Source organism: Eutrigla gurnardus (assembly GCF_963514095.1).
Source record: "Eutrigla gurnardus genome assembly, chromosome: 10".
Lineage (NCBI taxonomy): Eukaryota > Metazoa > Chordata > Actinopteri > Perciformes > Triglidae > Eutrigla > Eutrigla gurnardus.
Genome location: NC_139924.1, coordinates 22,695,443 through 22,838,608, shown reverse-complemented (window position 1 = coordinate 22,838,608; position 143,166 = coordinate 22,695,443). Strand labels below are relative to the sequence as shown.

Here is a 143,166-nt window from a genome sequence, read left to right as displayed (position 1 = left end):
TAGGCGCTCCCCGGACTGCTAAACCCACTCTGTGTGTGACGTGTAGGACCTCCTCCTCCGACACACAGCAGCAGTAATGGCGGAGTTCGACAACTACGACGAGCGGGACCGGGCCTACGGCAGCTTTGGCGGCGGCAGAGGGTGAGTCCCGCTCAGCTCTTTCCTGTGTCTCAAACAGAACCCCCGGCCGGAACGTCGCCGTGATTCCTGCTGCTGTCCGCCCTGAGCCTCGGTCCACCGCGACCAGGCCGCGGAGCCCCTCCCGCCCGGCGCTTGCTATGCAGGCCGCATAGGACTCGGAGGAGGCCGTGACAGCAGCAAGGAACACCGCGGTCCCGAAGCTAACAGGCTAACTGTTAGCAGGGGGCTAGCGAAACAAACGGACACATGTGTTTGGGATCGCACCAGTGCTCGGTGGCTAAATAACGTATATCCGTAAAGTGTTTGTGACAGTGAACCGGCCCCGGTGATAGGTTGGGCGGAGCGGTACATGAGGCCGCAGCAGGTGGAGGTGGTGTCGGAGCTGCAGCTGCAGGCTGCCCGCATGGCTGCATCATGTGTCTGCAGCCGCAGATTCATACACGTAGTTACCAAACATGAGGCTGGGTATCGATGAGGGCTATTGTTTATTGATCAGTTTTGATGTGTGTAGTAAATGTCAGTTTGGCTGCTTTTTGCTGGTCTGTATTCTTATGTGTTTATTAGCTGGTGTCTGTTGAGTGAACGATGTTTTTGTTGGGTTTCATCAGGATGTCTGCAGCTCCTGTAGAATGGATAAAGGCGTTTAGATGTTTTTTGTTTTCCTTCACAGTCAGTTTGTTTTTCTACAGATTTAGAAGTTTCGTGAAAACATCTCGAAGTTGATTTGTTGACCTTTAGTATTGAAACGATTTTATTATCAATTAATCTACCTATTATTATTATTATTAATAATGAATGAATGAATGAATGAATGATGGCATCTATTTATCCACAGAAAACAGTTAAAATAGTCTAAAGTGATGTCTTCAAATTTGTCTGACCAACAGAAGCTCAAAGATGTTCAGTTTATTGTTCAGTTTAAAATTACTTCTGATTATGCTGCTGAAGAAATTAACTTTTTCTGGTATTGACTTAATACACATTTTTGCCCAAAAACCACAGGTTTAGTGATAATAATGCCAGCCTTAAAAATGACAAAATGTCATTAAATGTTAATAATAATTATAATAGAAACATTTAATTCCTCCATCTGTTCATTTTAAGTGATGACTCTTTGATCGTTTGTCTATGTATTTGTTAACGAAACCAGAAAAGAAAAGCAGCACATGTTCTCGTTTAAGAAGCTGGAACTTAAGCATGTTTGGCTTGTAAATTTGTTTTCACTATTTTAGCTTGAAATATTATCAAAAGTAGTTGTTGATTTATTGGTTTATCAGTTAACTGACTCCACATTTCAGCTGTATGATCAGCAGAAACAACACCTGGGTGTTTGGATGAGTCATAATACATTCTAAAGAAATGATTGAACTCATCATCATGAATCATCAGTTTATTTATATATTTTCTAACTCATCATCAATGGAATAAAACAATGTGTTTCTCAACCGTTAATCTTATGTGATGCTGGTGGAACATCAGAGTGAATCAGATAAAAAAAAAAAAGGTCATTTGTCTTTTGCAGAATTTAAACATTTGGGCTGTAATTGTTTGCTGATCAATAGAAAATTGACGTCAACTTGATGTATGAAAAGGTGGTGTGTGATTCACCCTTTTAATGACTTGATGGGCATCAGTGTATGAATGTGATTAAATGGGTAAATATAGACATGTATTGTAAAGCGCCCTGAGTGGGTGAAAAGCGTTAGAAATGCAGGTCCATTCACCATTTAATATACCCTAAATGAATAAGGAGTAGCTCCCCAACCATGACGGTTATATGCATATATTTGAAAGGTAAGAAGGGGATGAATACCTTAATTGTAAGTTAACCTATTTATTTTATCATTCCAGAGTAAATGGAGATACAATAAAGAAGTAAATGATCTAGGATCTTTTGAACATAACTAACTTATTTACAAAAGTTAAATTTGTACAACTTAATTGTTAAAATAGTTCTTAATAAGACATAGTTGGTGTATGGGCTCTGAAAACTGAAGAATTAATGTTTTCAGAGCAGTAAAACATTAATATCCTCTATAAATGGACCATCTCACACATTCTTGTAATTACACCATGGGGGTGTGTACCAGGTCCATTGGGTGAAACAGGTTAAGTAAAAGTAGTGCAGCATAGAAATTCAGTTACAAGTTAAAGTCCTGTAGTAAAACTGCTAGTCAGAATGTAATTAAAATACTCTTCATGCAGAATGATATACTGCAACTAACAACTGTTATAATTGATTAATCTGTAGGTTTGTGCAGATACACGATGATCTCAGGGATCGACGATGGTCTCAGGGATCGACGATGGTCACATCGATCGAATAGTTGATGCCTTAACCAATGGCAAGGCGGTATTTGGCTCGTTTTTGCATGAATGTTTTTATGATATTATTATTACATTAATAGGTTACATTGAATTTGCCCAGTCATAGTTTCCCAAAGTCATGATCCGCATATAACCGGCCTTTGCGGGACACACGGATATGTGCACACTCCCACAGTCTAGTTGGAAATATAACTTATAAAATAATAAATGGAGCTGTATTGGACAGTTAGAAGCTTCAGAGATAAGAACTATTATTTTTAATAATAACTTACAGGAACATTGCATTCAATAGTCCAAATTATCTGTTCAAAAGACATGTATCACAAGAAAACATATGTAATAATTTCCAATATTCACAACTTGATTTTATCTCCTGCAGCACCTGTATTAATCATTTATCAATACATCAGCCTACAGACACTGTTGTTTTCTTCTCATGGAGTCAGCATGAAAACTATTGTACTTCAGTAAATGTCTGCCTTCAGTCTGACGGACGGACACAGTTGCATTCGGGGGGATCTCTGTCATTTGTAACAGCGGCATTACACCAATGTTGTGGAGCTGGTTTCGTTACCAGCACAGTGCAGTGGAAAAGGCGCTGCCAAAACTGCCAGAGAGAAAGCAAATCGCTGCCTGTTTTCTGCTTGTTTCAGTGGTGTCGCCAGGTCTGGATAGGCATTCCGCTATGTACACTTTGCAATGGCGGCCTGCTGGTGCAGAATTACTGCTGCCGCTGTGTCAGAATTTTATGAAATGAAGTGGCAATTACAGGACTCTGCGAGGGCTTTTAATTTGACACAAAGGTGAAGAACCATCGACGGAGCATTCTGGAATCTTTGGGCGACTCCGCCCCCGAGGGACGTGAGAGATGAGTAAGCAGAAAGACAGGGAGAGAAAGGTAGATGTGACAAGCTAATGTTCAGTTAGATATAGATTTTACAGTTTAACATTCACCATTAACGATACCGATAACATTACTTATCGGAGTCATGGACAATCATGGGACAGGGGTAGACAATAAGGGAAATTTGAAGATCACTGGCCCCACCATTGTAACCACTGGCCCAGGAATCGATCCCCATAATAACGAAAAAGAACTATTTGATTTAACAACATTTACTTTAATACTGCAGTACTGAGGTCAAAACATGCAAATACATAAATCAAAAGTGCATATGTTCGTCTCACATATGTACACGACTCTTCAACCGCAAGCGAAGTTGCTCTGCATCATAAACGTGTCGATGCATATTAGGGATGGGACGATACACTTAAACTCACGATAACTCACGATACACGATACACGATACACTTAAACTCACGATACAATGCACCTCGATATGCCAGGGTCACGAAACGATATGTCACGATACGATATCAAAAAACAAACTAACAAAACAAAATATTACTGCGTAATTACAACTTTATTTTAGTTTTGTTTCAGTTGCACACAAGGAAACACACGGCCCAACAGTTCAAACACAAACAAGAACACTCCCTTAGTGCTCTAACCCTAGTTTAAGTTATGGGTCATTCCGTGTCATTTCATCAAATGCCTCCCACCTGACCATCTCAGAATGTCCTGAAAAAATTCAAGTACAAAGACACACTTGTTAATAGGACAAATCCAAAATATTAGGTCTCTACTTTCAATAGTTTTCTCATGAAACATCATTCAATGAAGGGTAGTTTAGACGGTTTTTGGCATCATGCTCTGAAAAGCCATTTTTAAACGGCAATATCTAGAAAACTATCTCACCTGTGGCCTTCAAAATTTCTACAGTGTATATCTGTTACTAAACGCCTCCAGACATGGAATATCAGGGGTGTAGCTCAATGATAACCTAGTATGGTAGGTACTTAAAAAGGGGCTTGTTGAAATAAAGTAGTACATTTGAAGGATGGCTGAGCTCCCATTTTTGCAGATAAAAGACTTCTATCACTTCTGCCTCTATCTCTGGGGTTAGCTTAAACATTCTACAAAATATGGTTTCTCTCAGATGATTAGTTTCACAGATATTAAGGCTCAAAAATGGAAGTAAACACATCTTTGCCCAACTTCAGAGTCATATTCCAAAAAACTGACAACACGTATCAGGTCCAAACTTACTTTTTTTTAAAGATCATATTCTTGTTAAAATCATATTAAAAAATCGGGAGGGTGTTTTGCCTCAATTTGTCGCAGTGATTTTTTAAAATCCTGATATTGGTGGGGTTTTTGTGGCTGGTTTTGGTACTGCATGTCCTAACGGCCTACTTGTAAACATCACAGGAGGGCAATTCAATTGTGCTTTTTATCATTTACCAAAGACTTACATGTGACTAAATGCTACTGATAAATTTAGCCTCACGAAAACATTAAAATGGATCACAGTTGTAGTTACAGAGGCAATACGTCCTTGAATGTGAGTTAAACATGGTGAAAGCAGCTTTTAAGGTCTTAAACCATGAACAAACATAGCAAAATATTGAAGACTGTACATTTTGTCATACTTTAAGTACATACATTACACAACCAAATCAAATAATAATGTTAATTTGAGCATAAATATTTTACATTACAGTACAAAAGTCTCCAAAGTGCGATATTGAATAACAGTTTGTCTCTATGCTCACTATGAGGGATCACACATTTTTCATCTTTTAGATCCAATTCCTTAGTCACATTCATTAATTTGGCAGTGACTTTACAAATAGTCTAATGTACATCTCTGCTCTATTGTGCTCATCTTTTTTGATGGCATACATGCACCCACTTTCTGTAGAGGGAACGTCAATCCTTGCAATTCTATGCGGCAGTGGGACATTGCACATGTCTTCTCTTCTTGGCCAGTAGAAACTCTTGGCAGGGCCATGTGGGTGCATGAACTGAACCAGTACATCTTCATCTGAAACATCTCTGATACTTCCTATCCACCATTTCTGATCATACACACAACTCACATATTGTCTCATAGTGAGCACAGAGACAAACTGTTATTCAATATCAAACTTTGGAGACTTTTCTACTGTAATGTAAAATCTTTATGCTCAAATTAAGATTATTATTTGATTTGGTTGTGTAATTTATATACTTAAAGTATGACAAAATGTACAGTCTTCAATTCATTTGTTCATGGTTTAAGACATTAAAAGCTGCTTTCAGCATGTTCAACTCACATCCAAGGACTTATTGCCTCTATAACTACAACTGTGCTACAATTTAATGTTTTCATAAGGCAAAATTTATCAGTAGTATTTAGTCACATATAAGTCTTTGGTAAATGGTAAAAAAAACACATTTGAAATGCCCTGCTGTGATGTTTACTTGTAGGATATTAAGACATGCAGTACCAAAAACGGCCACAAAAGCCCCACCAATATCAGGATTTTAAAAAATCACTGCGACAAATTGAGGCAAAACCCCCTCCTGATTTTTGAATATGATTTTAACAAGAATATGATCTTTCAAAAGAAGTAAGTTTGGACCTGATACGTGTTGTCAGTTTTTTGGAATATGACTCTGAAGTTGGGCAAAGATGTGTTAACTTCCATTTTTGAGCCTTAATATCTGTGAAACTAATCATCTGAGAGAAACCATATTTTGTAGGATGTTTAAGCTAACACCAGAGATAGAGGCAGAAGTGATAGAAGTCTTTTATCTGCAAAAATGGGAGCTCAGTCACTCTTCAAATGTACTACTTTATTTCAACAAGCCACATTTTAAGTACCTACCATACTAGGTTATCATTGAGCTACACCCCTGATATTCGATGTCTGGAGGCTATCAGTAACAGATATACACTGTAGAAATTTTGAAGGCCACAGGTGAGATAGTTTTCCAGATATTGCTGTTTAAAAATGGCTTTTCAGAGCATGATGCCAAAAACCGTCTAAACTACCCTTCATTCAATGATGTTTCATGAGAAAACTATTGACAGTAGAGACTTAATATTTTGGATTTTTCCTATTAACAAGTGTATCTTTGTACTCAAATTTTTTCAGGACATTGTGAGATGGTCAGGTGGGAAGATTTTCAGAAATTTGATGAAATGACACGGAATGACCCTTATCTCAGCCTCTCTTAAAGGCGCTATATGTAAGAATGTGGCCAAAAACGATACTACAGTCAAATTCAAAACACTGCAGCGAGTTGTATCCGTCTCCCCCTCCACCCCCTCCCCTCCAGACTCAAGGGTGCCGGAGCTGTTGGCGTATCCAAACGCGCCGAAGGCGGCCGGACAGCGGAGTAACAACGTTACTCATTTAGATCGTAGAAACAAACGTTAGCAGCACAGCTCGTAACAGGACAGTGCTAATGCTGCTAGCGTCCAGCCGATGTCCGACCGGCCGCCGTCAAGCGGCTGGACGGCGGCTGGACAGCCGGATGCCCATAACAGGACAGTGCTAATGCTGCTAGCGTTAGCTGTGCTGCTAACGTTTGTTTCTATGATCGAAATGAATAACGTTGTTACTTGAGCCAATTATTTTTTAATGAGAAAATACTGCCAGACAAATTACCTGTATCCAGCGGAGCGTCCTCAATTTCGACCTCATTCGACTCCATTGTTCGGCGGTTTGAGGGCAAGGTAGTTGGTGCTAATGTTTGTTAGCTTGCTGTACAGTGTTGTTACAACACTGTTGTTGCAGCATGCGCTGTGACCTGCACCGTTCCTCGGATGTAATTTCTTTTTCATTTAGTTTTCCGCTGCTTAACCAGCAGATGGTGCTGCCAGCCTGCCACCATAGACTGTATAGCCTGCCGCACACATATACACACAAACACACACACTAAATTATTTATATACTACACAAATCATGTGGCAGTGCCATCTAGTCTTCATTTCGCGATCCATTTTTTTCAAACTCGATGCGTATCGTCACGTTTTGTATCGCGATATTTCGCCAAACGATATTTCGTCCCATCCCTAATGCGTATAACGGCGGCCTCGCCTTTTCCACCTCGGGTGCTCAGAGCTTTTAGATAGAATGCAGTATCGACTCGTCTCGCCTCTGATGGGGCTCTGTGACGACCTCCGTACGCCTTTCTGCCTCGGCGAGCGCTTGGACTGACGGCGGGCGGAATACTCCCGCAATGAAAAGGAGGTCCAAAAGGGGCTAGAGATGAGGAAGATGGTCAGGCACAAGAAATACCTCCTGGTTCTTCTGCAGTATGTGGTGGTTACTGCAATATTTTAATGTTCTTACTGGTTACATGATAAAATGTGATGTGAGAGAATTATCTAATGTTATTCATTCTCAAATATAACATGATTACACAAGCAACACAAGTAGACATGCAGGAGTAGTGGAGGTGATTGGAGGAGGAGAGGAGACAAAGCACAGACTATCACGACCCTAAAAAGGTAGACATTCAAAACTTCCACCCACAGTTGTATAAATAGTTATGTAAATACATAAATTCTAAAATTCGTTTTATGAAGTGTGACTTTATTTCTTCATTATAACTTCATTCATCCTAAGTGACTCGCAGCAGGAAGAGTACAGGAAAAATGGCTTCAGCAACAAGAAGTGAGTCTATAGCCCATTTTATACTGCCTTTTTGTTGCGAGAGTATTGCTCCTTTTTTCCACCACGTCGTCAGTGTAAACCCTACTGAGACGGAAAGGGGTGACAGAATGTTATGCCTCTGAGATGCCAACGGAGGTAGTCACAGAGCCGCAAGGCCTTCTGTGGTGAGTCTATGTAGTGAGTCTATGGGCGCATTAACACTAGGCCATCCTTTCTGTGCCTCGGCATAGCCTAAAATCCTGATTGTTTGGCCAGTGTGAGCGCTCCTTACTGAAGAACGGTGCGCTTCCTCGACCCCGTCACACTTGGAAGAGGTGGATTTGAGTACGGTACAGTTCATGCACATGCACGGGTACGCAATGTGGACAAGACGTAGGCTTTAATCGATAGGCCGCCCTACTCATTATCTCTCAGTGTTCAGCTAGGCTCTCCCCCCTGCTATCGAGCCAATTTATGACTGAAAATACTGTTGATGAGTGCGTAGGACACAGCGGGATTCTGGGACAGGTTTTGTCGTGGCGAGCGATTGCCGAGCAGTTTTTTTTAATTATCCCGGTAATTTGTCTGCGTGAGAAACACTAGATGTGGCGTGTGCTGCTTTGTCCTCTGACAATGTAAACAGACTGGTCTGTCTCCGTAACGGGCTGAATGTAAAGGAGGACTAAGCTGACTTGTTGTTCTATGGAGTGAAAAGGATTTATCTTTCTGACTTCACAGCAGAATATTTCCTTGTTCTTTTTTCCATATTTGCATGTTCTATTGTGGACCTTTTTTGAAATGTTCTGTTAGCGCATATAAGAAATATGCCTTTTTCAAGCTGACAGTTCATTTTGATGGCCTTGATGTTTTTTTGGAAATCTGTAGTTCACATGAGAGAATCTGTGCTTAAAGTTAAAAAAAGCTGCTATTTAACAATAGTATTTGAATTTAAATACTTCCTTTGTGTTGATTCTACATAAATTCCATCATTTTACATTTAAATATCCATTATAACATACTTTATTCTTAAGAAGAATCAAAGCGATTAATTGTGCGATTAATTAGTTAATTTTTTTTAATCGATTGACAGCACTAATTTTAAAATGTACTACTTTGCCTCTGATGCAGCCGCCCGCAGTCACTACTCTCTGGTCTTTATTTTTTTTATTCTAACTTCATAAAACTTCAGGGAACTATTTCATTTATTTTATTGCTCAATGCTTCTGATAGCGCCCTGTATTTTTTGTGTTCAGGTCATGTAGAAAGGGTCTGTTAATCAAACATATGCTTTAAGGCATTTCAACAAAGTTTTGTTTTAAGAGTTTGTGTTATTCTAAATTTAGCGTGACACACAGGTTGATGGGAAATCAGTTAGTGTAGCTGTGTGTCTGCCTGGATGACTGTCAGCGTTTACACCAAAGCATTACAGCCCGGCACGATGTTGGCGGGCTTGTTAACATGAATTACACTTTCAGTTGTACGCCAACCAGATTTGTCGATATTAACTTATGGAACCACACACGTGAAGAAATTGCAAAAAGAACAAAACCTTGAACCTTTTTGATTTCTTTGCATGAAAACATGATCATTTATCGTTCACATTTCTGTATGCCATTAAAATTATTATGCTGTTAAATAGACAATGTTTTTGTTTGTCTGTATTTCATTTTTAATTGACATTTGTATGGATACTCACAGAATCTGTGTGGGAAGTTTCTGCATTGACAACACAACTAAAAGGCTGCTCACACCTGTTTTACATATAATAATAATGAGTTTAATTTAAACGGCTTCCTTTTAAATGCAAACAAAATCTCAAAGTGCTTAACATCCGCAATAAAAACAAAAGTACAGCATTAAAATTAAAAACAATTATCACTAAAGAACCATGTAATTAAAAACGGATTCATACAATTATAAAAAAATTATTTCTACACCCAAAAGGAACTATTTTTCTATTATCTATTTTTCACCTGTCTACCATAATAACAACCTGGACAGATTTCTAAAATGACTAATGATCATATTTATGATTATCCCGATATAGGAAATTCATGACGAACAAGGTATTGTGAGTGTTTTTTATGCTGATCCGTGATAATAATCCTTTATCGTCCCATTAGTAATTCTCAAGGCTACTGTATGGTAAACATGAAGACATAACCCGTTAACTGCCCAGTGTTTCTTTATCTTATGATGCTCTTTGTCTGCCACCCCGCCAGGCCCCGTGGAGGCGGCAGCGGCGGCGGCTCCGGAGGCCCCAGGAAGCAGAAGGAGCTGCCAACAGGGCCCCCGTACACGGCGTACGTGGGAAACCTGCCATTCAACACAGTGCAGGGAGACATCGACATCATCTTCAAAGAGCTCAGCATTCGCAGCGTCCGATTGGTCAGAGACAAAGACACGGACAAGTTTAAAGGTCAGATGTCATTGTATGATAGATGATCATTACTGCCTGGTTGTGTCGGTTTATTAACGCCTCTGACCGTGTCTTTGTCACTTAAGGTTTTTGTTATGTTGAGTTTGAAGACCTGGAGTCTCTAAAAGAAGCTTTGACGTACGACGGTGCTGTGAGTATCTGATGGTTTTATTCTTCAGTCTGAAAAGGTCAGACCTCTTGAGATGTAAAGAACAAGTTTGTTTTTAACTGAGAAGTTTGTAATCTCTGGCCACCCAAGCTGATTTTCTTCGACTGTAATATATACTCCTCCATGAAATCCAAAAAATGACATTTCAGCACCGTATGGTCTCAATACCAGAGTTGTGACTTGGATACGGTACCCTGCCTAAATGTCTCAATGCAAAACTGAAACGATGCCGTGGCAAAAATCTAAAACGTCATAAACATGGAACTTAAAATTACGTTTCCTGTTAATGTTACTGAGAAAATGTTCCGCTGAGGTAACTGCTGCCTGGTGCCCCAACTTCCAGCGCTCCTTAGACAGTAGCACTGTTCCATTGTGGTACCTGTTCCAAAAATTCAGTGCCCTGCTGAAAACAGAGATTTTAGACCTGTTGCATGAACTAGTGTTGTCATGAAGTGTTTGAGAAAATGATGGTCCTTGTGCTGAAAGCTGAAGTAGCCTCTCATCTAGACCCGCTCCAGTTTGCTTACCGGGCTGGGCGAAGCACGGAGGCTACGGTCATTTGTGTGACCCACTTAATTAATAAGCACCTAGAGAACCCAGCATCATATACACCAGTCCTGTTTGCTGATTTTAGCTCTGCAGTGAAATTAAACAGGTGTCCTCTTACAAATACCTCAGCATCTAAATAGACGGTCTGCTAAAATGGAATGTGCATGTTGAACATCTCTGTGCCAAACTAGGCCAGAGACTACACTTCCTTCGTAGACTGAGGCTGATTGGAGATAGCACAAGGATCATGACACTGTTTTACAATGCAGTCCTGGAAAGTGTAATCAGATATGGTATGGCCGTACCATGAGTGTTGTGGAAGTGAGGACTGAATCGATCCACAAGAGGATGGTTTTAACTTTGCAGCAGTCAAAACATAAACTCCAGGTCCAGGTTTTAGCTAGTATAACTAACTAGAAGGATGAGTCAAGAAATTCATTTGAAAAGATTAAAGCAGGACAAGAACCATTCGCCTAAACTAAAAAAAACAATGAAAATAACAGCGCTGCTCTAATTACTGACCAAATAAACTGCTAAAATTAGACTCCCTGTCTTCTCTGAATCTGTCCAAGCATCTCCTGTAATTCATCAAACTAGGGATGCAAATTATCGAGTAATTCATTTATCAATAGTTGTTTAATCTTATCGATCGATGATCTATTAATTGATAAGCGGCAATTCTTCTGAGAAGCTGAATTTCCCTCTGAATATGTTCCATCTAATGCATACGTAACATAAAATGCTATCTTCCTTATGATATAAAGAAAAATGCAAATCATATTTTGAATAATTTCGTTTTAATGCATTAATTTGGGGAATTTTGAGAACCAAATATGACATATCAATTACTGACCAATTTCTTACAAACTGCTGGTTCTGATCCAAATGTTGACATACTAAATGGGGTTGAGTTGTTTAAGCATTCAAGAAAAGATGAAAACAAAAATGACTAAAACACAGTGCTGAGCTTATACTATTAGTTTATTATGACTATTATGACTATTATTATTAATAATAATAATAATAATAATATAAGTGGGTGACTATTCCTCAGCCTTCCTTGGTGTTGGTTTTGACTGAAGCCCCGTTCACATACGTCGCTACTCGCCCATCTCTGAGCGACAGCTGTCAATGAATGTGAATGTGTTCTAGCAGAATGTGGACAGGCGATGAGATGTGGGCGGGGACGGAGAGAAAATACGTTTTTCTGCGATGCGAGTGAAGCGAGTACCAATCGGAATGTAGAATAGAGATGATTGACAGTTGACGTCAACAGAGAGTTGCCGCTTGAACTCAGTGATTTTTTTTTTTGCCAGCGAGTAGAATTCAGCGAGAAAGCGAGTGACGGGCGAGTAGCCACATATGTGAACGGGGCTATACGCGCCGTCAAACTCGCCAGCTTGAGGGGGGGTCGGCGCGGGGGACGCCTTGCCATGGCGACGGGGGAAAACAGAACGTTGATGTGCCAAATCAGCCGCGAGGATTTCCCCTTATAATAAGCGCTGCGGAAGCGGAATCAAAATAATTTTGATAACATCGAGACTATGGCGGCCTAAATTAGACTCGTCAATGTGTGGGAAACACTGCTCGTCTTGTTGATGTCGTCAGAGCCCTGCTTCGCTTGTGTTAGCGCATGTGCGTCAAGTACGTCTGGCGTCAAGCGCGCCCTCACGTGGACTGGCGGGGAATTACGGGTTCAAAACGCAATTAATTGCAATTAATTTATTTTAATCGAGTAATTTCTTATCGACAATTAATCGATAATCGAAAGAGCATGTGTTAAAGTATTATTTTACTGTGTTTCTCAGTAACGTGAAGTGGACCGAAAGGATAAGCAGTCCGACGGTGAGAGTGACATTCTCTTCACAAACAACACAACACAGAGCTTTCTACAGTTACTGTTGTGGCGTCCTGCTTTTAGAAGCTTTCCATCATCCACTTCTCACAGAACTTCATCTGAATTTGTTATCATTTTGTGTATTTTTGTTTTGGAAGCCTCTGTCGCCCATGCTGCAGTACCACTCTCCACCTGAACCGTTACTGAAGCCCTGATTATGCTTCCACGTAGTGATCACGCAACGGCAACGCAACGGCCATGCAGTTGCTGGGAGACCGTGATGGTTCTGCGTTGGGTTTACGTGTCGAAATGCAATTCAATGCCACACCGGTGAAGGGCGCTATGTTTTTTGTAAAGACTGACCGACCGACCGAGACTCTTGGCGTATATCGTCGTTAGCCTCGTTATAGCGTATTTGTTTACTTTCCGGCTTTAAACGTCCACAATTTTTCAGAACTTGGTGTTTTATTTCTTTGTGCAAAAGCGAGAAGGTGCAAACAATAAAACGAGGTAAAAACAATAAAAGTAGCCTTTTAAAAGTTTAAATGGCGGTGTTTATGAGTGGACACCGGATAGCGGTCTCCAGCGGATGTAGTTAGCGGACCAATCACAGCCAATGCCACTGCGCTGCGGTGTTTCGTCGCCTCCACGCGCGTCTAGGATTTTTGGGAGGTACACGTCAGGCCCTTGCGTTGGACGTAAGGGGGGTCCGCAAGCCCCCTTGCGTTGTGTCGACGCGGAAGCATAACTCAGCCTTGATGTTCCGGCAGGGGTGCTGTTTTACAGAAAATGTTCTTATTGAACCTTGTTTAATGTGATATGTGGTTGTAAACATTCAGTTAACTGTCAAAGAAATCACATAAACTCAAGTATAGGGGACATGACATATCGGCATCCATTTTTAAATTCATACTTTTTTATTTTTTTATTTTGTTTTAACATTTTTAATAAATAGGAAAACAAATGTTAAATTCCATGTTCTGTCATCTATTTTCCATTACTTTCCCTGAAGTTTTAGGATTTTGCAGTGGTATCGTTTCAGTATCGGTGCAGGAATTGATGGAGACGTGCAGGCATTCACTTCTGATTGGTCAACATTTACGACCAGAATACAATCCAAATCCAATTTGGCTTTGAGAGGAAAATTGGGATGTTCTGAAATAGATGAGATCCGTGAGGGACGCTTCTGCATTTCAATTTTAAGATTATTGAAATGATTATTTTCAAGGGTGCATCATTTTGTCGTTAGGACTAGATGGAAAATGGGTAATATCAATTCCTAGATGCTTAATGGTCCCATATGTTAACACTTAAAGATATATCTGTACCGTTTGTGTGACCACTTCTATAATGGTGTTGACAAAAATTGCTGATTTAATTTCCCCTCTCGCTTTTCTGAGGGCCCCCTCCCAAACGCCGTCTTAGTAATTACTATTCATGAGCAAAACACTTCGCAAAGCAAAGATCCACTCGGAACACGGCCTGGGATCAGATTTTAGATTCGCATACGAGAGCTGTAAGAGGATCGGTTTGACCATACCGGTTCGATTCATATTCAGATGAAGAGGACCAGATTTGAGAAGATGGGAGCATGATGTTTCAGAGTGGTAAGTTTTGTTTTTTGATTTTAACATGTACTATGTTGTTAGCCAGTGGATGGCCAATGTTAGCATACCAACCTTCTCTGTTGGTTGCCATGGAAGCAGCGAAGACACTGTTGCTGCCTTACTTACTTAGTCAGAAGTTGCACGCTAAATATTTTTTGACATTGTGACCAGATGCCCTCTGAGGGAGAGAATGTGTGCTACTTTGAGAGACCTCCGATAACCTTACAAATATACAGGCTTCCATCACTGCATCTACATACATGATGAAGCTGTGTACATGAAGACAGTTGGCGTCACCTGTTTCCTACTATGTATAATCCCTGTCATATTTAATTTAGCCAATTAGTTAATGTTGATGAATAATAAGTTGTGACCAGCGTCCTGACCTACCACGGTGCATGGTGAATCACACAAGCCTGGAACCTGTCTGTCCCAAACCTTCTTGATTTATTTGTATTTCAGAGGCACAACAACGTCAGTTTTAATATTGTGCTTGCAGCACACACTACCTAATGGACTGCATGGTTACAATTGTTTTCATACCAGTGTTACATTCTTTATGTATGCTCTAAAGATGCCATTTCAGTCCAACATACTGCATATGTGAACTTTTTGTGGTCTTGTATTTACATGAAGTAGTACCACAGAATATATAATTTGTGATGAAAGTACGTGACAATCATTTTTAATTTATTCGTAAATATCTCCCATCTAAGTTGCCGATTTGAGAGGAAGTATTGCCTTTACAATCAACCTCCACAGAGGAAATCAAAACAGATTTCAATTTACAATATTGGTTATTAATCCAATGTGCCATTTGACCAGCTATACCTTTATTTACCTGGGCAACTTGTGAAATGTCTTGCTTTCTCGAAGGTAGGACATGAACTCGGCATCCCTGCCACAATAAAGAGCTCATATGAGAGATTTACATACAGCTGTTTTAATGATATTATGCTACATTTATTAAAACCACTATGAACATGATTATGTGTTGCCAGCATATTATAGATAACAATTCATGAATGCCTGCATGACAGAGCAAGTCGACTACATGAAGCCTCTACAAGTAAACTATTTAGTGTGGACAGAGCTACATTTGCCACACCGTGTCTTTATAATTTAGGACAGCTGCTGTGCTTTAGAGGTTTAACAGATCCCAAAGTGCTTTAAATTGTTAAATTACAACATGTTAGAAAATACCTACAGGATGTGTACATATGTTTCATAGTTTCAGGAGATTGATCACTAATGAAACATGGATGTTACAGATCCTCCTAAATCCTACACAGTAGCCATTGAAATTGTATTGTTTTGTCAGTGGATCAATGTGTAAATGTAGATGTTATTATAAGAGACTGGAGCTTCGAGCAAAGAGGAGTCCGTATCTCTGCTGGTGGCAGCTTGAAGCGAGTGTTGCTCCTCTCTCAACACAACAAATCCTTTTATGTAATATATTTACATAAAGCTGTTTTAATTATACATAAATACAAAAATGTAAACGGAGTTATAACCATTTCTATTTCTTGTTTTTGTCAGCTGGTGCGGGTTTCTTGACTGACGTGTCAGGATGGTTATCACCTTCGAATAAGGAAAGAATATCCGAACGGCAGCTACGCCGGCTGTGCTGAGGTACTGGTCGTTTTTGCTTCGGAAGGTTCCTAACTGAAGAAGTGACCCGGAAGTAAACAATGGCGGCCATGATGAGAGCTGTTTGAATTCTCCAAATGCAAAGGAAAGGAGCTCCAATGCTTCCTTTCAGATCTCCTTTAGCATCGGATACAATGGCTCTTCCTCTACGAAAAGAAAGAAGATTACGCCGACCCACAATTCCTTGCGAGAGCAACATTTAAAGTGACGCACACCTCTGCGTTCATGAAAACGAACGATATGTCTATTTGCATATAACAATGACTTTCATGCAGACATATAGTAATTGTATTTGTGTTGATACATGTGTGTGGACAGTGATAATAATTTAATGGTATTTTTTTTATTTATTTCAATCATGTTACAAATGTTTGACAAAAACTAAACTAAAACCACAAATGAAATGTAAATACAGCCAACGGTCAAGCGGGAAGGAGGAGCTGCTGGACCTGAAGCCGGTCAGTGAACCAGCTGTTTATAGAACCAACATGGGGAGAAGTGGACGATGCACTTTTTGTAGTCCATTATTGTATGTAGACCCACGTCAATCGTCCATCATCAGCTGTCAATCATCAGTGGGTGCATGAAAATGATGTAGCTTGGCGAAAGTCCGGTCGGATTCTCTGAGCACTGCGGTCGACTTTTCCTAAATCATTTTGAGTTTTTGACCCATTTTTTGACTATTCAACCGAAGCTGAAGTGTGACGACTGCAATGGCGTCTTCCATGGACGGCACAGTGAACTCAGAGCAAAGATCCGTTCAGAGAGAAGACTCAAAACAGTTCTCATTGGATATTGTTTTCTGTAATGCACCTTTTTAAAAATGACTTTCAAGTAAAGAACAATGTACTTAATTTGTAATGTTGTACTATGTGTAATAAATTGTGATAATTTACTTTCTGAACGTTTGCTCAATCTTCCTTGGCTTGGGGCTTCTTTGCTTTCAGGAAGGCAGCTTCTCCTATGGCTCTTATACTTACTCTTACACTACAATCCTTGGTGCAAAGCTGATGACGTAGCCATCAATGGTTTAACGCAATCAAACGTCCTCTTGGTAGGACGCTAAAAATATTACATTCAATCTGAAATGATGAGCATTAAATTGGGATGGCTCAGTTGCAAAGGTCACGGATAGTTTCTTCAATATTGGATACTCCTATAGCGTTGTATAGCCCCTGATTCAGTATCTCCTCTGGTGTAAAATGCTGCGTACACCAGAATAGGGCAACTCCGATCGGGTTAAGTCTCCAAAAATAGTAAAATGTCTCTTTTAGAAGGTTTTGCCTTGATTTATTTAACCCTCTACAGCCAGGAATAATGCACTTTCCTGACCAGTTTCCAGCAACATGGCCAGCTAATTTTCTCTGTCCCGCTTTACACTTGTCTGCCAATGACTTGTTGTAGTGACGTAGAAAGTGGCTCAAATCTAACTGGCTTGTAAAGGTTGGAGGCGATGTAGTTGTGGGGGAGTTAGAGGAATGGCAGCAGTAACACTTCACAGCTTTTATTTTACATCGGGGGTGTGTAACACAAAACTCAATGTAAACCCATTGTGACGATATGGGACCTTTAACTCACCCAGGAATAGCCATTGAGTTGTTGAACAGCAATATAACGTTTTTATCATGAGCACTGCTGATTTTGCAACATATGACCTCTGACCCCTGCAGCTGCTAGATCAGAGGTCACTGAGGGTGGACATTGCAGAGGGACGAAGGCAAGAACGGGGAGGACCAGGAGGAGGCGGCAGCGGCTTCGGTTTCAGGAAAGATGACGCAAGAGGTATGACCGTCAGAAAGACAGACAGGTATTAGTTCACTAACATTGTTTTACTTGACCTCCTGTTGCTTCTCCTCCAAGTCTGACCGGTCCACACTGATTAAATCATGAGGTCACTGAGCTGATACAATGTTGGACTTGGAGGAGGAGGAGGACTCTTCATCCTCTCAACATCTCATCCTCACATAACCACCCCCCTCCCTTCTCTGGTCCACAGTTCTAGTTTAACATTAATAAAATAGAAATATTAAACTGTTCACCTCCTTGGAGGTGCTGCCAACCACTCTTGATTCCTGCTCCCCGTCTCTACCTGCTACGCTTTCCTCTCTCTTTCCCCCTCTGTCCTCCTCCACCTCTCTCTGTCCCCCCCCCCCTCCTCTCTCTCTTTCTCTCTCTCTCTTTCTCTCTCTCTTCCCCCCTTGTCTCTCCTCCTCTCAGTGTTAAACTCCCCCTGTCCTCTGCAGGACAAGGAGCTTCTCGAGGAGCTTCCAGAGGAGGAGGACGTGACTCCCGTGAGGACTTCGACCAACAAGGAGGAGGTGCGGTCAGAGAGTTCAACAATTCAGGTTGGATAGCGGCAGATCCCAGCCGACCAATCGGAAAGCAGCAAGGCTGCCAGTCAGATGACCTGCCATAGAAGGCCTTTAAATAGCGAATAAATAAATGGCATCTACAGGTGAACCTCCTTCCAAATGTTAGAGGTATATCTTTTAAATGTAGTCACAAATGAATGCGTCTCAGGCGACGATCCACAGACGAAGACGCAAGTTGTTTGAGGTCATCTAAATAGTTCGGTAAAAGTTGTACTACTACCTCGTAGGATCAAATGGGTGGTAACCCTGTTTTCCCCCCATCATGCCTTTCACCTCAGCCATCTCATGCTCATCGGTCACCTTACAGGTTCCAGGCACTGCAGGACATCCGAGGGCATCTGTCTAAAGACTAACCTGTCCGTCTGTTCACCTGTCTCTCTGTAGGCTTTAGAGACGATGACTTCATGGGAGCACGGAGTCGAGGCAGCGGCGGTCGCCCCGGTGAAAGAAGGGGGGGAGGTACTGGAGCACCTGGAGGACCTGGAGCTGCCGGAGCACCTGGAGCTGGAGGACCAGCGCGCTTCAGAGAGGGGGGGGGACCCCCCCGCGGAGGAACGCCAGACTTCAGGGAACCCTCTGATGGTGACGCAACTTCCTGTCTGTCTACATTGGTGATTTAGTCCTGTGATTAGTAAATGAGTGTTTAAGTCCCACGATTTCTAAATTATTTATCCTGAAATGACGGATTTAGCTGCATGACTCCTAAATCAATGATTTAGTCGCTTGGTTCTTAAATCTGTGATTTGGTCACCTGATTCTTAAATCAGTTATGTAGGAGGTTCAATCTTAAATCAGTGATTTAATCACCTGATTCTTAAATCAGTTATGTAGGAGGTTCAATCTTAAATCAGTGATTTAATCACTTGATTCTTAAATCAGCGATTTAGTCGCTTGGTTCTAAAATCAGTTATTTAGCCTTTTCTAAGTATTTTTTTATTTTTTTTAAACTCATAATGTCATACTTGACAGATAATGTACGTGTTAGGGGTGTAACGGTACACAAAAATCTCGGTTCGGTACGTACCTCGGTTTTGAGGTTACGGTTCGGTTCATTTTCGGTACAGTAAGAAAACAAAATGCAAAATATAAATGTGCTAGTTGTTTATTACTTTTGTGCTTTTAACAGTAGGAACATGCACTGGAGCTAGAATGCTGCTCAAAAATATAAATACAAGTATTTAAAATATTTATTTAAAAAATAAAAATAAATAAAAATAACAGACTGTTTCTTTAAAAAAAATATTTTCTCCATCTGATGTGCAAAATTGAACAGTTGCAACACTAAATAGTTTCAAGTTGTTGCTCAGATTAAATAACATGAATAAGGCTCAGACTGTTTTTTTTAAAAACAAATATTTTCTCCATCTGATGTGCAAAATTGAACAGGGCAGGGAGAGGCTGTTTAAATGCGTTGGGGAGCTGTGTTTGCACTAAAGGCGGGTCCACACCGGACCGAAAATCGGCGTCTTTGAGAGAGTCGGCGTCCGTGACATGAGTCTCCTTGGTGTGGTCGCTCGAATCGGCCCACGTCGGCGTTCATTTCAGCCGATTCAAATGTGTAATCCGCCATTCGAGTCGGCCATATTAAGTAGCCCGACTTCATTTACCGACGCGAGTCGGGCAGTCGGTGCGGTGTGGACCCGCCTTAACGCTACGCTCGTCTTTCTCCTCGTTGTAGCGATGTTCACGTGGGGGTGGTGACGTTTCAAATGCGTCAACAGGTTTGACGTGTTGCCAGAAACATACCCGACCTCACATGAACAATGTCGGCAAACCGCTTTGCCGAAGTGTTCCCAAACAGGAGACCTTAATGTCGCGGGAGGGTCCTCCAACTCTGGCTTGTTGCCAACGCTAGCGGCATTAGCCATGACGTCCGCTACTACTGCTGTTTATTGTGTCGCGGTGTGCGCAACTGCGCATGTGCGGCTGCAGCACGCTCCACAAATGCGGTCCTCTACTTAATATGTCCGTATGGAAACTCGTTCGGTACGCCTCCGTTCCGAACCGAGCACCCCGTACCGAAACGGTTCAATACAAATACATGTACCGTTACACCCCTAGTACGTGTGCATTTTCAGTCACGAGTTCTACATTTTGTGTTTTAAGACCGTTATATACACTGAATTTGAAAAGACCTTGAGTACCATACAGCCATATGTGCAAATACTCAGACATGCAACCTGGTCCTTTATCAGTAAAAATGTTATTACAATATCAGTCAGGATATTTTATTACATTGGTGAAGTTATTACATTATTGGGTTTTATTACAATTTTGATTGAGTTAAGTACAAATTTTATTACATTTTCAGGAAATGATTATATTATAGGGTGCAACACATCAATGATTGAGACGTGTAACTAATCATTTTGATTATTTAGAACTCCCCTGTTGGTGAGAGATGGTACTTGGTCAAGAACGTACTAGTGAGAACGAAATGACAGCAGGAAGTCGTCTAGTGTTTGACGACGTGTTGGTCTCTTTGTTTTTTGACAGAGGAGCGCGCACAGAGGCCTCGGCTGCAGCTGAAGCCTCGGACCGTCGCCGAGCCGCTCAACCAGGTCGCCAACCCTAACTCTGCCATCTTCGGTGGAGCCAAGCCGCGAGAGGAGGTGATCCCCAAAGAACAACCTTAAGAGACTGAAGGCCATGAGGGCTGGATGGAGGGAGGGAGAGGGAGGAGGGGTCAGAGCGAACAAGATAGAGAACTTTAACGAGGAGAGAGAGGGAGAGAGAGAGAGACATCAACAGGATGAGTTTAAACGAACGACTCCATTAGCATTCCTTCCTTCCGGACAGACAGACAGACAGACACAGTGGAAAGCACCCCCCTCTTCTTCTATTTCTTCCTCCTCTACTTCTTCTTCCTCCTCTTCTTCTCTTTCTTCTTCTTCTTGTTTGAGTTCAGTTTGAGCAAAATATTGATTCTTAGCTGGAATAAAGACGACACTGATGAATAATAATAACCTGTAAACACAAACACAACAAGCAGCTTGTGAATGCATGTCTGAACTTATGGTTTCTCTGCCCCGCGCCCCTCACCCCTACCGCCGCTTACTGTGATGTCATAGCTGCTTTGTCCTGTAGCCTCGCCCCCTGCTCTCTGCCACCGGGTCAAAGGTCACCTGCCATTTACTCCAACAGAAGCTGGGGGGTGGGGGGACGGTGTCTGTTCCTCACTGCTCGTTACCGTGGTGATCCATCAATCAGATTTGATGTTTTTGTCCTGAAAACTTCTCGGTGTTTGTTTCTATTCTGCTTGTCTTTGTGGTTGGGCGGAGTTTAATCTGTGCCAGGGCAAGCGTCTCGACAGGCTCCGCCTCCACAGGCTCCGCCTCCACAGGGGAAACGCTTTTAAAGTTAACGCTGACGCCTGGGCCCTGCTTTTCACCTGTAGCTAAACTCATTCATCCAGCTGATGACAGTGCTTTTATTTTGAAATAAAGCAGAAACACCGCAAGTGACTGTAGTGCAAACCTTAATAATGTCACACAAAAACAATCATTTAATACATTTTAATGTTAGTGTTCAAATGAACTCCTTTTAATGTCAACTTAAATCCTGTAGCTCAGTTCACGTCAAATGTTTTTATTTATTTCCTTCACAAAGTGAGTTTTCCTTGTGAAAATATACAAGTGATAAAAGAGATGAGCTGCATGTTCTCATCTAAAATCATTTTTGTATCGACATGTTTAATTATGAAGTTCATGTATGTGGTTCACAGTAAAAGAGGACTCTTGCTATGACAACCGATATTAAACTGTAAATATACACAAGTCCAGACTCATGTGAAGTCGTCAGCACTAATCTAGATGAGTCGGCTATGAAGAACGGGGCCCAGAAGTTCTTGATTTATGTTCTCATGACGCACTGCAACAGGACAACCTGCTCAGTCGTAGCTGACCAATGAGTAGATGGAGTTGCATTCACTGCCTGAAGGATCTTTCTCCATTTGGCTTACCTAAACAGTGTCACCATAAAGCTGCGTTCAGGTCCCGTACTGCCTGCTGTAAAATAATTAATTATTAAAGATGATCACATTTCAAATGCTACCAGAGGATGTGATGACGAAGGATCGATGGTATCTTTCACAAGATTTCATCGCTAGCTTCATTGGTGGCTGCGTCCCAATCATTCAGAGGCTTCATTTGAAGACCGAGCGCGTCGCAGTGGCTCGGCTGTCATTTCAAATACAGCCGAGAAACGGGGCCTTGTTTGACCGGATTCAGAGGTGACCCAACTTATCCCAAGATTCATTGCGCGCTGGTGATGATTGGATTTGAATCAATGTGGCGTCTACAAGCCGATCAGCAAAAGGCAGCCTGAAATATATCATGAAGCATATCCTTCTTCATAATATAAACTAAAAAGAATAAAATATGATCTCTGCCTCCATTTTGATCATCAACAAACATCGTTAGTTTCCTCTCCTGTGTTTTTTTTGTCAACCGCAGCTGGTTGCTAGGCGACGGGAGCAGCAAATGGTGGTGACGTAAACAGGAAATGCTCTGTCGACCTTGTCATTTAAAGGACTTGTGGACGCTGAATTGGGGCAAGACTATAGTTACTGCAATCATTGAATCCGATGCTTTTTACGTCGTCCCACACACCCTGAACGCAGTACTGTTCAGCAGCAATTTAGGCTCCTTTAAATGGTTGTCTCAGTCTGATGCAGAGAAGCTGGATGGTTCACGACGACGCAATGGCGTGTTCGTCTTCGTCCAATCAGATTTAAATACAAGACGTCTACGCTGAAGAGCGTCTCTGATTGGTCCATTGATCCACACTGAAAACTTCACCTGAACCAATGTCTTTCTTTCCCTTTCCTCTTTCTTCTTTTAACTACTTTTCATCGCTCTGCGATGAAGGGACACGTCTCACCCGACGGTGGCACCACCACCTCTTTAAAAATGTTTGACAAACAGAAAAGAGAAAAACTGCAAAAAGAAAACAAGATAAAACCAGATGGTTCTTATTTTTTAATCTATTTTCTTTTTCATTTCTCTATTTTTCTAATATCCATCTCATTGACAGATGATTTTCATGATTTTAAAGAAAACACAGGAAGGAATGAAATTTAGTTTTCAGACTTAGCCGTATATCCTCCATCCCAGTTTAATCCCTCTTTCTCCAGCTCCTTTGATAAACTCAACTGTTTATTGATCAGCATTCATGGATCAGCTGTTGGCTCTGATTAACTCATTGATTATTGATAGGGTACATGCAGTGAGGAATGGAAGAACATAAAATGACGTAAAACTGTTACTGTGCCCTGTTATCCTTAATTTTATTTTTCCCTCCTTTTTTCTTCATCTCTTCATTTTTGTTGTTCTTCATCTGTCTTTGATTGCAGCAGCCCTGACTCATTAAAATCAGCAGCCACATTCGACCGGACGGTGCGCTAACACAACGCCAGCGTCACCAGCAGGAGAGAAGAAATGTAAAGGTTTTTGTGCAGTTTTTTTGTTATTTCACTGTGCATAATGTAGAAGCTGACTGCCACCAATAAAGTATTGTAAAAATTGATTTGAATGAGCTGCGAAAGTCCAAATTATCCTAATTATCATACAATGAAGTTTTGTAGTTAAAACTCATTTTTTTGCATTCTTAATCTTCATGTCTTGAACCTGCTGCCACAAACGGAGACACTGACCATAAACCTGGTCCAGGTGAATGTTTTCAGGTCTATGTGGATCAGGATCAGGTCTGTAGAGGATGAGGATTTAACCCTTGAGTCGGTGGTTTTGGTCGGTTTCCGTCTGTGTCGCTTTGACAACGTTTGTGTCGCTGATAAACAGTTCTCCTGGACATTTGCTTTACTGTACTATAGAATAAAAATGGCTGTTTTAACTTTTTCTTTTTGTTCATTTTTTTCCTACACTGTTTATGGCAATAAATCTCTCATCATCATCGAACGTCAACTAGAATGTGTTTAATTTCAGGGTGGGTGGGTCAAGTCCTCGGTTTGATTAAGACGAAATAAAGCTTGTACTGTTTCCGCCTCCAACTGTCGACCACTTCTTTATTTGACCTTTAAATGTTTATCTTCAGATGAATACAACTCACAATATCACAACCTTTCATCTTCTCTGAATATTTAAACACAGCTCAGATCTCATAACCTTCAATATATTTTTGATTCCAGATTTTGTAATTAGTGTTACATTTAAAAGAATAACTAAGTAACTAAGTATCTACTCGAGTACATCCTCCTCCACTACATCTCCGACGGCATAAGTTACTTTCTGTCACACACACAACTACATTTGTGTATGTATATGTAATTGGTGCAAAATTGTATTACAAAAAGACTACTAAAACTTATAACTGCAACAACATTAACGAAAACAAAACATCCGTCAACAATAGTTAGAACAATAATGTAAATAATATAAAATAGAAACAATTGCCAAAAGAGCTAATTAGGTGTGTGCATATATGATATGATCCACAGTAATAAAAGATGGGATGAGATGGGCAGTAATGGTGATTATAGTAGAATATCGAAAAATAGATAACATTTCTGTATTGTAACTACATGGCCAAAATATATAAGTAAATAAATAAATGTGCCTGTATGCTAGTTTGGGTGTGTTGTATTAATTGAGATATTAAGAAGATGGTTATCATGGCTGGTCATCACTTGGCTTTCCACAATTTCTTAAAGTATAGTGGAACTATTTTGAGTGGAGTTAACTCACCAAACCAATGTTCAGTATAATAAATTGCATTATGTAATCTCGTTCTACATTTAGATCCAATTAAGTTTGGTCTCATCAGACATTTTAACTAGTATTAGTATCATGACTTTCTATTAAATCAATATTCACACAAATGAGGCAAATTAAATATTGTCAGAATCTAAATTATTAAACAATACTATGACACTTTATTTTTAGTCCGAAAACAATAGTCTAAATAATCTGCTCAAATATGAGATACTTGTACTTAACTTAAGTACTTTCCTTCACCACCACTTAGATAAAAAATGTTCTCTACATTGGTCTGATAGCTTTAGTTACTTCCTGTCCAGGTAAAACCATGTACGGTATCTCCAGATGTGTTGGTGTTGACGGTTTGTGATATATATACATAAACTGAAGCATGACGTTGCCATTAATATGTAATTGTAATAAAACTCCCATACATTTTTATAAGAAGGATGCATATTTTGCTTGTGTAATGTTCTGGATTAGAGGTATAGAATAAAATGTAAATGCTCAGTAAATGTACATCATCCACCACTGCTCTTTATACACTTACTGTAGTACTCAAAATAATATATAAATATGTGGAACATGTTTTTCTCTCACACATTCAGTTTTCAAATTAAATTGTCTCCAGTATTTTAAGTACCCAAATTTAACACATCAAATCTAAAGTGAGTTGAACAAAGACTGGATCTGATTGGAGCTTCAAAATGAACATCTGAGAGGAGGTTAATCAAACTAAAGGTAATTGATCAGCTTTATGTCAATGAAGAAATATGAAGACTGGACTGTGAATAATGTTTTCTTTAAATTTTAAATGTTTTCAAAGTAAAATATTCCATCTGAAATACTAGGCTTTTAAGTGGAAGTTGTAGTTCCCTGTTTACTTCCAAATATATATATTATTATGACATTGTTCTGCTTCAATGTACAGGAAGACTGGACTGTGAATGTTTTTTTTTCTTTATAGAAAAGGGAAGAATTCCAATGAAAGATGTCAAAGTAAAATAGTGTAATCAAAATACAAGGCAATTGAGTGCTCGTTGTACTTTACTGCTTACTTTTAATTAATTTATTTATTATGGCCTTTTTCTGCTTCCAGAGCAGTCATTGTGCGCGTGCGTGCGTGCGCGCGTGTGTGCGCGTGTTTGTGTGTGTGCGTGAGAGAGTAGTTGAACTCTTCCTGGTTGACTATTGTGTTGCTGTTATCTCAGTCTGACTCTTTTCGGTTTTTGTATTTTTCTCAGTTTCACAGTCAGAGCAAACTGCCGACTTCATCATGTTGATCAACTAACAGCCGGAGGTTTAAAGGGCTAACTACCGGCAGTTAGTGTTAACTTAACTGCGGCGACAACTTGGCCAGTTAGCTACCTGCTAGCTGTAGCAGCCCTGTCGTCTACAGGTAAGCTGGCTTATTGTGTTGATAATCATGTTGGCTAGTTGTCAGTCAAACAGTTAACCGAGTTATATTAACCTGCTGTAACCGCTGTCTTCACTGTTGGTTTGTGCTTTTTTGACTCTTTAGTTTCTCTTAAACTTCCCTAACTAGCCTAATGTTAGCCTAGCTTTTAGCCTGCTAGCCGTCCGGGGTACTTTCCGCAGTCCATACGCCAGACTCCTTTCACATAATGTGCAATTTAACTCAGCCTTACTCACCGGGAAAAGATAACCGTCCTTAATTGTTAACTTCTTGTATTTTACGTATTATGCAGAGTATTTTACCCATTCGGCGAACAACTAACACAAAACGGCATTAATCTTAATAAAATGTAAACTTGACCACCGTTACAGCTAGATTAGTTTAACCCACACATTTCTCTACGTGGCTATTAATTAAATAGGAGCTTTACTTCGTGAAACCTGAAGCCGAATTCATCAGAAGATCTTGTTACTATCCACACGTTTTTTTTTACAAGCTAATTAATATTTATAACGTTGAATACTGGAAACAAAACAAAAATACGACCGTTTACTAGTATGACCAATACTTATTACTAACAAAAGTGACGGAAAAACTATTTAGCTTCATTGAAAATGCTGTAACGGTGTCACAGTGTAACAATACTTTTAATTAAAGATGTATTTTCAGTAAAATGTATTAAACGTATTAATGTATTAAACGACGGTGACCGGCTCATAGGTACACAGGCGCTTCCTCGTACTGAACTTATTATTTTCCATTAATAAATAAAGACACACCTGTCCATTCGGCTAACATGTAGCACAAACACTGTTTAATTTAAATTACTTGAAAATGGAATTAAATTTGAATATGTTTTTATATTCCAAGGAAGCGCCAGTCTGTCTTTATTACCTGTTTTTTCAACAGATTATTTTTTTAAATCACAGTTATGCTTTTTGAAATATCAAGTCAAATTTAAAAAAGGTTCTCATTAGTATATACAACTTAATTTTATGCGTGATTTACGTTATGAGAGTCTGACAATGAGAAAGGAACGCAAAAATACCAGATTTTTCCTAGATGTTTGAGCTATAGTCGGCACACTTAAGAGACTAGTGGAATGGTATTGAGATGGTGTTTGAGAAGGAAACAAAGCTACATTTACGAGTGCTACTGTGAGACATTTTCAAGACGTTTTCAATTCTTGTTTCAGTGTGTATTTCTGTATATTTTGAGGTATGTTTGCATCTTGATGTAGCTGGTTGTGTGAAGTATTTTATACTTCTTACGGTGTGTAGTTCTATGTATTTTCAGTTTGTCTCCTGCTGTAGCTGGTTGTGTATGAGCTATTTAATACTTTTAACTGTGTATTTCTGTGTATTTTCAGGTATGTTTGCGTCCTGCTGTAGCTGGTTATGTATGGACTCGGGGGATGATGTTGATGGATCCGCGGAAAACCATCAGTCTTACACTAATTCAGGCTTCAATAGTCAGCCGTCTCCTCCTCCACCTGAACACACCTGTAAGGCCTGCGGTGGACGCCTCGACACACCTGCTAAAAAGGTAACCCCGCCCACCTGCTGTAGTCTGATCTCTAGAGTTGGGCCAAATCCCAATGTCCCCCCTCACGGACTCACAGACTTTGATGTGTGTTCCCATTAAGTGCCTGAGGGTTCAGGTCTGTCCCACAGTCAAAACGTGAATTGCGTGGGGGCTTGCTCGTGGACTTTTTGAGCACTTTATGCCCACTTTCTGAAAGTCAGCATCGATGCTGACTTTGCCTGAGGGAATTACCCACAGTTCATAGCGTTGCAACGTGAAACACGGGCTTACCGGCGGAAGCCCGGAGGAATTAAAAAACAAAAAGCAAAGAGGATGCCACGTGTGGAATATTACATTAACACAGAAACATTAACGATTTAATATGGAATATAAAACACTTGAAATCACAGGAATGTCATCATAGGCTACACACCTGGAGACCGTTCCAGAAAGCAGGTTTTCCTGAAACTCTGAGTTTGTTAACCCTGAGAAGAGGGATACTCTGATTATTCTGCTCCAGAAAGAGTGAACTCAACCTTTAGGTCAGTTACCATAGTAACTGACTCTGTGAACCTAACCTGTTTGTTGGCAGGTTTGCTGCAACATACCCTGAGTTTCTCCGTACATGTCTCCACCTTTTTCCGGAATCTGAACCGACTCTGCAAAAAATTGCCGTCGTTTCCTCGTCAACCATCGATAAAAGTGATTCTAGCAGCTTTACATCATGAGAGGATTTTGATTACAAGAAAATTACCGTTTTTCCTACCAATCACATATCTAAACAATATTCTCCGACATTTTCAACATTTCATATCATGGACATAATCCAGATTCTTTGCAGAGCTCTTTAGAATTTTTGCAAACGGGAGTTTTCTGAAAAATGTACATTTCATTGTTGAAATAACCGCTTATATTTACTGTTTATGTGGAATATGATTAAAATCGTGTGCCTTAGTCTACCTATTTGTGCGATATTCTTATGCTTCATTTTCAGGTGAAGCCACTTTCTTTTTGTGCCTGTGGGATAACACCTATATGAAAATGATTATTTGTTGATTGCGCTACTTTTTGAACCACAGGAGTTGAACCCCTGTGGCCTGCACCGTAGGCAGCGTTGCTAACCGTTACACCACAGTGTTGCTCTGCGAGATTGAAAATAAAGAGTTATTACCTTTAGATCGACTGTTCCATTCGGTTACATGCATTAAGTCAGGCAGTAAATGTCTGCCACGCCAACTATCTCTACTTTGATGCAGTTACGTTGGTTCGCTTTCTAAGGATAAGCTCGTTTTCTACATACACACTCAGTAATATCTAATAACTTTCTACCGGTTGCCATGGTGAATCGTAGTATCGGAGCTCCATTGATGATGGCTTTGTAGAGTCGGCAGTTTACATACTCGGAGTTGATTGAACTAATTCAGAACAGCTGTTCTGGAACCGAAAACTCAGAGTTGCCCATCTCAGAGTTGGTTGACTCAGAGTTCAGGGTTAGGTTCAGAGTTGGTTGAGCCTGCTTTCTGGAACGGGCCCCAATGGTTTATTATTATTATTATTATTATTATTATTATTATTATATAACACAATGGTTTAATTATCAACCAGTGATTTTAATTTAGTTTTTTGAAGCCGTTTGAACTAGAACAAGTAAATAAATGATTTGACAGGTACGTCTGGGATGATAAGAGTCTGATCAGGCTGTAAAACATGTGAAATTAAAACCAACACTTGTAGATAACATATTTTGTGTCATCAAAGGAAAGTGACATGCCGAGTGCTGTCCCATTTGTATTTACCATTTCAAGCCCTCACATCCTCTCACACTCAACCAAGTCCCTGAGGGTTCAGGGCTTAGACCTTAGGAGGGACATTGGGATTTGGCCTTGGAGTCAGTCCTCAGTTATCTCAGCCATGTTACACAATGATGAGGAATTTCCTGCTATGCTTCAATAGGTGAACAATGTTTTGCCATGTTTTGGTGCACTACTACTAATAGGTAGGGCCCTATGAAATTCTTTTTATTTTTTCCCAAATTACGTTTTCCATTTAAATTTTTCTAAATTCTGCATTTTCCGTTTGAATTTTTCTAAAAAATTAAGACAAAAACATTCTAGTAGTTCTAATTCTAATTCCTTGACATTCAGAGACCATACACATTTGCACAAATATGCATGTGTATGTGCATCATTTATGGAGGAGTCATAATATACCTCCCCACCCCCGATTTTCACCATGCCTGTTCACACTAAACGTGAAAGGAACTTCTCGTTGCGTAACTCGCCTGAGTTTGACCGCCGGATAATTTGTGAATGGAGTTTGGATTGTGCTGGGCTATGCTAATAAATACAGCAGCATCATTTTTGTTTGTACCACAGACAGTCTCTGGTTTATATTAGGGCTGTCAAATGATTAACATTTTTAATCAGATTAATCACAGGGTAGCTGTGAATTAATGATTAATTATGATTCTTAAATATACCCAAATATTCCCATTTTCTCTGTATATTGTTGTCAGAACAGACTTCTAGCAGCAGACACACAGCTGACAACTTCACAGCTGAATGAAGTGATGTGGTGGAGACTCACTAGACTGTCTGTTTAGCTTCATACTGCAGCTGCTGATAAATGATGATTAAACATGTTCGTTCAGGTTATTGTTGCAATGCGTGAACTGACGTCTTTACATTGACGTCTTTGCATTTGATGACTTTGTATGCAACGCAATGCACAAAAAATGTGATTCAGGTTCAGTGTGAACATGGCATTAGAGGTATTTATAGTGGTTTGTGTCGTACACCCGAAAGGGTTTAACTAGTAGTGTAACGATTCATGCGACGCTTCGATGAACCGATTGTCAGCCCTACCGATTCAACTAAATCGATCTGCTAAAATAAATAAATAGAATATAATTTAGCATTAAATCTTATGAATCGTGATTCTTAATTATGATTAATGTTATAAGACTTTTAAGACACTCTCTCCCCTGCTAGCATGTGGCCTATTGAAAAATGTTCAAAATAACCAAGCAATGTTTAATTACATTTCTGTATTCAGCATAAAATATTATGCCGGATTACTTTTTTATAGAATAAATATGTTTAATAAGTAATTCTGTTGTCTGTTTATTTTTTCACCTTTCAGAAGAATACAGACAGTCCCACTCGCATTATTGCATCTTTATTTAATGGATATAGTATTTTGGTTAAAAGTTACTGAATTGAATCGTGGTTTACAGAATTGAATCGTTCAAAAAATAAAATTATAATAATTTGTCCTGGACCATCAGGATAAATGAAGCTTGTCAGTTGTCTGGTTTTAGGAGAGTTTTCATCCGATTAACAGTAAACTGTAAAACCCTCCTCTCCGTCCACCAGCATGTCTGTGTGGACTGTAAGAAGGACTACTGCAGCCGTTGCTCCGCCCAGCTGGAGCCCCGCCCCCGCCTCTGTCACACCTGCCAGCGTTTCTACGGCAATCTACTTGAGCGGGCGGAGCTCATGAAGTTGAAAGTGAAGGAGCTCCGGGACTACCTGCACCTGCATGAGGTCTCCACCCACCTGTGCAGAGAGAAGGTAGATGATTGGCTCACACTCAATAGACATGCATTCACAATGAAACCAGGCTCGGCCAAGTTACAGTGTGGTTTCCTGTTCTTCAGGAGGAGCTGGTGGAGCTGGTCCTGAGTCAGCAGTCCTCACCATCCAACGAGTCCAGCCCAGAGACCCTGATCCCTGACCCCCCGTTTGTGACCCCTGACCCAACCCCTGACCCAACCCCTGACCCCCCTGCTGCGCAGCCTGAAGACCCGTCCCCACCTGCAGAGAATATCCCCGCTGAGCCCGACGTTCAGGACGAAGACCAGGTAAACCAGTACAGCCTCATTTATCAACAAAAGGTTCTAAATGTTGTCTTACGATTCCAAATTAGGATGTGCTTAATTACCAAAAATATCTGTATCAAACATGCACACGCCAGTCGTACGCGCACCAGCGTTAATAAATCCCACATGTTCTAAACCCACCATGCTTGTGCACATTTGGGGTCATTTGCATTCACAAACGCCCCCAATTAACCATATATGGTTACAAATCATCCACTTAAGAACCACGTGGAAATCCTTTTTTCTCCTCACCAGCATGACGGAGAGCAAAGAAAAGAAACTTTTCTGCAACAGAAATTGAGGTGCTGTTGTTCAGATCACTTGGTGCAGGTGTATTATTAGCTATTATTATATTACTAGTACATTGATGGAGTGAAACTCCTTTCTGTTGACATTATTACACAAGTTGTGTGATGGTGTTTTTATTGCTATGTGTGTGCAGTCTATTGCTCCTATTATATTTGGAAATCCAGCGATGGCGTGAAGTCCCCGTTTGATCTCGGCTTGTTGTGGATTCCTGTAAGGGCATTTGAGTTAGAGCGCTGGAACATGCCGGTGGCCAGAAAACGCAGTGTGGACCGGACTTGGATGTGCACAGGAATGGCTTTAGTTTGTTTAGTTTCTCGCTGCAACATCGGTCCCAAATCACAGCATAAATTTAGCAATATCTGTTTGGGGAAGTGGTTCCTACTCAGAAGCCACTCTGTTCTCTCACCAGACAAATCAGCGCTCTTAAAACATTGTTTACTAAATCCTCCAGTAATGCAAGATGAGCCATGTTTCATTTTCAAATACCTGTCACTGGTCTCTATTATAGATCTTGACACCAATCAGGCTACGTGTCTGTTCCTAACTACACACAATTACTAAGTGAGTAATTATTAATCAAGGAAAATACAGAACATATGTGGATGTTGATATTGTTAAATGGATGCTGTGACACTTGCAATGCTTTCTATTTGCAGTACCCCTATTCTACCACTAGGTGCTGTGTGTAAGCACAGTTAGAGCTTATATTTACACACATAAGTAAAGTTGATCAATTCCACACTTTGCGTAGGAGTAATCGTACGCACCCATGAGGCACAGAACTATGCGTATGCACGGTTGATAAGTGAGGGCCCTGGAGTCCTTTTCAGAGACTCTGGGTTTGTGTATAGATTCTTGAGAGCTTGATTCAGTTTATTTTTGCTGTCTGGTTCAGACCTGGGACCCAGAGGAGGCCCCGGTTTCGGGTCGCAGGGCTTCTCTGTCTGACCTGAGCAGTCTGGATGACATCGAGGCTCTCAGCGTCCGACAGCTGAAGGAGATCCTCGCCAGGAACTTTGTTGACTACAAAGGCTGCTGTGAGAAGTGGGAGCTGATGGAGAGAGTTAGCCGGCTGTACCAGGACCAGCAGAACCTACTGGGTGAGTACCAGCACCAATGAGGGGCAGGACCAGCAAACCTTACAGTTGCTGATGGTTTGATGTGATGCACAATTCGATACGAAATAAAGAAAACGTTCATATTGTGTTTAATGTGTGTCGTTGTTTGGTAAATAAAATACAAACTGGATTTTTTGTTTTTTGTTTGTCTTCCAGCTGCCAACACAGTGAACACCTCAGGTGAGTTTTGTGTTTTCAAAATCTTACTGACAAATTTAAAAACAAACTGATTTCCGTTTCATTTATATTTGTCAGTGTATTCCTGGGTATCCTTGAGTATTTGATTCATAGTGTGTCATAAAGCTTTTTGATTTCCTTTATAAACTATTTTGAAAAACCATTAAGTCTTTTTTTTTTCGGACACAATATAGACCCAACGAATAATCAATGAAAAGAATTGGTAATAAAAGCATTGTACCTCACAGTGCCCCGTACATCTTTCCCTGCAGAGACAGATGGCGTTGGCGGTTCTGCAGGTCAGGAGGAGAACCTCTGTAAGATCTGTATGGACTCTCCAATCGACTGCGTCCTGCTGGAGTGTGGTCACATGATCACCTGCACCAAGTGTGGCAAAAGGATGAGCGAGTGTCCCATTTGCCGCCAGTACGTCATCAGAGCTGTGCATGTCTTCCGGTCCTGAGCACACCAACCCTGACCTGAACCCAGGGAAACCCCCACACCCATGTAGGCTGCCAGTCCGGTCTGATCCAAAAATATGCTTCTAATTCCAGTTTGACTTCATCGCTCATTAACCTCTTTAACTCTCCATTTCTGCATACTGAACTCTGTTTTACATTTTTAGTGGAGATCCTGAAGACAAGTTAATAAATCTTCTTCTTTATTCCGCAGGAAATCTCCAAAGCAATAAACTGCAAATATGTTCTTCCTACAAATATCTTCTTCCTGAAGGGACCCTCTACAGAGCCAGCCATGTTTTTATTTTCTAACTCTATTTTTCTAGTGTAAATAAGATGAAGAATGTAACAAGTGACCTTATGTTAGCTGCTGTTTGGACACAAACACTTAATGAACAGCAGCTGGATGACAGATCTGATGGATGAACTTTAACCTTTGAACTCGTCTCCCAGCAATCCTCCGTACCTACAGTCTTCAATCTACCAAAGAGAAGCTTCACCTGGACAGGTGAGGAGGGTCCAACATTCATCACGTCGCCTTTGACTTACTGTAAGACACACAGACTGTGGTCTTATTGGAGCCTTACCTTTGTTTACAGTTTACCATGTCAAAACAACAAAGTGAAGTTAAAGCCGATCAAACCAGTGGACCTGTGAATGAGCGGTTCAGCCTTATCTTACTGTTTATGCAGCACTGATTTCCCAATTGGAAATTAAAGCTACTTCAGACCAGCAGCCAGTCAGAGACAAGACACCAACATGTTCATTAAACTGCCTTTGGATCAGATTAACAGCAGGATAAAAACAGCCTCCGGTGATTGGTGCGTCTCTACCTTCAGACCTGCAGGAAAGTCGGGCTGAAAGACGAGCGTCATCTGATGGATCTGAACACTGCTCTTTCCCTTCAGATCCTCAATGTTAAAAATCCATTAATCACTGGACAAACAACCTGATCAATGTGTAAAGTACTTTGATTTACAGGTCTGTAATTGAACAGTTGTCAAGGCAGTTTCCTGGAGAGAACTCGTTAAATGCAGAGTGCTACATTCATCCTTAAAAGGAATTAATTCAAAATAATTGTCAATTTAACTGTAAATCGTTTAGTCCATAACAGCAGGTCAGCTGAACACACAAAATGTGAGTTTGTCTTCAAACAAAAAAAAAATGTTATATTTCAACATGTTTAATAATAGATTCATAATGAATACATTGTTACTTGATTTTAAATATCATTGTTCTTTCAAGGAAATTCCAGTTTTTCCTACAATTAATACAAAGACTGCAACTAACTTATTTTCTTTTGATTAATCTGATAATTATTTTTTTTGTTTTTCAAATATTTAGTCTAAGAAAATGTTGGACTGCTTCAAATTTGCCAAAGATATTCAGTTTAATACTGTAGTAGAAAATTAGCAAACATTCTCATCTAGAACAAAAATTAAAGCTGTAGCTTCAATCACCTGATTCACTTCCTAAATGACTTAATTGCTTATTAAAATAGTTGCATTCTTTTGTGGGGTCCAATGTTTTAAACTCGGCATTTTGACTAAATTTAGGGCATGTTGAAAAATAGAACTGTAACACCCAGTAATTTCCTGATAATTTCCTCAGAAAAATTGCTGGAAAGAATGCTGCAATCTGCCACTAATTATAAAGAAAGCAGACAAAGCACTTGTGTAATGTAATGGACATATCACTGTACTGGACCTGCATCTTCTTATCTAACTCTGGGGAACAAGATGATTTACTAAATGTTAGACTATTCCTTTATATCAAGTTTAATAACAACAACAGTGGCCCCAGGACGTTTCCCTGAGGACCTCCACTTGTTATTAATAGACTGAGGACAAGGTGATGCACTAAATGTCAGATTGTTCTTTAATCAGGTGTATTGACAACAACAGAGGCCCCAGGATGTTTCCTTGAGGAACTTCACATGTTATTAATAGATGGTTTACTTTGTTACCAGCAGACTGTCTCTCTGTTTTATTGAACAGAATTTTTAGCAGTTAAACTCTTTGGTTTTGAAGTTTGAACTTTGTGTCTTGTTGTAACTCTGATTGCACTAATCTGTTAATGCTGAAACATTTTGAACTTCTTCTTTAGTTTGGTTGAACAAGAGTAACTTGTTCTCGTGGGACAACACAGGAGAAAATGTGTTATTTTTTGTGATATCATTTAAGGTTGATTTTTGTTGTTAATATTATATATTTTTTTGTTTTTGTGACATTATGGTTGTTATTTACAGCTGTTCTGACCATGGGATCAGACATCAACTATAGCTTGAATGGCAGTTGCATGATAGCTCAGCTATAGTACATTAAGTTGCACTGCACTTTGATTCCTCTGCTACAATATACATGAATAACAACTTGATCAGCACAATGAGTTTTGTATGACGATACTGATCGCATTATCTTCTTCAGGTATCAGTTAGCATCTTTAGCTGTCCCCACTTAGACCAACACAGCTGGAAGCTAACATGCTAGCATCCAGCTGTTTCCCCCCCCCCCCCCCCCCCCCCTCAGTTAGGTGGTTTCCAAGCGTTGAGGCTTTTTAAAATAAAGCACTCTCTACTTCTCTGATTTTGTCATTTTAATAATTGTTTGAGGATCAAAAGGATTTAACTTGTGGCCCGCTGAAGGGTTCCTGACCCCCAGTTTGGGAACCACTGCTTTAGTCTCAGTGAAAAAGACTGAATGTTGGGTTCTGTTTCAACCCCTGACTTTTATTACAGTTCAGATACTTTGCGATGGTTATAAAACTTCACTATATTCTGTTTAAAAAAAAAAAAGAAATATTGTATATTTGAAGAAGCTTTAGTTTTCTGAGTGGACTTTGCTGAATAATTTCATAATAAAACCGATTTTCTTCCGGTTGTACTCGACTTGTCTTTCTTGTATTCAAGACAAGTCATTTTATTTATATAAACAGGAGATGACACCAAAGCGTGAGGCAAGAGGTAGGCCCAAGTCTACCTACACTATATTGCCAAAAGTATTCGCTCTCGCTTCGGGAGATTGAAAGTTGAGCTTCCAGGAACAAGACAACGTTTCTACCTTTTAGGACGTCACTGTCCTAGATAACTTCACAGTTCAGCGCAATGAAAACCACTGACTGTCACTGTGATAAAGGAAGGAAGACACTGGAACCATCGCTGTCAGAGATTAAATCACTGATGGATTTAACGGAGCAGGTGATCTACAGGATGTCGGAAGAGAAAACCCAGAGTAGCTCTATTACAAACAGCAGCATCAATATGTGATCCATGTCTTTCAGAACCAGTCATCCACTGTCTGTCGTTGGTTCGTCTTTCTTTGCTGCCAGTGCTGTGAATCAGAGACGACGCAAAGAAATGGATAAACTTCCTGTTGGATACTCCACCAAGTAGCTTTCAGATCTTTTGACATCCAGATAATTTAAAGCAGTAGGTCACAAATGGGGGGGGATCTGTTCCATGTTTTGACTAAGATTTATGTAGGAGTGAAAAACTCATCCCTTTCTGGCACACTGGGTAAACTAAATTTATTTAGATTATGTACTTGTATACATCAGATAATACATAAAGAAATGTAAAAATAAAACTCAATTATAAAATAAATGTGCAGGTTTATGTGAAAATAAATCAATGAAATGTATTAATTTATTTGACTAAATATATATTTTTTTAAATAATGTATATTTAATTATTTCTCAATGTATTGCTTTCTGTCTCTTTTTATTTATTTCTATTTGGTGGATTTAGTCAGTGATGATTATTGAAGCGTTGCAACTGGGCTCTAAATATTGAGTTAGTCCTCTTATTGAAGAATTTTGATTGTTCAGCTGATATTCCAATAGTGCTAGCCCTAGACTAACCATCTATTTCATTTGTGAAGTTTGAAGAAGTGTAAGAGCTTTGCTCAAGCCACATGTTACAGCTGTTAATTCACCTGCATCACCTATAGCTCATCTCAGGGGCATATAACTCAACCAGTTAACAATAAGCTCAACTATCTTCAACGTACTTAAAGCAACACTTAAGAACTTTTCCTCTTCGGTCCCCCTACAGGTTGGAAGGGAATTACTGCCATCGTAAATAATTTAGCCTACCGCAGCCTACCGTCGCACGCACGTTATTTGTTTGAATGCAGAACCGGCTCTGGAAACGATGAACGATTTGAACGATGTCCGGTGACAAGGTAGAGTAGCTAACGCCTTAGCTAAGATTAGCTAACATGAGCCATAGTGATAGTTACATATATATTAGCACAATAGCTAATGCCTTAGCTAACATGAGCCAATAAAATAATCGACAATGTATTGTACACAGAAGCACACTGTTGGAAAAAAAATTATTACCGGTATTATTTACAAGTCCAGCAGCAACAAAGCCAAGTCACCATCCGTCTTGCATTTTGTAGCCTCCTTCAGCTCTTGCCAACGACTTTTCTTTGCAGGCTCTGCCATGACGCCAATTTAAAAACTACCTAGCTGCAAGGTATCTTCCACGCACCTGCCAGGTGTTCTCCCACTGATCTCTACGCAGAGCCTCCACCTACCGGCTTTTGTAACGCTTGCCGTAAAGCAGGTCAAATTCGTAGTCTCATTAGAACTACAAAACCGCTACCCGCCGAGGCAAAGTTACATAGTGCGGTTACAGCCAATAGAGGGCCGCAGAGCGAATGCTGAAGTGCCATTCACCTGGTTTTGAGGTGATGAACCACTGAAACTATTTTGGAAACATTATTTTAACGCACTAAATACTCTTTAGTGTTGCTTTAAGTTAAAGTATAAGTATCAGCATCAAGTATCAAACGTTAAAGCACTTTATTTTTATTAATATCTATTATTTCCATCATTATTATTAGACTTTTCTTCATTATTCTTAAAATTTCTTTATTATTATTCTTTATTATTGTAATTATATTGTCTTTAGTAATGAACACTTGGGGTCACACACAGATAATGATATATGGATGTTGGTTGGTTGGTTGGCGGACAGAGGGCGGGACTGTGTCTCCTCTCGGCTGTTCATTGGTTGTTTGGGGGGCCGAGAGCAGAACCTCGGCTCTGCATTGGTTCGATATTAGAGTGGTGGGCGGGGCCCAATTTGAACCAGAGTCCCGCCGCAGAGAGAAGTGTCGGGTTTCCCTTACCAGTGAGCGTGAAGCTAAGCAAGTCCTCCGTCATTATCATCAGGGGAGAGTCTTGATGATCAGATCAGCTCCTGGTGCACATCAGCGGGCTTTTATGGACCAACACCGCGTTGTTTAGGCGGTTATTGTCTCCAGTGTTGGCTCGATCTGTTGCCGTATAACCAAGTTGCATCTTTCTGGATACGTGTATTCAAGTTGAAGTGAGACGGTTGATCATGGCAGAGGGAGCGGACAGCGGCTCAGCCAACACCGCGAAGAGGAAACAACCCGCGGGGAGGAAGAGCCGACAGAGCCAGCACAAGAAGACCTCCAGCAGCCGGGTACGCTCTGGGCTAACTGTTAGCATCACAGTCTCGTTAGCTCGCCTGGTGTCTCTCGGGGAGTTTTAGTGAAGAGCTGAAGTTTTCCACAAGTTTAACGAGCAACTGACAAAACCGACAACGGCTGAAAATATAGATAAAGTAATAAAACTAGACATGGTTAGCGTTAACATGGAGACCTTTGAACTCTGAATAGTTAAATCACCGCGACTTTATAACCGTGGTCGTGTGCTAACTTTTCACAGCAACAAGCTAATGTTTGGACACAGAAGCAACAGGCCACCGATGTAACGGTGAAACCTGTGCCCCGTCCATTCTGTGACACGAAGCCTGATTTAAAACGTTGCAGCTTGTTATTGACCGCATTATTGTGGATTACTGACACAGGAAGGGGTTCCTAATTAAAACTAAGTTCTTAATCTTGTTCAATTTACCAGGCAGATCATCATGGTGGCCGATGCTGCACACCATAAGCTACTATCATCATTTATTTACGTCATATATTAATGTCATATATTAACCGTGCGTCAGCTTCTTGAGACGTATTTTGCAGTGTGACACATCGGAGTCGTGACCTCACAGCCACGCAGACTGGAAGCGTTGCCCTATGTTCCTTTATAAAATTTGAAAATAAACCACCTTACAACTTTGATTTATGTTTTTAGATTCATGCTATTTTTTATTTTATTTGATCCAAATCTGGTTCACACCGCTGTAGTTCCAGCTGAAATAATTGACCTACCTTAATTGTCCTACACACCATATAATAACTTCATATTTGTCTGATATTATAGTTTATAAAATATGCTGATCTGCTGACAGTAGACTTGTGTTTGTGACTGGTCCTATGCTGTAAACTGAGCCCCTTTTACTGAGCTGAAAACCACCATTGTAGTGGGATCGTTAGGGTTAGTTAAGACCGGTCACCTAAAGATACCTGGGTGCGTTGAACTCGCTTCGCAGTACAGGGACCTGGTGTGGGACTTGACTGTAAAATGTTGATGTTTGATTATGAAAGTAGTTTCTTGTTGTTTTTTTTAGATATATAACCCCAACTGAAGAAAGTTGGCACAGTTTGTTAAAACGGTTCGATGTTTTTAAATGCGGTTTGGTGTGTGTTGTTTCAGGTGAGTCTGGAGAGAGTTTTAGGGATCAGCACAGTCAGCAGCAGTGGTTTGACCTCTGACCCCAAATCTGGGCTCATCGCTTACCCTGCAGGGTAAGTTTTGGTGATATTTTTTTACTTTTCTGTGTCAGTGTCAGATGAAAAGTTTGCTGTGATTTGTATTTGAAGTAACCTGACCGGTGTTTGCGTTCCAGGTGTGTCATCGTGCTGCTTCACCCGAAGACCAACAAACAGAGTCACATTATCAACACGTCCAGGTACGTCGGTCTGCTGACTGAGAGTGTTGGACTTAAAACCCTGCTGTTTCCTGGGAAGACATCTGCTCCTGTCTCTTAGGAACCTGAGATGTTTAATGAGTGTGCGTTTCTGTTTGTCCCGAAATGAAGATGCCTCCTCCAATACCCATCAATTGTGAAAGCTAAATCCTAATGTCTGAAACTGGATCCGTTTTACAACTGCAGCTTTTTCTTGCAGTTATTTTTCAGAGTTTAAAATCTGTACACGAAAAACACAAGTGGTAAATAAAGGAAACAACCAGAATTATTAAACTTGATTGATACGTTTAAAATAAAAAGTATTGACTATCTACTGATACAGATGATCTGATACTATATTTACCTAGAAATTCGGTAGAGCTCAGTAAAGACATGTTTGTGTTTCAGAAAACCCTTCAGTGCTCTGGCCTTCTCCCATGATGGGAAACACCTGGTCACTGGTGAGGTAAGAGCTGAGAGTCACACATCCGAGCCTCTTGTTGTGCCTCTGGACACCGGCGACGGCAGGTAAAAGTGTGTATTCATGTGTTTCAGAGTGGTCACATGCCCTGTGTGCGGGTGTGGGAGGTGGATGGAGGCCAGGTGGCCGAGGTTCAGTCTCATAAATACGGAGTTTCCTGCGTGGCGTTCTCCACCAACAGCTGCTACATCGTCTCAGTGGGATATCAACATGACATGATTGTTAGTGTGTGGGACTGGAGGGTGAGGACATTTTACATTTCACCATAACACAGTATTTCTTCTGTGTACTATTAGTAGTTTTACTCTTAAATAGCATCCTTTACTGTAAAAGAGTATTTTAATGTGTGGTATTAGTAATTTTACCACAGCAGTCCATAAGTTGGTCAATAATTGAAACATTCTGATATCTTCCTGTCCTTCCTGTTTTTGTGCCTTTGAGCAGAAAGGTTCGATCATTGCCTCCAACAAAGTGTCCAGCAGAGTCCTCGCCATCTCTTTCTCTCAGGACAACAGCTACTTTGTCACTGCAGGAAACAGACACGTCAAGTTCTGGTACCTGGACGCCTCCAAAGAACGACGGGTACCACCCTGACCTCTGCTCAGCCAATCAGTTCTCACCTAAACTGTTTGTCGTCTGCTCAGCTAATCGCTGCTCCTTTTGCAGTCGTCTCGACTAACTGTTTTCATCCTGTATCCAGGTGAACAGCACGGTGCCTCTGATTGGTCGGTCGGGGTTGCTCGGCGACCATAAGAACAGCATGTTCAGCGGCGTGGCGTGTGGACGTGGCCTCATGGCGTCCAGCACCTACTGCATCACCAGCTCTGGTCTGCTGTGTCTGTTAAACAGCAGCCGACACCTGGAGGCCTGGGTCAACCTCAAGGTCAGTGAGGAACCGGTACCTGTACGATGTAAAATACACCTGTACAAATACACCTGCATGATGACAAATATACCTGTATGATGTTAAATACACCTATATGGGGGGGAAACCTGCACAATGTTGATAATGTTAATTAAAATAACTTTAAGAACAGTAGGATAAACGATTAAAGAGCAAATGCATTTAAAAACACCAGCTTTGTTGAAAAAGCTCCACCTACGTTAAATATTACCATGTATGGTTTATCGTCACATTGCCTTTTAAAATAAGAGCTGATTGCTGTTTAAGACATGGTCTAAAACCACCGAATGTTGTCGTTGACAGACGTCGTCTGCCAGCTGTCTGGCGGTAAGTGAGGACTTTATCTTCTGCGGTTGTGCGGACGGTGTCATCCGAGTGTTCAGTCCATCGAACCTGCAGTACATCAGCACTCTGCACCGACCACACCACCTGGGAGTTGACCTCACTCAGAGTGTCCAGCACTGGTACAAATCCTGCACAGATGCTGAGGAAACTGCTGCTAAATACTCCCGACTACTAACTCTATCTGTTTCCACAGCAGTCCTGGTGCTCAGTACCCCGACACGCTGGCTGTGACCTTTGACCCTACGTCCAGACACCTGACCAGTGTGTACAATGACCACAGTGTTTATGTGTGGAACGTGAGGGATGTGAGGAATGTGGGGAAGCTGTACTCTGCTCTGTACCACAGCAGCTGTGTGTGGAGCATCGAGGTAAGTCCAAAACACTGATAGTAAAATTACTATCGCAAGTACTTCGATCATACACTCATCGTACATACACTATATTGCCAAAATATTCACTCACCCATCCAAATAATTGAAATCAACCTCCAAACTTAATGTGGCCTTGAGATTAGCTCAAGAAAAGTGTGTAGAGATCTTCATGGAATGGGTTTCCATGGCCGAGCAGCTGCATCCAAGCCATCCATCAGCAAGTGCAATGAAAAGTGTGGGATGCAGTGGTGTAAAGCACGCCGCCACTGGACCCTAGAGCAGTGGAGACGCGTTCTCTGGAGTGACAAATCACGCTTTTCCATCTGGCCCCTTCCTGTTCCAACATGACTGCACCAGTGCACAAAGCAAGGTCCATAAAGACATGGATGAGAGAGTTTGGTGTGGATGAACTTGACTGGCCTGCACAGAGTCCTGACCTCAACCCGATAGAACACCTTTGGGATGAATTAGAGTGGAGACTGAGAGCCAGGCCTTCTCATCCAACATCAGTGTGTGACCTCACAAATACGCTTCTGGAAGAATGGTCAACAAGTCCCATAAACACTCCTGGGAAGGCTTTCCACAAGGTTTAGAAGAGTCGAAGCTGTTATAGCTGCAAAGGGTGGACCGACGTCATATTAAACCCTATTGATTAAGAATGGGATGTCACTTAATATCATATGCGAGTCGAGGCAGGTGAGTGAATACTTTTGGCAGAATAGTGTATATATACTCACTGGCATATACACAGGTGTACGTACTGGTGTATTCTTTGTTGAGGTACGGCTCTATTTATTTATTGTGAGTGCTGTTTATATGCCGGCAAATGTGCAATAATAATAATAGTTTAATAGATTTATATACATTATGGAAATTAGCTCAATACCGTTTTGACATTGGTAAAGGTATCGTCTATTGGTAACCGCATTATAAGTACAGGTGTGAATATATACTGATGTATACGTACTGGTATATACGGTTTGTTGTTTTTCTCTTCAGGTATATCCGGAGCTGCCAGATGCATCTCAGGCCTGTCTTCCTCCGTCCTCCTTCCTCACCTGCTCATCTGACAACACCATCAGACTGTGGGACACCGACCCCCCCACCGCACACAGAAATGTCTACAGCAATGTAAGACCAGCAAGAAGACACAACTGATTTCAGGTCTCAGGTCTCTCTTTTCTAATCTGTGTTCGTAAACATCCTCCTGTCTGTGTTCCAGGACCTGCTGAGGATTCTGTACGTGGGAGAGGACATGCAGCACCTACAGGCCGAGGGGGAGAGGGGGGAGGCAGCCGGGGCTGATGGGAAGGCTGGCATCAGAGTGCTGAGTATCAGTCCCGATGGACAACACCTGGCGGCTGGAGACCGCTGTGGAAACCTTCGGTAAGGAACCCAGTAACACGTTTGGACTCTTATTCCTCACGCCCTCTGCTGGACTAGTAGCGTACTGCCTGACATTAAAAATATGTTTGATGATTACATGTTATGTACTTAATGTCCTCACCAGGGACATTTGGTTGTGTTTATGCATGTGGCATACATTTTGACAAGGCAAAATGAGTTAACAGCCGTGTTGGTAACGAGAGATGTAGTTCACAGAGTGGTTACACAAAACTACGACAAACCAACGACAAGCTCAGACTTTAAATTGACCAACGTCATGTGTAATTTTGTTAAAATTCAAAAGGGATCAAAAAAACAAATGTTTCGCCAGTGTGACTGTGTGGCATCTGCAGAATAACCTGAACTGGTCCTCACATTAAAATGATGTTTGTGTGTGTGTGCGTGTTCAGTATCTTTGCTCTGGAGTTTCTGGACGAGCTGGTGAAGATTGAAGCTCATGACTCGGAGGTGTTGTGTCTGGAGTTCTCCCCCACATCCACAGGTAAGAGCTCAGGTCAAAAGCTTGTAAATGAGACTGTAGACGAACCAAACAGCTGGAGAGGACTGTTAACATCCCCCGATGATTGACTGAGTACAGAAACAATATTGTGACCTCGAGGAAGTTGGAGTTGCCCGTTTGCAGAGGTTGAAGACTATGATGGTCGACCGGTCATTGTGTATTCGTGGTGTCCCTGCAGGTATGACACCTGAACGATGACTGTGTTGATGTTTCAGGTGTGAAGCTGTTGGCGTCGGCCAGCAGGGATCGACTAATCCATGTCTTCAACCTGGAGAAGAACTACAGTCTGGAACAGACTCTGAACGACCACTCGTCCTCCATCACTGCTGTCAAGATCACTGGTAAAGTCCAAAACGCTAAATACTCAGACACTACTGGATTATCATCCTAATAAATCAATCAGTGTTCTTAAAGACACTAATCATATTTTGTGTCATTAAATACTGAATCACATATATTGATAACTCTTCCCTGCTGTTCTCGGGTTCCCCCCCTGTTGGAGGTTAGGTAACAGTGGTGGGGAGAGACGCCACAGCTCACTATGTCAGTAAATGTTTCCTATATCACATCAGCTTTATCTCCAAAAAGGCAAACACCATCTCAAACCAGAGTAACAGCTGCAGAAGTATTATACTTCAAAATGTGCATAAAAATACACTGATCATTATTCACAATACAGGTGTGTAACAGTCTCTCCTGTGAGACTGTGTGGTCGTTGTATTTAAACCATTTATGCACTTTCACGTTAAAGTATAAATGTAAGAAAAGCATCGTTATCAGCAATACGTCTCTCACTGATATGACGTAATATAGTTGTTACCTGTGTTCCAGGTGAGAGTCCAGAGGTTCGAATGGTGAGCTGTGGAGCCGACAAAAGCATCTACTTCCAGTCCGCTGAACAGGTCCACACACACACACACACACACTGATGTATATAAAGAAATAACTAATCATGATATAAATACTGCCAGAAATACTTCAATTTTACTTTATTTAACCAGGTAAAAAAGCCAGTTGAGATCAAGAAGACCTAGCCAAGAAGGCAACAGCACAATTCAGAACCAGTATACAAAGACATACAAACATCAAGACACAAGATTAAATACACAGACAAGATTATTATATAATGAAAGTGTTTATAATTATACAAATACTTCCAATACTGCCATAAATACTTCAGTTGTTATGTACATTTTTCCAGTACTACCAAATAATTTCACTGCTTTGAACACTTTATAAATACTTCTGATACTACCAGAGCGTCTTTGAGTTTTTATAAATGTCCAAACTGCGATAGTACAATACCATGTATTCCGCATGATGTCATGTATGATGTGGTGGTGTCTGCTGTGGTCCAGACGGAGGAGGGTCTGTGGTTCTCCAGGAGTCACCACGTGGTGGAGAAGATGACGCTGTATGACATGGACCTGGACTCCTCGAGGACTCACGTGGCCATCGCCTGTCAGGACAGAAACGTCAGGTTAGAAATACGAAGAAAAGATGTAGAAGCTCTGATGATCATCTGAGGGACGCTGGAGCTGATGGGACTGACTGTGCTTTCAGGGTTTACAACGTGGAAACTGGGAAGCTGAAGAAGTGTTTGAAAGGCTCCACGAGTGATGAAGGAGCTCTGCTGAAGGTAAGAATATGATTTCACTTCATCAAGTCGAGTCTCATGTCCTTGTAGTAGAGTTCAATCACCCGTCGTTTTCATTGTCAAATCACACAAATAATGTTGAAATGATGACTTAAAGTGAGAACGTTGACAGACAGACAGCATGATTGTTGACTCCAGTGTCATATGTACTTATTTTTGGCTGATATTTGTGTTGTCTGCAGGTTCAGATGGATCCGTCAGGGTCGTTCTTCGCCACCAGCTGCTCCGATAAAAACATCAACATCTTTGACTACGAGTCTGGAGAGTGTGTCGCCACCCTGTTCGGACACTCTGGTGAGTTAATCCAACCGTGCTTTGTTAGTTTTTAAGTCGCTCTACAAAATGTGTTGTCATTGTATTTATCTGCTGTGATTGGTTTCTTAGAGATCGTCACCTGCATGAGGTTCAGTCAGGATTACAGACACCTCATCACTGTGTCTGGAGACAGGTAAACTGGACTTAATTAGGAGATGGGTAAACTGGACTTAATTAGGAGACAGCTAAACTGGACTTAATTAGGAGATGGGTAAACTGGACTTAATTAGGAGACAGGTAAACTGGACTTAATTAGGAGACGGGTAAACTGGACTTAATTAGGAGATGGGTAAACTGGACTTAATTAGGAGATGGGTAAACTGGACTTAATTAGGAGATGGGTAAACTGGACTTAATTAGGAGATGGTTAAACTGGACTTAATTAGGAGACAGGTAAACTGGACTTAATTAGGAGATGGTTAAACTGGACTTAATTAGGAGACAGGTAAACTGGACTTAATTAGGAGCTGGTTTAACTGGACTTAATTAGGAGACAGGTAAACTGGACTTAATTAGGAGATGGGTAAACTGGACTTAATTAGGAGACAGGTAAACTGGACTTAATTAGGAGACGGGTAAACTGGACTTAATTAGGAGACAGGTAAACTGGACTTAATTAGGAGACGGGTAAACTGGACTTAATTAGGAGATGGGTAAACTGGACTTAATTAGGAGATGGGTAAACTGGACTTAATTAGGAGATGGTTAAACCGGACTTAATTAGGAGATGGTTAAACCGGACTTAATTAGGAGACAGGTAAACCGGACTTAATTAGGAGATGGTTAAACTGGACTTAATTAGGAGATGGTTAAACTGGACTTAATTAGGAGATGGTTAAACTGGACTTAATTAGGAGATGGGTAAACTGGACTTAATTAGGAGATGGGTAAACTGGACTTAATTTGGAGATGGGTAAACTGGACTTAATTTGGAGATGGGTAAACTGGTCTTAATTAGGAGATGGTTAAACTGGACTTAATTAGGAGATGGGTAAATTGGACTTAATTAGGAGATGGGTAAATTGGACTTAATTAGGAGATGGGTAAATTTGACTTAATTAGGAGATGGTTAAACTGGACTTAATTAGGAGATGGGTAAACTTGACTTAATTAGGAGATGGGTAAACTGGACATAATTAGGAGACGGGTAAACTGGACTTAATTAGGAGATGGGTAAACTGGACTTAATTAGGAGATGGGTAAACTGGACTTAATTAGGAGATGGGTAAATTGGACTTAATTAGGAGATGGGTAAACTGGACTTAATTAGGAGATGGGTAAACTGGACTTAATTAGGAGATGGGTAAACTGGACTTAATTAGGAGACGGGTAAACTGGACTTAATTTGGAGATGGGTAAACTGGACTTAATTTGGAGATGGGTAAACTGGTCTTAATTAGGAGATGGTTAAACTGGACTTAATTAGGAGATGGGTAAATTGGACTTAATTAGGAGATGGGTAAATTTGACTTAATTAGGAGATGGTTAAACTGGACTTAATTAGGAGATGGGTAAACTTGACTTAATTAGGAGATGGGTAAACTGGACATAATTAGGAGACGGGTAAACTGGACTTAATTAGGAGATGGGTAAACTGGACTTAATTAGGAGACAGGTAAACTGGACTTTATTAGAGAATTGGGAGATTATTGTTATTCATGTTTCTTAATCATTGGCCGTTGTTAATTAACAGTGAACTTTTTTAAATGTTGTGTGTAGTTGTGTGTTTGTGTGGCGTTTGGACTCTCAGATGACCAGCACCATGAGGAAGAGGCGGGGCCTCAATCTGACCGCTGCAACTGAAATCTGCAGTCGCAAACAGCAGGCCATCAGGTGAGTGAGACTTTGGAGACCTGCAGGAGGAAGGTGGTCCGATATGAGCTTTCAGGTGTTGGGTCTGCGTTTTTATTTCAGGAGGGAGACCTTCATCACCGGACCGTCCTCTCAAGTGATTCAGGAAGAGGATGAGGCCGACGTTGGGACTCCAGCCAGACTGGACTCTGCTCACGGTGAGGAAGAGGACTGGGGTCCTAGTTTTTTGCACATTTAAGCAACGAGGCAAATCAAAGAGCTTTACTTCAAACATTAAAAGCAATGAGACAAATAACCATTGAAGAGATCAAACAGAATAAAAGACGTACAGTTTGTGCCTGAATCATGATTCCGTTGTTGATGTTTCAGACGCTCGGCTGCTTCAGACCAACGGGAAACTGCCCATGTGGTTCAGGAAACTGGTTAGTTCCATGTTTACTGTTGAAATCATGTCATTACAGATCATTTTACAAATTATCCCTTTGACAGATAATCCGTTTGTAGATTGTTTTTAATGCAGTGTGTGTTCAGCAGGGTCAGGGCGGAGCCTCCTCTGCTGTCCAATCAGAAGCTGAGCCTCGTCAGGTGCGGAGCCGTTGGGTGGAGCAGCTGAACCCTCTGACCATTTGCTCCAACTTCTCACCGAGTCCAACCAAGAGTCAGGAGGAGGAGGAGGAGCAGAAAGCGGAGGAGGACGAAGAGGAGGAAGGCGAGGGAGACTTCCACCCTCAGAGTCTGGAGAGTATGCTGGAGGGGGAGGAGGAGGAGGAGGAAGAGGAGGAGAAGGAGGTAAACTCAGCATTTGTTAGGATTTGGACAAACACGAATTGTATAAATTAACTCTTTTCAGGGAGTTAGACTAAAGAAGGCCACTGTCTGATTAAAGTACACAGCGTTTCTATTAATCATCTGAAAGGTCCATCTTCATCATCCCATGCAGTGTTAGTGTTAGACTTTCTCGGGTTGTAAAATTTCCATCATAATCTATTATCACCCGACATTTTTTAATATAGTAAGTCATATTTAAAGAGTCTGTCATTGTAATCCGATATAGTATAGTTGTGGATTGTTGTTGTTCGACACACAGAGCTTCGTTTTAGGAATGAAGCTTAGATTATCTGTTCACACACCTGCAGACTCCCTTTGTGTGTGCGGCAGCAAACCGTTGATGACCACAGTGAAATTGTAGTTTTGGAAAATTTAAACGCCAAAAAATGGATTGGATTGAAGCTTGATATTTTGATTGATTTAAAACTAAAACTTGTGGGTTTTGAAAATGATTACATGCATCTTATTCAATACATTTTGTGTGTATATGTGTCTATATAGAACATGCTTCTAGATTATACATTATTATGCATGTAAGGCCAAGGAGAAAAAAGATGAAGACAAGACACCGAAGCTCTCTGCTGCCATACTGAGATGATACTCATAACTCTCTGAATGTGGGATTTACTGACCCTGCAAGCACTCTCTTCACTGGGAGGAAATCCTGCAGCAAGCGCTCCCTCTGCAGCAGTGGTGCAGTGACCGTAGTGATCCCAGACGCCCTCCAGTCCGTCAAAATCACAGACAGCCTCCAGATCTCTGTCATCGCTAAAAGAAAAAAAATATGCAATACAGGAGAGAAGGGATGAGGGAGGAGGGGGAAACTGAACAGATGCCTGATTGTTTCTGCCTGTGTGATGTTCAGGTGCTCCAGAATCCAGGTGACAACAGGAACAGCTACATCTACCCCAACATCAACACCACCACCGACAAGTGAGTTCACGTTCAGCCACGCCAGCCGAAGCTCAGAATCAAATAAACCAACAGATACCTTTGTTTTCAGGGAGTTTGATGTGGAGGGTGTGACTGACCCTCAGCCTGCTCTCAGCCAGCTGGAGGTCAAAGGTCAGAGGGTGGAGCCAGTGTGGAGCACTCAGCTGAGTCCCGACTCCGCCTGCTCTGAGGGCTCAGCAGCGAGTCTGGAGCAGCAGCATGACACTGGTCAGAAAGCAGGAAATCTCTCCACGTACAGTATGATTATCTGATGATGGTATGACAGTATTAATGCTCGGCTCTCCCTTCAGACACAGACTCTCTCAGTCAGGGCAGCTCTGTGGGCAGTCTGGTCCTGGAGGACGACGAGGACAGGAACTCTCTGAAGAACCACTTTGACACTCTGGCCTCGAGTCTGACGGAAGGTACCAAACACTCTCCATCTTCACTAGTCTGCCGTCTCCTCATGTGCACACGGAGGTGATTGTGACCTTTGACCTTTCAGAGAAGTTTGACACAGACCTGAGGATTCTGCAGCCTCCAGAGGAAACACATTACCTGAACCCTCGACTCAGCATCTCCAGCCGCTTCCTGTCCCGATTCCAGGACAGAATCAGGTCAGTTTGCCTTCAGTCCACAGGGACTCTGAGGGACTCTGGCCTACGTCATCATGGTGATAACAGTCAGTTCCTGCTGTGGTTTTAGGGTGTGGCCGAGCCGAGCTCCACCTCCTGTCTCAATCCCAACCAGAATCTCAGAAGAGAGCAACGTCAGCAACACATCGGTACCAACACACCTGCAACACAATAAACACCTGATACCCAAGGGGATGACAGTAAACACACCTGAAACACAAAATAACACACCCGATTTAATGCCTCTGATAGAAACCTGAGTGATAGTAAACACCTTGATGGTGAATAAAGTCTCACAAAGGACAATTGGTGACTAAATGTTGTTTTCAGGTGAGCCCTGAGACAAGCAGCGAGGTCACCTCAGCTGAGTCGACTCAGAAAGAGAACAAGAACAACGGTGAGTCATCAGTTTATGTCTGTTTTATGATGACTCGCAAAAATTATTTTAAGCCGTAAACAGGGAGTCTGCCTGTTGAAGATGTCTCAGAGTGGCCGTTTCCATGGCAGTGTTTGACTGACAGCTGAGAACCAGCGTTGCTTGGAAATGAGCTGGAGTGCTACTGACTGGAGCGTGTCATAGTCCTGGACACATTGAACATGTGGGAGGACTCACCCTGCTTTTTTGTTTGTATATCAATGTCCATATGGAATTATTGCATTATAAATGTGCATGAGTCATGATCAATTTACAGTACCGGCATTATCATTCAGAAAAATAAAAAACAAAGTAAAAACAAATACACTGATTTATTAATAAAAAATGTACGACACAGCCAGCTCAGCTTGGAGGCGAGTCAAAAATGAGTTTAAATCAATATCAGGCTGGATCAAAAAAACAGAAGCTCCAGGACACTTCCCTGAGCGGTGCCATGTGTTATTAAAGACAGGAGTGTGCGTGTGTGTGTGATCACAGTGAGATGCAGCCAGTCAGTCCTTCGTCGTAGAGCTTCCTGCATGATTTCCCAACAGCCGCCTCGCCGCCCGAGACGCCGACGACACACTGTGGTGGTCGTCCAGTGCAGAGAAGCGCTGCGAGGTCTGTGAACGTGTGTTTGGACACCCGGGTGTTTTGCAGTTTTCTGGTGTAAAACTCACGAGGGCGAAGGTCAAACTGTCTTTTATCACTTAACCCTGACGATGTGGATTTGGACTAACTCCGTGGTGCTTCAAGTCCTGGGATATCATAAAAAGACGGTCTGGAAAGATGGCCAAGGTGTTGGACACTATTGGGTAGTTATTGTGTTGGTGGTGTGGAATCCTCAAAAGCAGAACAAACTGATTTTAGTCCTGGTTTATGTTTCGGAAATTAAAATAACTTCTTGATAAACAGACATGTCTGACAACATCTGTTCACACGCTAAGAAGAATGTCTGCCTGAAACGCTGTGCACCAATAAACCAGGACCGATGTTTCAGACTACAGTCCTTCAATCCTTCATCAGTATGTAGTTTCTGACCTCCTCCTTCTTTAACCAATCAGACGTCACCTCCAGGGCTCTGGTCCCTAACAGCTGTGTGGCTTCTGCAGTCCAGCCTCGCCTCAGATACCTGGGAACCACAGCCAGCTCCAGGGCCAAACTGAGCCAGGATATCCCCACCTCCACCCCAGACGAAGAGGAAGGGAACCCGTGCTCCTCCTCAGATCTCCAGCCTCCTGCCCCCCTGCTGTCTGCTGTTCTGGACTTACACAGTCAGGACCAGACCAGCAGGTGACAGCCTGCATAAAAAGTTGCCACAGTTTGACAATTGTGTCAAAATATTTTAGGAATAAGATGTATTTAAAAAAAATTATGTTTCTTGTTCTTATATAATTTTTATGCTTCCCTCTCTCGTCGTCTTCGTCAGCGTTACTCCAGCTTCTCACCATCATCTACCAGCAGCGAGCATGCAGGTGTTGCCCACACCTACAGTTGTGATGTCACTGGGCGTAGTTGGGAGGTGCAGCGTCAGCAGTGTCGAGGACACACTCGTAAATGAAAACCAAACCTTCAGCCCCGCCCCCTCCATCACCCCCACGGCCACGCCTCCCGCCTGTGACAACTTTGCCTCCGACATTATCAGCTGCTCTGGTGAGGAGGGTCCAGGAGGACCCGGGACCACCATCCAGACCGATCTAGGTAAGATGTACACATAGCGACATCTCTCAAGATATTCCGTTTTTTCCCCCTTAGTATTTTTTTCTCATAATAAAATGTATATGCATGTGTTTTTCCCAGTGTCAGACCCTTCTTTGGGTGCCGAGTTGTTCTCCTCTGACCTGCCCACCTTATCCTCCTCTCCTTTGTCAGAAAGGCTCCACCCCCGCCAAACAGGTAACTTCCTGTAACGTCCTCATCTCTCAAACACTATTCGACTTATATCTCAACATCTACTGATCCGCCTCATCGTCATTCTTGCTCCTGAGAGGATGAACCCTGTCTGTTTTAATAATCCGGACAAACCCTCAATCTCTAATGAGATGAATTTGTCCATCTTGTTTCGTGTTCAGGTGATGATGAGGAGTTGATCAGTTTGCAGCAGTGTCAGCAGGTTGCCAACGAGCTGAGGCAGACGGCGAGACGAGCTGTACAACTCAACCAACAGGTAAACTTCCTGTCTGTCTTTTCAATTCATTACATTTCATTTAGCTGTTGCTGTTATCCTGCTGCTACCATTACCATAAATGGTAAGCGTAAACTGTATTGAATATAATTGGTTTTAAAAATTGCAGCTTTTTTAAATCATAATATTTCTTGTAATATGACTTTCATATTTCCATATAAGTCTGATTATATCTCCCTCCCCCAGCTCCGCGTGTCGGTTGGCGGTTCCGAGCGTCATCTTCAGATGTCGTCCGTCCTGCAGGGTGCGTTTGATGTCGTTCACGCTGAGCTGCAGGCTGAGCTGCGGGAAGGGGAGGGGCGGGGTAGCAGCGCCCCCTGTGGTGAACTGAAGGACGAGGGGACGATGTCTCTGCTGGAGAAATACTCTGAGCTGCTGCTTCAGATGACCCAAAATAAACTGAACCGAATCTGATCAAGGACCAGTCACCCTGCTGCTGTTGGTACGGAGGCTGAAAGAGGACAAAATTCACTTTGACATCAGCCAGGCTTTCATTCAGCTGATTTTTATCAGTATTAACTTTAACGCACCTTATTTTTTTCTTGTTGTTTTATTTGCGTTTTAAACCACGATCACTGTTTGTACATAAACTGTACTTTTATTTGTGTCTTAATAAAAAATGTGCAATGCATCTTTGAGTTAAAGATATTAATTTTATGACATTTTTATTTTCATACAGAGATGAATAGAATTATTAATTTTAGACGACATGTAAGCTAAATTCAACAGTAATGCCTCGATCATAATCATGAGATACATTTCCATCCACATTTTCAATGTTGTGATGAACATTTTGAAAGAATATATGAAATGGCTGATTGCCAGTAGCCGATGCCTTTTGCCAATGTCAAGACAGTATGGGGCTTGTTTTCACATTGAATTATAACTTATAACAAATAACTAGGGCCGTACCAAACATCCCATTAACAATCAAATCATTACTATTCACAGCATGTTTTTATCCAAGGATAAATGCTGTTTCAGTCCAATAGTTTGGCTGTTTAGTGATTCAAAAACATCACTGCCACTGCAGTCAACACTTGTAAATATGACTACATTTGGAGCTTCATTATTATAGTGACTGCAAGTCAAGCAGCTTTATTTCAAACAGACTTAAAAAAACACTAATCTGTCAACAATGAAAGTCAAGCAGCTCTTATCATAGAGACTTAAACAATTCAATTTTTTAAATTAAATTAAATTTTATTTAAGGTATATCACAACAGGACACTTAACACATTGAGCAGGACTAGAATGCGCTTATGATTTTCAGATTTAATACATTTTCAATGTCCAAACATCACCCAGGAGCAAGCGTTAAAGCGACAAGAAACAACTTGTTTAACACTAAATGCTCTACCTTTCTGATTAGTTTCTGTTTAAACGCCTAGATGACAGCAGATTGAAGAATACCTGTAATACAGAAACATTTGGGATGTGATGCCAGTGCCTGTGGACACGTGGGCTCATTTGGCAAAGGGCTTTAATGTAAAAGGCATTCATTTATATGGAAAAGTATAGCTTTAACACATGTAACCAATACAAATCTCATATTTACGTTCAGTTTTCTTCATTGGTTTCACCGTTAAATAGTTGACTACCGCTCTTATAATGACGTATGTACTTATTAGATCATTTTAGTCCCCTTCAACACACGAACAGGTGAGACTTTCTGGAGGCGTGTCTCGTTTGTTTTTCCCACCTCAAGTCAAACAGGAAGTGGAGAGCGGGCGGTGATTGGCAGAGAGACCCAGCAGCTGGCAGCGCGAGCCACCAGCGCCAGCCCCGCCCCCGGCTAGTGACGCATCTTTAAGGAAATAAAGTTAGAAAAACAACAATAAAGCCAACAAACACCAGAAACGAAGAAACGTTAACGGGATTGATGAGCGACATGGCGGCGGTGAGAAGAGCCGGAGCTTCCCCTCGGAGCCGTCTGCAGTATCAGGCCGGTCTGTGAGCGTCTGACAGCGGGGAAACGGCATGAAGCAGCCCGGGCTGCGGATGTCATGGCCGCTGTGACAGTCAACACCCGAACATTCATGACGGAGTCCGCCGGAGCTTCGCAGCGCGGCGGCCGGGTTCTGGCTGCGGGTCGCGGCGGCAGGTCGACGGAGACCTGGAAGAGACACATCGTCGGTCAGCTGAAGCACCGAGACCTGAGCCAGCACGCCAAGTTCCAGGACCTGATCTGCTTCTGTACGACGGACAAGTACAATTTTTATCTGTTCTGAACGATTACACGAGGGCTGGGTTCTGATATCCACAAGTGTGTCCGAAATGCATGTCGGGAACCCGTGGACTTCTGGAAAGTTGAACCAAACTCCTTTTAAAAATCAGTTTACCACCAGTCATGCACAGCTCCATCTAAAGTCCTCTGGTTTTTAAATGGAGTTTGGTTGAGAGCAAACTTTCATGAAGCTAACAACTCATGGAAAAGATTTTATTCAAACTCTTACAGAAAACACTTTTCTTAAATGGAGATTATTCAGCTAAATCATCATCCCTGGTAAATCCTGGCTTCTGGAGTCGAGGCTCCTGTAAAAAAGATGTATCCAATTGTGTTGAGCCAAACTCAATTTTTAAAAGATACCAGTTTATTCCACGGCTTGTAATCACAATTTTAAAGTTTGGTTCAGCGCAATACTTTGTGTTTCATACAGTTAACTTATATTTTAATTTTAATAATTTATATTTTGTATTTTGTTGGGACAGAAATTGTCAAAAAAGCTGAACCACATGTTCCACTTCCTCTGCTCAGTGACTCATCGGTGACAGATTATCAGTCTGCTGCTGCCAGTGATACAGACAAATAGTTAAATCTTACTTTAAAATATTCAGCTCAGCTCAGAGGCTGCAACAGAAAGACCAGACGAGTTCAACGAATAAATAGACACATTTCACAAATTAATCAAAACCAGCCCAACAAATGCAGAAGGTCAGTGATGCAAAAGAGGAACCCAGAGCAGCACACACATCTAAACCAGGTGGATGGTGGTGGAAAATGGGGGAGCAGTTAAAAGTAATGAATAAAACATAAATAACATTCTCCTATTTGGGTCCCAAGTAAAAACCAAAAAGACAAAAAAAATTAAAATAAAAAATGACCAAACACAAAATGACCATGTTTACAAAGCTGATAAAATCTGTTTGTTTTTGGTGTTTTTATTCTCCTAAAATGTTATGTCAAAGATTTTTTCAGGAATCTTTAACTCATGTTTAACATGTTTATAATTGTATTGTTCTTCATTAAGTGCTGTAGCTAATGTTAAAATTCTTCAAGTCCCCAACGCTCTTCAGACATTGTTACCTGTGACGGGAAGAAATGATCTGGTTGAAACCAGGATCCTCCTGTTCTTTGTGTTTTCAGACACTCGGCTGCTGGAGAAAACCAGTCTGGCCACAGGAATACTGAGTTGCTCCACCAGGTAACTCGCCTGGAGACACTTGACCTCCGACACACTCTGAACAGACAGAAGTGTGTGTGTGTGTGTGATTATAGCGATGCTGAGGGTGTGTTTGTTCTCTCCATCCAGAAGTTCTTCCTCTGACAGCAGCTGCTCCGTCTCCTCTCTGCTTCACCGAAACAACCAGCTGAAGAAAACTACAGGAGAGGTACTGATAACACACCTACCAAGAAACACCTGGGCACCATGGGTCGGAGAAAACAGGAGTTTTATAACTTACGTTTAAAAGCTGGAATATTAACGAGAAAATGTCAGAATCTGAAAGTTCTGAAAAAAGTAAAAATGTATCGAGATAAAAGCTGGAATATTAAGAAACAAGTCAGAATAATTTATGGAAAAATATTGTAGAAAATAATTGGAATGTTGAGAGAAAATTTTGGAAAATATAATATTGTGACTTTGATACGGAAGAAAACTTAAGCACACAAGATATGAGATTGGCATTTTGATTGGCTCCCAAGGGCTCTCAACATGGCGACACCTGAACCGACAGCTTGCAGCTAACAGTGTTTAACGGTACTAACTTTGTATCAAAGATATCTTTGAGGAGCAGGAAACGGGAGCATTAAAAGATGGTTGTCTGTTTAAAAAAAAGAAAAAGGAAAAAATGTGTCCTTCAGACGCCAATGTCTTGGTCCTCCTCACTCTTCTTCTATGCTCTGGCGTTTCAGCTGGCTTATCAGGTGGTGGAGCTGCAGCAGCAGATTAAAATCAAAGAATGTTTTCTGGAGGAGCAACATGCCAGGTGAGACACACACACACACACACACACACATGCATGTTGAACACGTCTGCCCACCTGTTGAAGCACGCTGACGGCGCTCACAGCTGATCCTCACAGCTGATTGGTTGGTCTGATCAGATGTCAGTAGGTGATCAGTAATAATATTGACACTCCTCCCCATCATGTACTGACTGAAAATCTTCCATTTATTGAACATTTGGAAATGATAATTGTCATACTTTTTCAGACATTTTTCCAAAGCGTTATGACTTTCTGTAACATATTCCTGAATATTCAAAATGTTTTCTTTATTCTGACTTTGGATATTTTACAACCTTTTTCTCGAAACATTCCAACCTTCTTTTCTTGAAATCTCCCTTTTCTCTCAGTCCTCCCAGATAGTTCAATCTTTCTGTTTATATATTTAATATTGCAATATTATTTCCTAAAAATATTAATATTTAATAGCAAATATTTTTGCTGAACTATTCATTTTTTTCTTAAAATACATTTGTCAAAATCTTCTGATTGTAAGTGTAATCTCTAAATCTCAGATGTAGTTTGTCTTCCTGATGCGGCGTGATAGTTTCTGAGACATTTATTGTGTGATCAGACTGCTGGAAGTGCACCATCGGCTGGCGGGTGCGTTTGATGCTCGTCAGGAGCTGCAGCGGCGGGTGGAGCAGGTTCAGGAGGAGAACGGGACGTTGAAGACGGAGTATGACGTCCTGCTAGAGTGTCAGGGGGGAGCGGAGACGAGGCTCAGAGAGCAGAAGGTCAGAGGGGGAAACCTGCTGGAGGACATTATCCACCTGAAGAAACAGGCCGCCACCCGTATGAACAGCCGCAATGAACGCAAGTCCAGGTACCTGAACGCACCTCACACACCTGAGCACCACCAGTTCATCACACCTGAATACACCACACCCGTCTGACTGTCTGTCTGTCTGTCTGTCTGTCTGTCTGTCTGTCTGTCTGTCTGTCAGAGCTCGAGAAGCTAACCTGCAGAAGCAGTTGCAGACTGCTGCCAGGTCAAAGGTCACCATGGACACGTAAGATCCACCTGAACCTCCTCTCAAAGTCTCAAACGTCTTCAAGTTTACATCACATCAAAAAATGTTTTAAGAAAAAAACTGTGAATATTCTGATAATAGAAAGTGGGGATATCTCGAGATAAAAGATGGAATACTTTCAGAAAATAGTTTGAATACTAAGATGAAAAAGTTGCGGGTTTCGTGTTTCAGTTGTTTCAGTGCTCCGACCTCCAGAGCCACATCTCCAAAGGCTGAAAACCACCACGAGTCCACAGAGCGAGGCCCCACCAGACTCTTCAGGTTCACTTCACTTGATAAATATATGAATTCCTTCTGCCATGTGTGTAGAGTCAGCAGTTTTGTCACATGAGCCTCCTCTGACACCTTCATGTGAAGGTTTAAATCCGTCGCCACATCGTCTGTCTTTGTCTCAGGTCAGCGTCGGCTACGTCACCACGGATCCTCACCTCCATCAGACAGCTCTTCGAGTGAGTCCTCTTCATCTGCTCTCGACTTGAATTGTTCCTGTTGTTATAGGATTTAAATGAATCATGTGGCTGTGATGTCAGCAGGAAGAGGCGTGGCCACTCGGTGTGCAGTCTGGAGGAGGATCTGATGTGTCCTGTAGGAATCTGTCTGTCAGCCAGAGTCCCTGGTAGAGCTCTACATGTACTGGTAATACACACTAGTACACACTGCACATTGCCAGTGAGTTAGTGTTAGTGTCTCCATCACTGGATCACTGTGGAACTGAAGTGACGGTTAAAAATCAAGTACATCTCCGGTCTAAATCAAAGCAGGTTATTTTATATAATGCAAACATTGTTTATAAAATAAAACAAATGAACATACTGACCAGCATTATTTATAATTTCACATAGGTCTCAGAGTTTCAAACAACATGTCTCTGACATAAGAGACTTTACATGTAACATTGAACTGTTCTCTCAGAATGCAGCTCTGTCTCCGCCCTGTGGCCAGAATACAAACTACACCAACAGAAACTTTTCAATAAGTAATATGATAAATGTGTGTATGTATGTGTGTATATATATATATATGAGGTAGGAAATGTGTTTGTTGGAGCTCAGTGACACAATGAGAATGTAAACGGGCAGGTTTCAGTTCGTATTAACTGTTTCGTTCTGCCTCTGTCTGTCAGGAGGCCCATGAGCAAGGCATCAACGCTGTGAGGTTCAGCTCCAACTCAGAACTGCTGGCCACCGGAGGAACCGACAGAGTCATCAAACTGTGGGAGGTCAGCGCAGGTACATGCTTCTTTTATTATTATTATTATTATTATTATTATTATTATTATTGTTTTTTTTATTCTGTTTCCAGTGTTGGTTATGTGTTTTGACCTCACTGATGATGTCACCAGGCTCGCTGACTCACAGAACGACTCTAGACGGCAGCACAGAGGGAATCACCTGCATCGAGTTCGACCCCACGGTGAGTACAAGTACATGTGTCTCCTGGCTGAGTCATTTTCTTTTCACACCAGTTCATATTTGGTAATCTGTGAGACTCAAGCAAGACGTACCAGAGAGGAGGGGCTTATCTCCATGGAGATGGCTTAGTTTCTTTCTCTTACCTACCATGGTTGAAATAACCCCTATTGGTGCTTTGTACCTGTAATAATTGGTGTGTCACAATCGATAAATATTCACCGTATCTAGCAAGTCACACATTGGGTGATTTAATATGGCTTACCACAGCTGTATGAACCTGAAATAAACTATGTAGCTTTAATTTAATTCCAATTTACAGGTCATATTGATGGTGAAATAACTCCATAATGATGGGGATTTTTAAATGTCTGAAGTCATGCTTTGTTAGGTCTATCTGCAAGATGACAAACAAACTTCTTGCATCTTTTAAAAAGCTTGCTTTATCCCAGACCTAATATTTTTTTCCTCCATTTCTGACTCAACATCAGGATGTCAGGAGAATCTCAATGCGGATTTTTGGGACAAAGCATCACACAAATTTTGCACATTTGCGTCGCCTCGCATGAATTAGCATCTCTGCATTTACTTTCTACATAAAGGCACCACTGTGAAGCAGCGGTCGGCTCTCTTCCAGTTTGACATCTGTGGTCATGTTTTTAGGGTTTGAGGGTCCTCGCAGCCTCGTACGATAAGTCGGCCTTGTTGTGGCGGCTGGATGACACCATTCCCAAGGTAACTACGACAAACCAAACTACATGGAAACTTTCATTTAGACTGAATGTTTGATAATCTTCAGACAGGAAGGGAGACCCCATTGAGAGATCACTAACGAGTTGTTGGCACCAGAGTCTGGCACTACGTCTCACTGTCTCTATGTGTAAAAAACACAATTTCACATTTGCGCCTCCTGCTGGTGAAGATAAAAGACCCTTTGTTTCACACATTTAGAAATCTGTGTGTCTGTGTCTCTAAATTATACATCAATGCAATATAATATATAATGCTGTTGAACTTTGTAGGTCAAACTGTTACAATCTGTCTGTTTCTACCTTTCTATCTCTCTCTCTCACTCTCTCTCACACACCTGTCTGTCTCTACCTGTCAATTAAACCCAAAGTGGCGTTATTGGTGTGGGAAACATACGTTTACATTGCCAAAACAAGTGTGGAATAAAGAAAAAAAGATTGACATATAATAAGTGACCATCTACTAGTAGTGAAATATATAAATACAAATAAGTTAAGTTACAAACAGAAAACTGGTGACTGGTTAATATATCGTTCATATACAGACAAGTAAAGATAAATTAAGACAGGAGTAGAATCGGCACACTGCAAATGATCAAATGTGTGAACAGTGTGTCTGTAACATGATCAGCACAGTCTGTTTGTCTCTACCCGTCTCTCTGTCTACGTCTGTATCTGTCTGTCCCTGTCCCCCCGTCTCAGTTGACTCTAACGGGTCACAGCAGGAAGGTGACAGCGGCGAGGTTCAGAGGTTGTCTTCCTCAGGTGGTGACGGGCAGCGCAGACAGTAACATCAGACTGTGGGATCTACACAGAGCTGCCTGTGAGTCTGATCGATAACCTGTCACTGATCAACATCTGATAAGTGACGACTGTAACTTAACTTAAGTCTCTGCAGGTGTGCAGGTAGTTGAGGTGCCTTCGTACTGCAGTGACCTGGTCTGTACTGAGAACTGTATCATCAGTGGCCACTTCGACTCCAAGATCAGAGTGTGGGACACCAGGTGAGGCCTCAAACGAATCCATCGATCATACAGCACTCAAACTCAAACCATCTGTCTCCACGTTGAGTCAGAATCTCGCTTTTTTTCCACAGTGCAGTGTATTTATTCCACAGCTTTTTCAATGTATGCTGATTTCAGATGCAGATAAAAATGAATAAAAACCAACCAATAAAATAATGACAATCAATAGATTTTGTCAGACGTCCTAATTCTGATCATACTGTCCATGTTTCAGTGTAAACAGTAGCAAACACAGTAGAATCTTCTCTCTGAATCAAACCCAGTGACACCTCTCATCCATCCTCCCAGCCGTTGCCACGGCGACTTCCCGTCTCCCCGTAGCAACAACGCAGCCAATAACGGCTGCTGCCGAGTCTGAATCAGCTGATGTTTGACAGGTCTGTCCTCCAGTCACACACCAGCACCGCCCCTCCCTGCACCTTATTGGACAGTTACATGTTCACTGAGCTGCGATTGGTCAGAATGTAATACTATTCATTATCATCTATTTAATTTAATGTATCTCTCTTATTATATCTAATAAATGGATTTGTATATTTTATAGAAAACTATTAGACTGTCTAGTTTAATATGACTAAATAAATAAAAAAATAATAAAAAATAAAATGTATAAAAATAAAATAAAAAAATAAAATAAAACGCATGACAGAAACAGAGAGCTACATTTGAAAGCAATCTAATTTAAAACTAAAATAAAAATCAACATAAAAATCTGTCGCCACAAAATTACAATAAAAGAGCTTCTATTCTAATAAACCAACACTGAGTACAAAAAAGATATACATAAAACCAGAGCTAAAAACAACATAAAAACAAAATTAAAAAGCATTTGAAAAGGCAGGTGTGGGGGAAGTTGTTTATGTCTTAATGAAGCATCACACTTAGTTGTTAGGGTTTAGCAGCAGAACAATCAATGTAAACAAAGTCTATGGGTTGTCACTCAGGACGGGCAGCTGTGTTCAGGAACTTCCTGCTCAGGGGAAAGTCACCTCGTTGGACATCAGCTCTGACCACCGTCAGCTGCTCAGCTGTTGCCGTGATGACTGCCTCCAGCTGGTCGACTTGAGGAGGCAAAGCAATGACCGCATGTGCTTCAGGTAGAAAAAAAACATTTCTGTAAAAAAGACAGTTGTGTTTAGTTCGTTAGGAAACAAATCGACTGACTGTTTGTTTGTTTGTGTGCGTCAGAGCTGATGGCTTTAAATGTGGCAGCGACAGCACCAAAGCTGTGATCAGGTGAGTTCACTCATCAGTTCACCTGCACAGTCACCAGCTCACTCTGACACAGATCTTCACACATGATGGATATATCATTTATCAATCAGGCATGTAATGAAGCAAACTTTCTCCTTATGTTACTCGCACAACTTTGACCTTGGGTTCATTTGTGTTTATTTGCATTAGCTGATTCCTTACCTACTGCATGTGGACTTGGCTTTCATTAGACAGTGAAGGAAACTGAAATAGATTAGACCTGTAACGGAGCATCATTAATGAGTTTGTCCTTCTGTGAAAAATAATCTGTTTTAAGAAGTTTAAGATTCATCTTAAAAACATGTATTCACAATAACCAACAAACATCAAATCCCTCCAACATGTCTAAAATAATCTGAGTTGCTCTCAATTCCATGGTTCAATTTTAAGATCCCTTAAAATCTTCATCAGCTAAAAAAAGCAGATGCCCCAGAATGCTTCCCTGAGGAACTCCAGGAGTTATACAACACTGACAAAATTTCAGTGCTTTCATTTTTGTCCAAAAGGTTCAACTATAATTCTGTCGATTTAACAAAGTACAAAATTTAGCAACAATAGTGTGTTTGTCCTGCTGTGAGAAAGATCTGATTAAGGATTGGTTGTGATGTGAAGAAAATGTGTCCAAAAATGGATCTTGCTCCCATTGTCAATCTAGTCAAGTTTGCATTGGAGGGCTGCAGGGTGGTTTAGGGTTATCACTGCCCGGGATCATATCCAGGTTCGGATCTCTTCTGTGTAGATCTGCCCGTCTCCCTGTGTTCGTGTCGGTTCACTTCGGGTACTCTGGCTTACTCCCACAGTCCAAAGACATGCATGTTAGGATAATTGATGACTTTATACTGCCCAAGGATGTGAATGGTGGAGTGAATGGGGTCTGTCTCTATGTGTCAGTCCTGTGATAGTGTGGCGACCTGTCCAGGGTGTAACCTGTCTTCGCCCAATGTCCTCTGAATCGGGTCCAGCAACCCTTAACTGGTGATCGATGATGGATGGATTGAGAGAGAGAGAAAAATATAATAATAATAATAATAATAATAATAATAATAATAAAAAGAAATACAGGGTTTAATTCAACTTTGTTTGTAGTATCAGTATTGCCTCAGGTTTCTGAAAAATGCAACAATGTGTGCATCCAGGAGGGAAAACTGCAAACAGAAAAAAAACACAACTGCAGTTCATGTAATCATCCGATTATCTACATAACCTGGTTTCTCTGAATAATCTGAGTAACCTGGTTTCTTGTCTTGCTGTATGTAACAGAGGAGTTGAAGACACCACAATGAGAGCAGAGCTGTTATTCATTCCGACAGATTATTTATTTCAGGTCAGATTTATTGTATTTAATTATCTGCGATTAATCGATGTGTTTCTGATCGAAACATTCCACCAGAAAACTGAGAGATGAAAACAAAGAGGTGGGATGCCGCCTGGATAATTTTCTGCAGTTTCCATGACGACCGCAGCACCAACATGCTTTGTCGGTTCAGCTCTCTCACAGAAACACTTAAAACATAAATGTGTTTCTACACACAGTCAGTCAGTGTTCCCTGCAGGGTTTTCTCTTTGAGTCCCACACAGAACCCATCATGAGCTCATCATTTATCTACGAAGTGAAACATTAATGTGTTAAAATTCATAGGACACAAATGTTCCTAAGTTGTTCTTTTACATCAGCTAATAATCATGTCCTGTGTGAAAGTACTGATGACAAAACTAAAAATGTATTGAGATTTAATCGCATGAAAAATAAATCACTTGATATGCCAAGGTTTCACCATTAATACTGAACTTACGTTTGCGGCATAACGCTGCTACGGTGTCTCCTTTTACACAACGAAACGATGTTGTGGAAAAAAGGAGTGATAATCCCACAATGAAAAGATAGTATAAATAAAAGGGGCTGGAAAAAACGTTGTAATGTAGAACATCTTGCTGCTTTGAAGTCTTTAAGATAGAGGTGTGGTGATATACCATGTTTGTAAGCAGTGGAATTACTTAAATTCATTTTTACAATGTTCTCTCATCAGTGCAGACAGTTGCTTCCTCGCGGCCGGATCAGCTGACGGTGTGGTTTACATCTGGAACGTCTCCACCGGCAAGCTGGAGACCCACTTGCCTGACAAGCACAGGTAACAGAACCAAGATGAAGAACAGATCACAAACAAATGATTAATAAATTCCTCTTTAAATCACCATAAGGTTTAATAGAAAGATCAGATAACTGAGGATGTTTCCCTGCGGGGCTCTGCATATTATCAAAGACAGAGAGCAAGCTTGACCTTATTTTTTACTTATTTAATGTCTAAATGTTAAGAGTCATTTGAAATCGCTATAACGTTAAATGGAAAGATTAGAGAACCCATGACACTTCCCTGAGGAACTCCTGTTATTAAAGATTTCGATTTAGTTTAGATTAGAACGAGACCTACTAAATGTTTTACAAATTCATTCAAGTATAAAGCTGCCAGGAACTGAAAATACAAGAATGGTATTACTCCAAATATAATTTAACCAAGGTTGAACAAATTAGTAATAATAAGTTTAATTATTTATACAAACATAATGAATATGAACATACAGAATAAGGCAAAACTGCCTTTTTTATTTCAAATCCTATGTATGTCTATAAATAGTTAATAAATTCAAAAGGTATTTAAAAAATATGCTTCATGGCCCACAGACATAATTGACACTTTGTGTGAAAGGCCCCAGATCAGCACTTTCAACTGTTTATCTCAGCTTGTCTCCACATATATTATTAATTTATTATATAGTTATTTAACTTGAAATAAAAAATGCCCAGGGTATTCAGTGATGACTAGACACACTCCAGTATAAATAAAGAATACATATTTTACCTGGTGGAGTGATCCTTGTGATCTACACAAGGGTAAATAGAAAAATCAGGATGCTCCTCTGAGGAACGCCGCATGATTTACTCACAGTAAATGTTGTCGTGTTCCTTTAATAACCCCTCTCCTCTCTCTCTCTCTTTAGTTCGTCAATCAGTGCTGTGTCCTGGTCTCTGTCTGGTGAATATTTTGTCAGTGTGGATAAGAGTAGGCGGGCTGTCCTCTGGGGTGACATCTGAAACAGCCAATCCACAAAGAGGTCCTGTTGTCACAGCCTTAAAAATCAAACTGGTCTGAGAGCTGTTAAAGGGAACATTTGTGTTTGCTTTTAAAAGCTATTTGTTGATTGGACAGAAGGGATTTGAAACGTTCTGCTTGCTGTTTTTTTTTATTTTTATTTTTTTGCATTTGCATTTGCATTTGCATTTGCTTTTTATAAGATAACTGGGAATCATTAATAGCGACAACAAGGGAAAACATGTTACCTTACCATTTACATTTTGTTAAATGTAAAAACCTGAACAAAGGGAAACCTACAACCAAAATATCAAAACATTCCTGTAGAGTACATTCCACAGCAGCCATATTGTAGAAATAAATCATAAACCGAACATGTAACCCTTCTGAATCGGGTTAAAAAGTTGTTCTGATGTGCTTAGACAAAGATGTCTTTGTAAAAAAAATGCCATGAAAGTTATAAACAATTTTAACCAACATTAATCATGATTATAACTTTAACCATATATTCATTCATTTTCAGAATTGTATTCCTACAAATGCCACTTTTATCACATAATATCAAAAAAATTTCAGTTTGAGATATGTTGATGGTTATCAACAACATTGATTTTCATGCATTGCATCAAACACTGCAGATATGCCCCTAGGGAACACCAGGAGAATAGCGTGTATTTGCCGAAACACAAACTGTAAAACAAAATGGCTCAATCGTTCACACCAAATGTGAAGCAATTTTTTGCGCAAGTAAATTGCATGTAAAGTGAATGCAAAAACGCAAATTCAAGCAGACTCATCGTCATCATTTTGTTGCTACTTCAACATTTTTACCTGTTTATTGTAATCAAATCGGAACAAAGTTGTTTGATTTGGGCGCATATAGCTGCGTAAACAAGACGATATTGCTATTCAGACTGAATGCAGCTCAGTGAAATTCAACGAGCACATGGGTGATGTACTCGGACAGGATGCTGTTTGGTATCTGCAACTTCACACCTTTAAGTGGAGGTAAGCCCCGCCTCCTCTCCGGCGCGTCCAGCCTTTGTGCCACAAACGAACACAAATGATCCCACGTACAAATCAAAGGCACAAGGGTTAACTATGATTAGATGATAGATTGCTGCAGTTTTTATCTCCTCACACTTCTATGCACTTTTTGAACGAGGTGAACTTGTGCCAGAAACTCCAAAATTACAGTCTATTCTGAAGAGTTCTGGTTAGTCATGTAATGTGTTCTTCCTCCTGTCATGACAAAATACTACAGCAGCATGTTTGAGGAGGTCTGAGGAACAAATATTTCCAAATCAACTCAGTTTGGTAGTGTATCCGCTCAGTCTGGTTCTGGTCCAGAAGCCTGACTGCTCTGCAGCTCTGAGTGGTGGATTTACACTTAAAAGGCGTCTGCATGTAATCCTCTGTTTAGCTTCTCTGCTTTGAAGACTGAAGTCGGCAGCTTCAAAGAGAAAAGTCGATGGCCGGAGGCTCTGATGGAGTCTCAACACATCGACATGAAACCGAGTGATTTACATCTGATCTGATACTATCATCGTTAAACTGCCTGATTTAGTTAAAACGCTCAAACCAAGCCTCAACATTTCTGAACAAACTCCTGGTTGTGATACACATGAAGCTGCTTCCAGATCTAAACCCACAACTAACTCATTATTAACACACATTTACGGAAACAGCTGATAAACTAGGAATTTTGGATTATGTGGCTCTTAATTTATTCTAATCCAGAATGTCAATGTTGATCTAAATGAGTCTTAAGGGAATGGATTCAGGTCTGGTCCTGCTGAGTTCAGAGGTAAATGAGTCCCTGTCAGACCTGGAGACCAGTTCTGATTCACAGCTCGGTCGGATGTTTAGCGATAGCTGCCTTTTGAATTCAGAGGTAAAATATGTTTTATATTCATGATGGTTCGGTTCATTATTTTTTGTTGCTGGTTTTATTGTTTGTTTCCTCTTAAAGAACTGATTACTTATATTGAGAAGGTCCTGATGGTAAAAGCTTTAATACCAACCTTCTGTTTGATTTTTTTTTTATATTGTTTTGTTTTCTGTTATTTATTTTGTGATTATTATTTTGTACGTTTTTGCTAATTCATTTTTACCATCAGGGGGAGGGAACTTTTTATTAAGGAGAACAAACTATCTTGTTTGTATTGTATCGTCGTCAGTCTTGAACTCAGAGACAAATCATTGATTCTGATTCAGTCCTATTTATCTTCCCTCCTGGCAGATCAGCCTGTCAGTTCAAACTGACTAACCAGTAGTGACTATTAAAACAATAATGCTGCTGAACTAACCCAAACTCATTTGCCTTTATTCAGGTATTTGTCAACAAATCTAACCAATTTCTAAACAGTCATAGAAAATAATGTAATGTGTAATGTACACATTTTAATAAAATATGTCTTGATTTTGTCTGTAAGTGTTTTTTTTTATGTATTAATGATTTGTAGAGGCAAGCGTCTTCCATTTTGACTCCCCCCGGTCTTGAACGTGCCAAAAATTGGCGTATACCGAGGTCGTAGGCGGCTATTTTCTGTACCTAGGCGACGACCTCAGTACCTCAAGCGATGAAATTGGTACGTTGGGGACGGGAATTGGAACGTAGGCGACAACTTCGGTACGTAGGTGACGACCTCAATACCTCAAGCGATGAAATTGGTACGTTGGGGACGGGAATTGGAACGTAGGCAATGACCTCCGTACGTAGGCGACAACCTCAGTACCTCAGGCAAAGTAAAAAAAAAACAAAAAAACAATTAAATTTATATAGCGCTTTCTTGAACCCAAAGACCCTTTCCAAGTTACACAGCCCCTCCGACCACCACATCAAACATACAGCAGGCATACACATTCACACGAGACAAGGTGAAGTGTTACCCAAGGACACAACGACCATGACACAAGTGACGAGGGCAGGGATCAAACCGCCGACCTTCCGAACACTGGCCAACCCACCCTACCACCTGAGCCACAGTTGCCACGTGGGCAACAATCCTCTGTACGTAGGCGACGACCTCTGTACATAGGCGACAATCCTCTGTACGTGGGCGACAACGACCTCGGTACGTACGCGACAATCCTCTGTACGTAGGACGACCTTGTACGTAGACGACGACCTCAGTACGTACGCGTAATTTTTTTAGTCATGTGTTCAGCACATTCAGAATATGTCTTAATCAGGGTTTTTTTTACCACAGTTTGTGACACACAGCCTCTTGTCTGTTTACAGTCAGTCTGTTGTCATTCATAGCCCTGAAAGCACAAGCTTGAAGAACTCCCCAACGTGACTGCAGCTAGTTATTTAAAGGGCGTAGGACGAACGTCACAGGACGTATTATGATTATCAGAGCTGTCACAACAAATCAGCAACTTCATATTCAGTACAGCTGCTCACATCAACAGCCTACGTACCACACTCCTTTACTAAAACCCAAACCAGACTGCACAACTTAAGGTCAACAAGGATCAAGTATAAAAATAACAAATAGGCACATTTATTAACATTAAATAATGAGTAACAAAACAAATGTGGAAGTCAGAAAATATCCATAAAACAGCAGCAATGTAAATGAAAATATTAGCAGTACATTTCATGTAATTAGTGTGAACCGAAACATTTTTTTACTCTAGAAATTTACTGAACTATTAAGGACAACTGTTTTGGTATTCGATTATCTGTCGATTATTATTAATCAGAAACCGTTTTCATTCAAAAAGCAAAACGTATTTATGTACTAATTAACTTATATTCATATTGTTTTTTTTATTTCACTTATTCACATATTTTAACACTCTCTTGCTTAAGTGTTGGTTTTTGTAAAATACTTTCCCTACACATAAATTGAATTATTAACTTACATTCATCAGATTTTGCTCAGTTTTCCATTTCAGTGAAGAAATAAAGGAATCACTATAGATTGTCTCAACTAATCGTTGATCAAACTAATTGTCAACTATTTTATAATCGATTAATTGTTGCAGCCCTAATGTAATACAATTTATTCACTTAATACATTTTTATTCTATGAGACTGAAGCAATAATAAGATGATTAGTTTAGACTGAGCTGAATATTATTTTATTAGATATTAAATCTCTGACATGTTCATCTAATATCTGCTGCTGTAACGGATGAACAAATAGTCTTTATTTCTAATAAGCTGCTGTCTGACCTTCATCCTCTCATCTCCTCGCCCGTCTTCTTAATTTATTTAAGTTGAAGCCGTCGATATTTAAAAATATGACGTTTTGACGAAGCTTCAGGCGGTTTCACACTGAGGATATTAATTAGGGAACAGAAAGCAGCTGCTGCCTCGAACCAAAGTTCAGTCCTTATATTTTGAGACTTTTCAAGGCTGTTTTGAAAAATAAAAGTATTTGGAACCTTTGATGCATCGACAGTCAGGAAATGTGTTCTCGTTCTTGATGATGTATAATTTGGGATTTCATTTATAGTAATTTGATTATTTTGTCTACATTAATATTTTGTGTATCTGAACGTTAATGTTGCCACTTTATCCAATGATGCGAGAGGAAGTTTCATGCAGTCAGCACGATGAAGAAAAATATTATTACATATTTAAAATGAGCAAATAAATATATATTTTTTCTTTAATTTGTATTTTCCTGATGATGCAACACATGTTAATTTAACACCAGCTGCCTGTTTACGGATTGGTGTGTTTTTGCTGTGGTTCCATAAATATAATACATCTTTAATTTGGCACATTTCAGACTCTGTACAGAAGCTCTGTTTGTTACTGTGACGCAGTTTAACTTGTGTTTATTTGAAAATAAGATCTTATGGTTAGTGTTTATTTTACTGAAGGTCAGAGTCCAGCTGTCAGCATGTTAATGATGAACACAATGTGTCCTCTGGCTGTTTTCATGTTTTAACACGTTTTACTGCTAATCAGTCTGAATATAGAGAGAAGACAGGGAGGAGAGAGAGAGGGGGGGGGGGGGGGTGTTTAAAGAGGAGGAGGAGGAGCAGCATAGTGGGGGATTCAGTCGTTTGGAGCTCAGATGGAGGTTTTTCCTCCCACTGAGTAGAATCTGACGGCATGACAGCGACTTCCTGAGAGAGGGAGGGAGAGAGAGAAAGAGAAAGAGAGAGACATCCTCCCCTCAGTTTCCACGGTGACAGCATCCCTCCTCCTCCTCCTCCTCCTCCTCCTCCATCGTCTCTCCGTCCGGCTGCTGTCGACTCGTCAGCGTCATCAGGATGGGAGATAAAGGAACCAGGTAAGATTAAATATCTGTCTGTGTTTGTGGTTTGTGCACATCGTTCTGCTGCTCTTGGTTCCTCACAGAGCCTTTTAATGTGTGTATGTTCTAGTAGGAGAAGCTCACGCTGTGTTGTTGTCACATTACATAACATTCTGTAAGAACCTCCAGCACTGCGACGTCTGTGTGAGCAGCACACTGATCTGCTCTTTGGAAAGGTTCTTTTTTTTATTTTTGCCTTTATTTTGATAGTACAGACCGACGGGAAACGGGTCAATTACTCTTTAAGAAAGTAATCACATTACTAATTACTCATTGGCAATAGTAATGACTTGCTTTACTGTGGTTTCTCACATCATCTTCTGTTATAAATGTAATCAAACAAACAGGATATACAGAAACATGTTTTACTCGTCCGTCAGGACTCTGATGTGTTTCAGCTCAGTTCACTATTACTTTCTTCTGTTTGTGGGAAACAGTTTGTGTCTGTATTTAAGGTATTTATGGATTTGTATGGAAGTCTAAAGATGACTTAAAGATCCAATTAAAGATTCCAGTCCTGATCCTGGTCTCTACTACTCTCTGAACTGAGTTCACAGAAGCACAAAGGAAATAAAACTGGATGTATTTCACGTCTGTTTTCTTAAAATGGAATTTGAGAGGTCAAAATAGTTCACTTGGACACAAAGGTGTCTCTCTGCTTTGACTCTATTTAATAGTAGAAACAAACTGGATACGGTGTACTCGTCCATCAGGACTGACCTCTTCTGTTTGTGTTTTTTTTATATCCATAGAGGTGGACTAGAAACGGTGATGGATTTTGACATGTAACAAAGGTCAAGAATTAAACCACGGTGTTATGGTTATATGGCGTGTGCTGTAACCTCTTGGCTACCAAGGTGCTCCAGTTGATTTATAATTTTCAAATATTTACTTTTATATTTAAACCTGAGTTGAGTGACACTGAAAAGTGTGATGGGTGGAAAATGGGAAACTCTGAGGTTAGGAAACTAGTAGATTAGCTGGTATTTTAGGGCATTTTTTTACGGTATAACGTTTTACTTGGGGATAGTCACATGGGATTGTGGCATTGAACTCACCACTTTTTCAGTTGTTGCCTGGTTTCGACGTCAAAAAAATATTTTCAACTGCTACAGCAACTTGGTTCTAAATTATTCATGAATTTACTATTAATCAAACAGGTCTTACCTTTTGCGAAAATGGCAGATGATTACGTCTATGTAGCGTGAAATGTATTGGGCAGAAGCAGGCAACAATCTCTGGTTCTGAAAAGTGAAACCAAACTGCATTCTCTCTACTGGCCATCAGGAGGCGACTCATCTCTGATTGTTCAGAAGTCTATGAGAAAATGACCCTGCTTCTCACTTGATTTGTTATCTCAGTAAACATGAGTTAATGGTCTCAATCACTAGATTCAAGTGTTCTTCAATACATCATGGTTCTTATTTAGTAAATGATGGTCCCATTAACTATCAAATAGGCCATTAGCATATGCATGTGTGGCTACCTTGTGATTGACAGGTCCTTACCATGGCGTTGTCCGTCTGGAAGTTGTCTGTTTTTTGTCTTACAACATTAAAATGCTACCACTGCCTTGCTACTGTTGCTACCATGCTACCAATGCAATTAGCTTCAGAGATTACTTTAACATATAGCTGTAAAGTTAACCTTGAATTATGAAAGCTAACTTTGATAACAGCGGTTTTGAAGCCTCAAGTTCAGCAATTTGGCCATTGCCATCTTGGATTTTGGTCGTTGCCATCTTGGATTTTTTGCAACCAATGAACAGACGTATACTGTGTGAGAAGTAGGGTAATTTCAAAAGTTTAAGGCACATCCGCATTGGCTTCATTTTTCAGAACCAGATGTTGCTGCCAAAGTATATTTTAGTAGCATTTTATTGAAGCATTTTATTGAAGCATAATCTCGACAGACATTCAAAAATATCCCACTGTAGATGTGTTTCAAACTCATTAACTGATCAAGGATGCCAGTCTGTCTGATTCACTACAGGCAGATTACCCTCAATCAAGTAATCAATACAAACACCGATTGTTTCTTCCCATGGAGCCGACAACAAGACTGTTGAGGTCTAGTAAACGTCTGCTGTCAGTCAGTCGTCAGACTCGGTGTGGAATAGATGCCTGGATGTTTACGTCTGGTCCAATTTGTTAACATCAAGCATTCGATTTGAACTAATTCTGTATTAGTATTACTGTGTTATTTTCTCACACACCCTTTTTTTTTTTTACAGAAAAAAGGTATTTTGACCTATTCTGATAGTTTTCTTTGCAAGGTCATATATTCACAAACAATTGAGCATTTTTAACAACAACAACAGTAACTGTAACACAGCCATACCTGTGGCCTTATGATTTGGACTCTGGTTACAAGAGGTGCAGAGGTGTCAACTGATTACCACCTGGTGATGATGGTAGAGGAGGCTACCAGACAGACCTGCTAAACCCAAACATGTAGTGAGGGTGAACTGGAAATGTCTGGCTGAGGCCCCGGTTCAACTACCACCTCTGGAAGAATCTTTTGTGCATCCGGTGGGAAGCTGGGGACATAGAATCAGAGTAGGCCATGTTCAAAACCTCCATTGTGGAAGCGGATGTGTGTTGTGGGCGGAAGGTCATTGATGCATGTTGTGGCGACAACCAAAGAACCCGCCGGTGATCCGATCATTTCCATTAACTCTAGTATGTTGTAGTAGTCCAAAACACAACATTTATTGAAAAAAATATGATTTCCAAAATTCTAAAGAAATATTTGTTGGTGTTAATATTAATCTTTCAAAATCAACATTTTCAGTAAAATTGTTTGTTGCACACAAATAGAGGCAGCTCCTGTATTAATGGGGCAGTTGACAATTTATTTACACATTTATACAACCACAATAACAACACAATAAGTCTATTTCCCCCAATATCTTTAGTGTGATGACATCATCTGACAACATTCAACGTCATTCAAAGCTTCATTTAAAAACCTCACAGTAGAAGCTTTGAATGGTAAAAAGACATTTGGTGCATGTTTTAATAGGGTGTATTATGTTTATGTTATTATGTTTATGTTTAATACATGTAGCTATTTTAATATAAAGACATTACGATTACTGTTTTTTGTAGGTCAAAGGTCAAGGGTCAGATCTGGAACATGTTGGTTAGGTTTTACCTGATGATAACCGTAGACCACCCAAGTTATTACAATTCAGGCCATTGCCATCTTGTTTTATTGGAACCAGATGTGACCATATTTGGACGAGAGGGTGGAGTTGTAAGGGCCAGGTACCATTAGCATAGCAAACGCTAAGTTTCCAGCTAACACTAGTGCTATATAGCTAGCTTTGCTAGCAAGGTGCATTCGTAATCCATGTTAACTGTGATATTAATTGCAAATTTTGGCTATTTTAAAATATACTCCTTGAGGGCACCATCACATGTGCACAAAATGAACATGCGAGTGACTGGATGAATGATTTGCTTCTGATGTCACATGACTATTAAGCATCCAGCGATAGTCACATAGACTATTCAATATTGAGAAAGACTATGGTGGGGGATGGAAAGGGGACACCGGTGTTGGACATGTGGTGTATTTTTATGAATATAATTCAGATTATGAAGATTAATCTCGATAGAAATGAAGCACATAGTTAAGAGAGAGTCAAGAGAGTTCAACTTAACAAGAAAGGATGGACATGTGTTGTGATGAGTTTGTGTGTGTTGTAAAGCATGACAGCAGGGCAGTGAGATGTTTTGTGAGTCACAGAGATACACCAGATACAGCATGAACTCATGCTTTCATCTCAGCCTGTATTGGGCAAACAGAATAAAAGCTATTAGGCTCAAACATATTAATAATACATTTTGTGGAAAATCCCAGAAACAATAGTTCAAAACATATTAGCAAGAAATGGGCTTGTGAAATAGGCCAAAGAGGCGTGGCTACACAATGACACCTAAATATCTGTGGAATATTCCCAAATGAATGAGAATGGATGGGTGACGAGTAAACAAGAACCACAACAGGAGGAGATGAATATGGTATATAGGTGAATGCTCGAGGGAACTTCAGTGCTCCATGGAAAAGCCCTTAGTTCGCTGTATTATTCTTTGATACACAGAAGCTCACATTGCATTGAGCTGCTGCTGAATCCATTGTGTTTTACTGACATGAAAAAGAGTTATTATACTACTGAGAAATATAAGTGTTTTGGTGATCCTTGGCATGGTTGAAGGTTTATTTCCACAACAGACACCACGTGTCCCATATATTGTTGTTGAATACACCTAACGTTGGTTTTGTAACAATAGATACAATTTTGTGGCTGTTTCATGAACCGCCGTGAGATCATGTTTGGAATCTTCCTCTTGGAAGCGTGTATATGATCTGGCAACCCGGTCGCTACATTTTTATAGAGAAAACGTAGAAACACAAAATACATAATAAAACCCAGCAGCACTTCTAGTGATGATTGAGAGGGATTATTTTGTCATCCTGCCTTTAAGTTCATGGAGTTTTTCCTGTCTTGCTCTGGAGTTTGAGCCGATGTTACTAAACACAACGCTGCTGCAACATCAGTGCTTTTAATAGAAACGTTCTGTGATGTTTGATTCTTCCAATATAGGTTGTTGACGATGAACCTGGTCCAGACCACAGAACATTTCGAGTCCTGAGTGGTTGTGTGTTTGCAGGCTGAATGAGGAGAATATTAATGAGCTCAGTGTGATCTGTCAGACATACAGAGCAGCACACACTGATCCTGGTTCACACCGAAGCTCATTCAAAAACTTCACAGTTATACACGAGGAGGAGGAGGAGACTTTCCGCGTCAAAATCATTTTAAAGCAAATATTCCCTTTATAATCATTATTTTCGTTCTGATTAGTTTTTAATGATGTTAAAGGCAAAACTCGGAGAGTTGTGAAGATTAAACTCCAGCTTTCTACCTTTTCTCTTATATTTTATTTGCAGTGTCCCGTATTTCACAAATCAAAGAGAACACAATAAACAACAACACGCCAAAAGAAAACAAGACAAGGTTTATAGAATAAGTTAAATTATAAAGTTTTCACAGAACCACTTGACTGGTAAAAAAAAAAACATTTTACCATTTTTAAAAACTGTTTTGGCTCCACATCAGTCACTTTTTGATAACGACAAATAGTGTGTAGACTCTATCCGAAGCATGTTTCTATGCATAGGTTAAAATAGGAATTTTATCCCTACCTATTTCATAATGAGTTTTGAAAATGTCCCTGCGAAACACCTGTTCTTGTCACTTACTGTATATTATAATAATGAAGAAAAAAAAGTGTAAAAATACTGATGTTTAACAAACGTTCTTCTACAAACGTTCTACGTGGAAATACCAAATGCAAAAAATATGTTTTTGTGAGAGAAACTAACTGAAGAAGCAGTCAAACTCCCTTCAAAATATGACATTTTATCCATTATGAATACAAAACACTTCATAGTTAATAATATTTAAACACAGTTTTATGTCATAAAGGCAGAAAATAATAATATATAAGTTAGCTGATGATTTATTTTGAATTCCTCCTGTTAACACAACATCTATCATCCCTGATCTTCCCAAGTTATTAGCTTTCTGTCTGTCACTTTGGTCCAGAAAGAACTGTCTCACCATTTAATGTGTCCAATACTAAAACCTGCAGAATCAACAGCATTCATCCTCAGCTTCTAATGACTGAATGTTAGTATACGAACACGTTCAATTCAGAAGCAGTAGTGGAAACTAGATTTACTTCACTGCTGTGCTAAAATACAGATTTATGATACTTTTACTTTACTTGAGTATTTCTAGTTTTCGCTAATCGTGTACTTTTTACTGCACTACATTTATTTAATAATTTCAGTGACTGCAATTTCAAATAATTAAAACAAAATACTGTGTGAAGATGTGACGATGTGTTCAGGTGTGACTAGGTATTCAGGTGTGACATTGTGTTCAGGTGTGACAATGTGTTCAAGTGTGACAGATGTGTTCAGGTGTGACCATGTGTTCAGGTGTGACCATGTGTTCAGGTGTAACAATGTGTTCAGGTGTGTGATGGTTGTGTTTAGGTGTGACCATGTGTTCGGGTGTGACCATGTGTTCGGTTGTGACCATGTGTTCAGGTGTGACCATGTGTTCAGGTGTGACCATGTGTTCAGGTGTAACAATGTGTTCAGGTGTGTGATGGTTGTGTTTAGGTGTGACCATGTGTTCAGGTGTGACTATGTGTTCAGGTGTGACCATGTGTTCAGGTGTGACCATGTGTTCAGGTGTGACCATGTGTTTGGTTGTGACCATGTGTTCAGGTGTGACCATGTGTTCAGGTGTGACAATGTGTTCAGGTGTAATGATGTGGTCAGGTGTAACAATGTGTTCAGGTGTAACGATGTGTTCAGGTGTGACCATGTGTTCAGGTGTAACAATGTGTTCAGGTGTGACCATGTGTTAGGTGTAACGATGTGTTCAGGTGTGACCATGTGTTCAGGTGTGACGGATGTGTCCAGGTGTGACGATGTCTTCAGGTGTAACAATGTGTTCAGGTGTGACTATATGGTGGTGCTCAGGTATGATCTAGTCTCAGTGTCGGGGGAGTTTTCAGGCAGTCAGTTATTGATCAGTCAGTGTTTCACTCTGTCAGCGTCTTGATCGATCAGAAGCTTCACAACAAACACTTCACATTTAGCAGTTCATTCTCAATATTAACGGCAGCCAAAGGAGATTCATATCAACCTCCAGCATTCACACAATATTTTCTCATTTCAAATTCCTTAATATGTGAAATCCATTGACCTCCAGGTTAAGATTCCAGATTCATTGTTTTTTTTTTAAGATTCTTCGACCTTTTTAGCTGATTAAAACAATTTAAAAATACAGCAGCACAAAGCTGACAGGTGATTATACATAAGTACATGATATGTTGAAAGCCATGTGGAGGCTATAGAAATGCTATAAATATCAAATTTTGCACCTTTAAATTCAATGTTGCAGCCAATCTTACAGGCTGATTTGTGCCTGTGTTGTTTATGTCACAATGACAATCACAGTGACTTCTTAAAATTATTTTTATATGCTTTTTTTATCTGAATTTACCTGTGATCATGTTTTCGTTGTTGGCCGATTGCTTTAAGCGCCTCATGGTGACGGTTTAAGTAACTTTACTGTAATGTATAAATAAATGTTTGCTTTCACAAAACAGCAAAAACAAGAGATAACTACATATTATAAATTGTATCAAATCTGCGGTGTATTCTGCTATACTAATTCTTCTTAGTTCCCTTTATAGAATTTTCCATTCATCTTTTTGTTTGTTTGATTGATTGTTTAAAAATATTCAAAACATTGAAAATGTTTAATTATAAATAAATAGGCATTTCATAATGAAATATTTATATAACAGAATTGCACACTTAGGATTTCCAAAAGATTTACTTGATATACCGTATGTTGTTGTCAGAGCTGCAAGGCTTTTTAATCATCAATTAATGTACTGATTATTTTCTCAGTGAGTTGATTATTTGTGTTAAGATATAAAATTGAAAAGAAAAAAAAATCAGTTGAATGATAATCAAATTTCATTAGCTGTGCTATAACGCTGATGTGAGTTTTCAGAGTTGCTCTGAGTTAAAGTGTAATTGGACTAATTGCAGAGATGATGGCAAGCAGATAATCGCATGCTGAGCGGGCTCCCAGGAGTCCCTGCAGTTTCCGGTAAATCACCATCCTGATGCTGCTGATTGATGAAGGTCCATTGAGGAGGAAGCTGAAAGCTAATGGGGGGGGGGGGGGGGGGCTAATAATGTCAGACAGCATTAGAGACAGGAAGCTGTGCTGATAGTGATGAGGATGATGATTGACAGCAAGACTCCCATCAGAGAAAACCTCATCCATCTATATTTGTGAGGACTTGCCCATTCAAAACAATGTAGCACCATGGTCAGGGTGGCGGCCATTTTTATGTGTACCCTTGCCATAGTGAGCCACTTGTGTATAAAGTAAACTAACTTACAGCAAGTGGCAGACTCAATTATTTGAGGTGTTACAGTAATGACTATCAGTGGAGTAGAAACTTTCCGAAGCGTATGTCCGTGACGGTTCTCAATCATCCAGGTCATGGTAATCTTTGAAAGATTTATGGGAGGCAACTGTACTTGCTTTGCTGGTCAGGAGTTCGTTCGACCACTGAGGCGCCACAACAGAGAAGAGTCTGGACTTTGCTGAGTGACATTTGTTTGATTTCAGTGATGGTGGTACCAGCCGGCCAGCTGAAGTAGAGGAGCGAAGTGCTCGCATCGGGGCGTGTGGTTTCACCAGTGTTTGGAGGTAGATGGGTGCCGTTCCATTGATGGCCTTGAAGGCCAGTGCCATTGTCTTGAATTGGATGTGTGCTGCAACAGGGAGCCAGTGGAGGCCACAGAGGAGGGGGGTCACATGGGGGAATTTGGGTAGAGTGAAGACAAGGCGTGATGCAGCATTCTGGATAAGCTGTAGTGGTTTAGTCGCCAAGGCCGGGAGTTCCGCCAGGAGAGAGTTGCAGTACTCAAGGCGGGAGATGACTGGTGCTTGGACCAGGAGTTGCGTTGCCTCCTTTGCGGATGTTGTAGAGGGCAAATCTGCAGGATCGGTCTGCAGCAGTGATGTCGGAGGTGCAGGATAATTGGTCGTCTAGGATTACACCCAGGTTCCTTGCAGTTGACGAAGGCAATACTGTGATGTCCTCGACAGTGACCGACAGGTCCATGCGAGGGCAGTTTGGTTTTATGCAGGTTAAGCTTGAGGTTATGCGCAGTTGTCCAGGTGGAGATGTCTGCCAGACATTGCGAGATGCATGTTGCAATGCCTGTTGAAATGTCTCCGAAAATCTAGTGCAACATTAAAACTGTGGAATTAGCAAGCAGGCTAGCTAACTAAAGGACAGCTGGCTAGTTAGCTATCCCTTGATAATTCTGTCATGCTTTAATGCTACACTGGTTACAGAAAATGAGCCAAGCAGCAGGCTGGTGAACAGCAGCAGCGCTGAGTCTAACGCTCCCTCCGCCTCCCTCTCCGCAGCTGTGGAGAAGGACAAGATACCTAACTAACTAGCTACCTAGCTAACCAGCTACCTAGCCAGACATCCATCTCCAGAGCTGCGTCCACTCTCTTCCTAGTGAGCTGCAATAACACTTTCTAGTGCACTTTTCTAACTGATCTGTGTTGTCACCACAACAACTAACAACAATCAATAATCAAATGACCACTGAAAACTGCTCAGTCTGTTCTACTCCTATTCTATTACTATGATATGGCCTTTTTGAGAACTTGAGGACAGTCTTCGAAAATTCCAACAATAACTGAAACCATGCTGGAGTCAAAGAGGGATTGTTGTTTCTCTCTGGTAAATTAATAATTCAGCCGCTGCAGCTCCTTTAGCTTTACCTCCTAACAACAACAATTTTTACTGGTCACACAATATTATAATTACGGCAATAAAATAAACTATGTTTTAATGATGAAGCATACAGGAAACACATCTGGTAATATTGACTTTATGTATTTACCTGATTTCCTTTCTGTGTGTTTATTTTCAGAGTGTTTAAGAAGGCCAGTCCTAATGGAAAGGTGAGTCATCTTTGTTTGTTTGTTTCAACTGCTTTAATCCTCAAGGTAAAAATGTAACCCCCAAAAATATATCAAAATGTATGAAAAAAATATATGGACACTTGAAACAAAGACACTGAAACAATACGTAAACAGCCAGCAAACTTAAAGAAACAACACAATCTCACTTCAACTCGTCACATACGGATGCTTGGTCAGGATCTTGGCATCACTTTTAACACACTGGTTAGCCCTTTAGCTTTAAGTCTGACAGACTTCAACAGTGGTTAATGAGTTAACACTATGTCACCAAGGTGATTTAAGTTAAGCATACATTACGTTGTCACTCGGTTAGGAAAAGAAATCGTATGTTATGTATATAAATTAAGTATGTTACGTACATGATGTCAGTTGTGTACTTTGAATAAATTAACTTATTATTCACGTAAGTTAAAATAAGTCGTCATAACTAACATGAATATGTTATGTGCATGATGCAAGCTATATATGTTATGTTATGTAATGTTATCTTGTTTGCGTAAGTCAAAATAAGTTGTTTGTTAAATAATACAAGTTATGTACATCAGTATATGATTGTAAATTAAGCATGTTACATAAATTAGCTTGTAGTTTAAAATAAGTCAACTGAACAGCGGTGTCCTGGGTGAAAGTCCCGTGAGGAGGTTGGGGTGGCTGATGGGTCAACCCCATACAACATCCTCTGTCACGTGGTCCTCCACAAGATAAGAAAAAAAAAAAAAAAAAAAATATTTAACAGGGACAAAAGAAAGAAACCTTGGGGAGAGACATTGAGGGGGGAATCCTCCATCAGGATGGACAGACGTAGAATAGATGTCACGTTTACAGAATATGCAACATGATAACTATAACATAGTCAATCCACATGACAGAAATTATATATGTAATCAGAGCAGAAGTAGTAGTAACAGTAGAAAATGATTACTGCTAATAACAGCAGCATAGTTTACAATAGAACAGTTGATTCTTATTGGCTGTTTGCAGTACTGACAGTTGATTCTGATTGGCTGATTTGACCTCTGTGTTGCTCTGTCAGCTCACTGTCTATCTGGGGAAGAGAGACTTTGTGGACCACGTGGACCTGGTGGAGCCTGTCGGTGAGATCAGTTTTTTACTAATATTTGTTTATTTAGTTTCATCAAAACTTTCTGCTATTAGCTAATTTTGACTCCAGCTAATCTCAGTACAGCTCAAATCATCCGTCCTCTTTGCTTCTTGTTGACTTTCTGACTTCTTCTTGCAGACGGCGTCGTCCTGATTGACCCAGAGTACCTGAAGGAGAGGAAAGGTGAGAAAATCTGAACCTCCAGCCAGCAACAAATGGTTAAATATTCTGATCGACATACTGAGAATAGCTCTATTATTACGTATTATATTATTCTAGCTTTAAGTAGTACAGTATGGGAACTTAAATTGTCCACCGATTCTGCCTAAAAGGGCTTTTCTTAATATTTAAACAACAGATACTTTGACTGGCAAATATATTCCACTTTGCTTGCGTGAAGGTAGATGGATTTCAGTTAATTTTGAGTCAGAAAATACTCAAATCAGCCTTTAAAATACCCACCACCTGTATGTCTTTACTTATAGAAAATAAACAACAGCTAAATCCTAGAAAAAATACATGATGGTGTTTCGTGTTCTCAATGGTTCCTCTGATGACACCCATCGCTATCTACTTTTCCAGTGTAATAATCACACCGTTGCAGAGGTTTCCCATGTCTACAGTTAAGAGCTGCTTCCACCAGAAGATGTAAAATTATCCATTCATTCTTAACCAAAAGCAAACATTACTCAAATAATGATACACACAGTGGATCCCAAACACCTCCTTAGAACATTGTTTGTTCTTCATCTTTAATAAATTGTGAAGTTCCTCAAGGAAGGGTCCTGGAGCCCGTTCTTTTTATTAAACCAATTAGATTTAACTAAACTTTCGTAAATCCCTGTTTTTTTTAATTTAATTTCTGTGTTCAGCAGAGAGCAAGGACCAGGTTGTATTGAGCCTAGCTCAACACAAACACTGGAAACAGGAGGGAAACTACTAGCGTAGCTCCATTATTAGTATATAATGTTAGTCATTGTTCACATATCAGGATGTGATTTGTATGTTTTTTGTTCCCATCAGTATTTGTGACTCTGACCTGTGCATTCCGTTATGGTCGTGAGGACCTGGACGTCCTCGGGTTGACGTTCCGGAAAGACCTATTTGTGGCGAACATCCAGGCGTTTCCTCCGCCACCAGAAGAGAAGAAGAGTCTAACTCGTCTTCAGGAACGCCTGATCAAGAAACTGGGAGAACACGCCCACCCATTCACCTTTGAGGTAGAGTAATGTTGTGTCATTATCTCAGGATACATGTTTCATCATGGAGTTGATCAACAACAACGGAAACCTTGATGGAATTCAGAACCCTGCAGGAACTAATTTTAGTTCTCTTGAAAGAGATAAATAATGTTATTTGCAGTTTGATGTCATGCAGTTACTGTAGAAATCAGATGTTACTGGTCTAATTTAACTAATTGTCACAGTTGTATAGAAGCAGTGGAAACAGGAACAGGGAGGAGCTCATAGGACTTTTAATTCCTCATTCAGTTACTGGAGATTTTTGTTTGAAAAGAGGATAAACAAGAAGAAGACAACAGAGAGGAGGTAGAGAAAGTGTGATTGTTATCATTGGTACCTACTAATAAAGATTACAAAAACATGTCTATAACAAGCAGCAAACGTATTTCAAGCTATTTTTCCTTTGTGTTTTCAGATTCCTCTGAACCTGCCATGCTCTGTTACCCTGCAGCCGGGCCCCGAGGACACTGGGAAGGTAAAGACGTGTTCGTGTCCACAGTCTCTTAACCCCTAAAAAGTCAAGTAAGCAGTTAAAAGTTCTTGCTGTTGTGTGTCTCCAGGCCTGCGGAGTTGACTTTGAGGTGAAAGCATTCTGTGCAGAAAATGTTGAAGAAAAGATCCACAAAAGGTAAAAGTGTGTCCGCTGCAGTTTGACGGGAGAAAGAAATGAATTATGAATGAAAGTGAAGTCAGGTGTCCATTAGCAGAAACCTAAAAAGAAAGAGGATTGCTGCTGCATAATTGACAGGGAATAAACAACAATAATCCAAAGTCATACTAGATCCAGGCTACTGATTCTAATTTACTGATATTTCAGAGTCAGACTCGTTGCCATAGATAATAACACTGATATATAAGAATTATGGGAGGGACCATAGATTATAATTTACTTATGATTCAGAGTTGTGGTCGGGTCCATATATTCTAACTTGTTGTTGCAGGAACTCGGTACGTCTGGTGATCCGAAAGGTTCAGTATGCTCCAGAGAAACCTGGTCCTCAGCCCACAGCAGAAACCACCAGACAGTTCCTGATGTCTGACAAACCTCTGCACCTGGAGGCCTCTCTGGACAAAGAGGTAAGATACATATGTAACACACAAACACACACACACAAACACACACACACACACACACACACACACACACACACACACACACACACACACATATATATATATATATATATATATAAATATATATATATAAATATATCAGTGTGGACGGTCAGCCAAAACGTGCAAGACTTCTGCGTTTACACACAAAAAAACGTTTCCGTGTAGATGGCGGGCCCGTGAATGTGCACTATAGCACGATACAAACGATCTCTCTGTAAAGGCAGATCGCTGAAACATTTGAGACATTTTAATCGTTCATGATCTAATATCGTCATATCGCACATCCCTAGTTTGAATGGAACCAAATGAACACAAACAAGTTTGCCAGGTGGATACAAGACGAAATGCCAGTGGCAAGTGTTTGGACTGTTTCTTCAAACATGATGAGCGTGTCAGCTAATTCCTTAGCCCAGCCAAGCTCAGCTCATGTTGTTGTAGGACTTGTTATTACAAATGGGCAAGAATATAATACGTAAGGAATAATCCGCAACGGGGAAATGTAGTTTACTGGAGAATGTAAACTGACTACAGTTGTCCTCTCCACTACTTAACTCATTGATTTGATAACATCAACAGAAATTGCAATTACATGCAAGCGTAAACAGATCTTCTGAATTGGTCATGGGATTAAATTAACTCAAATGTAGCTTTCTCATATTTTCAAATATGTGATCTGACAGGAGCCAACCACTTTACAACATGTACCCATATTTCTTTATCATGCTATAGCAAGATTTTAGTATCAAACCACGTTAAAATGCATCAAAATACAGGAAATTACATCTAATCTGTTCACTGAACTCTGTCACACGCTCTCTCTCTCCCTCTCTCTCTCACTGACAGCAGAGTCTGTTTAGCTTCATACTGCAGCTGCTGATGGTTTAACATGTTCGTTCAGGTTATTGTTGCAGCTGGGCGGCTTATAGCTCAATGGTGAGAGGTTAGCGTCACGTTCCTGCAGTGGTGTCGGTGTGGTTGTATATTAGTAGTTTTATGAGGCTGCGTGTTTATTGATTGTTCCATCTTTGTTTTTTATGCTTGAACGTCCCATCCAGAGAGCCAACAGTGCTAATGCGTTAACAAAAGTAATGCCTTAATTCCACATATTAATCGCCCTGCGTTAATGCGTTCATTTTGACAGCCATAATACTGTATATAAATACAGCCCTAACCCAGCCCTAACCCTAACCCTATAAATATATAAAGAGACCACTGCAAAATTATCACTTTCTCTGGTTTTACTATTTATAGGCATGTGTTCAAGTAAAATTAACATTGCTGCTTTATTCTATAAACTACTGACAACAATACTTAACACCAAATAACACAGTGGGTGTGAGACACTGTGGCCCGTAGGCCTCTCCAGGTCTGCATCTAACCATTAGACACCAGGTGTTGGGCAGAAGATGACCTTACTCCAGTCCTCTACGGTACAGTCCTTATGGTCTTTTGCAAACCTCAGTCTGGCTCGTTTTTGCTTATCATTTATGAAAGATTTTTTCAGTCCTTCTCCTTTTTGATTTTAAAATGTATTTATTCTTTGAGTTAGTGAAACTACAAGCTGAATCTGGTGTCTTGTGAACATGGACAGGAAGCTGATGTCTGTCTTAACACTGCCAAAGATGTTCCATGGATGCTGCCTCTTGCCATGTATTATTCCTGCAGTTTATCAAATCACACTAAGCAGACATATTAATCAATAAGGAAATTCTGGTGATCTTAGCCCAGAATCACGATATTATCATCAGCATCTGGACTTAAACGAGACATTGAAGCTGATGTGACCCTATTTAGAAGAAAATAGCATATTGATCTTCCCCAACTCTGTAATTATGATTTTTCTTTTTTGGCCCTAATACACTGTAGTAAATAAATACAGACACATACTGTATAGAAAGTAAAGAATAAATGAGAAGTCTATATGTTTAAAAAAAAAGAATAGAAGTGTAAATAGAAACTATACAAATAATAAATTACCAGTTAATGTGACAGTGCTGTGGTTAATAGTATGATTTACTATATCATAAATAATAAGTATAATATATAACAATATATAACAAAATATAACACAGACCAGCATACCTAACATGCCACTTCTCATACATATCTTGGGTCCTTAGTGTTATTATATTTTGAGACTGTGTAGTACCTCTGTTTTTTTGTACCTTAGATTGATAGATAATTATTTATTGTTTATAACATCAGAACATCATCTTATCTTTACTGAAAAAGAGGAGAGGGAGAGTAATGTGAGTGAGGAGAGCACTTGAAAACACAATTAGCGATCTCTTTACTATCACATGATTGATTTTGTATCATTGTAATATTATTTTGCAGCACTTAGTGAGTGTACAGTTTACACAATGTTGATTATTATCCCTCTTGGGTAGTACTAAAGCTACCTCCCACTAATGTTGCATGTTTTAAACTCCTTTAATCTGTAGCAATGATATATTAGATGATTATCATGTGTCCTATGAGAACCATGTATCTCTAAAAAGATAAACAGCCCTGTTTTCAGCTCTCTGTTGATGCATTTTCCAGCTGATCCAAGATGGTTTTTAGAGACTTTATTTAGCTTAAGTAGTAGGAGAAACTTCCAACATGAACACATGCAATACTCAAGTAATTGTAGGCACCTTCTAGCATTGTTTGTTTCAATTTGTAATTAAACATCTGAGCGTGCAAAATGACCTGTGGAGTTCCCCAAGGCTCCATTTTCAGGCCTCTACTGTTTCCACTATTGGTAAATTGACAGCAATGCATAATATTCTATACGATCATCAAATATTTGTTTACCTCTGAGATGAAGTGTAGGAAAAGTGGAAAGAAAAGTACCTCAAAAAGTGCACTTTACTAGTCCTTGAGTAGGGTTGGGCATCATTTGGATTTTAACAATTACGATTCCGATTCAGTTTCTTTGAGAGTCAAAAGTTGTGACTAATTATTTTCACAAGAAAATGTTATTAAAAAAAGAATAAAAACATAAAACATAAAAATGTATTGTTGCAGACACTGAGTTCAATTTGGTTTCTGTCATTAATGATGTATGATTCAATGGTAAATCTATTCCTGTAACTCGTCGAAATGACAACACGGCAAAACCAGCATTTACAGTATGTCGAGGGAGCTGCTGCTCATGTGGGTGTTGACGAGAGAGAAGTAGGAAGTGTTCATGGTGTTTGGTGCACTTGCATAACTGCAACCAAACCAAATGAAAAACTCACACCCCAGTTCAGACAAGCAGGTATAAACTCCATAAATTAAAAACATTTCTTGTTGAGAAAAATGATCACATCCCAGTATGCGCAGTATGCGCGAGCGTTCAGCACAGATCGTGTCTCAGTCCGTGGAGAACACCAGATGTCATCTTGCCCTGCTTTGCCACTAAGGTGAATGGAGGGTCACGTTAGGCTCAGCAGCAGTAGGCTGCCTACTAGCGTTAGCCATCTGCTTACATTCATGTACGGAAAATACATTACGGTATTTGCATTTAACACACGGTTTTCAGCAATTCGGTCAAGTATAACTTGGTTGTTGTCTCGCTATTGAGAATAAGTTTAATTTTCACTTACCTGACTGCGAGGAGTTGCTGTTGTTAGCTCAGGAATGGAAGAGGACGAGGCAGGAGCGGTAGACTGACGCAACACATCAAACATCATAATAGGAACCGATCACCGGAATCAAAATAAAAATGTCTTAAATCCTTTGGAATCAAAATTTTAGAAACGGTTTCCATTAACAACCGATTTTCGATGCCGAACCCTAAGTAAATGTAGTTATATTCCACCATTAATTAAATCCTCATCTCAGAGTTTAACATAACTTATTGGTGTCATTATTTATATTTATACGTATATACTTTGACTACTTGTGTTTGTATAGATCTTGTCACATTACTATGTTTATAGGCTCTTTATGTGAGCAAATACTTTTCTCTTTCATCCTAACATAATTGTTAACAATTGCAGCTGTACAATTTCCTGTGGGATTAAAAAAGTTTTCTGATTCTGATTTAACATAACAGATAACGTTCATTAACTTGATCACAAGTTATGATAATAATGTGGAGATAATAATAATAATATGTTTCTCTCAGATTTATTACCATGGAGAGCCGATTAGCGTCAATGTCCACGTCACCAACAACACTAACAAGACCGTGAAGAAGATGAAGATCTCAGGTACTTGCATACCTGTCTCCTCTGTATCTGTTGATCTGTGTAGCAGTTTATGTTATTGATTGATTGATCGATTTATGTTTCCACAGTGCGACAGTATGCAGACATCTGCCTGTTCAACACGGCTCAGTACAAATGTCCAGTGGCCACAGAGGAGTCAGAGTCAGTTTAATTTCTTTCTGCTTTCATTAAAAGTTCAGTCAACATCCGACATTACGCACCACAAGAGCCTTTCAGGAGTTGTTCTTGAGCTTTCGGTTGTATCAACTGGTTCTCCTCAGTTTATCAAATTGTTTGATTATTTTTTCTGAGCATTTCAATGACATCTCTACAAGACTTTGAATTTGTGCTCCAGTTTGAATAGTTTGAAGTGAATCATGTCAGAAGTTGATATCTGGGTTCATGGTCCGTACGTTTCTGTCTTCAGTGACGTCGTCGCTCCCAGTTCGACTTTCTGCAAAGTTTTCACTCTTACTCCATTTCTGGCCAACAACCGAGAGAAACGAGGCCTCGCTCTGGATGGAAAACTGAAGCATGAGGACACCAACCTGGCCTCCAGCACGCTGTGAGTCCAGCAGCACTTTTCACGAAGAGAGTTCGGGCAGATTGAAGGATGTTTTTGAAGAATAGAGAGGCAAAGTCCTGCCCCTTCTGATGTCCCTCCTGGGAGCTTATTTCGGAACGACGGAGAGACAAAATATATTTTGATCAAATTTGAATGTGCACATGATGTTTGTTAATTCAAAAGATCATTTAACACATTTTACAAGAAGGAGTAGGACAAGGCCTCTTTTTCAGGGACATTTCAAGTACAATTATAATGTTATTTAGTCTTTATTCAGGACTAAACTTCACTCTGATCCAAGGGAGCCATCTTTCCCAGAAACTCCAATATTCCGAAAGCCCATTTTTTCCCGACAGCCTGCTATCCTGAAATCAAATACCAATTTTTCCCAAAATACACACACAAAAAACAGAAGCACATGACTCATTATTACACAGAACAATGTCATTTGAACTTCCCGATTGTGATATTTTTTTCCAACTATGGCGAAGGCATGACCTGACCTATTCTGCCTCTGTTTGGCTTTCCTTGATATTCTTACCTAACCAATCTCACTATGCTTAAAACTAATGCCTTAACTTAATCAACCTAACTAACTCCAGCCAAGTTGTTCTGCATAATCAGCTATTTGCCTCTGTTTGTTTTTCTCATACATTCAATACAGTGAAGTAAGGAATATGATGACGTGTTTGGCTGCTGATTGGTCTGACTGAATGTTTTCTGTCTTGATCAGTTTAAGAGACGGAGCCAATAAGGAGATCCTCGGCATCATTGTGTCATACAAAGTGAAAGTGAAGCTGGTCGTGTCTCGAGGCGGGTCAGTGCACTTTGTGTTTCACTTATTAGTTTATATTATCAGCTGAGATAAGCTTGAAAGTCCAACTGAAATCAGACTTTGATGAATTTCTCTGAAGAGTCTTGGCTGCTGTAAAGTTGTCCAATAAGTCTTGACTGCCACTTAAAATTAACTTTACTTTAACCTATCACATGACTGTCTCTTTCAACGTTAATCCATTACCTGTTGTGTAACAACAAACACAATATGCTTGTCCATGATTTCGTACATTACCTGACTTTGCAGGTTAGTTTGTGACATTGTCCGCGTTACCCTGTAACTTCCTACACTAGTTTGTGACTTTGTACGTTAGTTTGTGACTTTGTTACACTGTGACTTACCTTATTTGTCCTTTTAGACGTACTTGCATGTGTTTCCATGACACATTCAAATGTTGTGTCACTAAACTTGAGTTTTTCTTGCACAAAAAGTGACAAGAAACATTTCAGTCTGACTTCAAAGCTCATTTTCAATTTGCATCTGTAGTTTCTGTTGTCGGTCACCGCAGATGGTTTAAAATTTTAATTCTTCAGGAACAAAACGGGAAATGTCTAAATATGAAGATTATCTTCTAATTAAAAAAATATCTCATGTACTATTGTAGTTTTTCCTCTCCAGTGATTTTGTGTTTTGAAATGGATGACTTTATCCTGAGACTGTTGGATGCCCTGATATATATTATTTCATGTAGGTAATGGGGTGGAGGAGTGCTCAGATCAATCAGGCACAGCAATAGAAATGAGCAGGAAAACTGTGCTGCTGCTGTGAAGCTAAAGGTGTTGAATGTCTATTGATTTCAGGCTCCTGGGAGATCTGGCGGCAAGGTAACTTTTCATGTTCTGTCAATGAGATCATTGATGATACCACTGATACACACTGAGATTTACAAAGGTCACCTGAAGGTCTCACTGATAAGAGACTGTAATGGTGATTGGTTTTTCAGTGACATCTCCGTTGAGCTGCCGTTCACATTAATGCACCCGAAGCCGTTAGAAGAATCCATCTACAGAGACGGTGAGTCATGTTGACAATATGTTTATGTGTTCTTCTGCTGATCATCCACCTCATCAACTCACAGTCAATGTTCATAATTTGAACTATTATTATAATATTTTTCACAAAATGTACAGTGGTGGAATCTTTTTAATAAAATAATTTGAAGTTATAGTTGACTGACTGATAATGGAAACATATTTTTTTTAATTATTACTATTTTGAAACTGTTATTGACTTTTAGTCAATGCACAGAACAAATTATAAATAAATGGAATAAATACATAAGTATGTGAAAGAAAAACAATACTGATCATTTAGAAATATATATACTTTATTATCAAAGATGGAGGAAGAAAACGGCGGGGAAAAATGTAACATGTTTTAATGTAAATGCATCACTAAATGCATTTATAGTTAATTTGGGAACGTTTACAGCTAACGTTTGATGACGTCTTTTCTCATTTTAATTGTGGAGAATTGACTGACATATTTAGTCGTAGTCAACTCCACAATGTACAGAGATTAAATAAATCACAGTTCATTTTTTAAATGTTTTCTAACTTGTCTCTCTCTCTGCAGCTCCAGATGAAGCTCCGATCGACACAAACCTGATCGAGTTTGACACAAAGTAAGCAGCCGTCTCTTCCTATCTGTCTGTCTTCCTGTCTGTCTCTCTTCCTGTCTCTCCAGCTGCTGGCTCTCCTCTGTGATCTGATTGGCTGATCAGTGGTTTATGGCCTCGTCAATAACCCTGACAGCAGAGAGGGTTTCCTCTCCGCCTGCCGAAGCATTAACTGTGATGGACTCGTCTCCGTAGTCTCAGCCTTAATGCGTCTTAATGCTCGCTGCTGTGTGAGGACGTGGCAGGAAATGGGCTTTAAACTGGAAACTCATCCTGCTGTCAGCAGAGCCTCCGAGACAGCGGCTCATGCATGTTACAACCACAAGTATCAACAAAGAAGAGTTCATTCACCAGCGTGGTGATATATATATATATATATATATATATCAACCCAAATCAGAAAAAGGTGAAATGGTATGTTAAATTAAAACTGAAAGCAGTGATTTGTAAATTACCTTTGACCTGTATTACACTGAAAACATTATTTCATTAATCCGTTTGTTTTCCAAATAAACACACCAAAAATGAGTCTTGCAACATATTTCAGATTAAGTTGGGACAATAAAGCAATGACCACTTTGTAATGTTGGCATTCCTTTTCACAACACTTAGACAACGACACACCAAGTGATGAAGAGTTTCAGAGTTCTCCACACTATTGGGAAGTCGGGACTGCAGGCAGGTCAGTCCAGGAGTGGCATCCTCTTCTTCTGCAGCCATGCCTTTCTAATGTTTGGTAGGCTGGCAGCTTTGCCCTTTACACATTAAACTTCCTCAAGATTACTTGAATATTTTAATTATTTTAAGCACTATAGAGGGTGAAATATCCAAATGCCTTCCTATCTTCCTTTGATGAATATTCTTTTTAAATATTTCAATAATCTTCTCATGCATTTGTTGGCAAACTGTGAATCTTTCAAGGGTGCTTCTATTTTTACCAAATCATGATGATCACCTGTTGATCACCTGATCACGTGACTTCACCTGTTTCAAATCACTATCATTATTTGATTATTTTACCCTAATTTCTAGCCCTGAAATTCCTTAGTCCCAAATTTATTTGAAATGTGTTGTTGGACTGAACGGCAGGAATTTACAAATTAAATGAATCACTGCTCTTTCTTTTTTCATTTGCATTTCATATATATATATATACAGTATATATCAGTGGCGAGCGGTGACCTTTTACTCTGGTCATGCTGAAGTGTCAATACCATGCGCGCCCGTGGGGGGGCATTATATTTTTTAATAAAACATATAATATGGTTAGTGGAAACAGCTTGTAGTGATCACGTTGGTCCAGAGTACATTTGATCACTATAAGCGGTTGATTACTAAAACCGAATTGTTATTACAGTATTTCACTTATTTTTTTTATGGAGAACATCATCTAAATGCCAGTTGTATAGTTTTTCAATGAGAAAAATGTAACGAAACGGTCGTCAGCGCGATCCTGTCGTCAACTCCAAACTCACCCGTCTGCACCTCAATCACAGACCACAGCTGGTTTTCCGCACAGCATTTACAGTAACTCACTGACACGTCTCAGATCAGTAGGCGCTGCTGCCGGTGTGTTTTTAAAACGAACTAGGCTAGTAGCGCCGCAGATTTCTCATTCCCCACCGTGTTTGACTGAGAGTGTTTCGAGATGGTTTTCATGAATGAACAGGCAATATGTCGCTGTCAGACCGGATCGTTTGACGGGAGGGGGGTCGGCTAGCTAGCCATTTATGTTTCTCATACGCGCTAGCTTGAAAGTGACGGACGGAATTCTTTGCAGTCTTTGTGATATTTACTTCAGGAGTAGGCCGACCACTTGAAATTATAGCTTTCTTTTCCTCAAAAGGTCTCCGCGAAAACGGCACTGAACGCAAAGCCTGAATATAATTAATATTTTCAGCCATTTTGACCAGGCTACACAATGAATGAACCACTGACAGTTTCCCGCTGAACAATTCAAACAAGTCATTTCTGCGCATGCGCGTTGGCAGATAAGCTGCTTCACTGACAGCTTTTTTGCCATTCAAAACGCTCATCTACAGTAAACACAGCCTTTAGCAGTAACTGTACTAGTTGGTGTCACAGTGCGCATGCGCGAAACAAGCTGTCAGCTTTCCAGCTTTTCGCAAGCAAAACGGGACAGATTAGGCACGGATTTAAGACCAAAACAGTAAAACTAAGGTATTGTATAATTGAACACACTGCCAGATTAATATTTTCAATGCACTGCATTTATAGCTTATTATGACCGCTCGCCCATGGTATATATATATATATATATATATATATATATATATGGGAGTATTCCTGTTTGTGTTGCATACACTTTATGTGAATGAACCATGTGAGTCCCAACAGCTTGCTTTCTTCCACTTGTTGTAAGCAGTAACATGACATTAATAACTCTAGCTCCATGATGATGATGATGATGATGATGATGATGATGATGATGATGATGATGATGATGGAGTTTGTCCTCACTGATTCGGGTCTTAAACTGATTTATTTTTTTTAACTGTAATGCAGGACTGCCCATTTTGTATTCAGATATCCTGGCAAATAATCAAATAAGAAAATATTAACTGTAAATAAACTACAGTGTGTGTGTTCATGAAGGAATGTGTTTTATTCTTTAAGATGCAAATGTTTTTGCATTATAAGACCCCGATCACACCGAGATGCATCTCAACAGGATGCTGCTGGTGAGCTTGTGTAGCAGGGGTGAGTGATCATCCAGGTGAACAAAAGATGAGGAGGAGGGAAGAAAGACCATCAAAAGATACAAAAAAATAAAAAAGTGGTTAAGTGGTTTGCTCCATTAAAGTGGCTGCCTGGGCCAAGTGTGACATTGATGAGTGGTGTGACTCCAGGCTGAAAACTTTTATGTGTGTCTAAAAACCACAAGAAAAATGCAACGCAATAGAGGAGCGCACGCAATGCAGCTAAGGAAAACAATGGTTTTAGGGGCGATGCATTTCTAGGGAAGCGTCTTGGTGTGATCAGCCCCTAAGATGGTCCATCATCCTGCTGTAGATTTAGATGTTTACTCTGTTTTAATCAGACGGTTAATCGACAGTCTAAAGATGAAGACAGAGAACAGACATCTGTTCATTTCTCCTGACTTCAACTCAAAACTAGATTTCTTTCATTGTTTTGTGATAAATTAACTTCCACAACCCTTTCCCCCCAACCCCCTCCCTCCCTCCCTCAGCGATGATGACATCATCTTCGAAGACTTCGCCCGACAGCGGCTGATTGGTGGCGCAAAGGATGAAGAGGAGGAGGAGCCAGTGGAGTCGCCCAAACTAGACAGCAGATAAAAGCTGGGAGTGTTGCCGCCACCACCGCTGCTGTTGTTGTTTCGCTGCTGTTTGTAGTGTGGAGCTGACGGAGGTCACTTTTAGGTCAAACCACAGTCTGGACACCCTTTAAACACTCGGCGGTGCCGTGTTTGTGTTCTTGTCCATGTTCGTCCTCTGGTTCTGCCGGGTGTAAAAAGCTAGAATACTGCAGCCTAGACATCAGTTGTGTTTTCAGATGGAGCAGCTCTCCGCTCCTTCGCCGGCCGGCCGGAGACTTGAATGGGCAACCGCGGTGTCGTGACGACGGCTAGTAGCATGCCTCTAATGTCACTTTGTTCTACGTGTTTCCATTAGGGAACCAACCGGAGTAACGTTGTGTTGAGATTAGTTTCGATGTGTTGTATAAGAGGGTCTTTGGTTGATCTGGAACAGTTCACCACTCAATGTCAGCTGACGGAGGTCCTTGTTGATGGAGGTCCATTGTTGACGGTGGTCTTTGTTGACGGAGGTCTTTGTTGATGGAGGTCATTGTTGATGGATGTCCTTGTTGAAGGAGGTCCTTGTTGATGGAGGTCTTTGTTGATGGAGGTCCTTGTTGATAGAGGTCTTTGTTGACAAAGTCCTTGTTGACAAAGTCCTTGCTGATAAAGGTCTTTGTTGACAAAGTCCTTGCTGGTGGAGGTCCTTGTTGACAGAGGTCTTTGTTGATGGAGGTCCTTGTTGACAGAGGTCTTGTTGTAGAGGTCTTTGTTGATGGAGGTCCTTGTTGATGGAGGTCCTTGTTGACATAGGTCTTCATTGATGGAGGTTCTTGTTGACAGAAGTCTTGTTGATAGAGGTCAAAGCTGCAGATCCTGAAGAAACACCCGAAGAAATCATCTGCAGGACATCCTGATCTGAAACTCTCAGAGAGCCATCAATCAGTGGAGAGGAACTAGTGGCCTAGTGTGCATGAAATCCATCTATACTTTCTATGATTTATTGATATCATGAATGTTCAATCATCATAGAGGATGACCCTGATTTTAAAGGAGCAAACAATGTGTTTGTTTGCATGTGGCTAATTTTCTAAATCTTCATCAGTATTGAGATTGTCGTTCTTCAATCAGCTGCTGGTTTCACTTCACCAGGATGTTATCGCATTGCACCATTTTGTAAGCTTACCGCCGAGCAGAAGTAAGATTACATTCCTGAGTGTTGCAGCTTTATCCCATATGTGATCATTTTCCCCAAATAACACCATTTGGAAATAAACGTACAGGAGCGTTTTGGGAGCTGTGACAAGCTTATGCTTACCAACTGTGTTCACACCAAATGCACAGCTATTTTTTACATGCCACGATTACATAAAAAGTCAGATGGAAATAGATGCTAATCCAAGAAAGATGCAAATTACCTGAAAAGACAAAATTTGCGGCATTTACAAGAAATTCCTATGCCGCTGCTTGAAACAGAATCAGTGTTGATATTGTCCTCCTGTCGTCACTGACGTCCTGATGTTGCTGAATTAGAAATGGAGGAAACAAATCTGGTATCTGTCCGTGGTCTCCCAGAGCTCTATGATAGCAGCTCATATTAGTACAGAGACCCGACCAAACTAGGTGTAAATGTGTTTTTTAGCCAGACACTGTCTATGGTACAAACAACAATGTCACTACTGTATTTATGCAGCAGCTACAATGTTAGCATAGCCTAGCATGGATCAATGAATTCCCCTCTACTCAATTCTACAAATCACCTTTATTATGTAGTTATTTTAGCATCCTTTTGATCCACTTATTGCACTTAAATCCCAGCATGTTCATTTTGGGTTCAGACAGGTGTTTGGTTTTCTGCCGATCAGGGACTTCACAACATGTACAAAGCAGCAAAAGTGGTTGTTTCAGAAACCTTGTTGGTGTCTACATGGAGGTAAGCCCTGCCCCCTCTCTGGTGTATCCAGCACTAGTGACACGAATAAAGACAAATTATCCCTGTGGTGAAACTGACACAAGTAAAACAAAATATTTTTGTGTTTGTTGTGAACGCATCATTATTATTCACAGCTTCTCACAATAGTAAGATTTCAAAACAACGTAATGCAGAAGCCTCCTAGTTCAGGCAAAGAATACATTTCTTCATTTCAACCCGCATTATGAGGAAATATCAATCACCAACCTATTTTTATTTAAACAAAGTTCTCGTACGCCTGACTGTTTGACAACCTTTAACAACTATATGATTGTGTAGAAAAACATGTTTATATTTGTCAAAGTATCAAAGAAAAGTATTTATATCAGAAGTGAAACTAAAAAATGATTCAAACATCTCTCACGGTACCTTTTTAATAAAGGACATTCCACGTTCACAGTCGACTCTCAAGTTTCTGATGTGCGAGTGTCCTTGAATGCGCCAACAGAGGGTCTGTGCTTTCAAGTGCATCACAACATGCTGATAAGTTAACTCCAAGTGAAGGATTATTTACTTAGAAATAAAGTCAAACTGAAGGAGGGAAGTGGATTTAAAATGGTGTTGTAGCAGGATGTGTTAATATTTTAATTTTAATGAACAAATTATTCACGGGAAGTATCAGGAGACATTAATGCAATGTGAAATTACTGAACGTTTATTTAACAAAACACATTTTAATTTGAACATTCAAGTAAAACAGTGACTAAGTGTGTGTGTGTGTGTGTGTGTGTGTGTGTGTGTGTGTGTGTGTGTGTGTGTGTGTGTGTGTGTGTGTTTGTGTGTGTGTGTGTGTGCGCGCGCATTTGTGAATGAGCCGCAACATGATAGAAATCAAAAACATCTAAACATCTTCATTGTTTCTAACGTGATTTGAACAGGCCTTTATTTTGATGGGGCCAGCAGGAAGCCTGTATATTATTCCACTTCAACTTTAATAAAAGGAAGTTTGTGGCAACAATTGTGTGTTTTGGCATTGTGATGTTTTATAAGGTGAACAGGCCGAAACTAAAATGACTTACTTAAAATTATCGAAGGCTCAAATATCAGTGGATATAATTTTTTAATATTTAACACAAACAATAATTTTGATAATAATCCTTACATCTTTGGGAAGTTTTACACTGTAAAACCAGATGTCAGCACTCTCTGGTGGACACAACTTGAAGAATATCTGATCAAATATAATGATGATGATAAACTTTATTTGCTAAATGTCCCTTTAGTCCTCAGTGCATGGCTGCATATGCCCATTGTGTAGTAATAGACCATGATACAAGAATACACCTTTTTTTTAATTAAATTTAATTAAATCTGTTTTAATAAAATCTGGGAAAAGTCAACTTTAAAGAATCTGTGAAGACAAAATCACAAGCAGACAAATCACAGTTTTACATGAATGTTTGAAGCAGCAACATTTTGTCACGTTTGTCTTTTTCCAGCAGGACAAACCTTCACGATCATTATTTTCTTCATTCTGACTTGAAAAAGCTTTAAAAAGCCGTTTTGGATTTCTTTAGTCCTAACTCCATAGATGATGGGGTTGACTGTTGCTGGGAACAGAATGTACATGAGTCCCATGAAGCTGTTGACATCCGTCGATATGGGGATGTTCAGGTTGTGAGAGAGGAACGTGATGCTACCCACCAAGTAGAAACATATCATGACAATCAGGTGGGTGCCGCAGGTGTGAAACGCCTTCCAACGATCCTCACTGGCCGCTGCCGCTCGCAAGACGGCGCTCAGGATCTGCGTGTAGGAGAAGAAGATCAGAGGTATGTCCACGCCCACGAAGCAGACAATCACAGCGAGGCCTGCTGCTCTGTTCTTCTCTGTGCTGTCACACGCCAGGCTGACCAGCGCCATGTGGTCGCAGTAACAGTGCCGGATTGTGTTGGAGCCACAGAACTGTAGCGAACCTGCCAAACTGACCAGTGTCACCATGATGGAGCCGCTGCGGACCAGAGTAAATAGTAGCAGTTTCACAAACATGGACGAATCAATGAGTTTAGTGTAGTGCAGCGGCTGGCAGATGGCCGCGTAGCGGTCCAGCGCCATCGCCAGCAGCAATGTCGACTCCAGCGAGGACAGGAAGTGGGTGAAGAACATCTGAGTCAAGCAGCCAGCCAATGAGATCTCATCCCAGTGGAAGAGGAGACTGAGGAGCATGTTGGGGAGGATGGCAGTCGCCACAAGGACGTCGATGATACAGAGCATGCCGATCAGGAGGTACATGGGGCTGTGCAGCGTCTGCACCCTGCAGATCACATACACAAGTAGAGAGTTTCCCAGCAGCACCGTCAGGTAGGAGGCAGAGGACAGCAGCGCCAGCAGCCAGTGGTATTTCTGGAGCTTAGGGAAACCTCTGAACACGAAGGTGCTGTGGGAAAAGTTCCTGTCCAGCAATGCCTCTGACATGGTGCCAGCTCCACCTGAGTTCAGACAGTCAAACAAGAAGATGAAAGTAGCTGTGCTTTAATTAATACATTAGTACAAGTGACTTGCATTCATCAGCCCCACTAGAATAAAATGTGCATAGTGTTGTGGAATTTGGTTCACCATTAGTTCACATCTGAGTTTTAGTGCCACTGAGACAATTCATAGGTCAAATCATGTGCATTTCTTTGCAGACAACTGCTGACTTTACATATACAACTCTTATACTTCATGAGTTAACTGCTAATAATTAAACACTGATCAAGTAGACTGTACATGTGCTTACAAGACTTCAGGAGAACACTGGTCTATCACTACCCAAGACTCAACTTCAACAATCTAATTCAAGGAAACTTTTACAGGTAAGCCCAGACAGGACTTCTGTCACTTGAAAAAAATTACCTCTAAATGTAGTGCTCAGCTGACGTTGTTAGGACTTGTTATTATCAATGGGAAATAATAAAATATGTAAGGAATAATCCACGGTGGCAAAATGTGGTTTATTTGAGAATGTTTTTTGACTACAGTTGTCCTCCACTTAAATCTTTGATTTGATAACCTCAACAGAAATTGCAATTGCATGCAAGTATGAATAGACTCTCTGAATTAGTCATGGAATCCATTTCTGTACTTTTTGTATTATTTCCTCCTCATGCTATAGCCAGAGAAAAGTAGTAGTACCGAGTTAAAATGCATCAGAATACAGAAAATGACATATTCACTGTTAAAAATGTTCTGGTGGAGGACCACCAGACCCCCCTTAAATTGTCCCACCCACATTTATTTTGCTACCGATGCCCATGAATATACCTAAGCTCTTTATATGTGCATATTTGGTATAGAGGTAATCCAGAAGTAAAGAAGTAATCAAGTTACATTACTTAACTATTATGATACTTGGATTAGGTTACAGAATATTTTTTTAAAAAGGTAATCAGTATTTGTATTGGAATACATTTTGAAAGTAACCCTCCAAACCCTGTCCAATATACGTATAAATTAGAATATCTAAAAATGCCTATGCACATGTAGTCATATAACATTCTCAAATACTGTATAGTTGAAATAATATATATATATATATATATATATATATATATATATATATATATATATTGCATTGACAGTCATACTGAAATGTGATATATACACATAGATAGATAAGGCTTGTCGCTAATAAGCAAAATAATTCTAGATACTTCAGTAGGAGAGGTCACACCTCAGTGTTAAACTATTTAAGTTGATTTTTTGTACAGTATTATCATCAAAATGACCTTTCTGTCAACCGTATAGATAAAAAAGATATTTCTCTGTGAAATATGATGCAGTTGAAGTATAAAGTAGTATAAAAAGACCTCTGCAGTTGAAGTAAATTATTTCATAGGTCTATTATATTTTATCTTTTACTGTTTGTCACATTAAGTTAACTTCATATTAAATTAAAACCATGACAAAATATGATTATAAGTATGAGGTATTTTACATCCAGTTTTAAAGTTGTTTTGAAGTACTGCAAGTACATTAATACACTCACAAATGACAGATAAAACCAAACAATCAATAATGGATTATTCCTACCGGCTGAGGTTCGTTGGCTGCTCGTCGGGAAGAACACTGTCTTGTCTCGCGTCATCTTATACCTGAAGTCCAAACGTCCCACAGGAAGAATGGTCCCAAATGCAGCAGCAATTTCATTGGTTAAAACCAGTTTGAACCAATTAAAAGGTCCCCGAGCCAATTAGAGGAGATCCACGATTAACTTCATTTTCACTTAATTTTAAATCGGATAAATGTCCTTCATTATCCTCAGTTTGATCTGTATGTTTAGTTTAATCTCATCTCCGGGAGAAGTTATTCTTCATGTTTTCATCTTCACATGTTAATACTGTGTGTGTGTGTGTGTGTGTGTGTGTGTGTGTGTGTGTGTGTGTGTGTGTGTGTGTGTGTGTGTGTGTGCGTGTGTGTGTGCACTGAATCCTCGCTCACATCTCTGTTTGGATATGACTTTGTACATTTAAACATTTTTTGTATATTTATATATTATATATATATATATATATATATATATATATATATATATATATAAAATGTAATAAAATAATTACCAAGGTCCGGACCTCGGTGGCTCATAGCTGGCTACGACCATAAAATTGTGTTGGACAATTTTCAATCATTAATCCTTTTCAATGAATCAATCAATTTCTCTTTCATCTCTCTCTTAGCACTAAACGATGTTAATGGAAAGTCAATGAGGTTAATGATGGTTCGTTAAAAAGGATCAGATTCAAAGGAGAAGAGGATTGAGTTCCAGGGAACAGGCCGACTGCCTTAGGCCGATTTGGAAGTCATCGAAACCCCACTCTCTGTCCGGATCAAACGTCGCAGTCCCTCAGATAAGTCTGGGTCCCCCCCCCTCCCCCACTCCCACTCATTCTTGTTGTTGGTTGTTCTTGTAGCGAGACAATTAGCTCCTACGCTTTAAGTTATCTTTTTCGACAGTGCTTTGATATCCTGTCTGGTGCCCAACGGTTATATTTTGCCTGTTAGGAGAGGCGTCTCCACTACACAATCAAAAGGTTCAGGTCTAAGTCAAGTCAGGAGTGAAGTTGCAAGTCTATTTTTAATTTTTGTCCAATCTAAAGTCAAACAGTAATTGAGAGGAAGGAACTAGTTTCCTCTGAGGTTTAAACGGTAAAATCTAATTAAGCTGTAGGCCTAGCGGTTCATCCCTTCGGGAGAGTATTGTTGACTTCATTCCTGGAAGCAAATTGGCCGTGAGGTCAAAACAGCGGACTTTAATTTCCTCGGAGGAGGATGGTGGGATTCATTATCTGCTCTGTTTAATTAGACTTTTCACTCAGAGCTGCAGCTGTAACGAGACTCCAGTTTGATAAACGACTCAGCTGAAACACTGCAGATCAGTCGACCATCACAGACTATTGAAGCTTACATCATGGTTGTTTTGTGTATGCAGACTTCTAATCTAAATGGTTTTCTATCCGGTGACAGTAACTCATTTTGATGAAGTTAATGTTAATTGCACAATGTGAAAGATGTAGGATAATGACACCATCCATGATCTCCGGGAAAAAGAAGGCTCCATTCATGTTACTCAGGAAGTGATTAGTGGTTGAGTCGTGTCTGTACTTAGGAAGCAATAAAATAATACCACAGAGTCGCCATGGTCAGCACAAAAACAGAAAACTCTTTATTGCTCCCACATTGATCCCACATGGCCGTGCATCACAGTTCTTACCTTTTCACAATAAGACATTCGCACTGTGCCACTGCAACGCAACAAAATAACTAGCCATCCCCAAGTGGCATAAAACGCAGATGGTGGACAAATTGGAGCAATGTTAATGTTCACTTTACCCAACAAAGAACCTGGTTTGGCAAAGGAGGCACTGAAGTATCTGGTCAACAACACATTCTAGTCAGGATTTAACTATAACCAGATGTGAGAGAGGGGTAAGGAATGTTGCACGGTTTAGGTGTAGATATTAAGAGTCCCAGCTCTTAACTCAAAATTAGCTTTCTGGTGAGGCCCAGAGACATAAATGAATGTTGTCTCTCTTTGGGTTCATTCTGAAGCTAGCTATAGGAAGCTAGACCATATAAGGGAGTAACAGAGTATCTTTTTGCCTCCAAAACGGCTAAGCTACACATGACCTTATAAGTACAAGGTATAGCTTTAGGATTGAGCTCCCGGCAAACTCTCTCTCTTCCATTGGAGAGGAAAATAATAAATTTACTAAGGTGACAGGATGAGAGGGGAAAAAGGAAGATGAGGAAGGAAAGTGCTTTAAAAGTAGTGCATGAGGCAGGGAGAGGTCAGACTTCCTAACTGAATGCTCAGGCAGAGCACCCCGCAGAACTTTGGAGTAAACTGCTGGAGATTGGGAAGACCGGGGGTACCACGCTGGTCCTGACGCAGGCTTGTCATTTGTTTCAATAAAGATTGTTCTATCATCCAGCCTGGCCTCAGCTGACTCATTTATCACCAGTCTACACATCGACATCTTTAAGGGAGAGCGACCTGAGAAACAGCTCAGATATAACGGAGCAGGAAAGCCTGCCTGCTGCTTCCCATCAGCAACAGAGAGAGAGAGTTTTGTAGAAGATGAGGACGGTTTGTCTAAGTTCCATACATTTCTTATTTGTATTTAGGATTGTGAGAGATGTGTAATTTTAAGCAAGCATAATTTTCTTTCTTTCTTTGCTTCTCCTGTTCCTCCATGCACAAAGGAGCAGATAGCTGCCCTGCTGCACACTGACATGAAGTTGAACTCACAACTGAAACTGCAAACATGACAGGACTCCACATTCTATGAGTCAGTACCAGCTGCTGATTATTAAATCTGCCTGATGGCTATACTGGCTGTAATGATATTAGAGAAGATGTGATGGTGACACACTGACACCTCGTGACGGACACAAGCACTGCAGCTGTTTCCTCTTTATTCTGTACTCGACCAACTGTTATAATAAGATATTAAAGGAATTAACAGAGTCCTTATCAAATCTACACATGACTGTTGTCCTTTTTAATTATTATATTAGAGGAATAAGTGTTTGTATTATTGTTCTTGCATTGTGATGCAAAACAGGTATTTTTCTCATTGTAACAAGGAGATTTTCATGTTCTGTGGTCTAAATAAATTGTTGAGTCAGAAAACACACAAACAGGAATATTTTCTTGTTTTAATGAGATAACTTTGATTTTCTGTGACATGACATAACATACAGTTACTGCACGTTTCTTGTTAGTATATAATTCTTTTTAGCTATATCAACAACATTCTGCAATTGGTTACAGGTTTATGTTCCTGCATTCAAAGCAAACGCAACTGAAAACCTTTCAAATGCAACAAGCAATTTGTTTCCGATGTCAAGAGTTGACCTTCCAGCTTCACTTGAAATATCTGAAATACTCAAATTATGTTGTTAAGGTTGTCCATTTCTTGTCTTGAAATCTACTCTTTCGATGGTACTAGTGTGACACTACGATGCAAAAGGAACAGCCAACAGGAAAAGTCAATGTTGAACTACATTTGACCAATTTGAACTGAAATGTGTGAGGAAAAGAAAACATCGGTTTCTAAAGGAATACCGAGACATCATGAAGTGACTCTTGGCCAACTATGATGGAGCATCATCCAGCCCTGGAGGTTTGGATGTCCAACAGTGGGGAAAAGTCCACTCAATGCAAAACATCAGGTTAAAATCTCCAGACATTTTAATACTACAATGTGACTTTTTGTTATAGTTTTATTCTGTTGTTGTTTGTTGTTCTTATTAATAATTTTTGATATGCATACAATACAATGGTATTCATTATTACTAATTCATGACATGCGTTTGCTAATTTTGTATTTGATACTACTGTGGCATTATATGGCTTTTTTCCTAACATTTCTGACATAATGACATTATAATCTGTAAAATTGATTTACATTTTTGATGGCATTTTTTAATGACTTTGTTCAACATACTATTACTTTGTGTGACTTATTTCGACATGTAATACTGTGACTTTTTTACACATACTACATTATGACTATATAGTATATGACTTTTACGACGATATTTTTATCACTTTCTCGACATATCATACCGTGACTTATTCACTACTTTTTTTCGACACATTATACTATGACTATTTTTCTTTTTTTCACATTATATGCTATGACTTTTAAATTATTTTTTTTATACTTTTTTCGTCGTACTATAGTATGACTTTTAATGACTTTTTAAAAACTTTTTTCGACATACTATACAATGACTTATTAATTACTTTTTTCAACATACTATGACATCAAACATTTTTTTTTACATACTATGACTTTGTGATATTATTTTTTTTACATACAATACTATGATTATTAATTGTCTATATTCCTTTTATAATGTCAACTCCAACCTTGGAAATATAGTAAAATAATGTTTTATTTGTCCCACAGCGTGGACATTTTCAGTTACAGCAAAAGTGCCATAGCAAGAAGCATCAGTTTAAAATAAGATATGACAATAAATAAATAAAACCGTAAAAAATGCAAAATATCATAAGTAGACAGTCTAAACAGTTGTATTCATGTAATATCACTTAGGGGAGGTTTAGCTCAGGAGGTAGAGCGGGTTGGCTGACAACCGCAAGATTGCCGGTTTGATCCCCAGCTCCTCCTAGCTGAATGCCTGGTGTCCCTGAGCAAGACACCTCACCCTTATTGCTCCTGACGAGCTGGCTGTCGTGGTTCACTCCGCCGGTGGTGTGTGAATGTATGCGTGAATGGGTAAATGTCAGTCATTGTTGTAAAGCGCTTTGGACAAAAGCGCTATATAAATGAGGCTATTTACCATTTATATCACAGAGGAAATATTGCTAACGAACAGTTTAACTGCACGAGTGAATTGTCAGTTTTGCAGCAGATGATCGTACATTTTGTGACAGCAGCGGGAAGGAAGGACCTGCTGTCTCTCCTTCACACACCACCTGTCACTGAATATTATTCATAAAAAATGATATAGTCCACATGAACACAAATGATAAGAGCGTTCGGGGCAAAGTGTAAGATTTGCTTTTTGAAATCATAGCAATCACAACATATCCACATCAATCATCAGCCATTGCATCATTACTCTAGCCTAGTGTACATGCAGTCTGATTCTCTATTATATATTGTTAATTTTCCTCTATTTCCTTATCCTCATCTTTCCTTGACCTCATGACAGTTTCCATTCGGATCACGGAAAAGTGGTTAGGAAAAAACATTGGATGTAAGTTTTTGATCGCATTTCAGTACTTATTATACTATGACTTTTTGTATGACTTTTGGATGACATATTATTTTTTGTAATTTATTCCTATACTTGGGTCTTCTGAAGTCAGTCAGACTACTTTATCTGGAGGTGCGTGGGTGGAAATCACTTTACACAACAAGGAATCTTCTGTTTGTGAACATTACTTCAGGAGGGGAGTCCAGAACATACAACATTTCTGTCAGTGAAGGCAGTTATGCTGGGTTGTGGACTGTAATAAAGGTTTTGGGATATACTGAAGGGCATTGACTTAGCAGTAGCTGTACATATTGTAAGTTGCTTTGGTTAAAAGCGTCTCCTAAATGAAAATGTTCTAGACTCTAGAGCAAGGGCAATTATTAGGAAAACCACTGTGAAAACGGGCTTCTAAATGATGGAGACATTTCAGAGTTTTTCAAGAATAAGGACGAGTTGGGACAGGGACACAGCATGTAAGTATTTTCAGGATTTGAACTCTTATCTCCGCTGTTCTGATGCCATAGATGAGCGGGTTGAAACAGCTCGGGAACAGAAGGTACATGGTGCTAAAGAAGACACGAATAGCTGCAGGAAGACCATTTCTGGTCCGATATGACAGGAAAGCAACAAGTGCAATGGTCAGGCTGACGGTGATGACCAAAATGTGGGTGACGCAGGTATGGAGCGCTTTGACACGTGACTTACCAGACTTGAGCACGGAGCTGAATATCACCACATAGGAAGCAGCAATGAAGATGAAGTCGGCCACAGGGTTGAGGAATATAGTCAGTAAGCCAACCAGGTTGTTGATGGTAGTACTTCCACAGGCCAGCTGCACTAACGCCATGTGCTCGCAGAAACAGTGGTTCATCACATTTGCAGCGCAGAACGACAATGATCCTGCCAGGCTCACAAACAGTGTTACCAAGAGGAAGTTCCTGACAACAAGTGGGATGATAAACTTGAGAAATGTTGGTAAAGCCATGCGTTCAATGTACTTGAGAGGAGTGCAGATGGCAAAGTAGCGGTCCAGTGCCATCCACACCAGCAATGTGGACTGAAAAGAGGCTACAAAATGAATGAAATACATCTGAACCAGACAACCAATCAGAGAGATTCCCCTCCAGCCAAACAAGAAGCTCAGCAGCATGTGGGGCACGCAGAACACAGGGACGCTCAGGTCCACACATGCCATGCAGGCGATGAGGATGCACATCGGTGAGTGGAGGCTCTTCTGTGAAATGACGACATACAGCAGCAGGGAGTTGGCTGACATCGACACCGTGAACATGATGGAGAAAGGGATGAAGAGGACAGGCCTCAGCCCTCCGAGTTCATTGAAGCCGTCGAGGAAGAATTGCTTGTGCGAGGTGATGTTCTTCATCCTCCCTTCCTCATGAAACCTCCTCGTTCGGAGCTTTGTGTGTGGAGTACCTGAAGACAGAGATACAAGTTAAATTACTTCTTCAAAACCAAACATAACACATAACACACATCCAAAAGTCTTTTTACATCTGAAACCGTTGCATCCTAAAAAGTAAATACAACCTTAAGTTACGTCAATTACTGACTCCAAAACTTTCGTCCTTCAAAAAAGTTTTCAGAACAGGTTCGATTTTCTGCATTTTTTTTGCATCCGTCAAAAGGCAATTTGAGAGTTGTTTGATCACTCAGAGCTGCTGTATAACCCACAGACATCCATAATGTCAACTGACGAGCTCATCCACCTTGTCGCTTTAAGCAAGGCGCTGTATGACAAATCACCACTGACATCCTGAAGTCCACCTGGAACTGATTGCAATAGTTGCGCAGCTCCCCTACTTTTTCTTCTTTCAAGAATGAGAGGATCACAAAACCTTCCTCACTGCGGGATGATTCTGATTTCCAAAAAGGAAGAGATATAAACACATGGGACTCAGTGTGCAAGGTTTCTGTGCATAAAGAATTTTATGGGATGACGGATTGCATAAAAAAAACGCCTCAGTGTTCAAATGCCGTAAATGTCCAGCTGTGTGAGGACACCTGTGGCTTTGGCATCCATCCAACGTAAATAAAATGTGATTAAATTAAATGTTACAGCTGGAGCCACACATTCAATTACAGCTTTCCATTTCTCTTACCAGGCCTGCTGCTACTAACAGTAGGCTACTACTACATCTAGAAATATGAATATATCAAAATGTGTTCAGACTTCACCTCGACTCTGCATAGCATGACTGCTTGATATCCTTGCTGAACAGCTACTACTTTACTCAGATGAGGACCTAACACTTTTATTTTTTCGCTCTTACATTATGATATGTTGTGGTTTCTTTCTTTCGACAAATGTACTTATTGTAAGTCGCTTAGGACAAAAGCGTGTGCTAAATGCCCTAAATGTAAATGGATGTCTGAAAACAGAGCGTGATCCTGCCTGCATGATCACACAAGTTCAAAGCGTGTTCATGTAAAATGCATTTTAGTTGTACAAAATCAAATTATTAGTGATCAGGCCCACCACCACTACAGGACTGGAGCCTGCTGTCAGTCTCTTATTAACAGATATTTAAATATTGACAGCCAACTATTTAATTGCATGTAGTATTTTAAGTTAATTGTATATGGTTTATATTCTCAGATTAGCCTTAGAGTATACAGTTTGCACTGAACCAGTCACAGGAATTATGGACAATACGGAGAAATGCAATGATAACACAGTGGGGAAATAAAACATAATGCTGTACTTATGTATTCAATTCACATATAAATAAATGCCTGATATGTGAATATAACTGTATTAAAACAAGGGAATGTAGCTGATTGAAAAGCACAATATTCATTATTTGTTTGGAAATCATAATGACATCTGTCTGTCAGTCCAACCATGTTGCCTACAAAATGACTTTCCCTTACAACAAAACTACACTCTCAATTACATTTACAGGGAAAATATTGGACTGTTGGTAAAGATCTCTGAGAAACCATGCCAAACAGCAACATTTATCCTATTTTTGAACGTTAAACAGTAGATATATATCATCTGGCTGCATGTGAACTTTGAAAGGCCTAAAATATATGCCGAGGCAAAAACAACACATCAACAAAACCATGAAACACTTTGGAAACAAACCTCACAAAAATCAGACTTGACTCATCGCTCACATCGATGAGAGAACTGAAAAAGAAAAAACATTTGGACAGTGGAATTAGATCATTTAACTTGTTCCCAGTTCAGTTTAGCTGGTGGTTTCTAGAAAAGCCACTATATAGAGAAAGGAAGATGAAATCACTTGAATCTAAATAAATGCCCCCAAAATGACCTTACCCCACTGTGCGGTGTTTCTCTGGTTTGAAAAAAAAAAGAGCTGCTGACAGTAAAACTCTGCAGAAAAGACAACAGCAGGTTTGACTTGTTCTTGGTGTTTGGGAGTTAGTCCCGTCTGCAGGTGGATGATGTCAGCTACTGACTCTCCCCCATCCATCCCTTCATCCACCTGTCCCTGCTGAACTGCTGACTCTGCACTTTAATACCCTGCATTATGACAAAAGTCCCAGAGAGCCTCAGTATCATTAAAACAATAGTATGAAAAACATTTATTTTTAAAGCACCTAAAATCAAATTCAAAAGCAGTAAATTAGTATTTAAATAAATTTCTCTCAGATTTCACAATTTATTTTTAATTAATGTTATTGTAGCTTCAGGATTAAAATTTACAGGTTGTTACTGCAGTCGACTAGTGCGGATCCATGGTTTAGCCGTGTTCTATTATTGATATAATTATCATAGAAGGAGTAGAAGGGACAGTCCCATTTAAATCGATGTAGGAGAATGGTCAGAGCGGCAGCCATATTTTCTTACTGTCATTGCCATTGCATTGTAGCGGGCCTTCTGTTAAAGTAAACTGACTTTCAGTCACTGACTCACTGAGGTGAGGTTTTACTGTACTATCAGTGCAGTAGTAACCTTATGAAGCATAGAGAGACAGCATTAGGAAATTAGTATAGTTTAACAACAATGCGTCATCCACATAGCTAGCTGACTAGCTGACACAGCTGTCTAGTCAGTTAGTTCGTTTGTTGTTTCACTTCTGGAGTGACATTTCTGAAGGCCCACCAGTGTATCTGATCTGACCTGAGGGTTAGGATTGACCTCTTAGAAATGTGCACAGAAAGTAGTTAAAGGAGTAGAGTAGGTGATTCTATTCAGAAACACTTTCTGTCATATTACTTGAAATCCTCGTAATATACCGATAGCAATGAATAAATGAAATGCTTTTTTTAAATGCCATCTGTGGCCGTGGCAGGAAAAACCCTGTTCAAAAAGTGTCTGGAGAAAATATTTAGACATGTCAATGCTTACTTCCTGATTTCACGCACTCGTTTGGTGTTCTGGGGGAGCAGCTTTGAAGAGAGGTCTGAAAGAAGGGGTTGGGACTTTTTAGATTCAGTGATGCGTTCAAAGTCAAAATCTCCAAATGTTCCAGTTTCCAAATGACCTACTCTGCCTTTAAGTAGTATTAAAGTTTGAGGAAAATCTACATATGGATAGGGGGTGAGGTGGATGTGTCCAATAACACATGACTGCGTGTCCCAATCTGGTGTTGTGAAGTGACACATTCCTGACATTTTACCTAAACCTAGCTAAGCTAGTCTTTTAATCCGAACAATGAGGTTTTGTGGCATAAACCTGACATTTTTGTGGCTTATTGTGTCCCGACTGAAAATGTGGTGCAGGCACGAACAATTCTTCCACCTGAAATACATTATCACTAGATTTCAATTCTGTGACTATTTCACAAACTGCATGAGACAGTGCTGTCATGTTGAAGTGAATCATGAGTGAAAGGTCAGTGAACTTTATTTCCACTGCAGGTCATCCATCTAATAATTGTTCTTGTTTGTGCTAGTGTGATGTGGGACTTTGTCATGTTTACTGTATCATTTTACAGTAATGAGCCCTGGCGGAATCCCCCCCCTGTATCAGCATCATCAACAACACAAGATCAGACCCTAGAGACGTGGACACTCGGACACTCTGGAGGTTCTAACCAGCTTCACTAACAGGCCAATTAGCATTCATGCATTGTATCGTGGGAGGACACTCTGCCGTCGCCATGGTTCAGGTCTATGTTTTGGGTGTTTGTACTCTTGTGTTGCGACAACAGGAAAGTTAATGTTTTGGTTTTCTTTTGTTTTGTCATTTCTCTGGCACCAGGCAAATGAATTACGTGTAGGGTAACACTCTAACATCTAGTATCTAATTACAGTTTATTTTTATTGTATTCTAATAACTATAAATCCTGTTTACTCTCTGCCAATCAGTTTATAAATCATCATTTATATTTAGATTGATTTCCTTCCTTCAAAAGAGCCACTTCAATGAATTTCAAAAATCATCTTTCCCATTAACCTGTACTCTTTAGAATTATGATATCATATGATGATGCACTTAAACAATCTTACATAACTTTGGAAAAATAAGGAAAATTGGGAAAAGGAGCAGGTTCCTTAATGGCTTGTGACTGGTGGCTAGTTTGTCAGTAGATTAAAGTGGCAGTCGGTAAGATTTGAGGTACGTTGCTTCTAGCGGTCTCTTTGGCGGTAGATGGAACTGCAGGAGAGCCTCTGGGACCTCTCTCACCCAACAGTGCGTGATGCCTTCACATGTTCCACACTAAAAGGAGGTCCGTCATTTTCCCTTGTTGGCGGTCTCTTTGCTTCTTGATGACTTGCCCTTCTTCACTTCCATTAGTTTTTTGTTTCTTTTTCTTGGGACTGGAAGTTGAATGGTCTTCTTTCTCTGGCTGTTGATCCTCCATTGTGAGTCAGCAGTAATGAAATGTACCTGGCTGCGCCGGTCAAATGCTTTAGACTAGAGGGACTCAGCTGGAAGTTACTGATTTCAGATTACAAGTAAACGCAGCATACTTCCATGAGTGCTGGGCAGACCAACCATGTAAAAAGCTAAAACTCATTTTGAATTTTACGCGGGAATGTCGCCACAGACACGGAGATCCAATTTCTGGACAAAGCAGCAAGTACAAGCACTTTCATTAGTGGGTCACATGATCAATCACCATTGTTTAAACTCACTCTTTGATAGATAGTAACTTAAAAGACAATTAAATAGATAAAAATGTTACGGACTGCCACTTTAATGCTGAGAATATCTTAAGCTTAGAGCTGGACGGTAATCACAAAAATTACAAGCAACGTGAATAGGTCCCCAATTAAAGATCATGGTTAAAAAGTGAAATGTTAAATTAGTATCATCGTTAATTTGCCACTGCACTAAAAATGTAAAATATCAATTTTCGTTTAAATATATACTTCTACTAATATAGCTCAAACCAGTCTCATGGCAGACCATTAAATAGTCATGAAATGCAATCTATTGGTTGAGTGTACTAATTTGGATTTGTAGCATAATGTCATCCCAACTGAAGTTGCTCTCAACTGACTGCAAGCCCCGGGGCATGATGGGAAACACCTGGCTTTTGCCTCATCTAAGAGCTGATTGGCTCTTAGTTAAGTAGAAAGTATTACGTTAAGTAGAAAATGCAAATTTCCTGTGTGAGTCTAATATTTAACACTAGATCGTGGGCTGTTGGTCTCATGTTGTGTAATTAAAGTTAATCTGTTAACAAACATATCTCATGTGGTTGATAATATTAATAATAATCATAATAACGACAATAAAAGGTTATATATATAGACCATACCCAGATACACATTTAATACAGTATAACTGTCAAACTTTACTTATGTGCACTATGCATACTTCAACAGCAGATCCACTACTATACCGTATAGTGTTTTATATACATACATTATATTTATACATTACTAATATTTATTGGCATTATTTTATACTTAATATTTTTATACTTATTTTACTCTTTCTTTCTTCTCTTTCTCTTATAAAGCAACTGCAGCTGTAAATTTTCCCAAGGGATAACTAATGTGGACGCAAACTACAGATAGCCTCCAGATCGCGTCTAACAGGATGTAACTTTTTCTATGACTTCCTGTCAAATCTTATTGGCCGATGGAAACTGTTCGACTGGAGCGCAGCTTTTAGGCTCCGCCTGCTCTCGTCTACTTTCCGGGTTAGGCGCAGTTCATCTCGAACAAGCCTATTGTTATGATAGCATAATAAATGTGTATTCCCTCTTAAACTCGCTTTGACCTTATGTACATTATTGCCAAACACGCCTGATAGCGCAGCTGTCATTTGCTGCTGGATCCTCCTGGTCCTGCCTCCTGGTCCTCCTGGTCCTCCTGGTCCTGCTGGTGCTCCTGGTCCTGCCTCCTCAGTGCTCTCTATATCCAATCTTGGCCTTTCCACTCAGAAAAATGTCTGTTAATTTTGCGCATTTTGCCGCATCTTGTTACAATTGTTTTTTTCTTTTTAATCTTATCTTCTCTGCGCCACCAATTTCTTTCTCATCTCCACCACGTTTTTTTCATTTCAACATTTCTTGGTTTTCTCTGTAACATCAGAGGGAAGTAAGTGACCCGGCCGAGGGTCAGGCTGAGCCAATCAGATTGAATAAAAAGTGGAGCAGTATGACTGCTGTTTCTTGACATCATCCAAAAGTTTAGTTGGTGTAAAATGTCAGGAAACTTTCACTTACAATATTTTTTTTAGTATCCCACATATTTGGTACCCTATTTTAAAACATAAGCAGTTGCCCGGAGTGAGGAGCATAGATCTGTATTATTCTCTTTTTTGAAGAGAAAAAGAGCCGACCCGAAAAAACACAAATAAGCAAAAAGACAAAAATGTGTTAATTCATAAGGACTCAAGTGTTCAACGTATTGATATGAAGTGATGTGTTTGTGATAGTTTTCGTAAATCTAACTAAGAGGGATTGTTGTCTAAACCTAACTGTACGTTGTTATTCAAAGCCCAAACATGATGGTTTCCCTCAACCTGACTAAGAGGCGTTGTTGCCTAAACCTAACTGTGGTTTTGAAGCATTATGTTGTTCCCGACTGACAGAAAAGGGAAAAAAAAAACGTGCTGAGCAACATGAAAAGAAATGGACGATTAGTTGTGCTCAGCACAAAAACAATAGATGAACTATAGTGACTGTTTGACGAACTGCCATCAGATTGTGTTGTAATAAAACATTCTCAAAATTATTCTCAAAATCATATACACAAACAGCTCTCCATCTCTGTGACACCGGTGGCACCACATACACACACCTAGCGTCCCAAATCAAATGAAAACTTGCCTCCCTGCTCACCTTCTCCTTTGGAATTATCTTTGAAATAACGCAGGGCAGGTTTAATATGCGCAGTCTGTCAAACAAGCTGCTCTTCAATCCTGTTCTTTATGGATTGAATTTGACCAACATCTGCATCATATGTAAAAGTCTTGTCTTTGGTAAAATGTCAGTTATTACAAATTAAAGTCATGTTAAATAGTGTATAATCTTCGATAATAAGGGTAAAGACCTTATTGAACTGTTCATTGGGTAGAACTTGTTTCTCTAAAAGATAATAAAGAACCAAGAGGTGCACTTGCCAAGAACAATCATGTTTTTTTATTTTCCTAAGTATAAGTGAATATATCTGATACACTATGATGCAAGCTGCTTTCATATTGACATTAGAAGAAGAAAAACAGTTCAAACAGTTGACAACAAGAAAATTGACATTGCTTTCATCCTATGGCAAAATTCAGTTCGTATCAATAAAACAGCAAATCTGTCTATTTAAAACAAATCAGTTTTTTACATATGATACGGATGTTGGACAAATTCAGGCCATAGAGTACAGGGGTGAAGAGAGGCTGGCATGTGAGCCAGTATAATGATAGAAATATTTTGAACATATTAGGCACACCGTTCATATTAAACCTGCTTTGTAATATTTCAAAAAAAGCCCCGAAGGAGAAGTTGACTAGAGAGGCAAGGTGAGGTGTGCAGGTACTGACAGCTTTCTGTCTGGTCTGTTTAGAACCAGAAAAACACACTTTTATGATTCTCATGTAGGTGTAAAAGATAAAAGATACAGGGCAGAAGATAGTGAGTATCGTGGCAATGAGTCCATAAATGCTATTGACTGCTGTGTCATAACAGGCCATTTTAACAATGGTGTAGTTGTCACAGTACACTTTGTTAATGAAGTTCCCACACAACTTTAAAGGGACACTCAGTGTTATTGGAACAATGCATACAATAGAACCATGTATCCATATTACAGCAATAATTACTGTGATCTTGTGATAGGTCATACGTGTTTTATATTGTAGAGGATAACAGATAGCAAGATATCTGTCATAAGACATGATGGCCAAGTTGAAAAACTCCACGCAAACATAAGAATACAAACAGAAAATCTGCAGGAAACAAAATGAAGCCGACACAGTGTGAATGTCAGAGAGGATCTGAACCAGAAGGAATGGAAACAACCCTGTACTTCCATAAAGTTCATTTACAAACAGGCTGCACAGGAAAAGGTACATCGGTTCATGTAAGCTTCTGTTCATACAGATAACAACAATGAGCAACACATTGGAACAAACTATTAACACGTATAAAGACATGACAATCGTGAAACACAAGTATTTTAAAGCACCAGTGTCAAAGTAGGCACCGAGTGTGAAATGTGAAACCTGAGTAGTGTTTATCATGATTCTCCAAACAGAAACATAATTCAGTGTAACTGTTGTTTCCTTCATTAAAGCCGTTATGGTGATTGCAAATATATAGACTAAATAGCAAACCACAGTTAATTTAACACATTGTGTGACTTTTCACCTTCTGTATTAGTCCTTCAACTGAGCTGCAAGTGCTGCTTCTTTTAACCTTCTCAAGTCAGAGGACGTGCACAGCAACACAATGCCCTAATGATCAGAGGACAACAAGGACAGAACCTCTCTGGAGGCCAGCCACAGAGACAAGCCAACAACATCAGGATCAACTGGAAGGGCAGCAGCCCCCTGCCACACCAACAGGTGGACTATCTGAGGGTTGTGCACAACCAGGGTTGGAATTTCGTCATTTTATGGGCAAGGCCATTTGGCCTTCACTTTAATTTTCTTTTTAGGGGCACCAAGGCCACATGAGAGGGCACAAAGGCCATTGAGTAAAATGAGATGGTTTTACCATTCAGATTAATACCATAACATCCTAATTCATAACAAAACATATTATATATATATAAAGATGCATGAGCACATACACGGGTAGGCAATGTTCACGATGTAGACTGTAATCAATAGGCAGTCCCTCTCATTATCGCTCAGCGTTCAACTCGGCCTGCTATCGAGCCGTTTTATGACTGAAAATACTGTTGATGTCTGTGTAGGACACAGGGGTCGGGCTTGGGCTTCAGACTCGTGATGTGAGCGCGACTAGAGCAAAACTGGACTATTACTTTTATGATAAAAAAATCAGCTGTGTACTTTCACTGCCCGCTCTGCCTGCTTGCTCAGCTCCACTCGGGTGGCTGTAATTAAGCCCACTACGCTGCCCACCCTGCGCATGACACATATAGGCTGCAGGTCACACTGTCAGAAACTGCACACAGGCGACCTTGCCGCGGGGAAGCTGCGGCGCGGTGTAACGGTGGTGCCGTTGACCGTCATGCAGGCGCTGGTTTGCCAGCCTTTGTTTTGGATGCTAGGGAACACAAACAACACTTTGTTTCCCCTTCCTTGATAGTAGAGTGGGCGACTGACACATCAAGCTACCCGAACTACAACCAGCGTCCTTGTTCCTCCAACAATTAAGGCCTCTGTTATGGGGATGACACATGGTGCTGAGGAATTGCACCATGGTGGCCTATATCAACAGGCAGTGTGCAGTCTGGTCACCTGCCATGTTAAGGGTGGTGGATAGGCTGCAGTTGTGAGCCTCAAAACAGCTGTTGAGCTGATGGTTCTCTACAGTCGTGGGTCAGGAAAGTGGAAGTGCCAACCCATGCAACACGCACTGCCTGCTATAGCACTGCAGGACGATCCACAGTGTTTTCCTAATGATGTCAATTGGAAGTATCGTTTGTGCCTGCACCACGAGGCGACATTATGCTACTAAACCAATGTTAGACAACAAAACATCTTAGTTTGCTTGAGGAAAACCTTCACAAAATGTAATTTAGGATTCACCTGTTGAGCTTGTACAACAACACAGTCTCACAACAGTTTGTGCTGAAATTGAATCTATTGGTTTGGTGCTGGGCAACAGGAAATTGTCTATTGTATTCATGTCAATTATTTTTCTGTCAGTCAGGATGACATAATACTATAACAAATGTTAGTTTTAGGCAACATCCCTCCCCCCACCAGAAGTAGTCTTTCTCAATATGTAACACTGCAACACTAGATCCGGACATTGCATCGTAGTGTGGATTTCTTAAATTCATGTTTCCACCATGAAAAAAGATCCTATAGATCCCTCAAAATAACTTTTTTGAGACCTGTGCCATGAGACCGGGTTGTGACTTCCAAACCACAACAACAGGTGATTAATAAAGTTTCATCATCATATAATTATTTGGTAAATGAGGTCAGAGTGTAGGTGTCCACCTCACTGAAAGGTTTTAAAAAAGCAGTGGGAGAGTTCCAGCTCAGTCATTTACATGTCATGAACTGCCTTGTGTAATGTCTAATCATGATAAACTCTACACAGGTTTCACATTTCATACTTGGTGCCTATTTTGACACCGGGCTGTTTAAATACTTATGTTTCCTGATTGTCATGTTCTTATATTGTTTCATAGTTTGTTCCAATGTGTTGCTCATTGTTGTTATCTGTATGAACAGAAGCTTACATGAACCTATGTACCTTTTCCTGTGCAGCCTGTTTGTAAATGAACTGTTTGGTAGTACAGGGTTGTTTCCATTGCTTCTGAGTCAGATCCTCTCTGACATTCACACTGTTTCTGCTCCATTTTGTTTCCTGCAGATTCATTGTTTGTACTCTTATGGTAATATAGAGTATTTAACGTTAGCCATCATGTCTTATGACAGATATCTTGCTATATGTTATCCTCTGCAATATAATATGCATATGCCGCCTAAAAGGGTTGCCACTCTTATTGCTCTCACATGGTTATATAGTCTTGCTGAAGTTGCTGTGTTGGTATCATTGGGCATCTCTTTACAGCTCTGTGGGAACTTCATTAACAAAGTGTATTGTGACAATTATTTAATTGTCAAGCTGGCATGCTCTGACACCACGGGAAATAACATTTATGGCGTACTTTACATGTTTACCACAATACTTGGTCTTATCATTTTGATCTTTTACACTTACATTAAGATCTTCAAAGTGTGTTTTTCTGGCTCTAAACAGACCAGACACAAAGCTGTCAGTACCTGCGCACCTCACCTTGCCTCCCTGCTCAACTTCTCCTTTGGAATTTTCTTTGAAATAACGCAGAGCAGGTTTAATATGAGCAGTCTGTCAAACAAGTTACGTGTCTTTTTATCATTATACTGGCTCACATGTCAGCCACTCTTCAATCCTGTTCTTTATGGATTGAATTTAACCAAAATCCGCATCATATGTAAAAGTCTTGTCTTTGGTAAAATGTGAGTTATTACTATTTAAAGTCATGTTATATAGTGTACTATCTTCAATAATAAGGGTAAAGTTTATTTCACTAACAAAACAGAAATTATCGGACAGTCAGGAACATAACTAAAAAGGTAAACAACTAACTTAAGGTATACCTTAATCCTTGTGCCCTGTTAAAAAAAAGTTGCGTTGATAGTGTAAACTACAAGATTTGTTTTTTGAACTTTAAACTGCAATAAAATGATGAAAGATCAATATTTTTCACAAACAAATGTTTTTCATTGTTTTCATGAAAGGGTTCTTGTTTCATTTATATCATGATTTAATTAATCACAATAAAAATTAACTGTTTAGATGCCAGTTTTGATCATCTACCACTAACCACATTGCTTATTGGTATGGATTTTAAGTCATATAACAGAATGTGCTCCTGGAAATAATCACCTACTCAACCTTTAATGCTACTTCACTAGCTTCTGTGTACATTTCAAAAAGGTCCTTCCTTCCCTGCAGGCCAGATCAGATACAAAGTCTGTTTTTGCTGCACCTGGTAAAAAAACAAAAAAAACAAGGGGTTGTGGTCCCCATGAGGGGATTTCTTGTTCAGTACCAGCAACTTTGCAATGATATTGTTTTACTGCTGAGAGACACAAAATCAAAATCATGTCCATGTACATGTATGAAAGCAAAATAGTTATTCATTAAGTGACGATTTCACGACCTGCCACAAGACTGGGTTGGTTTGCATGAGATTATTTTCCCTGATAATCAGGAATCTGAAATAATGTAAAGTTCTGTCATAATGACATCACTCTGCTGCTGTGGGCGTCTCCTCTCTGAAAAGTTTAAAAAGAAACAGAAGCAGGCTGCGGGCTCAGTTAACAGGGCGCAGATGATTTCACACAATGCCATTAACTATAACCTGAGTTTTACGTTGATACCGATCAGAAAATGATAGCTTTATTATTGAATTTGTTTCACACTGTTTGTTTTAATGCTGCAGATGGTTCAGAATATGTTGTCTAAAACCTTTTAAAATCTATATCAAAGAGGTAAAATAGTCATTACAAATGGTTTATTCTATGCAAAGTGTAATTATTCAGTGAATCACCAGGTGGATCATGATGATGAACTCTACAACGTTTTCATATTTCACACTTTCACCTTACTTTGACATTGGGCTTTTTAAATACTTCTCTTTCATGTGCATCATGTCTTTATACATGTTAATAGTTTCTTCCAATGTGTTGCTCATTGTTGTTATCTGTATGAACAGAAGCTTACATGAACCGATGTACCTTTTCCTGTGCAGCCTGTTTGTAAATGAACTGTATGGGAGTACAGGGTTGTTTCCATTCCTTTTAGTTCGGGTCCTCTCTGACATTCACACTGTGTCGGCTCCATTTTGTTTCCTGCAGATTTTCTGTGTTTATACTTATGCAAATGTAGAGATTTGTAATTTAGCTGTCATGTCTTATGACAGATATGTTGCTATATGTTGGCCTATGAAGTATAACATGCATATGACCTACAACAGGACTGCCATGCTCATTGCTCTAACATGGTTATATCCTTTCCTTGCCATCTGTGTTTTGATATCATTAAGTGCCTCTTTACAGCTGTGTGGGAACATCATTAACAAAGTGTACTGTGACAACTACTCAATCGTCAAACTGGCCTGTTATGACACAACAGTCAATAACAGCTATGGAATGATTTACACAGCTGTAACTCTCTGTGTTGTCATTTTAATTATTTACTCTTATATACAGATATTTCACGTGTGTTTTACTGGTTCTCCACAGACCAGACAGAAAGCTGTCAGTACCTGCACACCTCACCTTACTTCTCTGCTCAACTTCTCTTTTGGTGCGTTCTTTGAAATAATTCAGAGCAGGTTTAATATGAGATATGTTCCTAATATGTGGCGTGTCTTTTTATCATTATACTGGCTGACATGCCAACCGCTCTTCAATCCTGTAGTGTATGGACTGAATTTAACCAAAATACGTATCATGTGTAAAAGTCTTCTCTTTGCTCAAATGTAAACTATTATGTCCTATTTCCTCAAATTCTGTAACATGAAAATAACTGAATGATTGAAATTTGTAACAATGGAAGCGTCAAGAACTGTCTATGCATCTCTTAAATATGAATATTACATCTTCTGAAAGTAAAAAAACTGGTGTGAATCATTTGATCATCTTAAAGTTTTGTCAGGGATGTACTTTGATTGAAGGAGGTATGGGCCCAAATGCAGTTAAAAAAATAGGTTTATTTAAATAATAAGCTAACAAAAAAAACTCAGGGAGACCACAGGCGCAAAAACCCTACACAAAAACTAACCAAAAACATCCAAAAACTCAGGGACACCACAAGGGCAAAAACACTATAAAAAAACAAAGAACAAAATAATCCAAACTGTAGACAAAACTCACAAACAATAATCCAGACAAAGACCAAGACATAGGCAGGACAGATCAGGTGGTGGACAAACATCCGGGATAAAACAGACAACCAAGCAAAGACAGAACGGAAACGCAAAGACTAAATACACCAGGGCTGATTAGGTCGAGGACAGACAGGTGTGGAAACCTGGAGCCCAGCTGACATTGGGTGAAGACAGGGTACACACAGGTATCCAATTTATCGCAGGGCTGACATGTAGAGACAGACAACCTTTCAAGCTCACATTCACATCTACGGGCAATTTAGAGTAATCAATTAACCCACCCCCATCCTGCATGTCTTTGGACTGTGGGAGGAAGCTGGAGAACCCTGGGGGAACCCATGCTTACATAAAGTAGAACATGCAAACTCTGCATAGAAGAAGCCTGAACCGGGACTCAAACCTCTTGCTGTGAGGTGACAGTGCTAACCACCGTGCAGCCCATCTCTAAATCCCCCCCCACCAGTCCAGTCGGAGGCCCGTCCATCACCTGTACAGTCGGAGGCCCATCCGTCACCTGTCCAGTCGGAGGCCCGTCCGTCATCTGTCCAGTTGGAGGCCCGTCTGTCATCTGTCCAGTCGGAGGCCAGTCCGTCACCTGTCCAGTCGGAGGCCCGTCCGTCACCTGTCCAGACGGGGGGGGGGGGGGGGCACGCGTAACGGAAACTTAGCCTCTCGGACCAAAACATCTCCCTCTCTCTCTCCTGTTTTTTATAATATCGGCATTGTTATTATTATGATACGCAGGCACAGCGCGTGATGCGCGTGGTGGGAGCGGCGGCGCTGCTTCTGTCATCGGGTTGTCAAGTGACGGAACTTGCACTGAACCTCCCCTAACGCATTAAAGGTGAGGAGAGGAGCTCATTTGATTGGTGAAGATCTGAATCGGCTGTATTAATCCCAGTCCACGCCTCGTCTCCTCCTCGTCTCCCACTCACGCCTTCTTCTCCTCCCTCTTTCCCACTTGCGCGGGTGGGCGAGACTGGAGGTGTGCCTGCGCGAGCCTGCGCGGTGCACGACTACGCCTGGTCTACGAAACTAGGGCCCAATAAGTAATTGCATGGTCTAAAACAGTCCGGGCGTAACTGGAATATGTTACTGCATGATCACCTTACAGAGAATGGTTTCGTACAAAATGATACTGATCATTGTGTCTACACCAGAGAATCTGAAAATGATAAAGTGATTCTGTTAGTATGGGTGGATGACTTAATCATAGCGGCAAGTAACAACACCCTACTATGTGAAGGAAATCTTAAAGAGAAGGTTTAAGATGAAAGATATGGGTCCACTTAAACACTTCCTGGCGATTGACTTCAGACAGAGTGAGGGGGAGATCAAAATGACTCAAAAGAGACACATTGAAAAGATGTTAACAAAATTTGGAATGTCTGAATGCAAACCGAGATCCACCCCATGTGAGCAGAAGTTAAACTTTGACACTGAGGGTGAAGTTATTGACTCATCAGGATATAGAGAGGTAGTAGGTAGCTTGATATACATCATGACATGTACCAGACCTGACCTGAGCTGGGTTGTTAGTAAACTATCACAACACCTAGCAGCACCAAAGCAACAGCATTGGGCTACAGCAAAACACCTACTGAGGTATTTAAAGGGTACTGTAGATCAAGAACTACGCTACCAGAAACATGAGGAAACCCTACAGCTTGAGGGATACAGTGATGCTAATTGGGCAGCCGACAAAAACGATAGGAGGAGCACAACTGGATACTGTTTCAGCTTAACTGGGAATGGTCCAGTTATATCGTGGAAGAGTAGGAAACAGCCAACTGTGGCACTATCCACCTGCGAAGCTGAGTATATGGCGCTGGCAGCCACTACTCAAGAGAGTATGTACCTTGTACAACTACTTAAAGGAATGGATAGTAGTAATCAGCATTCACCAGTCAAGATTTATGAGGACAACCAGGGGGCGATAGCTTTGTCTAAGAACCCAGTATGCAGACAGAGAAGCAAACACATTGATATAAAATATCAGAAGGGAAGGGTCTTTAGAATACTGCCCTACTGCAAACATGGTTGCTGATGTCCTTATCAAGCCAGTGACAAAGGCTAAGTTTGAGAGGTTCAAGGGGTATTTGTTTGGAGAGTAATGTGAACTGGCAGATGTAAATGCTAGACATACGTTTTTAGAACACTGCCAGGATACAAAATGTTTTGTTTTTGAGTTATGTATTTTTGGTTTTGTTTACCACTATAGAGAGCTGTAAACATGTCTTTGAGTGGGAGTGTTAAGCATATGTGATAATATGTGTCAACAAAGTCATGTTAAATGTCCTACACAGTGATGTACGCGTGTGTGCCTGCGTGCACTATGATGTTATTGTGAGCATGCGCAGAATAAACGGTCAGTGAGTTCCCGGACCAAAGAGACGATGGCTGTCTGAGTTTTTCTCCCGTGAATATTAATGCTAGCTAACCACTTTGAGGACTGTAACAACGATAAACTGCTGCGGAAATGTCCAACGCTACACTGGTAAAAAAAAACTAACAAGGGGTTGTGGTCCCCAATGAGGGGATTTCTTGTTCAGTAACTTTGCAATGATATTGTTTTATCAACAGGCAGTGTGCAGTCTGGTCACCTGCCATGTTGAGGGGGGTGGATAGGCTGTAGTTGTGAGCCTCAAAACAGCTGTTGAGCTGATGGTTCTCTACAGTCGTGGGTCAGGAAAGTGGGAGTGGATCTGTTTGCCAACCCATGCAACACGCACTGCCTGCTATAGCACTGCAGGACGATCCACAATGTTTTCCTAATGATGTCAATTGGAAGTATCGTTTGTGCCTGCACCACGAGGCGACATTATGCTACTAAACCAATGTAAGAAACAAAACCTCTTAGTTTGCTTGAGGAAAACCTTCACAAAATGTAATTTAGGATTTACCTGTTGAGCTTGTACAACAACACAGTCTCACAACAGTTTGTGCTGAAATTGAATCTATTGGTTTGGTGCTGGGCAACAGGAAATTGTCCATTGTATTCATGTCAATTATTTTTCTGTCAGGATGACATAATACTATAACAAATGTTAGTTTTAGGCAACATCCCTCCTCCCACCAGAAGTAGTCTTTCTCAATATGTGTCACGGCCCTGCTGGCCTTAACCTTTCATCCCTGCAGGAGGTGCTGGTGACGGTGATGAGGCTGATTGGGTGCACCTGGGCTCAGTCCTGTAGGAGGCTTTAAAACCCCGGCCCAGCTCAGTGCTCTCGCGCTTCGCCCTGCCTGCTGATGCACATTTTGGTTTGCTGTCTTTTGGTTTTACATCCATCATGACATCCACACACCGCAGCCACTCACCCACATTTACACTACTGATTATACAGATGAACACACCTCATCTTTTGTCTATGTTAAAAACTTAAACTCTTGTGTTAATAAATTATTTCATTTATTGGCACTCTTGCGTTCCGTTGTTGCTTTTGTCACTGCTTTTTGAGCCAGGCTGTGACAATATGTAACACTGCAACACTAGATCAGGACATTGCATCGTAGTGTGGATTTGTTAAATTCATGTTTCCACCATGAAAAATGATCCTATAGATCCCTCAAAAGAACTTTTTTGAGACTTGTGTCATGAGACCGGGTTGTGACTTCCGAACAACAACAACAGGTGATTAAGAAAGTTTCATCATCATATCATTATCTGGTAAATGAGGTCAGAGTGTAGGTGTCCACCTCACTGAAAGATTTAAAAATAAAAAAAAAAAGCAGTGGAAGAGTTCCAGCTCAGTCATTTACATGTCATGAACTGCCTTGTGTAATGTCTAATCATGATAAACTCTACACAGGTTTCACATTTCATTCTTGGTGCCTATTTTGACACCGGGCTGTTTAAATACTTATGTTTCCTGATTGTCATGTTCTTATATTGTTTCATAGTTTGTTCCAATGTGTTGCTCATTGTTATTATCTGTATGAACAGAAGCTTACATGAACCGATGTACCTTTTCCTGTGCAGCCTGTTTGTAAATGAACTGTTTGGTAGTACAGGGTTGTTTCCATTGCTTCTGAGTCAGATCCTCTCTGACATTCACACTGTTTCTGCTCCATTTTGTTTCCTGCAGATTCATTGTTTGTACTCTTATGGTAATAGAGAGTATTTAACGTTAGCCATCATGTCTTATGACAGATATCTTGCTATATGTTATCCTCTGCAATATAATATGCATATGCCGCCTAAAAGGGTTGCCACTCTTATTGCTCTGACATGGTTATTTAGTCTTGTTGAAGTTTCTGTGTCGGTATCATTGGGCATCTCTTTACAGCTCTGTGGGAACTTCATTAACAAAGTGTATTGTGACAGTTATTCAATTGTCAAGCTGGCATGCTCTGACACCACGGGAAATAACATTTATGGCATACTTTACATGTTTACCACAATACTTGGTCTTATAATTTTGATCTTTTACACTTACATTAAGATCTTCAAAGTGTGTTTTTCTGGCTCTAAACAGACCAGACACAAAGCTGTCAGTACCTGCGCACCTCACCTTGCCTCCCTGCTCAACTTCTCCTTTGGTGCGTTCTTTGAAATAATTCAGAGCAGGTTTAATATGAGACATGTTCCTAATATGTGGCGTGTCTTTTTATCATTATACTGGCTGACATGCCAACCGCTCTTCAATCCTGTAGTGTATGGACTGAATTTAACCAAAATACGTATCATGTGTAAAAGTCTTCTCTTTGCTCAAATGTAAACTATTATCTCCTATTTCCTCAAATTCTGTAACATGAAAATAACTGAATGATTGAAATTTACATTGTAACAATGGAAGTGTCAAGAACTGTTTATGCATCTCTTAAAGTGGTGGTTCGGAGTGAAATGGACCCTAGGTAATTTCCACCAAGACATCCAGCCAAACACCCCCTCTGAAGCATTTTTAGTGATGGTCAGCAGTGGTCAAGATAGGGCGATCAGCCGAACGGCTTTGTAATAGCGCGATGGTACTTACAGTATATGTCGTAAATTTCCCCACTAATAATGCATGGAATGTTACCAACCTTCTGCAGTAGTACACATAGGGTCTGTACTCACAAAACGATGCATTTTAAAGTTTGTAAGTACATCAGGAGTGTATTTAAATGAACACTTGCCTGATAGCTTCTACTGCTAAAGCTACGCTGTTTGCGTAGACCGTGTTTACACAGCTTCTTCTTCGTTGGTGTTTAATGGCAGTCGGCGTATACCCAGCTGTTTCCGTGACGCGAGTTTCACGCTAGCGTATGAAAAAGTTTCGCCGATTTTTTATAAATGCTTGTCGACCTGATAATATAAGCATTTATAAAAAAAATCGAAATCGAAATCTTTTCATACTCTCTGCTGAAAAATGCTTCCGAGGGGGTGTTTGGCTGGATGTCTTGGTGGAAATTACCTAGGGTCCATTTCACTCCGAACCATCACTTTAAATATGAATATTACATCTTCTGAAAGTAAAAAAACTGGTGTGAATCATTTGATCATCTTAAAGTTTTGTCAGGGATGTACTTTGATTAAAGGAGGTATGGGCCCAAATGAAGTTAAAAAAAGAGGTTTATTTAAATAATAAGCTAACAAAAAAAACTCAGGGGCGCAAAAACCCTATACAAAAACTAACCAAAAACATCCAAAAACTCAGGGACACCACAAGGGCAAAAACACTATAAAAAAAACAAAGAACAAAATAATCCAAACTATAGACAAAACTCACAAACAATAATCCAGACAAAGACCAAGACATAGGCAGGACAGATCAGGTGGTGGACAAACATCCGGGATAAAACAGACAACCAAGCAAAGACAGAACGGAAACACAAAGACTAAATACACCAGAGGGGTATTCCACCAAACTCGCTAATTAAAGCGGCGCTTACGCCTGGTTAGAACTATTGCCAACTTCCACTTGCGGCTAAACCCATTCCATTAACGCATTTCAGCTTGTTGAGGCTTATTCAAGTCAGGTTAAAGTTGTCTTGTGTTACGCCGTTCACGGGATATGAAGCCAGACCAGAACCGTGAATGTCGAATCATCGAGAAAATGACAGAAAAGACCAGAGCAAAAAATATTGATGGAACTGTACGAGGAGTACAAACCCATCATAACCAATAAAGGGAATACTGTAGTAATAAATAAAAATCGCGAGGCTGCTTGGGCAAGAATTGCCGAGCGATTTAATACGGAAGTACCGTTAAGAGTAACATGTTCTAATATAACACTGACTACAATTTCTCTAACGTGAGGATAGTGTAGAGGTAATGCGCTGGCTTTACACGTGGCCGGCCACGGTTCAATTCCCGGCTATGGAACATTGTAAAACATCTTTCTTTAGATAGGCCTAGTAAATGCATCTACATTGACCAACTCATTTATCTCAACAATTCAATGAACACATTCAATGAACCTATTAATTAACTCATCTGAAAGGAATTTATGTGGCTGAAAATTGCATGCAGCAATGCCTTTGTCATTGGGATCTATAACATGCTATTAATAATAACATCTTTATGTCTATCATGTTTTTGCAAGTTATATATGGGTTCTGAGGAAATTGTATGACATATTTATCATAGTTAAGGTAAAATGTTGGTCTAATTCTCTGATCTAAAGACAATTATACCGGCAAAAAAAAAAGAAAACACACTTATCTCATGTGTTTTCTTTTTTTTTTTGCCTGTATAATGAGTTCTCGCCGGGATGTGAACCTGCGATGCGCACATCCGAGGGCAGGTGCATCACCACTCACCCAACTGGGGGCTTTAAGTTATGATATGGCCAGTCGGTGTTAAACAAAATAAACAATTTATTCATATATTTTTAATTGCAAGCATGTATTTTTAGACGCTTGATGAAAATATAGCCTGTTTGTACTTCATATATGTAATTTTGGTCATTTTTGGTCTTTCACGTGACGAAATCACGAGGACTAGGCTTGGCGGAACCTTCTGCTGGTACAGTTGTTTCCGACAGACGGACTTCTCTGAAACCCCCGCTAAAGTAAGCCTGATGGTTAGCCTGCCCCGGGGCAGGCTAGTTTGGTCGGATAAATTCCCATGGTTACTTAGCGGAGAGTGCCTCAAGTCACGTTGATGGAACGCAACTCTCGCTAAGGAGGCTTATCGAAATTAGCCCGGCTTTGCGCTTAGCTAGTTTGATGGAATACCCCTCTGGGCTGATTAGGTCGAGGACAGACAGGTGTGGAAACACCTGCCCAGCTGACATTGGGTGAAGGCAGGGTACACACAGGTATCCAATTTATCGCAGGGCTGACATGTAGAGACAGACAACCTTTCAAGCTCACATTCACATCTACGGGCAATTTAGAGTAATCAATTAACCCACCCCCATCCTGCATGTCTTTGGACTGTGGGAGGAAGCCGGAGAACCCTGGGGGAACCTATGCTTACACAAAGTAGAACCTGCAAACTCTGCATAGAAGAAGCCCGAACCGGGACTCAAACCTCTTGCTGTGAGGTGACAGTGCTAACCACCGTGCAGCCCATCTCTAAATCCCCCCCCACCAGTCCAGTCAGAGGCCCGTCCATCACCTGTACAGTCAGAGGCCCGTCTGTCACCTGTCCAGTCGGAGGCCCGTCCGTCATCTGTCCAGTCGGAGGCCCGTCCGTCATCTGTCCAGTTGGAGGCCCGTCCGTCACCTGTCCAGTCGGAGGCCCGTCCGTCACCTGTCCAGTCGGAGGCCCGTCCGTCACCTGTCCAGACGGGGGGGGGGGGGGGGGGGGGGGCACGCGTAACGGAAACTCAGCCTCTCGGACCAAAACATCTCCCTCTCTCTCTCCTGTTTTTTATAATATCGGCATTGTTATTATTATGATACGCAGGCACAGCGTGTGATGCGCGTAGTGGGAGCGGCGGCGCTGCTTCTGTCATCGGGTTGTCAAGTGACGGAACTTGCACTGAACCTCCCCTAACGCATTACAGGTGAGGAGAGGAGCTCATTTGATTGGTGAAGATCTGAATCGGCTGTATTAATCCCAGTCCACGCCTCGTCTCCTCCTCGTCTCCCACTCACGCCTTCTTCGCCTCCCTCTTTCCCACTTGCTCGGGTGGGCGAAACTGGAGGTGTGCCTGCGCGAGCCTGCGCGGTGCACGAAACTTGCAAAGTCCAGGCGGACACACCCCGTCGGCGTGGAGCAAGTGCGCTGCGCGCTGAATACGCCTGGTCTACGAAACTAGGGCCCAATAAGTCATTGTATGGTCTAAAACAGTCCGGGCGTAACTGGAATATGTTACTGCATGATCACCTTACAGATGAATAAAGTTTCATCATCATATAATTATCTGGTAAATGAGGTCAGAGTGTAGGTGTCCACTTCAATGAAGGGTTTAAAAAAAGCAGTGGGAGAGTTCCAGCTCAGTCATTTACATGTCATGAACTGCCTTGTGTAATGTCTAATCATGATAAACTCTACACGGGTTTCACATTTCATTCTTGGTGCCTATTTTGACACCGGGCTGTTTAAATACTTATGTTTCCTGATTGTCATGTTCTTATATTGTTTCATAGTTTGTTCCAATGTGTTGCTCATTGTTGTTATCTGTATGAACAGAAGCTTACATGAACCTATGTACCTTTTCCTGTGTAGCCTGTTTGTAAATGAACTGTTTGGTAGTACAGGGTTGTTTCCATTGCTTCTGAGTCAGATCCTCTCTGACATTCACACTGTTTCTGCTCCATTTTGTTTCCTGCAGATTCATTGTTTGTACTCTTATGGTAATATAGAGTATTTAACGTTAGCCATCATGTCTTATGACAGATATCTTGCTATATGTTATCCTCTGCAATATAATATGCATATGCCGCCTAAAAGGGTTGCCACTCTTATTGCTCTCACATGGTTATATAGTCTTGCTGAAGTTGCTGTGTTGGTATCATTGGGCATCTCTTTACAGCTCTGTGGGAACTTCATTAACAAAGTGTATTGTGACAATTATTTAATTGTCAAGCTGGCATGCCCTGACACCACGGGAAATAACATTTATGGCATACTTTACATGTTTACCACAATACTTGGTCTTATCATTTTGATCTTTTACACTTACATTAAGATCTTCAAAGTGTGTTTTTCTGGCTCTAAACAGACCAGACATAAAGCTGTCAGTACCTGCGCACCTCACCTTGCCTCCCTGCTCAACTTCTCCTTTGGAATTTTTTTTTTGAAATAACGCAGAGCAGGTTTAATATGAGCAGTCTGTCAAACAAGTTACGTGTCTTTTTATCAATATACTGACTCATATGTCAGCCACTCTTCAATCCTGTTCTTTATGGATTGAATTTAACCAAAATCCGCATCATATGTAAAAGTCTTGTCTTTGGTAAAATGTGAGTTATTACTATTTAAAGTCATGTTATATAGTGTACTATCTTCAATAATAAGGGTAAAGTTTATTTCACTAACAAAACAGAAATTATCGGAGAGTCAGGAACATAACTAAAAAGGTAAACAACTAACTTAAGGTATACCTTTATCCTTGTGCCCTGTTAAAAAAAGTTGCGTTGATAGTGTAAACTACAAGATTTGTTTTTTGAACTTTAAACTGCAATAAAATTATGAAAGATCAATATTTTTCCCAAACAAATGTTTTTCATTGTTTTCATGAAAGGGTTCTTGTTTCATTTATATCATGATTTAATTCATCACAATAAAAATGTACTGTTTAGATGCCAGTTTTTATCATATACCACTAATCACATTGCTTATTGGTATGGATTTTAAGTCATATAACAGAATGCGCTCCTGGAAATAATCACCTACTCAACCTTCAATGCAACTTCTCTAGCTTCTGTGTACATTTCAAAAAGGTCCTTCCTTCCCTGCAGGCCAGATCAGATACAAAGTCTGTTTTTGCTGCACCTGGTAAAAAACAAACAAGGGGTTGTGGTCCCCAATGAGGGGATTTCTTGTTCAGTAACTTTGCAATGATATTGTTTTATCAACAGGCAGTGTGCAGTCTGGTCACCTGCCATGTTAAGGGTGGTGGATAGGCTGTAGTTGTGAGCCTCAAAACAGCTGTTGAGCTGATGGTTCTCTACAGTCGTGGGTCAGGAAAGTGGAAGTGGATCTGTTTGCCAACCCATGCAACACGCACTGCCTGCTATAGCACTGCAGGACGATCCACAATGTTTTCCTAATGATGTCAATTGGAAGTATCGTTTGTGTCTGCACCACGAGGCGACATTATGCTACTAAACCAATGTTAGACAACAAAACATCTTAGTTTGCCTGAGGAAAACCTTCACAAAATGTAATTTAGGATTTACCTGTTGAGCTTGTACAACAACACAGTCGCACAACAGTTTGTGCTGAAATTGAATCTATTGGTTTGGTGCTGGGCAACAGGAAATTGTCCATTGTATTCATGTCAATTATTTTTCTGTCAGGATGACATAATACTATAACAAATGTTAGTTTTAGGCAACATCCCTCCCCCCACCAGAAGTAGTCTTTCGCAATATGCAACACTGCAACACTAGATCAGGACATTGCATCGTAGTGTGGATTTGTTAAATTCATGTTTCCACCATGAAAAAAGATCCTATAGATCCCCCAAAATAACTTTTTGAGACCTGTGCCATGAGACCGGGTTGTGACTTCCGAACCATAACAACAGGTTAATAATAAAGTTTCATCATCATATCATTATCTGGTAAATGAGGTCAGAGTGTAGGTGTCCACCTCACTGAAAGGTTTTAAAAAAGCAGTGGGAGAGTTCCAGCTCAGTCATTTACATGACCTTGTGTAATGTCAAATCATGATAAACTCTACGCAGGTTTCACATTTCATACTTGGTGCCTATTTTGACACCGGGCTGTTTAAATACTTATGTTTCCTGATTGTCATGTTCTTATATTGTTTCATAGTTTGTTCCAATGTGTTGCTCATTGTTGTTATCTGTATGAACAGAAGCTTACATGAACCTATGTACCTTTTCCTGTGCAGCCTGTTTGTAAATGAACTGTTTGGTAGTACAGGGTTGTTTCCATTGCTTCTGAGTCAGATCCTCTCTGACATTCACACTGTTTCTGCTCCATTTTGTTTCCTGCAGATTCTTTGTTTGTACTCTTATGGTAATATAGAGTATTTAACGTTAGCCATCATGTCTTATGACAGATATCTTGCTATATGTTATCCTCTGCAATATAATATGCATATGCCGCCTAAAAGGGTTGCCACTCTTATTGCTCTGACATGGTTATTTAGTCTTGCTGAAGTTGCTGTGTTGGTATCATTGGGCATCTCTTTACAGCTCTGTGGGAACTTCATTAACAAAGTGTATTGTGACAATTATTTAATTGTCAAGCTGGGATGCTCTGACACCACGGGAAATAACATTTATGGCATACTTTACATGTTTACCACAATACTTGGTCTTATCATTTTGATCTTTTACACTTACATTAAGATCTTCAAAGTGTGTTTTTCTGGCTCTAAACAGACCAGACATAAAGCTGTCAGTACCTGCGCACCTCACCTTGCCTCCCTGCTCAACTTCTCCTTTGGAATTTTCTTTGAAATAATGCAGAGCAGGTTTAATATGAGCAGTCTGTCAAACAAGTTACGTGTCTTTTTATCATTATACTGGCTCATATGTCAGCCACTCTTCAATCCTGTTCTTTATGGATTGAATTTAACCAAAATCCGCATCATATGTAAAAGTCTTGTCTTTGGTCAAATGTAAGTTATCACTATTTAAAGTCATGTTATATAGTGTACTTCATTATTATTATCTTCAATAATAAGGGTAAAGTTTATTTCACTAACAAAACAGAAATTATCGGACAGTCAGGAACATAACTAAAAAGGTAAACAACTAACTTAAGGTATACCTTAATCCTTGTGCCCTGTTACTAAAGTTACGTTGATACTGTAAACTACAAGATTTGTTTTTTTAACTTTAAACTGCAATAAAATTATGAAAGATCAATATTTTTCCCAAACAAATGTTTTTCATTGTTTTCATGAAAGGGTTCTTGTTTCATTTATATCATGATTTAATTAATCACAATAAAAATGAACTGTTTAGATGCCAGTTTCGATCATCTACCACTAACCACATTGCTTATTGGTATGGATTTTAAGTCATATAACAGAATGTGCTCCTGGAAATAATCACCTACTCAACCTTTAATGCTAATTCACTAGCTTCTCTGTACATTTCAAAAAGGTCCTTCCTTCCCTGCAGGCCAGATCAGATACAAAGTCTGTTTTTGCTGCACCTGGTAAAAAAACAAAAAAAAACAAGGGGTTGTGGTCCCCAATGAGGGGATTTCTTGTTCAGTACCAGCAACTTTGCAATGATATTGTTTTAGTGCTGGGAGACACAAAATCAAAATCATGTCCGTGTACATGTATGAAAGCAAAATATTTATTCATTTAGTGGCGATTTCACGACCTGCCACAAGACTGGGTTGTTTTTCATGAGATTATTTTTTCTGATAATCAAGAATCTGAAATAATGTAAAGTTCTGTCATAATGACATCACTCTGCTGCTGTGGGCGTCTCCTCTCTGAAAAGTTTAAAAAGAAACAGAAGCAGGCTGCGGGCTCAGTTAACAGGGAGCAGATGATTTCACACAATGCCATTAACTATAACCTGAGTTTTACGTTGATACCGATCAGAAAATGATAGCTTTATTATTGAATTTGTTTCACACTGTTTGTTTTAATGCTGCAGATGGTTCAGAATATGTTGTCTAAAACCTTTTAAAATCTATATCAAAGAGGTAAAATAGTCATTACAAATGGTTTATTCTATGCAAAGTGTAATTATTCAGTGAATCACCAGGTGGATCATGATGATGAACTCTACAACGTTTTCATATTTCACACTTTCACCTTACTTTGACATTGGGCTTTTTAAATACTTCTCTTTCATGTGCATCATGTCTTTATACATGTTAATAGTTTCTTCCAATGTGTTGCTCATTGTTGTTATCTGTATGAACAGAAGCTTACATGAACCTATGTACCTTTTCCTGTGCAGCCTGTTTGTAAATGAACTATATGGAAGTACAGGGTTGTTTCCATTCCTTTTAGTTCGGGTCCTCTCTGACATTCACAATGTGTCGGCTCCATTTTGTTTCCTGCAGATTTTCTGTGTTTATACTTATGCAAATGTAGAGATTTGTAATTTAGCTGTCATGTCTTATGACAGATATGTTGCTATATGTTGGCCTCTGAAGTATAACATGCATATGACCTACAACAGGACTGCCATGCTCATTGCTCTAACATGGTTATATCCTTTCCTTTCCATCTGTGTTTTGATATCATTAAGTGCCTCTTTACAGCTGTGTGGGAACATCATTAACAAAGTGTACTGTGACAACTACTCAATCGTCAAACTGGCCTGTTATGACACAACAGTCAATAACAGCTATGGAATGATTTACACAGCTGTAACTCTCTGTGTTGTCATTTTAATTATTTACTCTTATATACAGATATTTCACGTGTGTTTTACTGGTTCTCCACAGACCAGACAGAAAGCTGTCAGTACCTGCACACCTCACCTTACTTCTCTGCTCAACTTCTCTTTTGGTGCGTTCTTTGAAATAATTCAGAGCAGGTTTAATATGAGATATGTTCCTAATATGTGGCGTGTCTTTTTATCATTATACTGGCTGACATGCCAACCGCTCTTCAATCCTGTAGTGTATGGACTGAATTTAACCAAAATACGTATCATGTGTAAAAGTCTTCTCTTTGCTCAAATGTAAACTATTATGTCCTATTTCCTCAAATTCTGTAACATGAAAATAACTGAATGATTGAAATTTGTAACAATGGAAGCGTCAAGAACTGTCTATGCATCTCTTAAATATGAATATTACATCTTCTGAAAGTAAAAAAACTGGTGTGAATTATTTGATCATCTTAAAGTTTTGTCAGGGATGTACTTTGATTGAAGGAGGTATGGGCCCAAATGCAGTTAAAAAAAGAGGTTTATTTAAATAATAAGCTAACAAAAAAAACTCAGGGAGACCACAGGCGCAAAAACCCTATACAAAAACTAACCAAAAACATCCAAAAACTCAGGGACACCACAAGGGCAAAAACACTATAAAAAAACAAAGAACAAAATAATCCAAACTGTAGACAAAACTCACAAACAATAATCCAGACAAAGACCAAGACATGGGTTGGACAGATCAGGTGGTGGACAAACATCTGGGATAAAACAGACAACCAAGCAAAGACAGAACGGAAACGCAAAGACTAAATACACCAGGGCTGATTAGGTCGAGGACAGACAGGTGTGGAAACCTGGAGCCCAGCTGACATTGGGTGAAGGCAGGGTACACACAGGTATCCAATTTATCGCAGGGCTGACATGTAGAGACAGACAAACTTTCAAGCTCACATTCACATCTACGGGCAATTTAGAGTAATCAATTAACCCACCCCCATCCTGCATGTCTTTGGACTGTGGGAGGAAGCTGGAGAACCCTGGGGGAACCCATGCTTACATAAAGTAGAACATGCAAACTCTGCATAGAAGAAGCCTGAACCGGGACTCAAACCTCTTGCTGTGAGGTGACAGTGCTAACCGCCGTGCAGCCCATCTCTAAATCCCCCCCCCACCAGTCCAGTCGGAGGCCCATCCGTCACCTGTCCAGTCGGAGGCCCGTCCGTCACCTGTCCAGTCGGAGGCCCGTCCGTCACCTGTCCAGTCGGAGGCCCGTCCGTCATCTGTCCAGTCGGAGGCCCGTCCGTCACCTGTCCAGTCGGAGGCCCGTCCATCACCTGTACAGTCGGAGGCCCATCCGTCACCTGTCCAGTCGGAGGCCCGTCCGTCATCTGTCCAGTTGGAGGCCCGTCTGTCATCTGTCCAGTCGGAGGCCCGTCCGTCACCTGTCCAGTCGGAGGCCCGTCCATCACCTGTCCAGACGGGGGGGGGGGGCACGCGTAACGGAAACTCAGCCTCTCGGACCAAAACATCTCCCTCTCTCTCTCCTGTTTTTTTATAATATCGGCATTGTTATTATTATGATACGCAGGCACAGCGTGTGATGCGCGTGGTGGGAGCGGCGGCGCTGCTTCTGTCATTCTGGATTGGTTGTCAAGTGACGGAACTTGCACTGAACCTCCCCTAACGCATTAAAGGTGAGGAGAGGAGCTCATTTGATTGGTGAAGATCTGAATCGGCTGTATTAATCCCAGTCCACGCCTCGTCTCCTCCTCGTCTCCCACTCACGCCTTCTTCTCCTCCCTCTTCCCCACTTGCGCGGGTGGGCGAGACTGGAGGTGTGCCTGCGCGAGCCTGCGCGGTGCACGAAACTTGCAAAGTCCAGGCGGACACACCCCGTCGGCATGGCGCAGGTGACTACGCCTGGTCTACGAAACTAGGGCCCAATAAGTAATTGCATGGTCTAAAACAGTCCGGGCGTAACTGGAATATGTTACTGCATGATCACCTTACAGAGAATGGTTTCGTACAAAATGATGCTGATCATTGTGTCTACACCAGAGAATCTGAAAATTATAAAGTGATTCTGTTAGTATGGGTGGATGACTTAATCATAGCGGCAAGTAACAACACCCTACTATGTGAAGGAAATCTTAAAGAGAAGGTTTAAGATGAAAGATATGGGTCCACTTAAACACTTCCTGGGGATTGACTTCAGACAGAGTGAGGGGGAGATCAAAATGACTCAAAAGAGACACATTGAAAAGATGTTAACAAAATTTGGAATGTCTGAATGCAAACCGAGATCCACCCCATGTGAGCAGAAGTTAAACTTTGACACTGAGGGTGAAGTTATTGACTCATCAGGATATAGAGAGGTAGTAGGTAGCTTGATATACATCATGACATGTACCAGACCTGACCTGAGCTGGGTTGTTAGTAAACTATCACAACACCTAGCAGCACCAAAGCAACAGCATTGGGCTACAGCAAAACACCTACTGAGGTATTTAAAGGGTACTGTAGATCAAGAACTACGCTACCAGAAACATGAGGAAACCCTACAGCTTGAGGGATACAGTGATGCTAATTGGGCAGCCGACAAAAACGATAGGAGGAGCACAACTGGATACTGTTTCAGCTTAACTGGGAATGGTCCAGTTATATCATGGAAGAGTAGGAAACAGCCAACTGTGGCACTATCCACCTGCGAAGCTGAGTATATGGCGCTGGCAGCCACTACTCAAGAGAGTATGTACCTTGTACAACTACTTAAAGGAATGGATAGTAGTAATCAGCATTCACCAGTCAAGATTTATGAGGACAACCAGGGGGCGATAGCTTTGTCTAAGAACCCAGTATGCAGACAGAGAAGCAAACACATTGATATAAAATATCACTTTGTACGGTCTGCACACGCAGAAGGGAAAGTGTCTTTAGAATACTGCCCTACTGCAAACATGGTTGCTGATGTCCTCACCAAGCCAGTGACAAAGGCTAAGTTTGAGAGGTTCAAGGGGTATTTGTTTGGAGAGTAATGTGAACTGGCAGATGTAAATGCTAGACATACGTTTTTAGAACACTGCCAGGATACAAAATGTTTTGTTTTTGAGTTATGTATTTTTGGTTTTGTTTACCACTATAGAGAGCTGTAAACATGTCTTTGAGTGGGAGTGTTAAGCATATGTGATAATATGTGTCAACAAAGTCATGTTAAATATCCTACACAGTGATGTACGCGTGTGTGCCTGCTAGCACTATGATGTTATTGTGAGCATGCGCAGAATAAACGGTCAGTGAGTTCCCGGACCAAAGAGACGATGGCTGTCTGAGTTTTTCTCCCGTGAATATTAATGCTAGCTAACCACTTTGAGGACTGTAACAACGATAGACTGCTGCGGAAATGTCCAACGCTACACTGGTAAAAACAAACAAACAAGGGGTTGTGGTCCCCAATGAGGGGATTTCTTGTTCAGTAACTTTGCAATGATATTGTTTTATCAACAGGCAGTGTGCAGTCTGGTCACCTGCCATGTTGAGGGTGGTGGATAGGCTGTAGTTGTGAGCCTCAAAACAGCTGTTGAGCTGATGGTTCTCTACAGTCGTGGGTCAGGAAAGTGGGAGTGGATCTGTTTGCCAACCCATGCAACACGCACTGCCTGCTATAGCACTGCAGGACGATCCACAATGTTTTCCTAATGATGTCAATTGGAAGTATCGTTTGTGCCTGCACCACGAGGCGACATTATGCTACTAAACCAATGTAAGAAACAAAACCTCTTAGTTTGCTTGAGGAAAACCTTCACAAAATGTAATTTAGGATTTACCTGTTGAGCTTGTACAACAACACAGTCTCACAACAGTTTGTGCTGAAATTGAATCTATTGGTTTGGTGCTGGGCAACAGGAAATTGTCCATTTTATTCATGTCAATTATTTTTCTGTCAGGATGACATAATACTATAACAAATGTTAGTTTTAGGCAACATCCCTCCCCCCACCAGAAGTAGTCTTTCTCAGTATGTGTCACGGCCCTGCTGGCCTTAACCTTTCATCCCTGCAGGAGGTGCTGGTGACGGTGATGAGGCTGATTGGGTGCACCTGGGCTCAGTCCTGTAGGAGGCTTTAAAACCCCGGCCCAGCTCAGTGCTCTCGCGCTTCGTCCTGCCTGCTGATGCACATTTTGGTTTGCTGTCTTTTGGTTTTACATCCATCATGACATCCACACACCGCAGCCACTCACCCACATTTACACTACTGATTATACAGATGAACACACCTCATCTTTTGTCTATGTTAAAAACTTAAACTCTTGTGTTAATAAATTATTTCATTTATTGGCACTCTTGCGTTCCGTTGTTGCTTTTGTCACTGCTTTTTGAGCCAGGCTGTGACAATATGTAACACTGCAACACTAGATCAGGACATTGCATCGTAGTGTGGATTTGTTAAATTCATGTTTCCACCATGAAAAATGATCCTATAGATCCCTCAAAAGAACTTTTTTGAGACTTGTGTCATGAGATCGGGTTGTGACTTCCGAACAACAACAACAGGTGATTAAGAAAGTTTCATCATCATATCATTATCTGGTAAATGAGGTCAGAGTGTAGGTGTCCACCTCACTGAAAGATTTAAAAAAAAAAAAAAAGAAGTGGAAGAGTTCCAGCTCAGTCATTTACATGTCATGAACTGCCTTGTGTAATGTCTAATCATGATAAACTCTACACAGGTTTCACATTTCATTCTTGGTGCCTATTTTGACACTGGGCTGTTTAAATACTTATGTTTCCTGATTGTCATGTTCTTATATTGTTTCATAGTTTGTTCCAATGTGTTGCTCATTGTTGTTATCTGTATGAACAGAAGCTTACATGAACCGATGTACCTTTTCCTGTGCAACCTGTTTGTAAATGAACTGTATGGTAGTACAGGGTTGTTTCCATTGCTTCTGAGTCAGATCCTCTCTGACATTCACACTGTTTCTGCTCCATTTTGTTTCCTGCAGATTCATTGTTTGTACTCTTATGGTAATAGAGAGTATTTAACGTTAGCCATCATGTCTTATGACAGATATCTTGCTATATGTTATCCTCTGCAATATAATATGCATATGCCGCCTAAAAGGGTTGCCACTCTTATTGCTCTGACATGGTTATTTAGTCTTGTTGAAGTTTCTGTGTCGGTATCATTGGGCATCTCTTTACAGCTCTGTGGGAACTTCATTAACAAAGTGTATTGTGACAGTTATTCAATTGTCAAGCTGGCATGCTCTGACACCACGGGAAATAACATTTATGGCATACTTTACATGTTTACCACAATACTTGGTCTTATAATTTTGATCTTTTACACTTACATTAAGATCTTCAAAGTGTGTTTTTCTGGCTCTAAACAGACCAGACACAAAGCTGTCAGTACCTGCACACCTCACCTTGCCTCCCTGCTCAACTTCTCCTTTGGTGCGTTCTTTGAAATAATTCAGAGCAGGTTTAATATGAGACATGTTCCTAATATGTGGCGTGTCTTTTTATCATTATACTGGCTTACATGCCAACCGCTCTTCAATCCTGTAGTGTATGGACTGAATTTAACCAAAATACGTATCATGTGTAAAAGTCTTCTCTTTGCTCAAATGTAAACTATTATCTCCTATTTCCTCAAATTCTGTAACATGAAAATAACTGAATGATTGAAATTTACATTGTAACAATGGAAGTGTCAAGAACTGTCTATGCATCTCTTAAAGTGGTGGTTCGGAGTGAAATGGACCCTAGGTAATTTCCACCAAGACATCCAGCCAAACACCCCCTCGGAAGCATTTTTAGTGATGGTCAGCAGTGGTCAAGATAGGGCGATCAGCCGAACGGCTTCGTAATAGCGCGATGGTACTTACAGTATATGTCGTAAATTTCCCCACTAATAATGCATGGAATGTTACCAACCTTCTGCAGTAGTACACATAGGGTCTGTACTCACAAAACGATGCATTTTAAAGTTTGTAAGTACATCAGGAGTGTATTTAAATGAACACTTGCCTGATAGCTTCTACTGCTAAAGCTACGCTGTTTGCGTAGACCGTGTTTACACAGCTTCTTCTTCGTTGGTGTTTAATGGCAGTCGGCGTATACCCAGCTGTTTCCGTGACGCGAGTTTCACGCTAGCGTATGAAAAAGTTTCGCCGATTTTTTATAAATGCTTGTCGACCTGATAATATAAGCATTTATAAAAAAAATCGAAATCGAAATCTTTTCATACTCTCTGCTGAAAAATGCTTCCGAGGGGGTGTTTGGCTGGATGTCTTGGTGGAAATTACCTAGGGTCCATTTCACTCCGAACCATCACTTTAAATATGAATATTACATCTTCTGAAAGTAAAAAAACTGGTGTGAATCATTTGATCATCTTAAAGTTTTGTCAGGGATGTACTTTGATTGAAGGAGGTATGGGCCCAAATGCAGTTAAAAAAAGAGGTTTATTTAAATAATAAGCTAACAAAAAAAACTCAGGGGCGCAAAAACCCTATAGGCCTACAAAAACTAACCAAAAACATCCAAAAACTCAGGGACACCACAAGGGCAAAAACACTATAAAAAAAACAAAGAACAAAATAATCCAAACTATAGACAAAACTCACAAACAATAATCCAGACAAAGACCAAGACATAGGCAGGACAGATCAGGTGGTGGACAAACATCCGGGATAAAACAGACAACCAAGCAAAGACAGAACGGAAACACAAAGACTAAATACACCAGAGGGGTATTCCACCAAACTCGCTAATTAAAGCGGCGCTTACGCCTGGTTAGAACTAACGCCAACTTCCACTTGCGGCTAAACCCATTCCATTAACGCATTTCATCCGCGCCTTGTTGAGGCTTATTCAAGCCAGGTAAAGTTGTCTTGTGTTACGCCGTTCACGGGATATGAAGCCAGACCAGAACCGTGAATGTCGAATCATCGAGAAAATGACAGAAAAGACCAGAGCAAAAAATATTGATGGAACTGTACGAGGAGTACAAACCCATCATAACCAATAAAGGGAATACTGTAGTAATAAATAAAAATCGCGAGGCTGCTTGGGCAAGAATTGCCGAGCGATTTAATATGGAAGTACCGTTAAGAGTAACATGTTCTAATATAACACTGACTACAATTTCTCTAACGTGAGGATAGTGTAGAGGTAATGCGCTGGCTTTACACGCGACCGGCCACGGTTCAATTCCCGGCTATGGAACATTGTGAAACATCTTTCTTTGGCCTGAACTTTCTCTCTATTTTTTTTAGATAGGCCTAGTAAATGCATCTACATTGACCAACTCATTTATCTCAACAATTCAATGAACACATTCAATGAACCTATTAATTAACTCATCTGAAAGGAATTTATGTGGCTGAAAATTGCATGCAGCAATGCCTTTGTCATTGGGATCTATAACATGCTATTAATAATAACATCTTTATGTCTATCATGTTTTTGCAAGTTATATATGGGTTCTGAGGAAATTGTATGACATATTTATCATAGTTAAGGTAAAATGTTGGTCTAATTCTCTGATCTAAAGACAATTATACCGGCAAAAAAAAAAGAAAACACACTTATCTCATGTGTTTTCTTTTTTTTTTTGCCTGTATAATGAGTTCTCGCCGGGATGTGAACCTGCGATGCGCACATCCGAGGGCAGGTGCATCACCACTCACCCAACTGGGGGCTTTAAGTTATGATATGGCCAGTCGGTGTTAAACAAAATAAACTATTTATTCATATATTTTTAATTGCAAGCATGTATTTTTAGACGCTTGATGAAAATATAGCCTGTTTGTACTTCATATATGTAATTTTGGTCATTTTTGGTCTTTCACGTGACGAAATCACGAGGACTAGGCTTGGCGGAACCTTCTGCTGGTACAGTTGTTTCCGACAGACGGACTTCTCTGAAACCCCCGCTAAAGTAAGCCTGATGGTTAGCCTGCCCCGGGGCAGGCTAGTTTGGTCGGATAAATTCCCATGGTTACTTAGCGGAGAGTGCCTCAAGTCACGTTGATGGAACGCAACTCTCGCTAAGGAGGCTTATCGAAATTAGCCCGGCTTTGCGCTTAGCTAGTTTGATGGAATACCCCTCTGGGCTGATTAGGTCGAGGACAGACAGGTGTGGAAACACCTGCCCAGCTGACATTGGG

At 40.3% G+C, this 143,166-nt stretch overlaps 13 protein-coding genes across 23 annotated transcripts; 11 read left to right on the top strand and 2 right to left on the bottom strand.

Moving 5' to 3' along the window:
* Position 1: 1 nt before the first annotated feature.
* eif4h (eukaryotic translation initiation factor 4h) lies at positions 2-24,475 on the top strand. 6 transcript variants are annotated; one of them, XM_084018928.1, is made up of 8 exons: positions 2-141; positions 10,182-10,378; positions 10,465-10,529; positions 17,861-17,997; positions 18,408-18,508; positions 18,947-19,144; positions 21,059-21,174; positions 23,919-24,475. In XM_084018928.1, the coding sequence occupies exons 1-8, from the start codon at positions 77-79 to the stop codon at positions 23,922-23,924; spliced, it is 885 nt and encodes a 294-aa protein (XP_083875054.1). In that variant the 5' UTR covers positions 2-76; the 3' UTR covers positions 23,925-24,475. The 6 variants fall into 6 exon arrangements, with proteins under 6 accessions (XP_083875054.1, XP_083875053.1, XP_083875056.1 ...); XM_084018927.1 differs by having other exon boundaries at positions 23,916-24,475; XM_084018930.1 differs by lacking the exon at positions 23,919-24,475 and having other exon boundaries at positions 17,861-17,972; positions 18,440-18,508; positions 21,059-21,213.
* Positions 24,476-26,427: 1,952 nt separating this feature from the next.
* rffl (ring finger and FYVE-like domain containing E3 ubiquitin protein ligase) lies at positions 26,428-37,037 on the top strand. 2 transcript variants are annotated; one of them, XM_084018917.1, is made up of 8 exons: positions 26,428-26,674; positions 28,062-28,237; positions 31,591-31,788; positions 31,875-32,078; positions 33,301-33,505; positions 33,680-33,703; positions 33,973-34,207; positions 34,373-37,037. In XM_084018917.1, the coding sequence occupies exons 2-7, from the start codon at positions 28,064-28,066 to the stop codon at positions 34,161-34,163; spliced, it is 996 nt and encodes a 331-aa protein (XP_083875043.1). In that variant the 5' UTR covers positions 26,428-26,674; positions 28,062-28,063; the 3' UTR covers positions 34,164-34,207; positions 34,373-37,037. The 2 variants fall into 2 exon arrangements, with proteins under 2 accessions (XP_083875043.1, XP_083875044.1); XM_084018918.1 differs by lacking the exon at positions 33,680-33,703 and having other exon boundaries at positions 33,949-34,207.
* Positions 37,038-37,507: 470 nt separating this feature from the next.
* wdr62 (WD repeat domain 62) lies at positions 37,508-54,427 on the top strand. 2 transcript variants are annotated; one of them, XM_084018888.1, is made up of 35 exons: positions 37,508-37,672; positions 39,492-39,616; positions 40,744-40,835; positions 40,937-40,999; positions 41,405-41,462; positions 41,552-41,719; positions 41,922-42,059; positions 42,178-42,360; positions 42,685-42,845; positions 42,920-43,094; positions 44,097-44,228; positions 44,320-44,483; positions 44,894-44,985; positions 45,219-45,344; positions 45,835-45,905; positions 46,362-46,483; positions 46,567-46,642; positions 46,843-46,954; positions 47,045-47,108; positions 48,695-48,808; positions 48,890-48,984; positions 49,157-49,209; positions 49,319-49,576; positions 50,481-50,548; positions 50,619-50,776; positions 50,860-50,973; positions 51,054-51,165; positions 51,254-51,332; positions 51,514-51,580; positions 52,097-52,219; positions 52,663-52,891; positions 53,028-53,299; positions 53,399-53,494; positions 53,671-53,765; positions 53,970-54,427. In XM_084018888.1, exons 1-35 carry the CDS (start codon positions 37,597-37,599, stop codon positions 54,195-54,197), a joined length of 4,359 nt encoding a protein of 1,452 aa, XP_083875014.1. In that variant the 5' UTR covers positions 37,508-37,596; the 3' UTR covers positions 54,198-54,427. The 2 variants fall into 2 exon arrangements, with proteins under 2 accessions (XP_083875014.1, XP_083875015.1); XM_084018889.1 differs by lacking the exon at positions 52,097-52,219 and having other exon boundaries at positions 37,511-37,672.
* Positions 54,428-55,104: 677 nt separating this feature from the next.
* Positions 55,105-68,999, top strand: atg16l2 (ATG16 autophagy related 16-like 2). Of its 2 annotated transcripts, none has more exons than XM_084018899.1 (18): positions 55,105-55,979; positions 57,151-57,208; positions 57,317-57,395; positions 57,919-57,992; positions 58,585-58,836; positions 58,958-59,023; positions 59,216-59,305; positions 59,440-59,493; positions 59,578-59,680; positions 60,168-60,273; positions 60,387-60,457; positions 61,117-61,188; positions 61,905-62,025; positions 62,101-62,206; positions 63,172-63,324; positions 63,416-63,463; positions 65,509-65,610; positions 66,479-68,999. In XM_084018899.1, exons 1-18 carry the CDS (start codon positions 55,790-55,792, stop codon positions 66,570-66,572), a joined length of 1,839 nt encoding a protein of 612 aa, XP_083875025.1. In that variant the 5' UTR covers positions 55,105-55,789; the 3' UTR covers positions 66,573-68,999. The 2 variants fall into 2 exon arrangements, with proteins under 2 accessions (XP_083875025.1, XP_083875024.1); XM_084018898.1 differs by having other exon boundaries at positions 59,575-59,680.
* A 2,716-nt stretch (positions 69,000-71,715) lies between these two features.
* arrb1 (arrestin, beta 1) lies at positions 71,716-97,806 on the top strand. Of its 3 annotated transcripts, XR_014597810.1 has the most exons (17): positions 71,716-71,828; positions 81,423-81,453; positions 82,508-82,568; positions 82,715-82,759; positions 83,600-83,796; positions 84,233-84,292; positions 84,378-84,445; positions 84,759-84,894; positions 89,033-89,117; positions 89,204-89,276; positions 89,542-89,679; positions 90,413-90,496; positions 91,315-91,338; positions 91,458-91,528; positions 92,090-92,138; positions 95,344-95,879; positions 96,178-97,804. XR_014597810.1 is itself a non-coding variant. In XM_084018902.1 (16 exons), exons 1-16 carry the CDS (start codon positions 71,809-71,811, stop codon positions 95,450-95,452), a joined length of 1,251 nt encoding a protein of 416 aa, XP_083875028.1. In that variant the 5' UTR covers positions 71,716-71,808; the 3' UTR covers positions 95,453-97,806. The 3 variants fall into 3 exon arrangements, 2 of the variants coding, with proteins under 2 accessions (XP_083875028.1, XP_083875029.1); XM_084018902.1 differs by having other exon boundaries at positions 95,344-97,806; XM_084018903.1 differs by lacking the exons at positions 95,344-95,879; positions 96,178-97,804 and adding an exon at positions 92,201-92,451.
* LOC311019668 (uncharacterized protein) lies at positions 95,868-107,978 on the bottom strand (the record flags this gene model as incomplete). The annotated part of the gene is made up of 3 exons (XM_084019264.1): positions 95,868-96,288; positions 98,808-99,813; positions 107,063-107,978. 3 exons carry the CDS (start codon positions 107,976-107,978, stop codon positions 95,868-95,870), a joined length of 2,343 nt encoding a protein of 780 aa, XP_083875390.1.
* A 7,317-nt stretch (positions 107,979-115,295) lies between these two features.
* LOC311019667 (olfactory receptor 11A1-like) lies at positions 115,296-116,236 on the bottom strand (the record flags this gene model as incomplete). Its single annotated transcript, XM_084019263.1, has 1 exon — positions 115,296-116,236. Exon 1 carries the CDS (start codon positions 116,217-116,219, stop codon positions 115,296-115,298), a length of 924 nt encoding a protein of 307 aa, XP_083875389.1. The 5' UTR covers positions 116,220-116,236.
* A 1,964-nt stretch (positions 116,237-118,200) lies between these two features.
* On the top strand, positions 118,201-119,127 carry LOC311019484 (olfactory receptor 11A1-like; the record flags this gene model as incomplete). Its single annotated transcript, XM_084018924.1, has 1 exon — positions 118,201-119,127. The coding sequence occupies one exon, from the start codon at positions 118,201-118,203 to the stop codon at positions 119,125-119,127; it is 927 nt and encodes a 308-aa protein (XP_083875050.1).
* Positions 119,128-120,230: 1,103 nt separating this feature from the next.
* Positions 120,231-121,157, top strand: LOC311019480 (olfactory receptor 4B13-like; the record flags this gene model as incomplete). Its single annotated transcript, XM_084018920.1, has 1 exon — positions 120,231-121,157. One exon carries the CDS (start codon positions 120,231-120,233, stop codon positions 121,155-121,157), a length of 927 nt encoding a protein of 308 aa, XP_083875046.1.
* Positions 121,158-125,203: 4,046 nt separating this feature from the next.
* Positions 125,204-126,279, top strand: LOC311019482 (olfactory receptor 11A1-like; the record flags this gene model as incomplete). The annotated part of the gene is made up of 1 exon (XM_084018922.1): positions 125,204-126,279. Exon 1 carries the CDS (start codon positions 125,353-125,355, stop codon positions 126,277-126,279), a length of 927 nt encoding a protein of 308 aa, XP_083875048.1. The 5' UTR covers positions 125,204-125,352.
* A 3,693-nt stretch (positions 126,280-129,972) lies between these two features.
* LOC311019666 (olfactory receptor 11A1-like) lies at positions 129,973-130,901 on the top strand (the record flags this gene model as incomplete). Its single annotated transcript, XM_084019262.1, is given in 3 exon segments — positions 129,973-130,722; positions 130,725-130,802; positions 130,806-130,901. Coding segments are annotated over 3 exon segments (924 nt in total).
* A 1,426-nt stretch (positions 130,902-132,327) lies between these two features.
* Positions 132,328-135,295, top strand: LOC311019665 (olfactory receptor 4B13-like; the record flags this gene model as incomplete). Its single annotated transcript, XM_084019261.1, has 2 exons — positions 132,328-132,568; positions 134,613-135,295. The coding sequence occupies 2 exons, from the start codon at positions 132,328-132,330 to the stop codon at positions 135,293-135,295; spliced, it is 924 nt and encodes a 307-aa protein (XP_083875387.1).
* Positions 135,296-139,698: 4,403 nt separating this feature from the next.
* On the top strand, positions 139,699-140,625 carry LOC311019481 (olfactory receptor 11A1-like; the record flags this gene model as incomplete). The annotated part of the gene is made up of 1 exon (XM_084018921.1): positions 139,699-140,625. The coding sequence occupies one exon, from the start codon at positions 139,699-139,701 to the stop codon at positions 140,623-140,625; it is 927 nt and encodes a 308-aa protein (XP_083875047.1).
* Between the last annotated feature and the right edge of the window lie 2,541 nt (positions 140,626-143,166).

Coding starts and splice junctions, on each gene's coding strand:
- eif4h (XM_084018926.1), top strand. CDS start 77: ATGGCGGAGTTCGACAACTACGACGAGCGGGACCGGGCCTACGGCAGC. Junction 18,509..18,946: donor CTTCGACCAACAAGGAGGAG/GTGCGGTCAGAG, acceptor GTCTCTCTGTAG/GCTTTAGAGACGATGACTTC. Junction 19,145..21,058: donor CTTCAGGGAACCCTCTGATG/GTGACGCAACTT, acceptor GTTTTTTGACAG/AGGAGCGCGCACAGAGGCCT.
- rffl (XM_084018918.1), top strand. CDS start 28,064: ATGTTTGCGTCCTGCTGTAGCTGGTTATGTATGGACTCGGGGGATGAT. Junction 32,079..33,300: donor ACGTTCAGGACGAAGACCAG/GTAAACCAGTAC, acceptor TGTCTGGTTCAG/ACCTGGGACCCAGAGGAGGC. Junction 33,506..33,948: donor GGACCAGCAGAACCTACTGG/GTGAGTACCAGC, acceptor TGTACCTCACAG/TGCCCCGTACATCTTTCCCT.
- wdr62 (XM_084018888.1), top strand. CDS start 37,597: ATGGGGGGGGATCTGTTCCATGTTTTGACTAAGATTTATGTAGGAGTG. Junction 37,673..39,491: donor ATCCCTTTCTGGCACACTGG/GTAAACTAAATT, acceptor CGTGTATTCAAG/TTGAAGTGAGACGGTTGATC. Junction 52,220..52,662: donor GTGCAGAGAAGCGCTGCGAG/GTCTGTGAACGT, acceptor TTAACCAATCAG/ACGTCACCTCCAGGGCTCTG.
- atg16l2 (XM_084018898.1), top strand. CDS start 55,790: ATGGCCGCTGTGACAGTCAACACCCGAACATTCATGACGGAGTCCGCC. Junction 57,993..58,584: donor CTGGAGGAGCAACATGCCAG/GTGAGACACACA, acceptor TTGTGTGATCAG/ACTGCTGGAAGTGCACCATC. Junction 59,024..59,215: donor TCAAAGGTCACCATGGACAC/GTAAGATCCACC, acceptor TTCGTGTTTCAG/TTGTTTCAGTGCTCCGACCT.
- arrb1 (XM_084018902.1), top strand. CDS start 71,809: ATGGGAGATAAAGGAACCAG. Junction 84,293..84,377: donor GCCCCGAGGACACTGGGAAG/GTAAAGACGTGT, acceptor GTGTGTCTCCAG/GCCTGCGGAGTTGACTTTGA. Junction 90,497..91,314: donor CTGGTCGTGTCTCGAGGCGG/GTCAGTGCACTT, acceptor TATTGATTTCAG/GCTCCTGGGAGATCTGGCGG.